The sequence below is a fragment of the Erigeron canadensis genome, chromosome 1 (genome assembly GCF_010389155.1).
Source record: "Erigeron canadensis isolate Cc75 chromosome 1, C_canadensis_v1, whole genome shotgun sequence".
NCBI lineage: Eukaryota > Viridiplantae > Streptophyta > Magnoliopsida > Asterales > Asteraceae > Erigeron > Erigeron canadensis.
Window position 1 is genome coordinate 682,256 of NC_057761.1, and position 111,162 is coordinate 793,417.

The 111,162-nt window shown below is 33.0% G+C and overlaps 8 protein-coding genes and 2 long non-coding RNA genes across 15 annotated transcripts; 4 read left to right on the top strand and 6 right to left on the bottom strand.

The window, feature by feature from the left end:
- The first annotated feature begins 961 nt into the window (after positions 1–961).
- Positions 962–1,910, top strand: LOC122585183 (chitinase 2-like). Its single transcript, XM_043757296.1, has one exon. The coding sequence runs from the start codon at positions 993–995 to the stop codon at positions 1,908–1,910; it is 918 nt and encodes a 305-aa protein (XP_043613231.1). The 5' UTR covers positions 962–992.
- A 305-nt stretch (positions 1,911–2,215) lies between these two features.
- On the bottom strand, positions 2,216–4,358 carry LOC122585858. 3 transcript variants are annotated; one of them, XR_006321802.1, is made up of 5 exons: positions 4,082–4,128; positions 3,595–3,715; positions 3,419–3,510; positions 3,051–3,226; positions 2,216–2,781 (listed from the first exon to the last, which is right to left on the bottom strand). It is a non-coding gene; the product is annotated as an uncharacterized LOC122585858 (long non-coding RNA). The 3 variants fall into 3 exon arrangements; XR_006321800.1 differs by having other exon boundaries at positions 3,595–4,358; XR_006321801.1 differs by lacking the exon at positions 2,216–2,781 and adding an exon at positions 2,825–2,855 and having other exon boundaries at positions 3,595–4,358.
- An 18,340-nt stretch (positions 4,359–22,698) lies between these two features.
- Positions 22,699–27,325, top strand: LOC122599739 (probable alpha,alpha-trehalose-phosphate synthase [UDP-forming] 10). Its single transcript, XM_043772303.1, has 4 exons — positions 22,699–22,837; positions 24,247–26,307; positions 26,386–26,659; positions 26,746–27,325. The coding sequence occupies exons 2-4, from the start codon at positions 24,338–24,340 to the stop codon at positions 27,067–27,069; spliced, it is 2,568 nt and encodes an 855-aa protein (XP_043628238.1). The 5' UTR covers positions 22,699–22,837; positions 24,247–24,337; the 3' UTR covers positions 27,070–27,325.
- Positions 27,326–27,897: 572 nt separating this feature from the next.
- Positions 27,898–29,184, top strand: LOC122581879. The gene is made up of 2 exons (XM_043754197.1): positions 27,898–27,960; positions 28,375–29,184. Exons 1-2 carry the CDS (start codon positions 27,898–27,900, stop codon positions 29,182–29,184), a joined length of 873 nt encoding a protein of 290 aa, XP_043610132.1.
- An 8,400-nt stretch (positions 29,185–37,584) lies between these two features.
- Positions 37,585–40,992, top strand: LOC122606992. Its single transcript, XM_043779912.1, has 7 exons — positions 37,585–37,800; positions 37,922–38,002; positions 38,248–38,424; positions 38,561–38,731; positions 39,035–39,250; positions 39,488–39,576; positions 40,047–40,992. The coding sequence occupies exons 1-7, from the start codon at positions 37,707–37,709 to the stop codon at positions 40,761–40,763; spliced, it is 1,545 nt and encodes a 514-aa protein (XP_043635847.1). The 5' UTR covers positions 37,585–37,706; the 3' UTR covers positions 40,764–40,992.
- Positions 40,993–43,597: 2,605 nt separating this feature from the next.
- LOC122585293 (RING-H2 finger protein ATL46-like) lies at positions 43,598–45,616 on the bottom strand. Of its 2 annotated transcripts, none has more exons than XM_043757416.1 (2): positions 44,416–45,616; positions 43,598–43,763 (listed from the first exon to the last, which is right to left on the bottom strand). In XM_043757416.1, the coding sequence occupies exons 1-2, from the start codon at positions 45,492–45,494 to the stop codon at positions 43,733–43,735; spliced, it is 1,110 nt and encodes a 369-aa protein (XP_043613351.1). In that variant the 5' UTR covers positions 45,495–45,616; the 3' UTR covers positions 43,598–43,732. The 2 variants fall into 2 exon arrangements, with proteins under 2 accessions (XP_043613351.1, XP_043613350.1); XM_043757415.1 differs by having other exon boundaries at positions 43,598–43,771.
- An 8,797-nt stretch (positions 45,617–54,413) lies between these two features.
- Positions 54,414–57,594, bottom strand: LOC122610109 (protein RICE SALT SENSITIVE 3-like). The gene is made up of 7 exons (XM_043783106.1): positions 57,364–57,594; positions 56,871–56,924; positions 56,580–56,744; positions 56,373–56,481; positions 56,245–56,286; positions 56,052–56,108; positions 54,414–55,070 (listed from the first exon to the last, which is right to left on the bottom strand). Exons 1-7 carry the CDS (start codon positions 57,531–57,533, stop codon positions 54,543–54,545), a joined length of 1,125 nt encoding a protein of 374 aa, XP_043639041.1. The 5' UTR covers positions 57,534–57,594; the 3' UTR covers positions 54,414–54,542.
- A 32,554-nt stretch (positions 57,595–90,148) lies between these two features.
- LOC122586018 lies at positions 90,149–92,326 on the bottom strand. 3 transcript variants are annotated; one of them, XR_006321850.1, is made up of 6 exons: positions 91,703–92,326; positions 91,521–91,588; positions 91,308–91,448; positions 91,117–91,189; positions 90,821–91,042; positions 90,497–90,675 (listed from the first exon to the last, which is right to left on the bottom strand). It is a non-coding gene; the product is annotated as an uncharacterized LOC122586018 (long non-coding RNA). The 3 variants fall into 3 exon arrangements; XR_006321849.1 differs by lacking the exons at positions 90,497–90,675; positions 91,703–92,326 and adding an exon at positions 90,149–90,284 and having other exon boundaries at positions 91,308–91,659; XR_006321848.1 differs by lacking the exon at positions 91,703–92,326 and having other exon boundaries at positions 91,308–91,659.
- A 1,613-nt stretch (positions 92,327–93,939) lies between these two features.
- Positions 93,940–96,013, bottom strand: LOC122604569 (protein WHAT'S THIS FACTOR 1 homolog, chloroplastic). Its single transcript, XM_043777456.1, has one exon. The coding sequence runs from the start codon at positions 95,800–95,802 to the stop codon at positions 94,285–94,287; it is 1,518 nt and encodes a 505-aa protein (XP_043633391.1). The 5' UTR covers positions 95,803–96,013; the 3' UTR covers positions 93,940–94,284.
- Positions 96,014–96,730: 717 nt separating this feature from the next.
- On the bottom strand, positions 96,731–99,680 carry LOC122604883 (spermidine synthase). Its single transcript, XM_043777747.1, has 9 exons — positions 99,440–99,680; positions 98,439–98,515; positions 98,212–98,334; positions 97,957–98,061; positions 97,769–97,841; positions 97,619–97,690; positions 97,351–97,546; positions 97,138–97,267; positions 96,731–97,043 (listed from the first exon to the last, which is right to left on the bottom strand). Exons 1-9 carry the CDS (start codon positions 99,597–99,599, stop codon positions 96,975–96,977), a joined length of 1,005 nt encoding a protein of 334 aa, XP_043633682.1. The 5' UTR covers positions 99,600–99,680; the 3' UTR covers positions 96,731–96,974.
- Positions 99,681–111,162: the final 11,482 nt, after the last annotated feature.

Consider the following 111,162-nt stretch of genomic DNA (forward strand, 5'->3'; position numbering starts at 1 on the left):
AACTTTAAACCAATGGATGATGCCTTCAACTTTCAATCATCGGGTTGTGGGTTTTGGTTTTGAGGCTCATTAGGTGAGGTCCTTAATTTGGATGGTTTGTGGCTCGGATAGTTTGGGGTTGAAGGACTCTCAACGTTGTCAAATGAAAGTACGATCGAGTAACACAATTAAATTAATAACTAACATGTGTGATAACAAGTATACCCTTTTACTTTATTCATGTAACATTTCACTAGTAAAAACTACTGTAATTTATTATTTAAATATGTAAATCATATAATGTGAGTGGTGATATTAATACCATAGAAATTAACAAATTTACCGCACAATAGAGATTATATATTATATAACATTTGATATAAGTATTTAATATAAAGTCGTGATAAATCTATCAATTTTTATGATAATCAATTTTTATGATACGAATGTCACCCACGTATATACTTTTTGATCAAATTATGCTTTTAAGATATTTGCCAATTGTTTTTACTATTGACTTTTATAGATTTTAGTATTTAGTCAGTATGTCGTCAAACTGATGTTTTACGTCTTCCGTGAAAGCTTAAGAGAGCCAAACGATGATTGTTCTAAGTTTAGGGATTAAGATGATAACTAACTAAAAATTATTGGTAAAAACAATGTTATATCAAGGAATGTTAATGATACAACAACATCATTGTTGTTAAGAATGTTAACAAGGAATGCCAAAAAAACAAAAAGTTATAAGGAGAAGCAAAAAAATAAATAAATATGAAGATCTGAACATGTTATGCAAAATTGCAAATGACCGAAACACAACAAAAGAGAAGCAAAAAATAGACTTCTTTCTTGTTCTCTTGCAGAACTAACTCCAAACCATATTTTCATTCAGCAACAGCAGAAGCACCGTTACGTCATCATATTTAAGTTATTGCGCTGTACTCTTTGTATTTAACTGCAATTTTCCTATCTTTGTTCATCAACAGTTCAACACTATCTTCTCTTTGATCACAATGGCCTTCTCCAAACTTTTGATTGTTCTTTTCGCTCTGCAAGCCATTTTAGCTATTGCATCAGCAACACAAGCAACTGCACCAAAATCAGACCTTTTTCGGGAATATATTGGAGCAGAGTTTAATAATGTCAAGTTTTCAGATGTACCCATCAACCCAAATGTCGAATTCCACTACATACTTGCTTTTGCAATCGACTATACCTCTTCATCTTCTGCCTCCCCAACCAACGGAAATTTCAACGTGTTTTGGGACACAGATAATCTCGGCGCTTCTCAAGTATCTTCCATCAAGAGTCAACATTCTAATGTCAAAGTAGCCATGAGCTTAGGAGGTGATAGTGTGAATGGAGGGAGTTGTTACTTTAGCCCTTCATCGGTCGACTCATGGGTTTCTAATGCTGTTTCTTCACTTACTAAGATCATTCAAGAGTATAACTTGGATGGAATTGATATCGATTATGAGCATTTTCATGCAGATCTTGAAATCTTTGCAGAGTGCGTTGGGAAGCTTATAACCACCCTTAAAAACAACAGAGTAATCTCATTTGTGTCTATAGCTCCATTTGATGATGATGATGTTCAGAGCCATTATCAGGCTCTTTGGAAAAGTTATGGTCATCTCATAGACTATGTCAACTTCCAGTTTTACGCTTATGATGAAGGGACGACGGTGTCTCAGTTTTTGAATTACTTTCAGACACAAATGTCGAACTATGGAGGTGGTAGTATGTTGGCTAGCTTCATTAGTGATGGAAGTGGAGGTTTAGCACCTCAAAATGGGTTCTTTACTGCTTGTAGTAGACTTAGAAGCCAAGGGAAGCTCGGTGGGATCTTTGCGTGGTCTACTGATGATTCAAAGGCTTTAGGGTTCAAATACGAGAAGCAATCGCAAGCTTTGCTTGCAGTCCCTCGTTAGTATGTATGTTATCAGTTGTGGCTATCGAGTCTTGAGAGAAAATTTGTATGCATATAAAATTAGATTATCTACTAGTAAATGTTTGGGTTAATTGCTTGGAAAGTGCTCCAACTTTAACACTTTTGTTTTTATGGGGCTTCAACAAAAAAAACTTCTATTCAAGGGATTGAAATCAACCCAATGTTTATAGTTAATGTTGTTCGTGATGTATATATATGAAGCATCGATTGTTATTTGAGTTCTGTTGACAAACATGCAGAAATCAGAATACTTGATCAGAAAGAACAATGACTATGTTTGGGGGGAAAAAAATGGGCCAATTATCAGTGGATAGTTAAATTTAATCCATACCAAAGCAACCTATTCTTGCAACATACTTCAATACTTTCTTTGCAGCACCCAGATGACACTTTGAAGGAGACTGCATAAATCTAGACAACACCCCAACTGCATAGGCAGGATCGGGTCTAGTGTGGCTCAAATAGATTGAACCACCAACAAGACTTCTAAATATAGTTACATCAACTTTGGCTTCACCCTCTTCTGCTTAATATCTTTCATATGGAATCTTAAGAACATCATCTGTAACCAGAACTTATCAAGCAGTGAATTTGCAAAGTTTTTTTGACTCACAAAAATCGCCTGATCTGATTGACTGCCTCCATGCCCGAGAAGTATTGCAGTAGCCCCATGCCAGTCGTCCCAAACATTTCTTTCATGCCTCGTTACATTCTGCAATTATCTTTACACAAGAACCGGTACATACATATATAAAGGATTAGTGTTGTTGTCCTGTTGAGTCACCTTGTTTCACACATAAAGTTGGCTCATTGCTGTTTCTCATGTACCCATTTCTTGCAAATTAACCATCCTGTTTCAACCCATATGTAGTAACTCTTAAAAAAGCTCTGTGGTTGTTCAACATAGTATTCCTCATATAATTCACTGTTTAAATAAAGCAAAAAAGCAAAATTGACATCTAACTGATGCACAAACTAGAGACTGGGGCAAAAGTTTCCTTAAAATCTATCTCTTTCTTCTGAGAATAAGCCTTAGCTACAAGTCTTGCTTTGTAGCGTAGAATTATAGCCACTTCAAGCCCACTATATTTTTTCTAGTTTAGCAGGAAGAGTAACTAACCTCTATGTATTGTTCTTCTCAATTATTGATGTTATTTCCTCAATTATTGCTTGTCTCCATTCTTCTTTAGTTGAGTGTAGCTGCATGGATCACTAACGCTAAATGCAAATTGACATCTCGCATAGTTTTCCAGCAGGAAGAGTAACTAACCTCCATATAAACAGTTGTACCAACCGCTGCAGGACAAATAAAAGATGTGTTGATACGATGTGCAAAAGTAACATTTCAACTTTTTATAATTACTTGTAGTTGTTTCATAGATTCTTGAGAACTACTCTTCTATAAGTCTACCACAAGAATTTGAACCATGGGTTCACAAGCTCCCTACCTGAACGCTCCTTTCCATTTTCACCACTAACATAACTCACCATTAAATCTTCTGGTCAGCTCAAGATCATCAACATCCAAAGCTTCTTTTAAAGCATGTACTTGCTAAAGGCAAGCTCAGCCCTCTAATTAGCTGAAAGATCCATAAAGTGCTTTAGGACTTCCTCTAAGGAATTATCTTTAACCTGCTGACGAATTATGTGGTAATGAATCATACCATCTTTGGCAAGTCTACCCCTCCTCATTTCTTCACAAAGCTCGCACAATTTACTTGAACATGATCGTCCTCTTTGAAGTAATAAGATCATGAAGAGATTGGATTGAAGTACATCTTCTTTCTGCCAACCGAAGAAGAAAGCAGACTAAATTGTAACTAACCCTGAAACCACCAACAAACATAGCCCAACATGCATTCGAAGAATAAAGCAGACAAATGTTAATCATACAAAAACGTTGGCATATTGGAATAATACATAACATCAACCACTGGGTTCAATAAATAAGCAAAGTTTGGTTTTGTATGTAATGGATTGTAATAATCATAAAATTTTCTGTTTACAGATGGAGAAAATCATATGTATATCTAAATCTGACGCATTATTGAACAAATAGACAAAATAGCATAAGCCCAATATGCATTGTTGTATGCTCCGTATTAATTAATGCAAATGATCTCAAAACTCAAAAGACTACCAATAGACTACCTAAGAAACAGAATACGCTTGTTCAAATGTTGTGGCATTATTCTTGTAGAAGTAGAAGCGGATGAACCCATGTCTTGTTTCTCAGCAATGCAAGATAATGTAGAAACCATACATTAGTAATGTAAAGTAAATTACAGGTTAATGGAATCACCTTATTTGACATAAGGACCAAAATAAAACGAGGTATGTGTAGGAAAAAGGCCTAGCTTTCATGTTGAATATTTTCTTAAAATACGAGTAACTTTTAAAAACAATCCACTTTTATTTATACAAGAGAAAGGCATCCGCGCGTTGCGGCGGTGATGGCGGGGTGGTGATGTAATGGTTGTGCGGCGATGGGGTGATCTATTTGACGGGCCTCAGATTTAAAAATTCGTCAAAAGTATATCGAACGACCTCTCTAATGTAAGAGCATGAGATTTTAAGACCCATAAAATTTTTATAATTTATCGATGTACGGTTTTTGAGATAAAAGATTATGAATAAATTAGAAAAATAAAATGATTTATAAAGGAGAGAAAAAAAATAAGTGATTGAGATTTGAAGCGAGAGACATTGTATTATAGTTATTTTAGGTAAATATAAAATAGATAAAAGAAACATTTTGGGGAAGTAAATGTTGAAACTTAAATTTTAGACAATGGCTATTTGCTTTATAATAAGGTATATTTTAGGGATGTGCACGGGTCGAAACCCGGCTCCACCTGGCATAACCCGTGACCCGCGAAAGCATGAAAATGGAACTGTGACTCAGCCCGTGAAGGTCCGGGTTGGTTCGGGTCAGGGTCAAGCGGGTCACGGGTTTCCTTTACAATTTTTCAGTTTTTGACTTCACCCGACCCGTCCTGACCCTACACGGCCAACCCGTGACCCGCGAATGCACTAAAAACGTGACAAGCGACCCGGCACGTAAGTGTTTCGGGCGGGTCGGTTCAGGCCGGTTCTAGGTCAGGTCACGGGTTTCGATCCAAATGCTCATCCCTAGTATAGATAAGAGATTTTGGACAAAAGCAAGCTAATGGTGTACTTTATTGGGGCCTGACATGAGCTCATCCAACAAGCCCATTATCCAGGTTTATAACATTAGACACCTCTCAGCGGTGCTCATCAGTTGTGAGCAACAAACGTCGCTTAATCACAGCCATTGGCGTGCCTTATTTGGTGGTGCTTGCCGATTTGAATCGTCAGTTAACCGGTGGATGAATGACGAGGCTTAGGGGTCCACCACTGATGTGTAAAGTCAAGTTATAAAATTTATAAACTAGAAATACCTAATTATCGACTATTACACACTTATGGGCAGTGGACCCAACCGTATATAGTATAGAATAAAGGTAAGACCAGGTCTATCCACGGAGACTGATTAAGAGAAAGCGAGTTTAATGTAGTTCAAAAGGGTTTTAGATTTTAGGACTCTCGTCACCTTGGTTTTGAAAGCAGTTAGTTAATTTAAAAAAGTTAGTAATTCCGTAGAATAAATTGAAAAGAGAATTTGTGAAACAATAATACTAAAAAGCAGACCCACTTGGATAGCTCACATGTCAAATTATCACAATGTCACTCATAATGTTGAACTACTTAATATGTAATTAAGATGAACTCTCGTTATACTCAAATCTTTAATTGTAAAAAGTATAGTTATCGCTCTCGCGAATAATTTCTACCCTAACAATCAAGCATTAAGTCCTAAGTTGGTTTTACGATTTAACGTAAAAAGCTTTCTCTCGAACTGCTTCTTAATCGTCTAATTAGATCTCTCTATCATAAACGACTAACACATTCATCCAAATTCGATTGTTTTAATCTCTATCACTAGTTTCTCTCGAACTCCAATGACTTTGAATTAATTAAAGACCGATTAATTCTTTCGTAAACCAATTAGCAATCCTATAGATTTCTCTCAAACTTCTATAATTAATTACCAACTAATTTATATAAGAAATCAAAACAATATATACACTTGGACAAACATGGATCTTCGACTAAATGTAAAAACCGTGTTCAACAATTATAATTACAAAGTGACAACTACATGACATGTTCATATTATCCAAGTGGGTGTAAAGACAATTAGCTACTCATAACAAGATAAATATAACTATCAATCATCAAATATATAAAATCCATAATAATCATTTTATGTAATATAGTCTTGCAACTAAACTAATAAAAAGAGTAATAATAAAAGTTAAAGAATCGAACGCAGTTATCGCTTGCGAGGCTGTGTCGAACAAAAGAACCCATGAAGAAGCTTGTATCCTTAGCGGCTAAGATATTTGTTGTTGTCTCCTTTGCTCACGTTAGAATATTGCACCGCCTTACTTCTTATCTTTTTGGGCCGACTTCAAACAACAAAAATAATAATGTTTTGGGCTTATTTCCTTTTCTTGATCTTATTCTTTTCTTCTACTGATAGCCCATGTGAAACCAAGAGCCTAAGCCCCACGAGTGACGAGACCACCTGTATATATTTTGTTGTCCCACTTTTAATTTGACCAACAATAAAGAGTTTATAACACTTTGTCTTTTTGACTCATATCCCACATGCACCATATGGCCTCAATTAATTAGAAGTATATTGATATTGAATTTTAGGCTCACTCCTAGCCGAGTTCAACTTCATATCCTCTTAGTCCAAGTACTTTATTCAAGACGATATTCAAGTACTTTATATTGATATTCAAGTATATTGATATTCAAGTACTTTATATCGTCTTTCAATTTTCCAGCTCCAATCTTCATATCTTTTCAAATAATGTTTATTTATTCCGTTTTTCGTCAACTTTTATTTTTTAGACCTATAATCATATAAAATCACATATTAAGTATAAAAGTTTATAAAAATGACAATAATACCAACATAAAATAAATAAAAGAAACGATATCGCATAAAATAAATATGTTTAAAGTAGGCGATATCAACCACCAATCCAAGCTTTCACTTTTTTTTATTTCATTTAATAAACGTTTAGATTTAATTAAAAAATAAAGTGATGAGGAATGATGAAATGTTGTTGGCAAGGATGTAACGGTTTAAAAGTGTAGACGTGAGTTAATGTGACAAAACTGATGAGCAAGTGAGGCCATCATCATTGGGAGCAGCCCACTAGACAAAAATTCACAATTTACATCGATTTAATGAAGGTGTTCGTATGTAGAGGTTACTACGGTTTAAGTGGAAAACCTGATTAAGTTGAGTGGATGAAGAAAAATGTGATAATTAGAATTGGTCGTATCATATTAGCAAACATCTGTGAATTATCTATTACCAGGAAACTTTACTCGATTAATTCCAGTATCCACGGTTCTTAAGCAAAAGAAAGTAACCAATAAGCAAAAGAGGTGGATCGCAAAATATTATTTGAATAAAAAGTGTACATATATTTGTCAAATATTTAAAATGTCTCACAATCAAGCTTTAAAGTTTTAGGTTCTTAATAAGGAAAGGAGAGTGATATTCGCACCACATATTTTGATAAATCTACCACACAGTACAACTTTCTGAATACACTGTACAAGCTACTAAAACACATGTGTGGTAGATTTATCACAACTTGTGATACAAATATCATTTTTCTTTTAATTCTCATAAAGAAAAGGTTCAAAGGTAAAAGAATAAAGGTGTAGAGTGTAATACTGTAATGGGCATGAAGGCATTGACATTTGGTGGTATGTGAAATTCCCACCCCTTCAATCGGCATGCGGCATATGTATACCAAATCAGCATCACTATGGTTATATATAGACATTGGCGCGTGTTGGGTATCGTGTTTTGATTTTATTTATTTATTAGGTTTTGCTAAACGAAGGCTTAAGGTCTTTCGTTAAGATGCATTAATATATTTACCATAAAATTCAGGGGTAGACTTTTAATATTAAAATGTACAATCTTTTTATGCACGTTAAATGAAATCCTAAGGGTTTTATTTAGCATTTTCCTTATTTATTTGAGCTATCAATATGAAGACATCCCCACCCCCTTGTTTTTGACATAAATTGATAAGGAAAATCGGCATGATGATGCTAGGGGGGGGAGGGAGCCGAAAGGTTGAACCCTCCCATCTCCCTTCAACCAACCAATCAAATTACTCCACCTCATTTCAATCCTCCAACCTTTTTTTCAACCTTTTTTAGTGGCATCCGATACTCCCAACCTTTTCTTTAAAAGTTTCAATACTTATCCATAACATTAAAAATTTTGCATTCTAAACCCTTTAAGAATATAGTTAACCAAATTATATTAAAAACTAACATTAATATTATTTAATAAGTTCGTTACACAAATACGCTTAAAAACTAACACAAATATTAATTAAAAGTCACAATCCCAACCATACTTCTCGGCAATAGCACGCTTTCGATTGAGGACCCATTCCAACATTGCACCCGTGGCTCGATGATGTGATTTGTTGAAAAACTTGTAATCTTCATTTTCTTGCTTCATGTCGATTAGTTTGTTTTTTTTCTCCTTTTCCTCAATGTATTTTTCATAGGCTTGTTGATGCAACAATGCGTTCTCATCTAACATTTGAGCTTTCTTCGTCGTGTACTCTTGAACAAAATCGTTGACACTTAGACTTGGAAGACGATTCACCAACGGGTTTTTTTCCTTTTCTTGATCGGTTTTCAATGGGAGGCGATGGGTTTTCATTAAGATTCGGTAAAATTGGGTCATCATTACTAGCCGACTCATATTGGCCCGATTCGGTTGACTTCCTTCGCTTCTCATCGTTTGAAAGCTCATCTTGGACGTTTTTTGCTCCAACCACTTAGCATGTTTTTTGACCACCTCCCAAGCACGATTATGAGTAAAATCTTTGCCACTTTTTTTCATATACAACTCGCACGCGTTGTTGTAGACATCAAGATCGTTACAACCGCTTTGCCAAAGACGTGTCTACAATTATAACAAAAAAACAACTTTAACATTATAAATTAAACAACTTAAACAATCCAACAATATTACAAATCCAACAACATTAAACAAATTTAACAATCCAAGAATATTACAATTAGAAACAACAAAATCAAATCAAATTATATCGCTTGGTGGTGTAATCCGTTAAACAAACCCAAAGCCGCATTCAATTCCCTCCATTTTGTTGTTAGAGCATAATGGCTTCGATTTTCATTACCCACGGTTTTGTTGAATTGTGCCGAAACTCTTTTCCAAAAACAACTAGCACTTTGTTCATTCCCGACTTGTTTACCTGTGGAGATTTGTATCCACGCTTGTGCCAAAGCTTCCTCCTCACTCGCCGACCAATTTTGTTTCGGTGCTCTATTTTTGTATCTTCGCTTTGGGACACCAATGTCTTGTTTTTGAACCTCTTGAACTTCAATTCCATCTAAATTCGAAAATACATGAACATAAATCTATATATCAATTCAACATATCAATCATATCTATATCTATATATCAATTCGAAAATACATGAACACAAAACAAATCAAATCTATATCTACATGAACACAATTCAAAACAGAACACAATTCAAAACAAAAATTATATCTATATCTATCATACAAGAACATAAAACAGAAAGTATACCTTGTGGCTGCTCCATTTGCGTTTCGGGCACGGCGTCTTGATCGTATTCCATTTGCGAATAAGAACGATTTGGTTGAACCAAATCATTCAACCAGTCAAACTCATTTGCACCGGGGAGGGAGTCAAGCCATCGAGAGAATACGATTGATTTGGTTGAGAAATAGCGTGTCATGGAAGAGGGGAAATTGGTTCAGGTCGATAGTATTGTTGCGAGGTCGACCCACTCGTCTGAAATGGATCAACGGGTACTTGATGTTGTTGTGGCCGCACCATTTGTTGAGGCTGCCGATGCTAGTTGTGGTGTGATCGAACGGGTTATTGTGGTCGAATCATTTGTTAAGCCCGTCCATGACCACCTTGCACCTTTGACATTGAGTTTTTCATTCTAGGATCCATATTTGGGTTTATATGTTTGTGTATATATGTTATTGTATACAAATATGTAGTGTTTGTGTGGTGTTTATGTATATATATTAATGGTGGAACCAGTTTTGTTAAACCAAAAAACAACCCTAAACTTTCGAAACGATGCAGCTTTAGTCCCTAAAACGGTAACTATACCGTTTGAATTATTTTCATTTAACCCCCCCCCTAACGGTCACCTGAAGCACCAACACCCCAACCCTCTGCGAGAATGCAGTCGCCAACCCCATCTCCCTCCTCAACTCGCCGGAGTGGCGGCCGAACCATTCCCCAACTCGCGAGCTCGCTCCATCTCCCTTGTCATCTCGCTGTCGGCTCCCTCCCCCCTACTGGAGAGAGAATCGGTAAGTTAAGTCAGAGAATCGGTAAGTTAAGTCATGCATCCAATGGTTGTACATTATAAGTCTTAAATTAATAATGGTTGCATGTCAAAAAATTTCATGAAATAACACCATCCCTTGCAAAATTTAAATTCCTTTCTTTAGTTATATGTGGATAAATAACAATATTGGCTATCCCGTGTCAAATTTTTGACATTATAATAACCACACCATATATACTCCCTATATAAACAAACTGCCCCCCTCCTAAATTAAACACTCTACCTTTAAAATTCCTATTTTACCCTTTTAATTTATACTACCACCAAACCCTTTATTCCTAAATCTATATCTATACTATATTAATAAACAAATTAACCTTAATTTTTAACACATTCCTAACTCACACACTAAATCTATCCAATATATTCTTAAACTATTTTACACCCATATTTTTTCAAACTATCTATCTCATTTATTAATTAATTTAAATATTTCCACCTAATATCTCTATTATATTTTTAATAAAGTTATTTACAAAATATACATCTCTTAACCATAAAATAACTACATTACCATTTACATCTATTACTTTAAGATTAATAATCACATCGTTAACACCACCGCCACTAGCACCGCCCGTTGCCGCCACCGCCGCATTGCGCGGGTACCCATCTCGTTTATTTTAACGGGGCCAACCTATTCAATGATATTGGGATCATTTCTATCCTTGTAAATTTGAAACTCTCATTCTCCACCATTATGCATCATATATGCCTATCCTTCTCCTTTATTTAACTCTCTACATTTGAATTATCTAATTTACTCTTCTAACTTACACTATCTTCACATACTTTATCCATGAAATTCAGAAGTTATCCTTTAAAAAATACCATAATTATCTAAAAACCTCATTCAACTCTAAAATTATTGCTTAATGTATTGCTATAGATAAGAACAAACATCTTAATTGCCATAGATTATATCACGAAATGTTTAAACAATAATTACTTTTTAATAACTCACGTAATTACTAACCAATTATGACCTTTTTTATATTCGTACTAAATTTTAACCTCTGATTATTAATTTATTTTAATTGTCTTAGCCTCCTTCCCTACAATTGTATGTGTCATATAGTTGTAAGTGGTTATTTTTCATGGTTTGTTTTTGCACTTCATTTTTTCTTGCATCTAATCCATGACTTATTTTTAAAATGATACATACGGTTAGATGTTGTATTGACGCATCTCATGAAAGTAACCTAGACACTATAAACCGTTACGACATCTGACGCTCTATAGACTGTCGTTGCTGCAACGTTCAAGCACCACTATAGTGAAATTAATAGTGCTACAAAAATATTTTAGGTTTTTCACTTTGAAAGATTTTAAAAATTAAATAAAATTAAGACAAATTAATTAATAACCACACATCCATACATAATTACAAATGTCCACCCTATGAAACTCGAATTTACAATCTTTTATTTGATAACTCGTTTTAGTGAAAGATTAAATAGGAATTTAGCGATGCATAAGTCTAAAACATATGATTACAAATACAAATATTTCATACTAGATTAAACACGCACGTTGTGCGAGACTGACTGAGAACATAAATAAAATATACAATAACAGATTGTTACATTATTGTTTATAATTTATGATAATATTAAAATTTTCATGATTTAAACAATAAAATTATAATTTATGAATATATGATATACGTCAAATATGTTAAAGCATAACTGATAAGTATAAATATTTAGAAATCATAAAAAATGTATAATATATATTCATTAAATATAATATCATAAATACTTTTCAAAAAGATAAACATAATATAATAAAAAATCTCATTGTAAAAAAATTAATGAAGAAAGTATAGTATAATGTATGTAAACATCTTTGTAGTCATATAAAAAAGAAATATAAATATTAATAATTAAGATTAAGATTAGAATTGATGATTAAGATCATACATGTCAACATAAATATAACAATTTAAATAAATAAAAATGACAACTTATTAAGAGATTAAGAGATATATATGTTAGAATTAAATTAAATTATTAAAATAATACTACATATCAATAATATATTGCAACCTATCATTAAGAGATTTACTACATATACAATTTTTTTTTACTTTTATTTATTTATTATTAATTAATGATGTTAGGATAAAGAATAATTTTTAAAAGAATGTTTAAAATTAGAAAATTAATGTAAGTATGACACATAATGAAAAATTTTAAAAGTCATTTTTCTTATAATTGTCAACTAATAAAAAATTATTCTCTCTTAATTATATATAGTGAAGTCATTGTTTTGATTAATGATATTTTCATTTTCTTAAAATATACTTAAATCATTTAAGTTTGACTTATCTAATCTTCTCTTTGTTAGACACAAATTTAATCCATATGGAGTTATATTGTTACCCTAGAATTTGTGTTCATTTTGTATTTTGGATAGGAATATTCTTGTTTTGAAAGCAAAGTTTAAGTAATGAGATTCTGATTGAGTGATGGAACATGTGACAAAATGAAACCCGTAAACATTGTGTGGGCCCATTTTGGAGAAGTGGATAGGGACGAAGCCCAATTTCTAATACACGCCATATTAATATTCTTCCCTCGACTCCTATGCCCCATGCCACCATTGTCGGATTACATATTATTATTTTATAAAGGGAATGGTTATATAAAGTTTTTAGGCATTTAAGTTTAATTATGAAATACTCACGTACTAAATTTTTAATTTACAATATTTATGTGGGTTCAGGTATTTATATATTAAACAAAAATATTAAGAATTTAATATGTGAGGAGTTGTTCACCTAAACTTAGGTATCAAATAATATTATATTCACTTTTCCTTTTTATGAAAATATATATAACAAACAATATAACATGATCTTTTTATTTTATACTTTTCAAATTTATTTTCATGCTAAACATATATTGCAACTTAAGATTTTGATGATACATTTCAAGTGGCTGGATTAAGTGGTAACATGGTTTGATTAAGTGGTTAATACTTTTGTCCTTGAAAAGAGGGGTCAAGGGTTCAATACTCACCTTATGCAAAGGCTGGAGGTCCTTTTTTATCATTTAGATAAAACCTGAAGCAGCCTTTTTACTTTGGTAGAGATAAGACTGTCTATATCCTAACTAGGGATGTGCAAATGGCCCGACCCAGCCCGAACCGCGAAAACCCGGCCCGGCCCGTGACCCGCAAGTGCATGAAAATAGGAACCATGACTCGGCCCGTGAATGTACGTGAAAGGACTGAACTCGATAGACCGAAAATACAATGTTTTTTAAATTTTTTTTATACCCCACTGCGCCGCAGTGGGTTGAGCACTCTCCACTGCGCCACAGTGGAAAGGCTCGGATCAGAATGTGAAACTGCCCCACTGCGCCGCAGTCGGTTAGACACCCTCCCACTGCAACGCAGTGGGAGAAAACCAAAACTTTACGTGGGTTTCCACTGCGCCGCATTGGGCAAGACCACCCCCACTGCGCCGCAGTGAGCCACCTGATTAGCAACCCTAAACCATTTCAACCCTTGAACAAACTTGCAACCTTCACAATTCAACATGAACTTCATAAAACACATTCCAAAGGTTACAAAGACAACATAGACACATTTTAAACAGGCTTACAACATCATCTAATTTCAAAAACCATGAACACCATCAAATGGGTCATTTACCCATTTTGACACAATTTTCGCCCAAAACTCAATTATACAACTTTCCAAAAGAACTTGAACTTGACCATTTACAGAAATACAACAGTAGTCAGACATCAAAACATTATGTACCAAGAGCCAAGAGAGGAGGGACAACTAAGCCTCTAACCAAAAGATCGTCATTCTTCCACAAATGACTAAATACCTCAAGTCTTGCAAAAACTTCACTTCAAGCTCTAGATCAACACTTTCCAGCCATCAATACTAGTTCCTTCTTCCGGAACTACCTATAAAAGGGTAAACAACTAAAATATAAGCAAAGGCTTAGTGAATATACTTGCATACATTTACGGATACGAAGGAGGGCAAAGTACAAGGACTTTTACATGTAACCTATGGCATCGTCATGTCACATTTACATACTCACCTTGTACACTAACAACACATATATGGACCCATATAAGCTAAACAATCATATCTATCGGGATTCTTAGGCCCCAGAGGTTCTTAGGCCTCCAATCACAATGCCCCACATGGGCTTATGCCACATCAATTACCACAATGGATTTACAAACTTCAACATGAAATGGTCAAAACCACCATGGACAAAAGGCTTCAACATGATATGGTCAATTGATCCAACATAAACATAAAGTATGCAAATATACTCACCTCCTCCGCAAAAAGGACAACAATGCTAAAACGAATAAGCACAATCAAGCTTCAACCTATAATCATAACATAAAATGCATAAGCTTACATTCACAACTTGACTAGCTTAGTTCAACCTAGCCATTCTCAATCACTAGCATTTTCTAAACCCAAAACCCAACCCATTTGTCATTGAGTTACTTTTATCTTTAACACAACTTTAGGTAGTTCATCCTACCATTTTCATTCATATTTCAATAACTAACAAAATTCATCTTTTCTTACAAACTCAATTTTTCGCATTGAACTTATCAATTTCATACCTAAACACATCATTTAACTCGATGACAACTAGGTTACCTAAGGAATTGGGAAAAATTAACCATAAATCATTTTCTAGCAAAACCCCCAATTTGGTTCATCCATGAACCCTAATTTCAAAAGAAAGATAAAAACTAATTTAAGGGAATTCAATACCTCAAGATTCAATGAGCTAATTCAAGACTTAAATTGAAAATCCTCTTTTCCCCTTTCTTCTTTGAAATTTTCGGCCACCGCTACTCAAAATCCACAAACCCTAGCTTTTCAATTTTTTGAATGAAGATTATATAATGGTGATGTTTAGTATAATGATTTCCCTTTTTGAATTAGAGAGAATTAAGCTTTTGATTTTGAAAGAAAAGGATGGAATTGCATGAGGAAATGAAGAAGAGTTTAGTGGAAGTATGAGTAAGGAGAATGTATGTGGCTGACACTCTCTATGGGTGCCATGATCCACTTCCAAATTTGTGGGTATTTTACTCGCTATCTGTTAAAGTTCCAACTAAATTAACCCCATATCCAAAAATAAAATACTAGGAAATTAATTTAATGTCAAAACTATGAAAAGGGGTTAATTTCTTTTAACTTAAAATCTTTGGGGTGTTACAGTACAGTTCGAGTCGGGTTCGAGCGGGTCGCGGGCGGGTCACGGGTTTTCTTTACCTTTTCAATTTTTGGCTTGACTCGGCCCCTACGGGTGGGTCGGTTCGGGCCGGTTCCGGGTCGGGTCATGGGTCACGGTTTTTCTCTCATCCCTAATCTCAACCCTCTTATACACCATTGTGGTATTAGAACCCAAAACCCGTATGAAACGGCATTTGGTGTCACATTCTATTTCAAGTTAACCACAAAATCTCAAACTACAATTTTATTTATTTATTTTTTTTAATTTTTTTTTGAAAGATGTGGATTACTCGCAGCGGATGGTCTAGCATATGTTGTTTTAACCGGGTTCGCGCTAGAGAACCCTCTCACATCCAATACCTAGTAACCCCCAGCTAAACCGGCTGAAGACATGAAATTTAATTGAGATAAAACCTTGTCTCTTCTTCAGGACTCAAACCTGCTTCACAAGATGACTTTATTTGTGAAATTCCTTGAAATGTTTTTCTCATGTCTCGAACTCGAAACTTCTAGCATATAAAACTGGTGTTCAACCACTGAAATATAATGAAAAATATATAGTTACCGACGCTTTTGTAAAATATCAAAGTTACAAAAACAAAATTCACATAGGATTTATAGAGCACGTGGTCTTGTAAAAATATCAGCCTAATTAGTGTCTTTAAGTCATATAATTATGGCAAAAACCTATCGTGGACCATATAAATTAGTTAATCTTAAATGCCGTTATAAAGTCGGGAAATCTGTAATCTTATCTAAAGATTTGCTAGAAGAAAAGGACACACCAACCATTATGATATATTTTAAAATGGAAAAAAACATGAGGGATTTATCATTACTAATTTACTGTGAAACGAGTACTTGTTTTTATTTTGATATTTTGTAAATAAGGATTATCCTATCATTTAGAATACTTCCATAAAAATCTTTACATAACACACATTTCTATAGAGGGGTATGAGGGATATGTGGTAATGCAACGACGTCATTTAGTAAAGAGCTATGAAATCTAAATATGACGATATTGGTAAGTGGTGATGATGAAAATAGTGGCAACAAGCCAACAACATATATGTGTGTAAGTGTGGGAGGAAAACCCGTAGAAGGTGGATACAAAGGGTTATGAATTGAATAACAATTTTGTTAAAAAAGATATATTACGAGTAATATATTACTGGAATTGATATTTTAAGTTAGTATGTTTAGAATAATTAATAATGTTTTGAACGTTTTTTAGATATTAACTTATCCTTTGAGATAAATAAAAGAGTTTTATGAAATATTATAGATAGTATAAAATATATACGCGATTTTTATTGAATGGTAATTTGAGTTCAACAGTGCGTCTCTTAAATAACCAACTTCAGTTATAGAGGAAACTTATTTTTCAAAAAACCTTATCATTATTTTCAAAATTTTTTATATACTCAGTGGCGGAGCCAAGATTTGCAGTCTGGGGTCGTCGAACGGTTTTCATATTACTAACAAGTGTAAAGTTATAGTACTACAAAATAAAATTATACCAGTCTAGAGTTGTCAATTACCTTTAAACTAGAAAAATACATAAAAATAATACTAGAAAAATAAAGTTTTATAGAAATTGTGGGGTTGTCATGGTCACCCTTGGTCACCACATACCTCTGTCACTGCATATACTAATCCATCTATTAATAGTTCGTAACCATTTACCCAATTGTATCTCAAGAATATAAACTTAGAGCATCTTTAATGATGAGTTATTTAAAAGCTTATTACTATTCATCTATTTATAAAAGGGAAATGATTAATATTTCTAATTAAATAGCATAAAATTCTCTTAATCATGAGATAACGACATGTGAGAAATCAGGGGACAAGATTAGGAAAGGAATTAGTGTATATCATATGTTACCTTCTTATAGTTTTAGGAGGATTTTTGGGTTAAACTTTAAGAGTATCTATCATTTTTTTTTATTACTAAAAGAAATTTTTCCTATTGAAACTAAAAACTTTATGATAATAGTTTATTTTTCTTTAAATTATTACATTCTCTTTCATTTTCATTTTCATTTTAATGGTTATAAAAAGAATTTTAAGCTTTTAAAAACTTATTTCTTTAGAGTAAAATGTTTTCAAGCAGTAAACCAAAAGAGTGATTCGAGCAGTTTGTTTCGTGTGGTGGTGGTCACTTTGGAAATACCGCGATGCTAAAGTGTTCAAGGAAAAGTCAGAGCATAGTGGGGATTTATTCAAATCTATTGTGTCGATTTCTTATTTGTGGATTTCTAGTAAGGATCTTAACTCGGTATATTCATGGTCTTTATGGCAAATTTGCCCAATTAGCTTGATGTAACTGTACTTTTTGGTTTCGACATCTTGTTGAAATCAAGTTTTATTAGTAAAAAAGGTTGTTCTAAAAAAAAAGTAAAATGTTTTTATAAGGGATGTGATATTTGTACCACAAGATTTGATATATATCTTCCACCAACATGTATTAATGACTTGTACAATTAATTATAAAACTTATACATTATGATAGATGAATAAAAACTGTGACACGTATTTTCATTTTCACAAAAGTATTTTTTTAAAAAATTATCATTGTGAATGATTTTGTATTCTTGTGTTTATGGGATATAGGGACGGGATGGGATGGTGTACAACTGTAAAAGTTATCCTAAAGGTTGACTAGGGACGCTTTCAATGGCGTGTCATGATTTTATTTGTTGGAGTGTGGGATCCACAATTTTTTCTTGATAGGAAGGTAATTTAATGAGGATACGGCGGGTGGATATGAGGAAAATGGAAAGAGTTGTTTCTCAGTTACCACTTTTTACACTTCAACAGTGTCAATGTGTCATTGTCTTTTTTTATTTCTGCTTTTATCTTCATTCATACAGTGTCATTGTTTTAATTTTTAAATTTATACATAACCAATTGGGATTAAACAAAAAGAATTTGGAAACGGTCATTGTATAGATCGATAAATTTCAAATATCAAAGTAAAAAATTTGAAATTTTTAAATAAACCAAATATAATCCGATTAACTCTCAAATTTGTGTAGTTTTTATTTGAGTTATTTAGGTGAAAGTATGAAACATAAACATAAACACTAAATAGTGAATGAATTCTTTTGGTTCACAACTAATTATCAAATAACTTTTTTTTTTCATTCGAAAAATATTAACAAGTAACTTATCAGTTCGGATTTAAGTCTCTATATTATGCTGTAGATTAATAGAATATGACATTAAAAAAGTATAGTATTTTTGTTTAGTGGATGTGGTATAATCTCATTGGTTTTGGATTAGTCAATGTAGATAAAGAATGACTAGCCTTGTTTTTCTACCATTGGCCACCACTTACCTTTATTGTTTATTTAAACTAAATAATTAAATAATTGTATTGATTTTAATACTGGTAACCAAAGATAATGTTGTATAATATAGCCTTTTTCCCTGTAGGTTAAAGTTGAAGATTAAATCTATAAATAAGATTATCAAATTGTTTAAACAAAAGAATTCCCTAATAAAACAAAAACAATAATAATAATAATAATAATAATAATAATAATAATAATAATAATAATAATAATAATTGGTAAATGTAATGTTATCTAGGCTGTATTTATGTTAGCTAAGCAAACGAAAAAGTTAGGCAATCTTAACAAAAATAAAGGACTAGAGTTTTTAAAATTGAAAAGAAGCAACAACAATAATAATCATATCAAATCTCATCTCTCATGAAATATAAAATGAGATACAAATACCTTAACTTTTATTGTAAATAAAGTTGTTGTTTTTAGAAAAACCTTAACATTTTAAAAAGATATGTGTATAACCCTTACCTTAATGATTTTCAGTTTTGGGTTTGGTGTGTCGGGTCGTGCAGAGGTCATATCACATGTGTTAACAGGGTATTGATGAGTGAATTTCACATTGATGGATTTCCTGCTATGGTCATAATGGATTTTTCTAATGCCTTTAAATTGAGGGATAGATCTGCTTTACTTCATCAGGTTAAGGTTTCCTTCTATTTTTTTTTTGTTGTTGAGTTTTTATATAGGTTGCCAGCAAGATTGTATATTGGTCATGAGCATATATGGTCTACCACAGGGTTTAACAAGGAGACCTACAAGGACCACTTATTTTTGCCCATGTTTTACACCCTTTTGTGCATCAGATTGTCGATAAGTGCAAACTTCTTTTTCATGCTTGATATCTTGATTATGGGTTTATTCTCTAATGCCATTGAGAAATCGATATTTGGGGTGACGCTTCTTCTTTATTTTTCTTCTTTTTTCTTTTTTTTTTTTTTTGGGGGGGGGGGGGGGGGGGGTTAGTAAAGATGCGGGTTTTATTAGTGGGCTAACAAAGAAGAAAGCTGCTAATGCTGTTGATTTAATATACCTCATCCCAAAGCCTAGTGCTCTACACAATGTGCTTCGATCATGTATGAATATTGCCAAACTATTATTTGGCTTGAAGACATGCTAAGCTATTTATGTGGAGGAGACTGCATATTTTTTGGACAAAGGATTACGTGGAGCAATTGAGGATATTGTGGTTTGTGGAGGTCCTTTCTTTGGAGATCTTGAATGGTGACTTGCTTCATTACCTACTAGGTTCGGGTTTTCGGGCTGTATTCGGCGATTGAGGTTTCACCTTACGCATTTGTAGCATAGAGAGCCCAATCTTGGGAACTACATGACAATACCATACGATACATTGGTATATGTGGTATGGATTCTTATAATGATTGTACTTTGGCTTGTCTTCGATATACGATTCCAAGCTTGACTTTGTCGATTTCACTAACAAGGACACCTCCCCGCCTATAGCCAACATGAATTGGCGCATGCCCTTTTTAGTAAAATTGTCTAAGATATGGAGGTTCACTTTGACATGACCACTAGACAAAAAACCATCTTTAAATGTTTACAAGCACCACACGCTTAGAATGTTCTCATTGCTATCCCATAGAGTCGACCCATGGGGGGTCTCACTAGGTCGCGTCGAGCAAGAGAGGGGAGGGAAGGAAAAAGAAACTTTGTGAAAGCATTCCTTGTTCCGAGTTTTTTCTATTAATGAGCATTCATTTTGTGATAGAAACCCCTATCAAAAGGAATGTCTAAAATGAGTTAATATTTTGAAACTATTAATACTTAACGGATTCGCTATTTACGCAGGTTCACGGAAAATGTGGGTGAGGGTAAATGGCATCAATCAACTCAAGATGAAGGCCTATGAAGTTACAAGACACAAGGAGGTGATTTGGGAGTCAAACGAAGCAAATCGAAGAGCAGCATGGGCTGCCAGCGTATTTTTGGTTAATAAAATCCCAACAGACACTTCAAAAGTAAAAACCACAATCTCCAGCTACCAGAGACTTTTCAAAAGAAAATTCTAACCACTAGAATCCCAACCGACAATTACACTCACTAGTGTATATACTTCCATAGTTGTAGGCTCAAATATTTATCCACTACACAATTGTCACTCTTGCTAAGTATATAATTGAACGAGTATTTGAAAGATTATAAGTATGATAATTGATAAGTAAGATGCAAAAGGCGAGTCTCCAAAACAAACGAAGTGTTGATAATATAAGAAACTCAACCAAAATGGCCGTTAGAATCGGCGGCCAATGCAAAGGTCGTCGAACTCATCGTTGACCACTCACCTTCTTGAGCCTCTAAAAAACCATGATTCCCGCATCCATGTGTTCAATCCAAGCAATTTTTCCATCTTCATGTTTTTTTGAAAGTGTAGTGTAGATAAGAGAGAACATGTTTTCTCAAATTGGAAAAGTTTTGGAGAGAGATATGTTATAAGGGTGTATATGCTTGAGTGAAGAGATAAGCTATCTAACTCAAATATGTAGCACATTTTCAAGCTTCGACTTAGTTGTCGACTTCCAATTTTGACTCCAAACACTTGGAAATTTTTTGGCTCCTTTACCTTTACACTCTTCTATCCGACAATACATCTACACTATTTTATGTGGACAATACCTTTTGTCTATGATTAAAATACAAAAGTGTGTAAAGGTGGTTGGTTTAAAGTAAGACATGTCACTTTCTAAAGTACAAAAGTGTGTAAAGGAAAACTTTTTACCTTTACATTCTTTTATCCGGACAATACCTTTTGTCTATGATTAAAGTATAAAAATGTGTCTTTACACACTTTTAAAGTAAGACATGTCACTTCTAAAGTGACTTTATATGTTACTTTAAACAAGCATGTTAAGGATTAAAATGCAATTTCTTAATGCTGTCAACCATTTTTGTACAGCAAAATTGATATCCCAATATCTTTCTTTGCCTAAATAGAATTATCTGTACAACCAAGAAAATATATTTGCAAACCTGACTTTGTTCTCTTGGTAAACTTATGCAATGTTCTCGCAATCGGAAAAAAGGAACATTTCACGACTTTAGTTGTTTTGATTGTTAAGAGAGTTTCCAAGTGTAAATCAATTGTATTTCTAGGTTGTTAGGATATTTACATGTTTTATTTAAAATTAATAAATAAAATACGTTGAAAATTACCTATTGTTCTCACCAATTTATGTATTGTATTTATTATTGCATTGTCATTTATTTACTTGCTTACCAAACCTAATAAAGTAATAAGTAAACCTACCAGTAGTATCGTCTTTTGAGTTGAGAGTGACGGTTAACGACACAATCTCTTACTTTTTTGCCTTTCATTCTTATATAAAATAAAATGTTATTGAGTCTAATGAATTAGGCCTTATATTAATTTTTTTTTTTTTTATGATTATGATTGTTATGTGTATAGAATGACATCATTGAGTAATGGGTATATTAAAGAACAAATAATATTTTTTTCACTAAATGTAACGTAAAATTCTTTTTAAATTAGTACAAAATATCAGCAATAGAAAACCTTGATCTGAGTTAAGAAAAACAAAAGTTAACTAGGGTTAAGTAAGTGGGGTGTGTGTGTGGCAACTTTATCCTCTTTCTCTCTCTGAAAACCGTATTGTTATTTACTTTCTCTCTCTAGAAACCGTATTATCATTTCACATTTTGCTTCCTCTATCTCTATCTCTTTTCCCAACTTTCTTTCCATTTCTCTCTCTATATTTCTATATTCATATCTCTCCGCCGGACATTCTGTATATCACCGCCGTGGCCGTGCAACGCCGTCGTTTCCAACAGTAAGTTCTTTTTTTTTGGTTCGCTATTTACTGTTTGATTTCACTTTTCATTATCGATTATTAAATCTTTTTTGTTCTGTAACACAGAATATATTGCTATATATAGAAATTGTGTTTGCGTGTATTGTTATATTGTAATTTTATAATACTACAGTTAAGCTTTATTTCAAATATTAGTAATTTGATTCTTATGAATTTGATAATAATTTTTATATGTGTGTGTATATATATATATATATATATATATTCTATTGAAGAAAAATATGTAATTTGTGCTTTATTTTTTAAATTCTCTTTAATGGATGTTGTTTAGATTTAGATATATGTCTTATCTCATACATAGTGATGATGTGTCGATTTACATGTCTGACTTTTTTTTTTTTTGTTGGAAATTTATTATTTCTATATTGCCCCTTGTTTCTTGATAAAGTCAAAATTGCTATTGCTATATATATATATATATATATGGGAAAAGTGAGTATGAATATATATATATATATATATATTAGAGAGAGAGATAGAGGGAGGGAGAGAGAGAGAGAGAGATCTGCTTCACATTTAAGCTCAAACTGTTGCTCTTGTTTTTGTAAAGAGAATGCTTGGGTGGACTGCAATAATCGTTTTCGAATATGTTTACGTTACGGTTCATTGAGTCTGTTAGGAAAGTCTCTATTTTTGTAGGTAATAGGTTTGTTTCTTGACATCATGACAGGGTAAATTTCATTAGTAATGAAGTAGGGCAGATCTTCTGTTTTATGCACTTCTTCAGTACATGATATGTTCCACTTTCATTATTATGGAGGGTCAGTTATTAATATGTGTATCTTACTACGGGGAATGGATGTAAATTAAATCTAAATAAATATAGCTTGTTCACTACATCTACACGATGCATGCATTTAGCACGTAGTTCCTGAGGGTCAATGGTATTTAACTTGTTTGACCAGACAAATCTCTTATACGGCTTAGTTTTGGTTGACTTCTATAAGATCTCTAGTCCGTGTTTTGATGTTTTCTCTGTGAAATGGTATGTAAATTTTGTCCATGCCTTGTACAATGCCCCATTTGCCTGTATAGATACATGTATCTTAGCGGGCGAGTATTTATGTATTCATGGGTGAATACGAGCCCTGATAAGCATAATATCAAACTTTTAAGTGTAGAATACAAAAGCATTTATATAAGCTAGCATAGAGATAAGAGATGGCATATCCAGAACTATGTTGCTTTACACTTATATGATATGTTATTTCACATTCTTCTATGCACATAGGGATAGTTTTTATGTAAATATATTCTCTCCTTGTCTCAAGATTAAACATGCATATTAAACTTTTTTTTATGTCAGATCAGATGGGTTATTTTTAATGAATCTCAAAGTTGATAGGAATATGTTATATGTTATGCAGGATCGTCGAAATTAGATATCTTCTTTGAGGGTATGCTTTTGTTTGATAAACAAAGCTCTACAATCAAGTGAAAAGCACCACTACTCAAACAATGGCGTCAAAATCTTCTGCAAACATTTTGGATTTGGTTTCTGATAAGCTACTGGATATCCCTCAAACTCCAAGGGCTCTTCCACGGGTGATGACTCTACCGGGGATTATAAATGGGTATGATGGGGATTCTGATAGCAACTTGTCTGGTTGTCGCGAACGAAAAATCATTGTGGCAAATATGTTACCTTTACATGTTCAGCGGGATCCAGATACCCTAAAGTTAACCTTCAAATTTGACGAGGACTCGCTATATTGGCAATTAAAAGATGGGTTTTCTCCCGAAACTGATGTCGTGTATGTAGGTTCACTCAAGGTTGAAGTAGATGCTAGTGAACAGGAAGAAGTTGCTCAGAAACTTCTTGAAGAATTTAATTGTGTTCCCACATTTCTTCCATCAGACCTTCACAGAAAGTTCTATGCTGGCTTCTGTAAACAGCAGTTATGGCCGCTTTTTCACTACATGCTTCCCATTTGCCCAGACCATGCAGATCGCTTTGACCGTCTTCTCTGGCAGGCCTATGTATCTGCCAATAAAATATTTGCGGATAAGGTTATGGAAGTTGCTGACCCAGATGATGATTATATCTGGGTTCATGATTATCATCTTATGATCTTACCTACATTTTTAAGAAAACGCTACAATCGAGTCAAACTCGGTTTTTTCCTTCATAGTCCTTTCCCTTCTTCAGAAATATATCGAACTCTACCCGTAAGAGACGAAATTCTGAAAGGACTTCTAAATTGTGACCTTATTGGGTTTCATACATTTGATTATGCAAGACACTTTTTGTCATGTTGTAGTAGAATGATGGGTCTGGATTATGAATCTAAACGAGGACATATTGGACTCGATTACTTTGGTCGTATGGTATATATCAAAATTCTACCTGTAGGCATCCATATGGGACGGCTTGAACATGTGTTAAATCTTTCAATCACATCGAATAAAGTCAAAGAGATAGCTCAACGTTTCAAGGGGAAAAAGCTGATAGTTGGGGTGGATGACATGGACATCTTTAAAGGTATTAGTCTTAAGTTACTAGCCTTCGAGTATCTCCTGCAGATGCATCCCGGGCTGCAAGGTAACCTGGTTTTGATCCAAATTGTAAACCCTGCAAGAAGTACAGGAAAAGATGTTCAAGAGGCGAAGAAGGAGACATATTTAATTGTAAATAGGATCAATGAGGCCTATGGTTCACCTGATTATGAGCCAGTGGTTCTGATTGACCGCCCTGTTGCTCGTTATGAAAAGTCTGCCTATTATTCCATGGCTGATTGTTGCATAGTCAACGCTGTTAGGGATGGAATGAATTTGGTACCATATAAATATATTGTTTGCAGACAACACTCACCTCATATTGATAAAACTGTAGATAGTGAGAAAGAAACTCCTCGCACAAGCATGCTGGTTGTGTCTGAGTTTGTAGGTTGTTCACCGTCTCTAAGTGGTGCTATACGGGTCAACCCGTGGGATATAGAATCTGTAGCTGGAGCTATAAGCTCTGCTATAACAATGAAAGAGTCAGAAAAGCAACTGAGGCATGAGAAACACTATCGATATGTAAGCTCTCATGATGTTGCTTATTGGGGTCGTAGCTTTATGCAAGACTTGGAGAGAGCATCCAAAGATCACTATAACAAACGTTGCTGGGGCATTGGTTTCGGGCTTGGTTTTAGAGTTGTTTCTCTTTCTCCAAGTTTCAGAAAACTGTCCCCCAACTACATAGTCTCTGCTTATAGAAGATCAAACAGACGGGCCATATTTCTGGATTATGATGGTACCCTTATCCCACAAACATCTATTGTAAAGAGCCCTAGTGAGGAACTCATCAGTATTTTGAGTGCACTGTGTAGTGATCCTAAGAATACAGTTTTTATTGTTAGTGGACGTGGACGTAGCTCTTTAAGTGAGTGGCTTGCTCCTTGTGAGGGTCTCGGTTTAGCCGCTGAACATGGCTATTTCACAAGGTAATCTATTTATTTATTTATATATTTTGACATATTATTTATGTAAAAGTTTCCTTTTATAAATTCTTTGATTGGCAGGTGGAGTAGAAGTTCTGAGTGGGAAGCGTGTATCCCAGCTACAGATCTTGAGTGGAAGGAGATTGCTGAACCGGTTATGAGACTGTATACAGAGGCTACTGATGGTTCAAATATTGAGATCAAAGAGAGTGGGCTTGTCTGGCACCACCAAGATGCTGATCCTGACTTTGGTTCTTGTCAAGCAAAGGAGTTGTTGGTGCATTTAGAGAATGTGCTGGCTAATGAACCGGCTGTTGTGAAACGTGGTCAACACATAGTCGAAGTCAAACCTCAGGTATTGAATGCTTTTCTAAAAAACTTAGATTGGGACCATATGAACTCTGAGTAAAATACGGGCTTAATTGAATTTTACTCCTCCAGGGTGTGACTAAAGGATTAGTTGCAGAGAAAATACTATCAAGCATGGTGGAAAAAGGAGAGGCACCAGATTTTGTGACATGCATTGGGGATGACCGATCAGATGAAGACATGTTTGAAAGCATTAGGAACACAGTTTTAAGTGCCTCCGTCACTTCAACTCCAGAAATATTTGCTTGCACCGTTGGACGGAAGCCTAGCAAAGCTAAATACTACCTGGACGACACTGCAGATGTCATAAAATTGCTGGGAGGTCTTGCTAACGCTTCAGATCCAAAACCTGGAAACATTGCTCGATTCCAGGTTACTTTTGATACCATTTTTTGAGACAAACTAGCAACATGTACAGTTTGATGTTTGAGGAAAAACTTGTAGGATTTAGGATGAATCTTTAACCGTGTCTGGTGTGCATACTGCTAGAAAATACCTCCCTTAAAAATTTGTTCTGGGTGGCAGTGGTTGGTTGGGGTTATGGATGCCATTTGTTGTAGTGGGGCCGTGGGGGTGAATCTCTGGCATATTTATTTCAATGTATAGCTACTGTTTTGGTTCTATTAAAGCTCACTTCCATAAATTGTTTTAAGCATATATTATATATTTATGGTCCTCAATTTGGATGACCAGAGAGGATTTGTTGCACTGAGATAGAGCAATGTATTATTGTTATTCGGTAGGAAGAATTGAACATTGAATTGTCGATCAAAAATCCTTGTTTATTTAAATGGGTATGAGAAACTGAAACAGTCGGGAAAACTTCAGGCCATTGTTTACTTTCTGAAACCCCAATGTACATATATATCACAATAACAGCCTCCCTCCCTTCTACAGATCAAGATTAGCTATTTTTTTTGTAAGTTACATCTCTTCTTCGTGATACAATAGAATTCCTATAAAGACATACTAGTTTTAGTGTTTAGTTTAAAGGTATTTGAGACTGTTCAAAAAATTATAGAAGAAAAAAGGCATTAATTTGTTTCTGAAGTGACAAGCTTTTTCAGTTGTTATTCCGATCACATCTTGCCCCGGCTAACAGTCTTTGAAGAAAGCAAATGTGTTATTAACACATTTGCTAAGAAACTACAGACGTTTTTAGTATATATCAATACAAAAGAAAGGTAATAATAAAATATAATGTGTGAAAATTAGGCTCGGCACATGAGAGATGTTAGGGGGGAGGGAGTCGGACACAAGCTGGGAACGAGATGGAGGCGAGCTCAGGTGAGATGGGAAGGTTTCGGATGCCACCTGCGCGAGATGGCCTGCAAGATGGCGGAGCGAGCTGCAAGCTCGCTGAAGGTTGTAGACAAGTTTAGGCGGGAGGGGGGCGAAGTGTAAATAATTTGAAACGGTCATATGACCGTTAAAGGACTGGCTGTGTAACTTTAGACGCTCCAGGGGGCCAAAATGACAAGTCTGAAAAACTTTTTTTTTTTTTTTAAATTTGTATATAAAGGGGCGAAACTATTATACCAAAAACACAACTAAACACCATTTTTATTCTATATTTCTCATTTCAAACACAAATATTAACATATTTTCATCATATGGATCCATTATCTTCATCATCATCTCGAAGAAATTTCTTCGGCTTTGGAATTTTCAATTCCTTTACCGTTTCCAAATTTATCCAAGGGTAGTAGCCTACCTTTTTTGCAAAGTGTTCTTGACGCTGTTGAAGACGACACGACAAACTCAACAGAAACCCGCACCTACATCGAGCGGTTTCGGGAACGAGCTCACGAAACGCTTATGCGTGACTACTTTGTTGAAAACCCAAAGTTTGGCACGGTTTGGTTTCGTGAAAGATTTCGAATGAGTCAAAGGTTGTTTTTGAAGATTGTTACTGATATTGAGCAACGGTTCGTTTACTTTCAACAGCGTATAGATCGGTCGGGGAGAAAGAGTTTAGCTGCCATACAAAAATGCACATCTGCAGTGGAACAGCTCGGAATGGGCAACCCTCCAGATAACTTTGATGACTACTGGTGCATGGCAGCAAGAACTTCTCGCGAAAGCCTTGATCATTTTTGCAGCGCAGTCATCGAGTTATATCGTGACGAGTACTTACGTAGGCCGACTAGTCATGATGTTGTCCGGTTGTACGAAGCGCATGAACGGAGACACAAGATTCCGGGAATGCTAGGAAATCTTGATTGTACGCATTTTGTTTGGAGAAATTGTCCCAAAGCCTTGAAGGGACAATACAAGAGAGGTGATCATCCATACCCAACAGTTACGCTTGAAGTCGTTGCTTCACACGACTTGTGGATTTGGCATGCTTTTTTTGGTCCTCCAGGATCGCTCAACGATATCAATGTCTTGATGCAATCGACTTTGTATATGATGGAGCGAAATTCGACGGCTCCTGACTCGTCTTTTACCGTAAACGACCGTCGTTATAAACGGGGATACTATCTTACCGATGGAATCTATCCTAGGTAGGCGACTCATGTTAAGGCAATGCCATATCCGACTGAAACAAATGACAAGAAGTTCAAGAAAGTTCAAGAATCGGCAAAAAAGGATGTGGAGAGAGCGTTTGGTGTTTTGAAAGGAAAATGGGGGATTTTGAGTCGGCCAATGCGAGTGATGACGGTCGACAAGATTACTAACCTTGTGCACGCGTGTATTATATTGCACAACATGATTCTAAAGGATGATGGAAGGGCAATATCACCGGTTCGTATTGTGGATAGGGGAGTTCAAGTGGTTTATAACCACGATGCAGTGGATGAGATAGAAGATGAAGAAGTTCATCATCGTCTTCGATATGATCTTACAAAGCACGTTGGAAGACTAAATTTATCCCACCTCAACGATCCGGCGGCTCAACCAACACCGATTGCCGATTTATTTATTTAGTTTTTTTATATTTCGTAATAAAATGTATGTGTTTTTATTTTAATTTATGTTTTGTATTTTTAAATTTTTAATATCTAAATAAAATGTATGTGTTTTCTTTATATATTTGGTTAGTTTATATTTAAAAGGGCTAGTTATGTAAAGTTTATAAAGTTAAGGTTAAATTATTAAAATGTGAAGAAATAGGTTGGGAGTTTCGGATGCCACTAAAAAAAGGTTGCAAAAAGGTTGAAAAAAGATTGAAGGGTTGAAATGAGGTGAAGTAATTTGATTGGATGGTTGAAGAGAGATGGAAAGGTTGACTCCCTCCCCCTTATAAAGGAAAGCGTTTGTATGCTCGTTTTAAAATCGATGCAACTCATGCATGGTATCCTTTTCTTTCTTTCTTTTTTTTTTTAAATGCAAATTGGATCATTGACGGACAATTGGCACGCCTATCCTATCATCTTTGTACAGGATGAAACCCACAAGACGAAACATCTCTATTATTGAAATTATTGGGTGCAGTCTCCCATTAAAACCCTAATTAAACCAATGTGGTAGACTATATATACCAAGCCGATATTGTCAAAAGGCTTCCATTTGATTTAGTTCAGGTCTGTTTGTAAACCAAGGAGCTAGCCCATGTTATCAATTTCGGTGAAATTTCGGTTTTCGGTGGTGGGACATAATTTCGGTATTGAATTTCGGTTTATATATCGTTTCTGAAATTTTCGGTGGTTTTGACCGAAATAACACCGAAATTACCGACATTTGACCGAAATTTCTGAAATTTCGGTGAATTCTGTTTTAGCACTTCCAGGTTTTATCTTTTACTCTTATTTATGTATATATATATATATATATATACATATATAATATTAGAATTACCGAAATACCACCGAAAAAAACGATATTTCGTATACCAGTCCGTGACCAAAACACCGAAATTTATGTCCTTGACTACTTAGGAGCTAGCTGAGGTCTGTCATCATCAGCTTTAAGTTTGTATCTTGATCGTCATTATTTCAACAACAATCGCGCTCACCATCATCTTCTTGCAAGTTACCCATTAATTTGTAATAACGACGTTCTAATTCTAAGCTTATCTAGTACAGTTTAATTAGGGATGGGATTCGGTACGTAACCGTACCACCGAAACCAAAATTTTCCCAAACCTGAAACAGAAACTGAAACCATTACAGATCTCGTATGGTGTACAAATGGTGTTTTCTATGCTCTACCGGTTAGTACCCATTTTTGAGACCTTCTATACTGGACACCGTCGTATAATTTCATTAGATTTTGTATTTGCTTGTTTCTTTTGGCGAACCTAATTAATACACATATCAAGTTAATAATTGTCATGAATTACGTTTAATTATGTTTGAAGCAATAACGTTTAATTAAAGTTATGCATGGATATATCATGGCCATTTGTATTTATTGTCATATTGTTGTACTTGTCTCTCGTTTCCAATTATATGCCTGATGCTGCAGTCTTCATAATAATTCTATATCCCTAGCTTCTTAATTAAATCTTTTTAACATGGGTTTCCATGGTTTATCTGTGATATACTATATCTGCTGGTTTTTTTAAGGCAGGGTTGTGTATTAACTGGATTCCTAACTGCAGTAGTTGAATGTGATACCGAATGAGATTTGATGCCGGTATCCCTATCTGTTACCGATGATAGCAGTTTGCTTCAACACTACAGTGTGTTGGTCAGGATTGAAACGATTTCTCATTCCAATCTTGACTGGTTTATATACAAGAATTAGTAACTAGAATATAGAGGGAATAATAAAAAAGAATACTGTAAACACTTTTATTGTCACAGATTTTGTGATACAACTCGTTCCACATAGACTTTTTACATATATACACATCAAAACGTTGCCTATTGATGGTGGTTATGACGGTTTTGTTGTTGAACCATGATAACTCAAGGAATGAATGAATCGGTGGCAAGTGGCAACGATTGAAAACTCACTTCATTCTTGTGTTATTATGGTATGGATAAGAAATGAAAAGATTAGAAATGAGAAGAAAAGAAAGAAAAAATGAAAAGTATGCTCCATTCTTGAGTTACAAGAATCAGAAAGAAAGGAAAGTGTTATTTACAAAAATACCCTTTGCAGAAAAAATAGATTCTTAGGTGTAGAAGGGCATGATGGTAATTACATTAGAAAATTGTTTTTCTCCTTCACATTCTGGCCAGATCTAGGCAGAAAATATTTGAGCCAAAAACCATTAAAATCCCCTTTCTTTTCCAATCTTTTCTTTATGTAAAAAAACTCAAAAATGCAAAAAGCTTTAATTCCTCCTTTTCTTTTCCTATCCTTTCCATACAAAAGTTAACTTAAGAATGGAGCATAAAAGACAGGGCGTTTATTTATCCACAATGGGTCTTATGGCCCAAGATCGATTAGCCCATCTAAAGACCCAATAATACTAGACTGAACTATACAAACTTGACTTCTTTTTTTTTTTTTTTTTTTTGACATTAACAAACACATACTACGATAAGCTTTCTACACCACATTCGGTGTTCCCATAATTTCGTCACTTAAAGGATGTCATGAACCAACAATATGTATATATACCCGGTAGTGATCTAGGTTAATTTGTTTGTAAATATATTCGTTTCTGTTCATGTCCCGGCCTAATGCAGGTGTGCATGACTTTGAAATAAAATATTGTTCTTGGTTTCGGGCTTTAGAAGTTTGCTTTCGTTTTTTAGAAAAAGTAATTTAAAATATCCGTAATTAAACGTAACTGGTGTTGTTTAATAAATTTAAGCTACTACTAGAGATTTGTTTCTCTTCTCAAATTCTAATGTATTTCAAACTTTTTCTTAAAAGATATATGCTATGACATATGTTGAAAAGAATGTGACTTTTAAATCTATGTCAATGATGGATTATGTATAGGTGAAGTTTTTTAAAGGTGATCAAATTAGAATAAACAGATATTTTTTCTATTGATCTATCATTGTAAACGTCATTTTCTTATTATTCGGGTTAACCTGAGAGAGGTTTACCATATTTGTTGCACCATCAAAGCTAAGAATAAGTGGAGGTTGCTCATATAAACTTCCTATCATGTGATATTTAACAATAAATTAATCTCGTATTGTTAATTGTTATTGTGAATTATTATCCATATAATAGAAGTACGAATACAAATAAAACCGATGTCATGTAGATAGTCATTAGGATTATATCAAAGGTAATTCTACATTCTACCTTTCTTACTGCTATGTTATATTTTTTTAATTAAAAAGAAAATAGAGGAAGAAATGGATGTTTGATTAAGTATATAAACAAAAAAATAAAACGGTACTCCTAAAGTTTTGACTATGCAGAAGAAATGGGCTTGTGAAACTCAAGCACTTCACAGCTCACTGGACTGAGGCTCATGTGCACTTTCACAAGCCCAATGTACCAGCGTTTTTTTTTTTTTTTTGTTTTTTTTTTTAAGTTTCAATTCAGACGTGCTGGAGGCAATTTTAACCAACAAATCGTTGGACCTCCAACCCATCCTCATGAAAAATACCTTGAGATGAGAAACCCAAGACTCGAACCCGAGACCTTGAAAAAAATTCACATCCGGGACCCACATAATAGATTTAGAAGATACCTTTGACCAACCCACTTAAGTGGAGCCCTGCCCCTGGTAAGTTATGGTATGTGAATATTAAATTAACGCTAATAGATCAAGGAATGTTGTAATAAATGAAAAGTTGTAATAAGTGGAGGTTGCTCCGAAAACATATATAGATCAAGGACACAAAAAGGTAATGGCGCCTGGTATCCCGACCATTATTTTGGTAAGCCGATCAGATTATTAATGATAGGGGGCCCACTTTTTACTCTATCATATATACCATTATAAACATGGGGGGCCACACTTTTTGGTTGAGATACCAAAAAGTGTGGTTGGGATATTAGGGTTTTTTTATAATTATCATCACTTTTCATGTTGTAACACAAAATGCCTATTGATATGATAACTGCGTGTTCGTTAAATGATCACGTCTCATTGTAGGATCTGTAACATAAAATAAAATAGAAAGCCAACCAACAACAAGATACACCGTTAATTTATTTGTAACGTAAATTCATGACCTGCTAAAATTACATTCATAGACCTTGAAATCCTACTAGTAAGTAGTAACGCATAAACCGCTGGAACTTGTCAATAGCCCAACAAGTTGAGACTTGATTCATAAGCGGGTTTTTCCTATATTTACATGCACAATTTCATTATTTCAGTATATCATATCAATATTCATCAAGAGTACTGATAAAAATATATAAATAATGGTGGTAAAAGTAGTGTCTTTTTAAAGCTAAAGCATTTGGTAAAAAATAGTGTATCCACGATGATAAAGTTATGTAGTTTTGATCGGTGCTAAACACTCTTAACAGTTAGAGGAGATAGGTCAAATGTTCGATTTTCATCATTTGTAAAGGTTAAAGGTCCTAATCTACCATTTAAATAGAACTTAAAAATAATCTCTCTATCTAAATAGAGGTAAAATCTGTTTACTTTTTAACATCTCGTTGTGGAATTAGAGCTCAAGTTCGTAAAAGACGGAGCGGTTCCTTTTCCAGTATCCATGATATTATAAAAAATTGGATGGTATGCTTTAATTTAATTTGATTGAAGCTAGGAATTACTTTTAGACCTTTTGATTTTTCCTATCCTTCTTTTCTTCATGTAAAGGAGTACTCATCCATCCTTTTCTCTTATGCATATTCCCCAACAAAAACAAAACCCCCCTTCTATTTTACATACTATTCTTTCTTATAAATATGTAAAAATGTCTCAAACTTTAATCAATGATAGTGATATATTGTTACTTTTTTTTTTTTCTTTCTGTAATTAATATTTAATGAGTTGATTTGTAATGATGTTATAGATATGATGATCTAAAAACTGATTACACACACTTTGTTAATTAAAAACAAAGTAAACAGTAAAACACCCAATTCTAAAGAAATTTAATCTATCAAATACTACAAACTTCGGCATTTTTTAAACGGAAAACTTGACCGAACTAATGCTTTTACTTTTATCTTGTATAACGTGCTTGGGTTGAATGGACCACTATTTTTGATGCTCAAATCATGTTTTGATTCCCCACAAGGGTGATATATATCATACGATCATACCCATACACATTACATACGTACAAAATATCTATTCCGATAACGTATACATTTGAAGCTCTTTGTTCCAAGAAAAATGAAAATATTTGGAGCTTTAATTTGAGGTTTTATTTTAAACAACTATATTATATGTATAGTTACGGGTTACATATTTCATATTTGAATACATTCTCTACACGAGTTAGATGAGTCGAGTTGTTAATCCATCCGAGTTTAAGGTGGCTCGGTCAAGCTTGAAGAAAATAAGCTTTGGGATTTTGAAACGATGAACTCGTTTTTATGTTGATTCGACTACCCCTAATATTTGAGATTTTGTTTTCAATTATTTGCAATTGTAAACTTGAGCTAGCACATAGGAAATCAAACCAATAAGCTTTAGTTACAGTTAAAACTTGAGCCCGATTTTTTTCTCTTCTAAAAAAATCAGTATTTATTTTTGTGTAGGTATCAATTAAGATGAATTTGTAGTGTTAAGATATGAGAATTTATGAGTTGAGCCCGCAACCAAGAAAAATCATTGGCTGCCAAGTGACTAGAATGAATTTATCTAAAAAAAATTTTAATGGTGAATTTCGCTTGAACTCTGTGTCGTGATTCGATAATGAGAGGTCTAACATATGTTGTCTTAATCGGGTCTGCGCTAGAGAACTTCTTTGAAGTAAAAATGTTTATTTCAAATACTCGATGCGGGATAAAACCTCCTACCAATCCACCCGAAGGCGCGCCTATTGATAGGGGTAAAACCTTGCCTCCTCCAAATTTCGAACCTGGAGTTATCAGACCCAAACCTTTTCAATGGGGGACTGCCTTGCTACTGAGGTTTTACCTCAATTACTGAATTTATCTACTTAACAATGAGAGTAGTTCACTTGTTTATTTATTGGGCGGAGGTCAAAGATCATTGAACTGACCGGAAGTCCTATAGTCCAGTCATTCTCTTGAGATCTGAGTTCCAAAGGTAGCATGCGTGTTTGAAGAAATAAATGGAAATATGTCGATTTCAATTACATAGTTTGCTTGCTTAGACGAACCGATGTGAGACGTTTTAAGCCTCAAGTCATCCCTCCGTTTTCATGAACACCACCCCTAGGGCTTAGTGGTGACTAGTGTTGTAAAACTTGGCCGAATCAGCCGGGAACTCGGAATCGGAATCGGGGGTTAAACGGGTCGAGTTAGCTGGAATCGGTTAAAACTCGGTCAACAGCTTGGTCGCTTGTAAAACTCGGTCAAACTCGCCTAGATCGGTCAAAAATCGGGTGGATCGGTCAAGAATCGGCCGGATCGGGTCAAAACTCGGGTCAACTTTGGTCAAAGTTTTCTTTTTTGTTTTTTTTTAATAAAAAAAATCTTAAATAGGTTTCAGTTTATGATTCTAATGAATGAAATTTGAACTTTAAAGAATTATATTAAAGTTTATTCCATATAATTTTTAAAAAATATAATATTTCTATATAAAAAACTGATCCGGGTTCTCCCCGATTCTGATCCGAGTTTTTAAAAACTCGTGACTCCCCAACTCGCCGATCCGATCCCGAGTTTCCCAACCTTGGTGGTGACCCTGATGCTTTCTTTTGTTTAAGCGTTCTATTTTATTTGGTCATCCACCTTCACACACCTCTTACACACATATTCATTCTTTTTACATACACATATCATTTTAAGGTTGTTACATGGTGCAAATCCTCCCACAGTGCTAGGTAGATTCATTCCAAGTTTTTTAAAATAATTTTTCCATGTTGAATAGAATATCATATTATGAAAATAGCATAATAATCTTACTCATTTGTATATTTCTCCCACCATGCTATTTCTCTCTTTCTCTCCACTCTCTGTCTCCAAACGGCTATTTCTCTTGATTTTTAGATCGGAGATGTCAGCATTTGGTTTTGAGATCCAGATTGAGTTTTGAGATTGAGAGCTTGAGATCGAGAATATCTTCCACTCCGGTGGATCCAACCCTATTTTTCTCATCCTTGGGCCGGAGGTCCCTTCCACCTCGTGGATCTGGAAGCAGCCTCCCTACCTTTGTGTAGGGGTAAGGTCTGTCTACATCATACCTCCCTCGTAGCTCGACTTGTGTCGGGATCGAGTACCTTGTTGTTGTTGTTGTTGTCCCACAATGCTAAGGTAGACTCTTCTTTTTAAGTAGTCTAATTCCTTTTATTCTTATGAGTTATATTTTTGATACATAGCTATAATGCAAAAATAGAATAATGATCTTGCTCATTTGTATGTTTATTATTTGTGATGATAATCGATACTATTGAATTTTAACAAAAAATACTTTTCTCCATTAAAGTTAATAAAAATACGCAGCATGAAACCTCTATATGTAAAACAGTAAAAGATATAACCAATTTCTTGCGGCCAATAACTTTGTCAATAATTCCATAGTGATAATTCACAACAAGTGAACAGAACAAATTAAGATACCTGGATCTGAAGGTATATTTCATGAACTTGATGATAAAAACAACTTTTTAAAACATTATAATAATAAAATAAAAAAAAACTACTATTAAATGACAAGTATTTACAACAAATAATAGCATTGAAAAAAAAAAACACAAAAACAAAATTACCACAATATAAATTCTTAACACCAACTACACTGTCATCCACTGTCCATGGCCCCCTCCCTTTTGTCATCTCTAGTCTTTTCCTCCCATCTATCCATCCTCTTAAATATAATATATAAATTCATATAAAAATCTTTATTTCTTTTCTCCAAAAACCCCACACTCCTTTTAATAAAAATTAAAAAACCCATAAAAATAAAAATAAAGCAAACCTTTTTCCCACTCTTTAAACAAACCCCATTTCCACCCCAGATTCTTTCCCTTTATTATTATTATTAGGGTTTCAATTCTTTTTTGTAAATGCTGTAATGCACACTCTTAACCACTGAAAACACACATTTCACTTCACTTCAAAAAAAAAAAAAAATGGCTAATAATAAGCTTGTGCTGGTTTTTACATTTGCTATTATTTTTTTGCTTAATGCTTCAGCTGCTGCTCCACCACCCACTTCACCTGCTAGTTAGTCTACTACTGTTACTACATTTCATTCTTTTTCTTTTTACATTTAATTATTATAGGATCTGTAAATATTGTAATCTATACTTACATTTTTTTTTTGTGATATTATATATTTTTGCAGGGATAGTAAATGGGGTATTCTCAAATGTAGCTTCATCTTTGATGAAATGGGCTTGGTCACTCAAACCCACCACCAAAACATGTAATAATAGATCTTTGTTTTTTTTTCTTTCATTACTTACATTTAATTTTAAGTATTTTGCTGACCACAAAGTAATATGTTGTATAGTAGTGTTAGTAATTATTTCTAGTTACCAAATCCTTAATAATATATATATATATATATATGGTAATTGAGTATTTGTATCTTATGGGTGTATTGAATGTTGGTTGTTAGTGGTATTGAATATGTGTTTGTTTGTTGGTTGGTTGTTTATATATATATAGCAATAAGTGGGAGGCCAATGATGAAATTTGAGAGCGGATATAACGTTGAGACGGTTTTCGATGGGAGTAAGCTTGGGATAGAGCCACATGCTCTTGAGGTTTTGCCTAATGGAGAGCTTCTTGTTCTTGATTCTTGTAATAGCAACCTTTACAAGATCTCTTCAGCTTTGTCTCTTTGTAAGTTTTACTTCATTATTCCCTGTTTTCTTAGAATTGATAAAAATGCAATTTCTTCAACTCTTGGTTTTTATGAGCTGAAAGGTACTTGTGAGTGACTTATGAGATATTTTATGATAATGTGGAAAATTTTCAGATAGTAGGCCGAAATTAGTTGCTGGATCGGCCGATGGGTATTCAGGTCATGTAGATGGGAGACTTAGAGAAGCTAAGATGAACCATCCAAAAGGCCTGACAGTTGACGACAAAGGAAACATATACATTGCTGATACTGCCAATATGGCAATTAGGAAGATAAGTGATACAGGTAATATGGTCTTTTCTGACCTCTGCGGGTCTTATTTTGATAGATTGTGTTTGCGGTTTTGTATAACATTGCTATTGTTCTTAGCATATGTTAGTAAGTTGTTCTGTTGTCTTGCATATGATTGGTTGTTTTTTCCTGCAACCATTTGAATGCAATTTTAATGTCCAATATTGATTATAAAGCATGTGTTTGTGTGATTAGTTGGGTGACTGTGTTTCTTGAATCTTGAAATGGTCTGAAAGAATCAAGATATGTTGGAATGAAACTGATATGAATTATTATAACTTTTTTTTTTTGGTATAGGTGTGACGACAATTGCGGGAGGTGGCAAAGTGGGCCGTGGAGGGGGACATGTAGATGGACCAAGCGAAGATGCTAAATTTTCTGATGACTTTGATGTGGTCTACATTGGAAGTAGTTGTTCTCTTCTTGTTATAGACAGGGGAAACCAAGCCATTCGTGAGATACAACTCCCTTTTGACGATTGTGCTTATCAGTATGGAAGCGGCTTCCCTCTTGGTAAACTAACCTATTTGATTCTTATAGCTTGTCTCACTGTGAAATGTATGATAATGAAACACTTTGCAATAAAAACAAACTTTTAACCCAAGGTCAACACATCCATTTATACAATGGGCCTGAAGAATTCTTGGAAATTTTTTTTTTGAATTTTGTTGTGACATCCCAGAAAGAATAGTTTTGCAATTTTCATGGAAGATGTAAGCTGATGATTAATCATTGTGAAACTTGTTGCAGGAATTGCAGTCCTGGTTGCTGCAGGTTTCTTTGGTTACATGCTTGCTTTGCTTCAACGCAGATTTGTTAGCGTTATTTCCAATCAAATGGTACGTCTTCTGCTATCCACTATTCTAAATAAGCATACCATTTTGTGGTCAATGTGGCAGTCTTTAAATGACAAACTTGTTTGTAACTTCATGTGTTTGTCATTTAAAGACAAACTTGTTTGTAACTTCATGTGTAACTTCAGAAATTGTTTCTTATAACATTTCTTTTGTAACTAAGAGTGGAAATTCATTATAGTTAGATTTGATCTCACTTTGACTTTTGTTGTCAAGCACTATGTCAAAGGATCTATGGTCAAAGTTTTATTAGTTTTTCACTGATTTAATATCTTTATATATCATTGTACTTCTTATGTAGTATAAGATTCATAGTGATTCTTCTCGCAAGTCACAATTATACTTGTCGAGTTTGAAGTCAAAAGTTGTGCTGTTTGACATCTTAAGACAATTTATCCCTCTTTTGGAATAGACTGTATCCTATCTTAACTGTCAAATGGTTCTACCTTTTGAAGGATGAGCCTCAAACAACAATGAAATCAAGCATTGCTCCAATACCACCATACCAGAAATCAACTGTAAGGCCGCCACTGATTCCGTCAGAAGACGATCTGGAAAAGCTAGAAGAAGGTTTCTTTGGATCTCTTGGGAAGCTCATAGCCAATGCAACATCATCATTTTCAGAAATCTTGGGAGGCATCTTCCCAGGGTTGAAAAAGAAACAATTAAGCTATCACTTCCAAAATCAACCACCATTCCGCCAAGACCACAAGTATGGGTCAAATGCCTGGCCCATCCAAGATAGCTACGTGATCCCAGACGGAGACGAGCCGCCCCCTTCCATCGAGACCCAAACCCCAACCCCCAAAAAGACGTATCCATTTATGACAAACGATGCTGAAAAAATGCAACAGTTTCGTCAAAGCCGCCATCTTTACAGCGGGTGGGAGCGTGACTATCAACAACAACAACAACAGCCGCAGCAGCATCAGCAACAACAGCCACAGCAGCAGCAGCAGCAGAAGCATCAGCAACATCACAACAGGTATCATTCCTCTATTCCAGAAACCTACTTTGAACAAAGCACAGAAAAAACCACTGAGATAGTGTTTGGAGCTGTTCAAGAACAAGCCGAAACAATGGTCATTAAGCCATTAGACCATGGGAATGTGGTTTATGATCATCGCGGTAGGATCCGTTCTCGTTCTCGTAATTTTGCTCGTGGTGATTGATTGATTATGTTATAATCAAATGTGGTTATTGGAAATTATTTCATTGTGATAGCTAATTTTGCAATGTGTAAGAGTATAGTAGTAGGATTTTATAGAACATATATTATCATATATGATGCAGCATTGGGGAAGAAAATATATGTAAGAAGCTGCCATTTGTATGAAAAGTGAATATGAAATTCCTGAAGAACAATATGTTGTTTCTTCATGATTAGTTTCTTTTTAAAAATCATCCCAGCTGCAACTAAACCTTTTTTCTTGCAAAGTTTTTGCACCAGATCCATTGAAGGAAAAAAAAAAAAAACCAAAATGAAGTTACAACTCACATTATTTTGTGTTAGATTAGTTTAGAAAACGATAAACCGGACAACTTGTGATCGTTTTTCGCAACTTGATTTGGTCATCTCCAATATATTACTTAATTTTTAACCTATACATAGTATAGTCACAGATCGCATTTGGTGGGCCTAACCAATAATATAACAAAATTGTAATTTTACTAGCTTTGGTTTATACAAAAAGAAGGTAGGTGACTTGCTTAAATGCTAATAAAAATATGACATGTGCATGTGGGATCAAGAATGTCTTGAAATCTTTGTATCCTTTTCCTTGTTACCAACTTGTTAATTAACTACTATTTCTTTTCAAGATCCAAAACAATATCATATTTGGAAGACAATTGTACCATCTAAATATCTAATTACCTATTTGTTTCATATATAGATGCATATTCAATATCAGATTGTTGAAACTTATATACTTGAGATCTAGACATACATATCAAGGTCGAAAAGAATTTAGACATGTTTCATTGTTTTGTACTCATTGGTACATCTTAAGCCTACAATGTACATTTCATGATCACTATCAACCACATAGTGATTACCATACGTACGTTTTGATAAACGGAAAAAATATATTTTGTTCGGCTTATTTGGAGAGTACGATCGTGACTCAGATGTACAAGACTTAATTGGGTTATCATTGTGATTGTTCCAAACCCTTAAATTTGCCATCTCAATATGTTTTTACCTAAAGAAGTTGGAACCCATGACTTTTTTTTTTTTTGAGAACATTAAAGGCATCTAACCACTAATTGTGTTGGGTTAGAGATTACAATAGATGCTTTGTGTTTAAGTGTTTAACTGATCCAGCCTATTTAATACTGTTAGATTAAAATATAGGAGAGAATAAGACAAGTTTGAAAGAGGAAGGGGGTCACGTGGTTGATGAGAAACAAGAAACAAATGAGCATGATGGGCACATGATCCACCAACGGCAACCTCCAAATGCTTTAAAAAAACAGACATATATTCTAAGATCGCACCTTTGCAAATCTACTTGTGCGTGCCACTTATTTTCTTTTTGGCTGTTTTCACCTTATTATATTTTTTCTTTTTTCCATTTTTTATTGTAATTCATTTTTACCTTACAAATACTAACTTAGTTATAGTACAATACATACTTTGCCAATGCTAGCTATTCCGAGAAAATGCAAATCAGGGTTGTGATGTCCAGATGGAATCTATGTATCAACATATATATGGGGTTATTGCTGGTTACCAGAATACGGCCCGTTTACATACATACTTGGTTGTTCTGCCAACTATCTAATGTTTAGTGTGTTAATTTTATAAGAGTTAAGGTACCGATTACAGTACTATAACAGAAAAAGAAACACTGCAGAGACATGATTCAGGTCATTCATGCTAGCACAACCGCGGCATAGGGGTGTATTTTCATAAAAAAAACTAACGTGCTTCAGTTCATTTAGTGATTAGTGACAGTAATTAAGATTATAGACACTATAAGTTGGCAAAGTTATTGTTCATTCAAGTGTTAGGATATCCTGCACTTACATTTTGGTCGAATGGAACGCCTGAATGTAATTGAAGCTCGTGTACTTATCACTTGTTCTTGATGAAAGACTAAGTTTTGACGCTTGTCACCAATTCCTTAAATCAATATGTGCTTACCTTTAACCCATTTCAACATCCTTTAATCTAAAACTATATATGAAAAAGAACAGATCGATGATGCGCATGGGCAGAGATCTTAACCATATTATTATCTAATATATGGTGGAGCTGGCTCTTTGTGCTTTAGGCAACCTATGTTTCACAGAAATAGCTTGAGATCTTGCACCTTAAGTTGAAGGATTGATGCATGTCCTTAATCCACATGTTGCAAAAAAGCTAAGTGTACGTTTCTTTTCACGTTTCGCTACAGAATATTACTACCAATTTCTGAAGTTCATATATTGCACAACCAATAATATCTTCTGTGAAAATTATAAAGAAAATTCCTCAACTAAAACTTCCAAGCTTTCTCTGCTACACTTTGTAGTCTAGTATACTTAACTTAGTATGTCTGGTAAAGGTGGTAAAATGGGCGGGTTGGGTAACTTGTTCTTTTTCTTACGTACGGGCCAAGATGGATCACCAATTAACAAGTTTATCCTCAATATTATAGAATGGTCAGTGCTTTAACTGTCATTACAAAAACTATGTATTACTATCATAGTTTAGCTTATGTTTATACAAATAATGATTAAAGAGGCTCCAACCATTGAGCATAGACTTTGAGTGACATTGAACCCATTTGGTACATAGATCAGATGCTTAGGTTTTATCTGAGATACATCAACGAGAAGTCTATACAAATTTCACTTTCCAGGTAGCTAATGCTATACATTGTCTGTAACAATAATGCATACTTATAAATCATTGTTCATTAAGTGTATGTCCTTAAAATATGTGGCTTTTGTTAGGTAAAAAGGATATCAAGGAATTAAGAAAGGAGGAGACATAATAAATGGTTTAGGAGACATATGATGCAAAATAAAAAGCTAGTGGTTGAGGAATTTTTTCAATCAATGTATGATTACCCCCACAAACCATGAGTAGTATTCTAATGTCAACCCTTTGTTGCTTAAAACCATGAATGCCTCTCACCACTCCTATCACTTGTCATGGATCCCACCTTTGTTTTGCTTGATAACTGCATAACTTCTCAAGAATATGTTAGGTGGATGTTACATATTTTTAAAAAAACTATGGAGTAAGATGGATTATATGCACCCCACCGAAGTTATCCATACACGACTAATTCATGTCATACGCCACCATATGTATAACGCCATTAACCATGACTTAGTAGCGTATGTATAATTTCCGTGGTGTACGTATCAATGAGTAAGCTATATGTCCATTTTCTTGAAAGGGGCTATCTAGTCAATTTGGTTCATTTTGTTTTATGTGTTTAGTGCGACTTAAATGTTTGTCGAAGTGTTAAGCAATCTTCGATTAAGCATTCATAAGTCAGAATTGTTCAACGAAATATGACAGAATTTGAAGCTGAACAAAGAACTAGAAGAACCAAAGAAAGAGTCATCAATCGCTATCCTATTAGATTTTCATGGTTAAAACTTAACCCACTCAAGACCTTTAAATTCAAATATTATCATTGTGTATTGCCTGCTGACTTGCAATATATTAATATACTAACAAAAGCTTGATCTACTCTAGGACAATTGGATTTCTGAACCTTTCAATACCCAGTCAATAATTAAATCAACAAAAAAATAACAAGTTTAGGCATATATATATATATATATATATATATATGTTGACTAGTAGTATAATAAGCTTACACTGAGAGAGGATTTGACCACATAGGCACCGAAGAATGTTGAAAGTTATGATTATCTTTCTTGGACCAAAGCCAAATCTTGGAAGCAGAAAAACTCTCACCTTTGCTTCCATTGCTAATCACCTTCCCATTTCTTGCCTCATCATTTGAGCTATTCTGCTTCACCTTATCTTTCTCAATTCTCAAATCACTGTTTCCTGTTCTACCCGTATCTTGGAAAAATGCCACTTGCAAATCTGAATTTGCCACCACATATTCGTAAGACCCCATTGAATAACATCTCCTTTCATCAAGATTATAGCCATTGCTAGTCTGTCCCACTTGTTGTTTATCTTGTCTTTTCTCAACATTTATGGCTCTAAATTTCCCAAGTTTAACTGGATACACCCTTTCACATTGCTTCAAATGACCAGAATGCCCATCATGAGTGTTGCTATCTCCTAAGTTGTTAGAAACCCCATGATCATCATCTTCCTCTTCCTCTTCCCTTGAATAGTCAAGGTCAAAGTCAAAGTCAAAAACAGGGTTGACAACCGTAAAGCCCGGTGTAAAAAGGCTTCCTCTACATAAAGGACAGGTGGAATTTGAAAGCAACCAAGTGTCAATGCAATGTGTATGGAAAGCATGGCTGCATACAGGAAGTAGCCTCAAGTTGTCATCTTCTGTAAACGCACAAAGGCAAACAGCACAATGATGATCTTCTTTAAACCCCACTAACTCTTTGTAAACGAAAACCGGCAGAGCATCAATGGAAGATTGATCTAAGCCAGAATCATGCAAAGTGAAGAGTTGCTGCAATTGTCTTTGATAAACTGCAACATCACCTTCAGTACTGTTTTCTTGAAACCTTCCTATTGTGGATTCATGCTGAGAATTTGAGCATAATCTTATCTTGTTCATTAGATATCTCATAAGAAAGTGTAGCACACCACAAATCATCAACAACATAACTACTACTACTACTACTATAATGACAATGTTTTTAGCCATAACCAAAGTGGAATTACTAGGAGGAGCATAAACAGGAGGCGAAAAAGTGTTCTGTTTGTGGGTGTTTGGAAATTTTAATTGGCTTCCCATATATTTGGTACATCTATCTTTGGGCCAACATAGGCAAATGGGGAAACATCAGAAAGGGCAATTATGTCATTTACTTGTGATATTTGTTTGAGCAAATTCAGGAGGATAATGAGATGCGAGTGTTTGAGGTATTCCATCATGACTTCATCAACCGGCAGACATTCTTGGTTCATAATCAATACAAGGATACCTAAAGTATTTATTTTGTCATCTTAATTTGACACATATGTTGATAAAACAACTTCAGTTTAAGCATATTTTAGTTGGATTTTGTAAACAAATACATATGTGCTAAATTAAAGCCTGAAACATTATATTATAAGCGAATATGGTATCCAATCTCTCAGAATGAATACAGGAGAGATCGAGTCTTGACAAACTTCACCAAAACATTATCAGGATTTATCTTTCTTGACAAGCTAGCTAGCTTCGTGTGGGCAGGGACAAAAAAACACCAATACGGGCAAAGATGCAAAAATTGACAAGTTAATAATAATAATAATAATATATAATCATAAATTAATAATAATAATATAAATATTTGTTATTGTATTTTTATTTATGTTTTCACCGTGTGGGTTTAATCTAACAGTATATACTAGATATTAGACCCGTGTCCAACATTGGACACTAAACTTACGATATTACTAATATTAAATCTTTATACCATCCAACTCATAAAAGGTTTTGATTTGTAAATTGAATATGAATATGTTGTAAAAACTAAATGTTTAATTTACATGTTAAGGATGTTATGAAACAAAAAGCAAAATAACGTAATAAATAGATATTAGAATCATATATTCTATGATTCCTATTATGTTTAAGATAGAGGTGTTATATATTGATCTATCTTATGTGATTTGTATTGTGTTTGGGATAGGAGTTGTTTTGTATTAAAAAAATTAATATAATGTATATTTATATAATTTAATATTGTGTAAAGAATAGCTATCAATTTTTTATTTTTAATATTTTCTAATAAAATAATGTTTATCTTAAGGATTTTAACTTTTAATAAACTCATGGTCGGCATTTGTATATCTTTATATTTTTATTTATATAATAAAAACGTCAGTAAAAGTCAACATTGAAAATTTGATGAAATCAAAAGATGTTGTGTGCAGTTTTATAATATGATCAAACGGTCAAAATCTTATCGAATTTGTTTTACTTATCAGAACATATTTGTACATATTTGTACTCAACTCCTAACATATATCGCCTTTTCCCTGAATATATTAAGGACTTTTGCTTTAATATTTGCTTGTATCTCTAGCTGCTCGCTAATTTTTATTTTAATGAAATCTTGAATGTTAAAAAAAAAAAAACATATATCATCATTGATACATATTTGTACTCGGAATAACCGTCAATATATACATGATCGATAATGGATTAATTAATTGCTCTGTCCAATTATTGGATTAACGAAGTACATGTCAACAACTAGTTTATCAAGAAACCAACACGAAAATAACATATAAAAAAGTTCAATCATAATGGAAGAAACAAAATTAAACATAGATAATAACTTGATCAATTAGTGTTTATGAAACCAAAAAAAAAAAAGAAAAGAAAAAGGGACGGCTTAAGATGATCAAAATAAAAAACCAACGTTTTGAAGCATACAATTAATATATAGCTTAATAATTGCATGATCGATATATGTCTTCTCCGAAATTACTAAGTCCTGGCTAATTAACTAATTAAGCTCCCACGTACGTACAACAGTACTTTGCATATTATTTCGGTAGTTATATGATCGTTTGAGATGATCACGTATGAATTCGGCACTAGATATGAGAGAATACCAAGATTTTGAAACGCACCGAAGTCGAAGCAACGCCTTGGCCGGAAGGCATAAAAGGATTTCCATTAGGATTTTCTTATCTTCAACGATTAATTCCTTCGCTGCCGCCATTCTAATTCTTCTATGCGAACAAATTATTATTTTTTACTTAGAAAAAGAACAATTGATTTTACACGGAGGGGATGTTGTATATATAAGGTGTTGTTGTAACACCCCAATATTTTAAGGTAATAGAAAATTAACCTTTTTCATAGTTTTGATATTAAATTATTTTTTTAGTATTATATTTTGAGATAAGGGGTTAATTTAGTTGGAACTTTAGTGGCTAGCGGGTATTAAACCCACAAAATTAAAGATGGAACGTGGCCATCAGAGATGAAAGTCAGCCACTTAGTTTTGTGACTCATATTTCCCACTCACTCAATTCAACTTACTTCTTAATTGTTCTTGATTCTTCAATTCCTACTTCAATCCATGCAATTGAGACTTCAAATTTCAAATTAAAGAATCTTAGTCTTTGAACAATAACAATAATCATCATCAATTACTTTAGAAATTGAAATTGAGGGTTTGTGTGGAGGTGGTGGTGACCGAAATTTTGAAGGAAGAAAGGGGAAGGAATTGTGATTTGAAAACCCTAATCCTTTGTCTTTCACTTTTGAGGTATTGATTTTCATAACCCTAGTTTTATTTGTTATTGAAACTTAGGGTTCTTACTCTTAGAAATTTAAGGGTTTTTGTTATTAGAGATTTTCAAGTAAAACCCTAATAAATTGATTGATAATTGGATAATTTGATTGAAAGAGAATGTTGATAATGAAAATCCCCCATAGTAAGAATCTCATATTTTGTGGTGTTTGGCTAGTGATTATGAAATAAAGTTCTATTATGAGAATTTGGAATTTGTTGGAAAAGTTTTGAGTAGCCAAACACCATAATGTTAGAATTGATGAATGCAAGTAAATGTTTGTAAGGAAGTTGAGTCATAGAACTCATAGATGTTTATGTGTTGATTTATGTATAGGTGTTGAAGATTAATTTGTTGAGCTTGTTAGCTGTATAGTGTCAAGTAGCCAAATTGAGGTGAGTGTATATGCATATAATCATGTTCTTGTTATTAGAGGTCATAGGTGGGTAAATTCCTATGACCCATTTGTTGATTTATTGAAAACTAGTAGGTGGGTAAATTCCTACTAGTCATATTGTATGCAAGAGCTAGTAGGTAGGTAAATTCCTACCAGCCAAATTGTCCATAGCCATGTTGAAAATGAATGTATGATATTTGTTATGAATGCAATGGCTAACTTGCTAGGCTTTATGTGGTGCTTGATGCATTCATAACAAACATCATACATTCATTTTCAAGTTCTTTTGTTGAAAATCGAGTGAAGTTAGAGTTGGAAGCTTTAGCCGTCTAGAAGGTTGGCATTTTGGGTAACTTGGGTAGATAATCTCTTTGATACATCTTGGCTCTTGATACAAGTTCTTTTGGTTAACTTATCTTTGATAAACTTCTGAAAATTTGTGGTTATGGTGGAAATGTAAGTTTTTGAAAGAAGTTGTGAATGACTTGATAATTATCCAAGTTGGGTAATTGACCCACTTGTTGAATAATGTAGTTGTAAATCTTGTATAGAAGGTAAATTTTAATGTAATGGGTGTTTTATATGTCTTAGATGGTTTGATTTAGTTTTTGAAAGGTTTGAGAATGAAATGGTATTTTGAGAAGCAATGTGGAGTCAAAGTACAGGAAAAATGGAGTTTTTTTTTTAACAAGTGTTCCTGTGCAGTAAGTCCCACTACACCGCAGTGGGGAGTCACCCAGGCTCATTGCGCCACAATGAGCTTTTGGTCATTTTGATCCGTGGGTTTCCACTGCGCCGCAGTGGGTGTGTTTTACCTCACTGCGCTGCAGTGGGGTCTGGTAAAAAAAAAAAATATATTCGATTTTAATTAAAAAGGTTTGGGTTCTTACAGTTGTTAGTCCAAAAATCGACCAAGTATAATTTGTTCAGAAATATCTGAAGTTCAGAGAAAATACTTGTACAGAATTTCTGAGGACTCTCTCAGAATTAATTTTGTGAAGCTTCACTTTAGATCGAGATCAGCCAAACTGAAGACATTCATTCTGAAGTCGAAAACTGAAGATTGAAGAAGAGAATCTTCTGATAAACAGAGCCCTGAGGAGATTCTATCTGATTGAAGATCTGGAGCTGCTCAGTGTAAAGTACTTACACCACTTTGCACTGATTACGAGTAAGCCTTTTTTTACTTTACCATGCTTTATCCAGACAACAACATTGTCTCTGGAAAGCTTTTTGGTTAAGTCAAATGGTTGGGAATAAAGTGTGAAATGTCACATCAAATGACTTTCACACTTAACCTTAAAATATACAATTTAAGGAATCTTATTGATTTCCTTAAATGTATCCCAACAAAGTACTGTACGGCCTAGTCCACGTCATCATGGACTTTGCCTATAAATACAAGGCTTCTCACATTTTGCAAACGGCTTGGAACTTTGGCATTGCAACTTGTGAGATATACTCTAAGTAATTCTTACCAGTATTTCCTAGTTGATAGATCATTTGTATTTCAAGGTTGTTTAAATATTTTCACAAGTGTGATTATCTTTGTTCCGCAACAACCTTTGTATTTTGTTTTTATCAATGAATAAAATACATTAAAAAATACATCGTGACTCTTTGCCTAATACTTGATTATACATATTATTTATATAGTCTCAAGCACTTGTTTCTCATATTTACTTTGTGTTCATATCCATATCTGGATCATTATTCTGAACTAGTCTTTATTTATATTAGAATTACTTGTCAGTCGGGTTACTTGATATACTTGTATTATCTTGTTATATTCGACTAAGATCTTATGTAGGGGACTCACAGGTGTGTTTTGTTCGCATGCGTTCGATACCGTAAAATTTAAGAGTTGATTTTTGATATATGGAAGGTACAATTTTTTTATTCATATTAAGTGTAACTATAAAGGCTGTATTTAACATTTTTCATTTAATTATAACCGTAGTTATTATTATTTTCAATATAATTTTTTTTTATCTATATAATTTTTTTTCACAATTTAATTGTACACCTTAACATATTCTATACTGCAAATGGGTCCTGGGAGACCAGAGTTCGAGTCTGAGCAGGCGAGGTTTTACCTCCAATTTAATGTCGTGCCTTCTGTAGCGGTTAAATTGGTGGGTTTTCCCTCCTCTGTAGTCCCTTACTTCCTGGATCGGTCGCTAGTGACTGTCTGCCCGTATGGATGTAACAGCTAGCCGTCCCGTGACACGAACATTTAAAAAGACATATTCTTTGCTAGTTTTTAGACCTGGACGGGTAGTTGATGTGTGAAATCAAGTTTAATAATTTATAACAAGATCTACCGCTCACTGACTAGCACACACTTACGGGTAGTGTACCCGTTCATATGTAATATAGTTAATTGGTAAGATCAGGATCGAACACAAGGACCGAAAATTGTACTAAAGGTTGTTAAAATGTAAATCAAGAGAAAGTTTGGTTTGTGACCGAGTTGTCACTTTACGTTTTGAAAAGTTAGTTTGCCGAAATTAAAGCAAGTTAGTAATTCCGAAGAATTAATCGAAAATGGTTTTAGTGTAAACAATAATTAAAAAGTCATATATGTCGAATCCGCTACACAAGAAGTCTAGGTTGCATATGGTTTAAGCTCGAAATTCATACATGTTGGTGATAATAATCGTGATAAGACAACAACACAAACGGGTGCACCACATTTGTAAAATCGACTAAATCACCTAATCAACCCAATTCCTTGCAACAAGTTGTACTACCAACCTTATTACAATTCCTTGAACTAAATAGCTTGTTTGATTATTTAAATAACAATTTTATCGCTGTGAAAGAAATGTGGTACCACCAACCGTTAAATTCACTTAGCAAAGTAATTTCTATTAGACTTGTATTCTTTACTATCATACCATGACCTAACAATAGTTATTCATAGACAAACAACTAAAATAATACTTGCATTCAACTAGTACCACTAACGAAGAACACAAATATCACCAAAAACACAAGTTTAAGTAGAAGAAATCAATTTATTAAGATCTTGACAAAGTATTAAGTAAAACCAACTTGAATTCAAAATATTATGCAACCATGACTAATTGTTTCATTTCATCTCCATAGATGTATAAAGCATTAGCTACTCATAGTGAAAAGAGCTAAAGATTCAAATAAAAAGGAAGACATAATGTACCAAATATAGAGAACAAATCCAAATCGAGGTTATAATTGAGCTACAATGAGTAACAAGAGCCAAAGTTAGTCTTTAAGTCTTCAAGTATGTTTGAGTGATGAAAAAACCTTAAAAACTATTCAAAAACGGCTGCAAGTTAAGTATGTGTGCTCAAGTGTCAAAGATTAGGTTTAGGGTTGAGTGGGTGTTGGTAGTTATAGTCCCGGAGAGAGAAAATCCGTCAGAACATTACTGGATCGCGCCGCGAGGGTTGCCAAAACTAGAACAATTTCATATAGGGATTTTTGTCGTGTCGCGTTATTCCCGAATCGCGCCGCGATTGAACTTTTGTACTGAATCGCGTCGCGATTTCTGCCAGATTTTGGTGTTTCAGCTTCGTTTTTCACCCGTTAGTGCATATGGACCATTTCTGAGCTATCTTCTACCATTTATGGGCGATGTACCTGCTGTAGCCCTGAAACCATTAGCAAACAACATAACGCACCACAAAACAAGTATAAATGGCTATAAAATGGGTACAAAACATCCAATAAAGATGTGTGAAATATGTATAAACTGAGACACATCAATAGTTTAAATAAATATGTTGAAAACACCTTTAGCCGTAAACACACTTTCTTTAATACCGAGTCCAATCTTTAGCCGTGAATTACAAAAATAGGCCAGAGTGTTAAAAGTATATGCAGAAAAGATAAGAATTATAAGATTAATGTGAAACACCCATGATAAAAATAGATAAACAAAAAATTTACAAATGATAAATATAACAATTATTACTGTGTGTTTGTGCATGTGTTGAAGAAACAAAAAGAGTTTGTGTTGTGACTTGTGAACTATGTGTATGTCTAAAAAATACATAACATTCTTTAGAAAAATGATGGATCTTTTTAAAAATTAACCTAAAAACCTCCTGAAATCTTAAAATTGTAACATTTAGATTATATTTCTTCTCTTTCTTAATCTTATTTCTTGATTTTGCCACTTGTCTTCATCTTATAATTGAGAGGATTTTTAGGCTATTTAGTTAAGCGGATTAATCATTTTTTCTTTTTTTATTAACCAATTAATTTGGGTTGTTATGGGTATACTTTTGGATGGACCCCTGATCGATGTCGAGGCGATCAAAAATGTAAACTAAATACCTATAACTAAATACGTTTAATCTAACACTAATTTTGTTATTTTGGGTTGATGTGGGGGCAAGAAACACCCTAATTGTTCTTAGGATCGGCTTCGTACGGGTTTTAAAACCAAGAGGTAGATATTATTAGGATGACTTACTAATGGGCTTGAACAAATCATGAAGTTATGGGCTACATGGGAATGGGCTGGATAATGCTTAGGAGATAACTTGCCGATTGCAACATGAATCACTAGCCAGAATTAATAGTTTCTACCAATGGAGAATAATTTGGTTCTGTATACTTGAAGGTAGATGTTTCATATATCTTTTCCTTTAATCATCACTCGGATTATTTGGAAAAGTGTATTTTGACATTTTTTGAACGTTTTTCCTTGAGCGCCTCCAATAATAGTTCAAGCCTAAGAACTATTGACCCGTTGTGAAAACATCTAGTGGTTCTTTTCCTCTAATCCTTTGTTAAAGCACCCATGTAATTACCATAATCAAGTAATTCAAGCTTATGCGTGTGTCTTAGTGTGTGTGAATGGCGGATTTGGTATGTGTAAGTGTGTGTGAAACGACAGTTACAAGTGTGTGTTGAGAGAAAATGTGTGTGAAATTGTAGGGGTGAAAGTTTACAAAATACATATGTTGAAGGGTTTATATACCTATTACAAAAGTTACAATCTACCCCTTCAACACTTACAATATTTACAATTAAAATATATTTACAATTAAAATCCAAAATATAAATCAATACTATTTACAACTAAAAAATAGTATTTTATAATTCTAACAACTTAACAACCCACCTATCATTTAAAAGTTTTGTTAATGACAACCCTTAGGGCTGTCAGTATTAATTAATTTGATGCGTTAAAATTTGTACTTTATCTTGCGAAAATTCAGGGAACGGTTATTAATATATAAAATATTATTTTTTATGCATGTAATAAGCTAGGGATGTCATTATCATTTTCCATCATTTAAACCTAAATTGGAGACTAGCTCTTTCAACCTATCATTCAATGTATAAGATAAAGAAAACTGTAGTGAATACTTCCTAACCATATGAGGCAAGAGAAGTGGCGAAAATGAAAGATATTTGGTTAAATATGTACGTATCTTTAATCATCACTTTCTAACCATTCATCGAGCGAGGACCAGTTTGACTGATCATTAAATACAACTAGCATTTCTATTCTATACATATATGAAGAAAATGGGACCAGTTGGACTCAGTCACCCAACTACTTGTTTTCTATGTCACTCCAATTAATTAAAAGAAAAAGGCTACTTATGGAGGTAAGTCAGGACCAATCTCAAATGGACTTGTCCTAAAAATAGAAAATGACTGCTTTCCATCCGGCCCAATAGCTAGTTACCAACCATGCGATGTTTTGTTAAAAATGGCATTTTCACCTTCAACAATAACCATGAACCTAGCTATAACAATTTCAGGTCTTATGACATCAAATTAATGTTCGCCAGCATAGCAAATTCTTATAAACAAGTTAATAATACATTACATAATTTACATACAATATTACAATGGTTCAAATTATACCAACATTACATATGTATAGATCCAGACACAGTTTTAGTATATATAGTAACTTTTGTTTATAACTTTTACACAATCAACTTCAACGAATTTACATTACTTACTTTTGTTATTTATATTGACACACCAAAAGAAACATAACTATAAAAGAAATGAAACCAAAGAAACACACTATTGAAATTGGACCAAATTGCACTTAATACATATAACACTATACTAAACAATCTTCTGTTAATATAATCAACCACTGATTAATTAGTTATTAGCTCAATTACTAATTAATTAATAACCATTATTGTGCATGCAATTGCTTACATTCAAATCATGATGATTATGATAACCATAATGTTCATGGTTATAAGAAGTCATAGAACTGCTACATTCTCCACCATCTTTTACATCCTCTTCCTCAACCTCCTCCTTTGCTTCCACCCCCCAAAACTCCATCGGTCTACTAACCGCCACAACATAATGTGGCGGCGTCCCCTGATCACAAAATGGTGGAACTGGTGGAGGTGATGAGGAAACCGGGACAACGGATGGGAGTTTGGAAAGAAGAGCTTCAAGGCTGCTCATTGAAGGAGTTATGTTCAACGGTTGGTTGTAGTTGTAGCGGTGATATAATTCGGGTGGTGGTACCATTGACATATTGCCACCCTGAAAATGCCATGCTTGATCAGACGCGTTGTAGCCGTCTCCTTTAAATGGGTACGCCGAGGAAGATGGGTGTGGCAACAGTACTCCTGGGATGCTTTCTATGTAGCTGAACTTTTTTCTTAGTAGCACCACATAGTTCAAGTCCTCAATTACCTTTTGAAAGTAATTAATTTGCATTAATTAGTTGATAGCTAGTACTATCTATCTATTATTTAATATGAAATCAAGTGAAAAAGATGTTTTGTACTTCATAATTAATTATCTGGTAAAGGTTAAAGGAAGTCCATTACCTTTGCATCATTAATAATGTTATAATACAATTATAATGTAATTATATAGTATTGAGTAACTATATAAGGTTGGATCAAGTCCATACTTTTAGGATCGATCATTAATATAATACTTAGAGAAAGAATTCTAGTTTTGAGAAAAGGAGGGATTACCTTTTTGTGTCCTTGATCTATATATGTTTTCGGAGCAAGAAATGAATAATTACAACTTTTCATTTATTGCATGAGAGACAGAGACATACTAGTAACATTTAGCGTAGTCCAAGATTCTTGTTTTTACACAAGACTCTACGTACCAACTAGCTAGCTGCCTAATATCTCTTCTTGAGATTCTCAACTAAAAACAAGCTTTAATTATTTCTTCTATTCTAGAGCAACAACAACGTACAACAACTTTTTATTGATTAGCTAGCTAGTAGCTAGCATCCTTTTGAATATCAATTAAGATTGTTGTTTTGATTTAAAAGATATATATATAGGCCGGGTTTACATACTGTATATAATTCCTCTATAGACTTTGGGCTAAAAATCTCTGCACGATATCTCATCAACAACAAATTAAGCTGCTATAGGCCTCAATTTTGTGCGCATTTGTCTATTTGTTTTACCCGAAAATCAAGCACGTGCACTGTTTGAGTATTTGCTAATGCTATTTGCTAATTAGCAAATTATCAAACAGTGTACGTGTTTAAGTTTTAATAAAATCGGCAAATTAAGTCTATTTTAAGAAATTTGCTTTATTAGGTTCAAAACGGTGTTGAGGGCGCCCATATGTATGCAGGCGTGTATATATATATATGTATGAGAAAGCTAGCTAGACAGAGAGATAGAAAGGGAGTTGAACCTTGTGAATGGATCCTAGTTGAATGACACCTTCTCTAACAGCAATCAAAGCAATGGTCTGCATTACTTTATTAAATTAGTTTATAATGAGGAAATTAACCAACATCTCTACTAAACAACAACAAGGTACCATGATTGATAATGAGTTTAATTACCAACATTGTTTGATTAATGAGTAAGTGATGCCTTTGTACCTTTATACCAGACTGAAACTGAGCTTCCCATGTCCTTGGATGCTGTTGCAATAACAGATAGAGAATCAAATATTAAATATGATTATTATATACTATTAAATTAAATTGGAGAAAATGTATTTAATTACTGAGTCAGCTGTATTATTCCAGGTTGACAAAAAGTTGATTTCTTGATGATCATTTGGCTCTTTGGCTATCCATTTATGACTGTGATCTGCGGCTACTTTTCCAATTAACCTGATTATTTGTTGAGCCAATATAACTAAGCAATCAGAAGAAGAAAAGTATGTTTTTAACTATCTAGATCATTAATTAATAGTAGTAGTTTGTAATACCCTTCGCCGTAATTGTAAATCTCATGGGACATTTTGAAGAAAAGCTCAGGTTGAAGGCCTGCTGCAGATTCATGATCAGCATAACTAACCGCAGCAGAACAGTCTCCAGCATTACTTGTTGATGATGCTCCAAAGTTACAAAAACCATCTTCCCATACCAATATCCTGTTTAGTTTCGTACTCTTATAATTAGTTTATTTAAGCTACCTAATACTTTTAATTAATGACAAATACTACTCCGTACTAATTAACAAACTCGATCAAGTTAATTAATAGTAGTAGTATGCGTACCAATTTCTTCTGTTGCCTCTGGACCTATCATATGCTCCCCCTACACCATCCCACCTGTGTGTGTGTGTAACAATAAATAATTGAGTTATTATATATTATTGACAACTATCCCCCCCTTCTTTCTTTTATTAATAATATGTAATGTAATTCCATGGGTAATACTCCTTAGTACTGTGTTTATATCGATAAGCTAGAGTAGTGTTAAAAACTTGGGAATTAAATTAAGTTTTACACATAGATAGATAGCTACGTAATAATAAGTAAAGTAAGTTTCTTGAAATTTAAAAATTAATAACTACACTTAGACTAATTAATACAACGACAACGATATTGATAATGTCGGATGTAAGTAGCTAGCAGATGGCCTTAGATATTAAGTAAAGATATTTACTTACTTGAAAAAGTAGTACTGATGATATATATACAGTAATTAATTGATTAAAGAAGGGGGGGATATTAATTATATTGGATTACGTAATAAATAAGGGATTACTTGGGAGGAGGGTAGTTTCTTGGCAAAATTCTCCAGAAAACAGCATAAACCCATTGTGAGTTTTCATGAATGCAAAAGCTTCTTAATGTATGTTGAAGCAGATGTGTTACTGCCATTTGGTTTACCTGCATATCTTCCATTATTCTCTCTTTTATAAAACACACACACATATATCTCTTTGTCTAAAAGAAGGAAAAACCAGACACTCTTTTATAAGGATGAATACCTCCTCACATTTATTTATATATATAATATAATAATATATTTATATACCTCTCTCTCTCTTAGCTTGCTAGAGACTTTTTTCTATTTACTTCTCTTTTATATTTAGATTTAAAAAATATATATATAGTTTGCTTTTGAACAGATGATGAGATGATACTGTTTATGAATAATGGTTGATAGCTTTGGTATTGTTATTTACACAATAAATGATAGTATATGGCAAGGCCCACAAAAAAAAAAAAAAATCCCACTTTTTCCAAAACCTCTCCCATTGATAAACTTCTTTCTATCTACACTACCTTTATTTATTTAATTAACACGTACCTATCAGTATGACCAAACCTTATAATTCCATACACATCATGACACCAGTATAATTTCTATACACTCCATATACCCATTCAATATATATACTAGTAGTATCTCTAATATCCATCTTTATTCAGTATATACATCATTCTGACACATCACTACTTAATAACTGATATCATCGATCAGTCCCAGGAAAAATTTAGTGTATTCAAACGAAACTCTGAATTGAAATAGCTTTTCCGTTAGTTGGAATGCATTAACTACTTGCCTACAAGCATTTCTGCACCAAATCACTGCCGTTTCTGGACTACTGTGCAATGTATGGCATCACATACATGTACTCCTTAATGTTTTGAGTCTCATGCCCCTATCAAAGGTAGACAGACTGCTTCCAGTATCTACCACAGGTGCATGTGGTTTGTGCATTCTAAATATAATTAATTACCCTTAATAAAATTAATTACTTTTAGAGTTAATTGCAAGATTGGTCCCTGTGGTTTGTGCATTCTAGCAAGGGGGTCCTTATTCGAGAATCGTTGCAACGGAGGTCTCTATTTTGAGAATTATTTGCAAAATTGGTCCAATTTTGACGGATCTATTATAGGTGGCCGTCAAGTGTGTACATGTGCAACACGTGTGGAAGGTATTTATGTACTTTCTACCCCACAAGGACCCCTATTGCTAAAATGGAAAAACCACATGGACCAATCTTACAACTAACTATTCTTTATATATAATAAAAGACTATTGGCCTAACTACTTCTTAACAATTTAAAAAACTTAGTTAAACTAAACATAAATTTACATGTATCATAATTAAAATAAGGGATAAGTATCTTGTAATGTAACAAACTTTGAACGAATGTCTATAGTAGGAAATAACTAAAGTTTAAAGTTGTGTATATTGTATGTAAACAACTCAAAAATAATGATTATTGTATGTAAGAAAATGTATTTAACAAATTAAAATCAGAGAAGTGGCACCTTTATATGCTTGCCACATATGTTTTCTTACATACAATAAACATTTTTTTAAAGTTGTTTACATACAATACACAAAACTTTAGTTATTTCATAATATAGATATTCGTCCAAAGTTTGTTACATTACATGATACTTATCCTTTAAAATAATAAATCAAAAAATATGGAACTTTAAAACTTTAAATTATTAATTATATGAATAGTTGTCAGAAAAAGTTTAATTAACTTACAATTTTTAAAAATCTATAACTAATTAATACTCTTTAACTTTTCCATAAAAAAATAAATCTTATTAAGTAACTTAAATAAAATTTTTAACACTTTTTAGTTTTTCATGATTATCTATAGTTAAATTACTAAAAACATATTTCACTAAAAAGTTTGAAACTTATAAATACGTCAATTAATGATTTAATTCCAATTCACATAATAACTTATAACTACATTCTAAGAACATACCAAAGATTTTGTTTGTTAAGGCAAGTATCAAATTACTAGTTTACTTTTTCTTATATTTGTAAATTAGAATTTATACGGTTTTTTTTATTTGCATTTATTTACTAATTTATATTATTTTAAAAAAAGTGTTGCTGACTTTTTGTGTATTTGACACGATAGTAGATAACTAAAATACCATATATGACTTTTATATTATTCAAACAGATTTACTTTTTTATTTTTATTAAATATCAAATTGTTAACATACAATATTTTATTTTTTTAAGTTTATATAATAACAAAAGTTTTTATACAAATCACTTTTCAAAAATAAAAGTATTTATATAAGGTAGATCTCCATTATTAAGATTTTAAAGTATACATAAATTTACTATTAAAGACCTAACGAGCAAATAATTGTACGTTATAATCTTTTGAGTTAAATCAAAAACTATATTAAGGTGGTAGTTGCAAGATTGGTCCATGTGGTTTTTTTCATTTTAGCAATGGGCGTCCTTGTGCGTGCACACTTGACGGCCACCTATAACAGATCCGTCAAAATTGGACCAATTTTGCAAAAAGTTCTCAAAATAGGGACCCCCATTGCAATGATTCTCGAATTGGGATCCCTTTGCTAAAATACACAAACCACAGGGACCAATCTTGCAATTAACTTTTACTTTTAAACAATTAAACACATCGTTAGGTCACTAACATCGATGCCACCCGTCGATGTCACCGCATTATACGAGTAACCTTCTCATGCTTTTTAAAATATTACTACCATATATAAGATGCGTTGTGCGTGTAAGAATCATTTGAAGGCATACGGGTTAAATTTTTTATTTTATCTGTTATAGAAAATTCACAATTTTCAATATGCACTCTCAATTAATAATATAGACGGATGCCAGCCGCACGATGCAGTGATGATGGTGGTAGCGACGACGATGTGGTGACGGCGGCAGTTGTGGCGGTGGCGGCGTGGTAGTGATTGTAAATTAATAATTGATGTAAGAGGGGTTAATATGATTACTTAAAGGTTGGAGGATATATGTTGTGAATTATTTCATTAAGGATATTATAGATATATAGGTGAAGATGTTTAATTTAGTGAATAAAGAACAGAGGTAATATTTTCATTTTAAAATCTTAATTACTTAAATGAAGAATGGGTAGTTTGCTTTATATAGCAATATAGATATCACTACATGGTACCGCCCCTTTAGGGTGGGAGGTGTCATGGCAACATTAATTTAAAACCAAATATATGTGTAACAATTAAAATGATAACATAGTTACTGCTAATATTTCGAAAAGTTTAAAAACGTTATTATTATCTTTCATATTTTAATATTTTAAAATATAAGTTATAATGAGTTAAATTAATAAAAATAAGAAAAAAAATAAACAGACATTTAAAAAATATAATTTATAAATTCATAGGAGTATCATGAGTATGTTTTAATAAATATGGTTAAGAAAAACGAGAAGCATTTTTGGTACATTTATTTGTTAAATTTGAATTGGCGGGGGTAAAAGTTTTGCCCGATGTCGTTCAAATACCAACCACATCGTTATATTCGGTTTTGAATGATTCTAAATATAAATATTATGATAGATATATGTAGTGGGTTTTTTTTTAGAACTGGATAATAGCCCAATGGCCAACGGCCGCTACTTTACAGAAGATCTTAAGTTCGAGTATTGTCAAAGGCCAAAGAAATAAATATGACTATTTTTAATTTATTTTGTTATTTGTATAAAAATCCTACAAAACTTGTTACGATTTACCAAAAAATAGGTAAAATACAATTATATTCAACTAAAAAATAATGTTAAATAGGTATTTTATAACAAAATATAAGTTTTAAAGTTCACAAATAACAAATAAAAATAACATTAAAGTATCATAAAAATAATTTTTTAAAAAATTCATTTTTTTTACATACCGAAAATACCGGAACGATAATACTGAAATATAATAGGAATACCGAAAATATAGACCGGTATTGAATAGTGAAAATACTGAAAAAAATATCGGGCTTAAATTACCGGAGTACCCTCCGGTACCGATAATACCGTCCGGTATTTACCGGTGTTTAAAACATTGATATGTGACAATCATATAAGCTACATACACATGTAATAATATCTTTTTTACCGGTATTTTGATTAGTCGGGTACATCCAATAACCGGGATTTGAAAGTTCATTATATGGAATCGACATTATACGAAACTTTTAATAACATAAATATTTAGTTATTGTTAGTTACATCCACATATAATAATCTATTTTTTAATAATAAATCAAAAACACTTACAAGTGTCAGCTTATATGGTTGTCACAAATACCCAAGTACACTTATTACTTGAGGTATGAAAGCTTATTATATGATATTGACATACATAAGATCTTTAAATAACATAGACATTTAGTCATAGTTAGTTATATGTACAAGTAATAATCTTTTTTTTAAAAAATTAAAAATGAAGAAAAAAAAGAAAAATGATAATGACAGTCTTAAGGGTTGTCATTAACAGCTTATTACATGCATAAAAGTAGTACTTTATATATCAATAACCGCCCCCTGAATTTTCGCATGTCAAAGTATAAATTTTAATGGATCAAATTAACTAATACTGACAGCCTTAAGGGCTGCCATTAACAAAACTCAAAAAAAAAATGATAAAGAATTAATTTGCATAAAACGTCACTGTGGTTTGCACACCAAGTTACATAAAACGTCCCTATGAGGAAGAAAAAGACAAAAAAGCCCTCAAGTGTGGGGCACTTTAACGACAAGAAAGTAATGACGTTAAGAAAAAGGACGTAATCGCTAATAGTTTTTACGACGGGGATGGAAAACATTAAAAAAAAATTTAGAGAGATATAAACCACGAATTTATTTAAACCATATGAACGTTTTATGCAATTAACTCAAGCATGATTCAATACAATTAAATGACTTGGAATATGTTTTAATAATATTAAATGACTATCCTCATAGGCTTAATAAAAATGAAAATGGATTTAAAATTTAAAGATTATTTACTGGGTACTTGAACACAAACTCATTAAAGATGTTGTTATGTGTTTTAATCTTAACAATAGAGGTTATTTTTGTTTAAAACCAATAAAAATATTTTAGATAAGTTGAAGTAGCCTTTACAAATAACTAATTTGATGCTATAATGTTATGACGACTTTTAAAAATTTATATACTTTAGAGATGTTCACTAATAAATCACTCTATCTAATGTACTTCTCTTGTAATTTCAACTCAATTTACATTTCGTAGTATTCAAAATTTGAAACGTTCAAGATAATATATTTAAGATGTAAAAACTTTCTTTTATTTTCTCTACGAAAGATTTCCATACAACATAAAGATCGATTTACTATGATGTCCTTAAGTTGACCAATTGATGGGGTCAAGTATTTATTGAGTGTGTGTGGACCAACCCATGCACCAAAAGAGAACAATTATTAGCCGCATTGGTACAATTTTTGTAGTACTTATACAGTACATATACATACCTTTTGCCAATATATAGAAAGAAAAGCTACATATGCCCGTAAAGGCTAGACAATAATGTTATAGGCATATATGTGTAAAACAATAGCTAGCGACTAAAATGTAAATTTGATTCCATTCATTTCTATTCGATAGATGTCAAATATGCAGGAACGATAACAAAATCGAAAACCAATAAAAAAGAAAATTAAGAGATATATAGTAAAGAGGAATGCTATACTGACGGATGTTAAGAAGTTCATAGCTAGCTAGAAAAAATTTAAAATCCATAACAAAATTTTAAAAAATTCATGGTAGAGTTAGGGGGCAGAGGTAGAGCTAATAGAGGGACTGGGGAGTGCTTAACCCCCGTCAATCATTCATGTTTTCTATTGCAAGGCTAGCTCATAGTCAACTAATACAAATGATTTTTTGAAGCAAGTCACCCCCAATCTATAAATGTATTATTTTTAGCCATGACAATTCAAGTAAAACCTTTACATTTGGTCCATAAAAGTAAACTAACGCAATAAAATTCCATTTTACTAGCATTTTATTAAATGATTATGTCTTTCACATTATATTGTATACAACGATCGGGAAAAAAATATGGTTGAGTCCCTCTCAACGTGAAATCTTGGCTCCGCCTCTGAGTTAGGGGGAATTGAAGTGGCCCAGCCAGCCCGCCCCGGTAAATATCGAATGATGTGTGAAATTTATAAGGTTAACGAAAAGATATCTTCTTGAGTTCTTGCTTTGTAGGTTACAAGATTGAAATGTTTTTGGTTCTATTACATGACAATATTTTGACACGTGGGTTTGTTTTTATGATGACTTATATGGATTCATTGGTATACTTTGATCATAATGTTAAGTCATTTATGGTCATTTTAGATTTTGATGTGCATTGTCATACGAGTAGAAAAATGTCAGAAATGATGAATAGGACTGTTAAAGGAATTAACTTAACATGCCAACATGTGTGTTGTCACTTAATTGTAAATTTGGATACACATTGCCGATAGTGATACGATTTTGTTTTAGATATGGAACAACAATAATCACGTCTTTGATCTCCATGTTTTCTATATACTACGAGTAATTTGTTATTGTCAGTGATGACTAATCCAACTGGTCAGAGACATCTCAGGTTTTACCTAAGGCTGTGAGTTCGATCCTTAGGAATGACAAGTTTTGGAGTTTTTTTCTCCGAATACTCGTAACAGCTCGTGGTCAACATTTCGTTGTCTAGGGTACGTACAAGGCTTCACCGTTATACGGTGAAGTTTCCCTGATGTCAAATACTGACTGAATGTTCGGAAAAAAAGTTGTTATTATTTTCGTACTTTTTGTAAGAGAGTATTATTTTGTACACATTATTACAAAAAAAAAAAATGCTAACGAAGTATTATTATTATTATTATTAGTATTATTTGTCCAATTAGAGGCGAGGGTGCAGTGACAACTTGTAACAAATTGGCAAGTTTTTAGTTAATAAGGAGGTCTCATGTGTGCAACTTATTTACTTTGGCTAAAACATGTCAAATTTTACCAATGTGGTGTAATGTCAATTCTTCTCCGAACTTGCCAAACAAAGACTTAACAATAAATAAACCCTATACTAAGAAATTGAAATACATACTTCTTCGAATTTCAAAACGTACATAAAGTAAATTACAAGTCCGAAAACTGAAAATGACAAGTTAGCGCCAACCAAATTGCGAGTTGGTAGAGTCTACGCCATTGTTGCCGTCATTGAGGTGGATGTATTCGTAGTGTTCACCGTCATTAGTGTTTGACCCAGCCGGATCAATCGTGTATTCTTCTCTTGGGTCTACTTCGCCTACATTACCTTGCCAAAATTCTCCGTGTTGAAGTGTCATTGCTAATGTAGCTTCGACAACAATAAGCTTCTTAAGGTTTGGTCCAACCATGCGACCTTCTGTTGCCATTATGTAACGTATTGGACGTCTAGCTCGTTATGGTGCAATCGCCGTTCCTTAATTTCGGCAAGGTAAGCAGACTTTTGAGTGTGTATTTCGTTAATCAGAGACCTGACGTCGGTTTATGGTTATGCATGTGGTGTTGCATCGAGATTTTAACCTCGAAGATAGTCATACCTGGGCGGTAGTTTACCATGATTGATAGTAAAATAAACGTGTATGATAAATAGGGACCAAAAATGGGTATATTGTATGTTGTATGTGGTTTGTTTGATGAATATGTATTGATGTTGATAGTTAATATTTATACTCCTTTATAAAATTTATTCAGCCCCTACAAATAGAAAGTGTTACTCAAATATTACATACGAAATTACTAAATTGTCCTTAATAAACACCCACTATGGAAAGAGTTTTTATAAATTACCAAATTTGTCCTTAATAAATTAATTTACCACCTAAACCTTTATTTTAATAATTAATCAGCCCTTATCTCTTTAAATATTTCACTATCACCTTTACATCAACCTACACCACTAGACCCCGCTACCACCACCAATAATACCGCCGTTACTGCAACCGCTTCCGCATTGCGCGGGTACCATGCTCGTAAAAGTAAAAAAGAAAGAAAAAAAATAAGCACGCTAGCTCCAACGTTCAACAATATTTTTTTAAAAAAAGGGTCAAATTCCACGTGGCAAGCTGGCAACGTTCACTAGCATCGGCCAAAAAGAGCCGATGGAAAGGACGCAATGGAGCCGACGAGCCGATTCTTGCCGATGCTATTAGCCGATTCAAGTTGCCTACTGCACCCTTGTCCCTTAAGAGGTGGTAATGAAATTGAAAAAGGATGAAAACGGATGATCGCAGATAAGAGACATATATGATTGATATGGACCAAGTGTCAACTGGTCCAATAGAAATATTATTGGCAGACGATAACAAGACCAGTGGCATTTTGACCATTCTTTTCATCGAAACAAATAGTACCAATAGTCTTCAATTTATGCCTATGTAAGACCCTAGCTACAATCCAACACACTGTTGTACATTTCCATTTTACTTACTTTTTCATAACTACTCGTAATATCTACTGTATTTAATTTTATTCTAAAATTTTCTAACAAAAAGATAATTGACCTTTTGTCTTCAATTCAGAATTACGGAGTATTTATTTTGTGGACCTTTGAAACATTTGGTTTCACGTTAATTAATTGGTTAGATTACACTTCAATTGATCCAATAAAAATAAGTAAATGGGAAAGAAATGAAATTGTTGACCACTTAAAGCAATGGGTGTTACACCTATATATTGGTAGAAGGCAGAAAGTTATAGATGCTTTTATAAATGGGTTTGATAATTAGTACGAGTATAAATTAGAAAAGAATAGATAGAAGTTAAAAGGTATAATGTTTTAAAGTTAATTGTTTTTTGATAAGTTAGAAATGGACCAAGGGTATGTTTAGCCGTTTAGGCATACATTTTTTGCGAAGTCATAAATAAACCAAGGGTATGTTTGTTTTTTAAACGTTAAGTTACTGAGTTTATTAAATGACTAAATGAATAAATTATGTTTGTGTGGATTAAGTCAATACAGTTGTTTTTTGTTTATTAAGTCATAAAAACAAACACTTTTGATAAGTTAATGGATTAAGTATTTTTAATTGAGTCATGAATTTTTCTATTAAGACATTAACAAACACCACTTAACATGCTTTATTATTGTATATACTTTAAGACATTTGTATAGTTGTGTTTAAAATTTTTCAAAGAAATGACATTAGCTGCCAGTGATAACTAGTCCAACTGGTTAGAGGCACTTTCAGGTTTTACCCAAGGTCTTGAAGTCGATCATTAGGGATGACAAGTCTTGAGGTTTTTCCTCCGAATACTTGTAACGACCTATAGTCAACATCTCGTTGTCTAGGGTACGTGTAAGGTTTCACCATTATATGATGAGGTTTCCCTGATATTGTATACTAACTGAATGTTCGAAAAAAAAATGACGTTAGCTTATTTAGTGGATATTTTTTTATTGGGTAATGATCAATCCCCCTAATTAGGAGGATGATAAATCCTCCTAATTAATAAGATCGTGACATATGGAAAATCAGGGGGTGAGATTAGGAAAAAGAATTAGTGGATTACATGTGTTAACAAGTGGATATATTAGGAGGATTGGTTAGGAGGATTTATCACACTACAAAAAAAATGTTGATTAGTGACGACTTTACTTAGTAACGACTAAAATTTGGTCACTAATATCCTCATTTAGTTACCATTAAGAAAAAGTGGTCACTAAATTTGGTCACTAAACAAATTTAGTGGCCAAAAAATAACATTTTTTCGTCTCTAAACAAAATTAGTCACGGACCTTTAGTGACGAAAAGTGACGACTTAAAATTTGGTAACTAATTTATCATAATGACCAAAATTTGGTCACTAAACAAAATTAGTGACGAAAATTTGGTCATTATGATAAATTAGTGACCAAATTTTAAGTGGTCACTTTTTGTCACTCTTTGGTCACTTACATGTTAAGGTGGCATATTTAGCATTTGTTACACCTCAATGTTCTAAATCAATACGAAATAAAATATATAGAGAGACGTATATATATATATATACTTTTTGTTCCTTGCTGTCATAAAAGAATGTTATGGCCATGATTTTTGCAAATTGCAATCGACTCTTTGTATGTGAATCTTGAAGATCTTACTAATAGTATGTGAAATTTCTTTATAATTAAGTTGGTTTACCAGTTTTGTTCATGAAGATCATATATTAAATCATTTGACTTGATTATATATTTCACAGTGAGGGTAAATTTAGATATGAGTTTTGGCTAACAAACAAGTTTATTTACCACTAATTAGCTTCAGTTATATTTTGATATAGTCGTATATTTCAAGACTTTGACTAGTATATCATGTTAGTGTGAATAATGGTTTTTTTATTTTACTTTTGGGGTATATCATGTTGGAAGCAGAAATTTGTGAAAGTGATAACTAAGTTATCTTTTTCATTAAGACATGTAGATGATAAATTATACGTAATATTACTCGATAATTAATATTTTGTGGCTAGACGTAAATTACATATCTTAAAGACCGTATGAAATTGTTTAAGGATATTCTGAGCTGGTCAATCAAATTAAATGTGTATTATATTATGATGTTGTTTTTTCTATGTGATTAATGTTGAGACACTGTCAATAGATCATTCATAGAACATGTATAACTTTGCTGCAATTAGAGAGATTCTTATTTTTAGCTCTTTTAAATGTTATATGTAAATATATCATTCTATATAAAGACTCTATGAAAGATAGCATATATTTATTATGAGAAACATATATCTTTGAGATTTGATAATACATGTGGCTTGTAAAAAGCACATGTGAGTCTAAAACGAACATTGTTTGATTAATTGGCATGACCGGTTGGACCATCCCAGGTCAATAATGATGCGAAAAATATTGACGAGTGAAGAGATTTGATTATTGAGGTCATTTGCTCTATAAGAAAATATATAAGAATTGAATCTTTTTCATTTGATGGAACATATGCAAAGGAGATGTAAATAGGCCTATACATCGTCCATATTTACCATTTAGTGTTTTAAAATCAATACATCGTCTAATTGGGTCACTAAAGTCGCAACATGATGTTTGCATAATTAATTGCTCATCGTGTAAAATTGGGAGCATGTTCCATATTGTATTGGAAATCATGATTATTGAAAGCAAATGAATGACTAATTGGGGCCATGTTATTATTTAACATGCAATAATTTTGAACTCGCATCATGCCAAGAATTTATTGAGTTTCCTCCCCATTGAAATTGATTTATGTTCAGAAACCACGTATGTCTCATAAGAGTTTTTAATGTACAATATATGATTAAGTTGATCCACCACGATGCACAAACATGAGACTTCAAAGAATGTTAGAAATAATGTTGGGAAAATAGGCGTACCTTGGAAGTGTGTAGGTTCATGCTTTGATTCAGTTCGAAATGGTCTGATTTAACTAGACATTAGTATGACTGTTTTGGGTATGAGTTAAAACATGAAAAGGTATACGTATATCAAGCCATCATTGGAAGATTTGTATATGGCTAAAGTTTATCATTGACATGATGTAATTTTTCCAACATTAGGGGGAGATGTTAACATTAGGGAAAGCGGAAAGCAGCTAAAAAAAAAAGTAAGAATGAATTATCAAAGATCCTCACACCAATGAATATAAGCTTAAAGTTTGTGGGATAATTCATTGAGAATATTTAGTAATTGCCAGCAATATTAATTGACCCAAAAAGCTGCTTATGCTCCGATTGATAATGAGTGGTAGAAAAAGTCGATTCCAAATAAAAAGCTTCGAATGAAAAGGAGCATTAAAGTAAGATGGCCAAAGTCGAGGTACAAAGACCCCAAAAGAGATTGATGATAAGATCCTAGACATGGAGGTTTGTGAGAAACCCCGGGTACCTGGAAATAATGAGATCTCAATGATTTGTGACATGTCTAGACACTTATGGAATCGAAAATAAAAAACGACGTCGTGATTGATTGAATATAAAAGCGCTAAGAGTATGTATAATGGTGGGGATCTTGAAAACATGCATGCACGTAAATTGATATGTTATGAATGATTGGCAAAGATGAAAAGACGCTAGTAGTTTGGGACATGAAGTCCAAGCACTTGAGATTGAAGAAATTTGGTGGAAGCAACTAAACTAAAAGTCTGGCAAAATGAGAGTATTAATTCACGTCTAGAGTATAAAAATAGAGCTCATTTGATTTTGAGATTCCATAAGGGATATAGAATGAAGGAAACATGTCTCATGACTTAGAATGCTTGAAACACGTGTGAAAAGTTCTCAAGAATAAAAAGTAATATGTTTGAAACTTATAAAGAAATCTGGATATGAGTATGATATAAGTTTCATGTACTTTGATTATTTGAATATTAATGTACTCTGAAAGAGTGTCCAATGATGATTGAATAATTAAATGTGAAATAAAAGACAAGGTTTGCCTTGTTTATGAATTTTAGTGATAAATGACATTAATGCTTATGAGGTCAAATGATACTGTAATGCCCCTTTTGATTTTCAAGATAATGATCACAATGTTGAGTTGAAAGTGTCACTGAAGCAGTGAAATTGAAGCAAGAGAATTATTCTATTCAGACACTTAATATGTCAAACATCGAATATGTTTGGGAATGATAAGTATTTTAAGTGATGTGATCATGAGGGGGAGAAGATACGCGTTGCACTCTTTTTCCCTTGAGCAAGACTTTGTCCCACTGGGTTTTCTTAGTCAAGGTTTTTAACGAGGCAACATCCCTAAGCGTATCAAAAGAATCATGTACTCTTTTCCCTTCACTAGATTTTTGTCCCATTGGGTTTTCTCTAGTAAGGTTTTAACGAAGCATAATGTCTTTAATAGATTGACATCCAAGGGGGAGTATTATGAATAAATATTAGATGGATGTCTATATATGGTAACTAGATATTTGTATTATATTAAGAGATTTATTTCTTGGAGAAGACTTTTGCTTTGTATCTATATAAACATATGTATTGGTGATGATAATAATAGAATTCTCCATTCTCTCTATTTTTCTCTTGTCTTTTTATTGTTTGGTTTCTTTAGTTTTACAACATGTTAAACCTCTTGCTGTTGAATCACTAACACAAATTTCAAACGAAATTCACCATTCAAAATAATCACAAAGTCCCATGCCAACAACCAAAATTGTAAGTTTAATTACATTAAAATGGATGTACGATATTTTGAATCTTAAATACGTATTTAATTTGGAACAGAGATATTTTTGATTCAAAATTCATATATGCATGTAGACAAAACTTGGTAAAAAAAACAGGGTTTCAATTTTACCTAAAAGCTCGAGAAAAAAAAATCTAGTTCAATATAAAGACGGTCGAGTCTAAACTCTAAACTAAGTAGACCCAATTGCATGCAAAGTTACATTCTTTAATAAAAAAAATGCATAAACTTTTTGAAATTAGAAAAACCAATATAGCTTTTGTTAATAAGTAATTACGGTTAAACAAAATTAGGGACGTTATTCTTAGAACCAAGGGCGTGATAAATTCTTTCGATCGGCTCCTTCCATCGGCACATTTTGACACATTAGTTCTCCTACATCCCACATTCTGATAATTTTTGGCATCGGCAGATTTCAAACACATCAGCACAATGTAGCTGATTGAAGTAAATATTGAAATCATGCATAATTACTGTTTTTCTTTGGGGAATACCAAATATGTGATTTGACAAAAATTGGCAAATATAAACATCACACAAATGAAATTGGCACATTTTGACAAATTTTGGTTTCAATATTTAATGTCACATGTCGACTTTGTTAGAAAGCTTTTTCAGGATCAGAAAGATCATCATTTCCAAAGATAACAGATTTCTTCTTTAGCATCAAGCAAAGGATCGACCAAGATTAATGTCGTTGATTTTGTTTCTATAATTAAGCTTATTTCTCATTGTATAAATAGGGGCCTTCTGGTTATGTTAAAATTATAATAAAAATCAATAAAACATCTTGTTCATTCTCTATTGTTTAACATGGTATCAGAGCCAATGGTTCTGGCGTCATCATCTACCCTATAATCAACCACCAAATCACAAAAAAAAAACGAACCTAAAGCCACCATGGCTGATGGAGCCGGCGGCAGCAGTTCAGAATTGGCTTTACAGTTAGCCAATCTCTTGCAAAATAATGCTAACAATCAATCACAAAATCTGAAATTATCGGACAATCTCCAAATAAATCTAAAATTAAATAGTCAAAATTACGCTTTATGGATTCGGATGATCCGAGTTGCCATAGGCGGCAAATCAAAAAACTTACTAAATCACCTTACCGAAAATCCACCAGAAAAGGCATCAACAGAAAAATATGAACAATGGGAGCAGAAAGATCTCATAGTCTTTTCATGGCTCATCCAGAATATTGAACCGACTTTGGCCGGAAATCTCACTGAATTTTCCACGTCAAAGGATCTTTGGGATGCCTTGGCAACCACATATAGTAGTGGCAAAGACAAGTTGCAAACCTTCAATCTCCACGTCAAAGCAAATGAACTCAAACAAAATGAGAAATCACTTGAAGATTTCTGGATTTCTCTCCAAGGTGTGTGGGGAGAAATCGACCGAATTGACCCGAATCCCATGAAGTGTCCGGAAGACATAAAAATATATGCCAAGCTTAGATCTAAGCAGAAATTGTTCCAATTCCTAAATGGATTGGATCGAAAATTCGAGCATATCAAACGAGAAGTTCTCCGGGTCAACCCGTTACCATCCGTCGAGACCGCATACGCCACCGTTCGCAAAGAAGCCGCTCACCAAGAAATCTTGGGAGCAACTAGCAGTGAGAAGGACGGCGTGGCTGCCGGATTAATGGCCGGAGAAGCGAGCGGTGTAGGGTTGGCAACCAAAGGGTTTCGAAAACTCGACAGCAAGAAGGAACAGGTCAACAAAGAAGATAAATCCCATTTAACGTGTGAAGAGTGCGACATGACTCGACATACTAAAGATCAATGTTTCGAGTTAATCGGTTATCCCGATTGGTGGACCGAAAATCATAAAACGGCCAACAAAAAGGGTACCAGTAAAGCTCCTACCGCCAAAACCACTAACCCCACCAGTGATAATAGCAAGCAGCGACCAGAAGGAGGATTCGGAGGGGTTGCAGCGGCGGCCGGAGTTTTAGATGGGGAAAGCTTCTCGGTGGTGGCAGGTAACAAGGAAAGAAGGGGAAACCCTAATTTCCTTAAAACAGTTTCTCTTTCTTCAAATCAATTTAGGAAAGTCAATAAAGAAAAAGGAGAGTGTGTTTCAGTTTCTAAAAAGGTTCCACGTGAGTTTTTTAGAGCCACACTAACCGATCCACAAAATTGTTTTGAGGCCAAAATTAAAAACGGCCCACATAATGGATCTTTTTTATTTGAAAGTCCAAATACTAATGGAAAAGTCTACATGGCCCAAAACAGTTGTGAAAAGTCCGATGGGTCATGGATCTTCGACTGCGGAGCAACGGATACGATGACTTACGAGCTATCAGATTTCATACAAACATCAAAACCTGGAAAAACTCACATTGAAGCTGCAAATAAAGGAAAAATGGATGTAAAGACTGGTGGAACAATTAAAATCTCCACAGATATTCAATTATCTAATTGTCTTTATGTTCCTGCTTTGTCACACAAACTTTTGTCTATAAGTCATGTGACAAAAGAACTCAATTGCTCAAAATTTTGTCTTTTACAGGATATCAGGACGGGACGGATCATTGGGCATGGCACTGAGAGAGGGGGACTGTATTACGTTGATGAAGTAAATTCGAATGGAAAAGTGATGCTTGCTCATAGGACAAGTGAAAGAGAAGCCTGGTTGAGTTGGCTAGGGTATTCTGAAACAAGCTCCCAGACTTCCAGTATCATCGTTGATGAAGAACCACAAACCTCTCAAGACTCTCAAGACCTACAGTCTCCTCCTCTTCAAAATGATAGTGTCACCGACAATGTGAGTCCAAACCTGATATCTGAGGTACGTAATTCTTCACCTAAAACTGCTATTCCAGAATCCATAAATGAAAATGTGCAAGACAGTGAAGAACATGTCGAACAAGTTGAGCAGGTAGATACAAGTGTATCTGAAAAGTATGTGCTCCCAGCAAGGTCTACCAGAGGAATTCCTGCAAAACGTTATTCCAAGAGAAAACTTCCAGAAAATCTAGATATCCTATGGTGAACATAGCAAGAAGCATTCCATCAAATGTAGAGAAGCAAAAGTATTCTTAGCAAAATTATATTCAGAAGAAATTCCATCAAATGTAGATCAAGCATTGAAGTTACAAGAATTAGAAAAATGCTATAGATGTTGAGATAGATGCACTGATTAAAAATGACACATGGGATAGATGTGTTTTGCCACAAGGAAAGGAGCCAGTAGGGTGCCGGTGGGTTTATACAGTAAAATATAAACCAGATGGTGCAGTAGAAAGGTATAAAGCTCGATTGGTTGCTAAAGGATACACTCAAACATATGGAATCGATTACTCTGAAACTTTTTCTCAGTTGCAAAGCTAGATACAATCAAGGTTTTGTTCTCTATAGCAGCGAATCAAGGTTGGCCTCTCCTTCAGTTCGATGTTAAAAATGCTTTTCTACACGGAGACTTAAAAAAAGAAATATGTATGGAACCTCCACCCGGTTTTTCACAAGATTTTAAGCATGGAGAAGTCTGTAAGTTAAAACGATCACTTTATGGACTAAAACAGTCACCCAGAGCATGGTTTGGGAGGTTCACTCTAGCAATGAAAAAGTATGGATATAAACAAAGTAATTCATATCATACTTTATTTTTGAGTTATAGAGGAGATCTTATAACATGCTTAATTATATATGTTGATGACATGATTATTACCGGGAATGATGAAAGTGAAATCAAGAAGCTTAAAGAAAGTTTGTATGCCGAATTTGAAATGAAGGACTTGGGAAATCTAAAGTATTTCCTCGGAATTGAAGTATTCAGATCACAACAGGGGATATTCATTTGCCAAAAGAAGTATATTTTGGATTTCATAGCAGAAACAAGGATGATTGATTGTAAGCCAGCAGACACACCCATGATTGTAAATCAAAGGTTGTTTATGAAATCAGATGCTAAATTTGCTGATAAAAGTAGATATCAACGAATAGTGGGAAAGTTAATTTATCTAGCTCATACTCGTCCAGATATAGCTTATGTTGTTGGAGTGGTAAGCCAGTTTATGCATCAACCTCAAAAAGAACACATGGAGGCAGCTTTGAGGATTATCAGATACCTCAAAGGAACTACTGGACATGGAGTACTATTTAAAGCAAATGGTCATCTTAATATCCAAATATATACAGATGCTGATTGGGCTGGAGATAAAGGGAACAGAAGATCAACTTAAGGATATTTCTCTCTAGTAGGTGGTAATCTTGTCACTTCGAAAAGTAAGAAACAAAAAGTTGTTTCTCTATCAAGTGCTGAAGCAGAATTTAGAGGGATAGCGAAAGGATTAGCAGAAGCGTTGTGGCTGAAAAAACTTGTTACGGAATTAGGGTTCGCTCCTAAGAAAATTATTCAGATTATGAGTGATAATGAAGCCGCTATTCAAATTTCGGAAAATCTTGTACAACATGACAGGACTAAACATGTGGAAGTTGATCGGCATTTCATTAAAGAAAAGATTGAAGATGGAATCATTAAGCTTCCCTTTATCAGATCTGAAGACCAGCTTGCAGATATTTTAACTAAGGCAGTAGGAACTACCATTTTTTACAAGTGTCTGGACAAGTTGAATTTTGGTGATCCCGCCATTTAACTTGAAGGAGAGAGTTAGAAAGCTTTTTCAGGATCAGAAAGATCATCATTTCCCAAGATAACAGATTTCTTCTTTAGCATCAAGCAAAGGATCGGCCAAGATTAATGTCGTTGATTTTGTTTTCTATAATTAAGCGTATTTCTCATTGTATAAATAGGGGCCTTCTGGTTAGGTTAAAATTATAACAAAAATCAATAAAACATCTTGTTCATTCTCTATTGTTTCACAGACTTGTTATTGATTCAGATTTCTTGTCAAAATGAACTTTCCGCTAAACCCTTCACCCTTATACTCCAGGGGATGCAACCCAATTGATCCTGGCAAATGTATGTGACAACGAGTTGACTCAAACGAACGTGCAGTGTACCCAACACATTCCAATTCGTAGAACTTAACTTAAAATCCTAAACCAAAAGCGTAGCAGATAGTTAGTGACACTAGAATCACCGACATTCTGTAATCATTACGTATATTTGGTTCTCAAAAGGAAAGAAAGGCTTCTTATCTCAAAAACAACCAAAGTAAAAGAATAATGACTGTGCGCGTGAGATTGTGTTTGACACCACACAATCTAAGTCAATTTCCTAGTAAAGGTTAGATAAAGCTTAAGTAAAACATGGGAATTATGTAAAATTCAAAGGGAGGTTATATAAAATTTAAGGGAATTATGTATGTTTATCAAATTCAATTATTTAATTTATAACTTTTTTAAAGTAGTAATACCTAAGCTTAGGTAAGTTCTGCGGATTATTTTCCTTTTAATTATATTTAAAGGTTTGAAGTGGGAATATATGGGAATGAATTTTGAAGCCCATCACTCTTGCATAGTGCATTTATATATTATGACCATTTTTACAGGCTTGATACTCAATCTATAATTACAAACCTATATTGTTAATAAAAATAAAGAAATTATAAACCTATCAACCAAACACTTTCAATCGGAATGAAAGAGGTGATAATTTATTTAATTATTTTCATACCAATAAACCAAACATAGCCTTAAACGTGTGTTTCGAATATCTTTATATAACTAAGAGAGGATAATTTTTTTCTTAAGTGGCACTCCTATTTTCCTATTTTTGTGTCAACTAAGCTTTTTGCTTATGTGACATTTTCTGGTAATTTTAATGTATTCTTTAAATATATATAGACATTTAAATATATTTTTTTAGTGCTTATGTGGCACTTCATTTGCCACATCATTATTTGTCTACACGGACATTTGTTTTTTATATATTGACATTTAAATATATATTTTTTAGTGCTTATGTGGCACTTCATTTGCCACATCATTATTTGGCTACATGGACATTTGTTTTTTTATATATTGACATTTAAATATATATTTTTTAGTGCTTATGTGGCACTTCATTTGCCACATCATTATTTGTCTACATGGACATTTGTTTTTTATATATTGACATTTAAATATATATTTTTTAGTGCTTATGTGGCACTTCATTTGCCACATCATTATTTGTCTACATGGACATTTGTTTTTTTAATCAATTTTAAATAGTAAATAAAAAAGCCATATACAAGATTAGAACTAATGATTTCTAACTTTTAATATTATGCACATACCACTTGATCTAACTTAATATTTGTTTATTTTTTGCAAACTACGATAAATATTTAGTGAATATTAAAAGTAATTAAAAGACATTGATAATATAATTATCTTGTAACTTATCACTTTCTATTTTGCTTTTGTAACTCCAAGGTCTCGAGTTCGAGCCTTGGTAGGTTCTGCTCGACGGTATTTTCCAATAAAGGAGGTGGTATGGTGAGAAAGGCTATTTAAGATCCGTTTAGTGCGGGACCCTTTCGTTGCTATCCGATTATATTATCAGTATTAAATTAGATATTTACTTTACCAATTTTACATATATATTTTTGATATTTGTTATTATATATGATTAAATTTCCTATCTTTACTCTTTTATCTTTTTTTTTTCTTTCTTTCTTCTACTTTATATATGTTCTTTTTAGATTTTACATGCATAATAAAATTATAATATCAATAAAAATCCTTTTAATTATTATTATTATTATTATTATTATTATTATTATTATTATTATTATTATTATTATTATATAACCTTTATTAATACTTCTGACGTATATATATTAATCATTGTTTTCAAGTAATATTACTTAAAATCTTATATTTATAATCAAGTTAATGTAATGTGTATATAACCATGCATCGCATGGTTTTCTAGTTTGTTTATATAATTGTAAGCTAAAGAATAAGTTCCATGCACATTATTGTAATCTGGTTTATGTGGTTAATTAATTAAGTTTTAAAAAAGTCTCAAACCCGTCAAAATGTTATAATATTTCACACTATCAAGTATCAAACCAAACACCCACAAGGATACTACCAATTCAAAGACAACTTAACCCTGCACACTATTTTCGTAATCAAAAACAAAAAAGAAAATTTCATCATATATTAAACAAATGGCTTAGATAAGAAATTGAAATAGTTTGTTTAATTTGGCAATAGCATTTGTGAGCAACGTTACAAAAAGTTATGGGTGATAGTGGAATTTACCATAATGCTTATCTTTTAAAATTGTACAATTAAATGAGAAAATGGATATTATATAAAACAGAGGGGGCAGAGAAAATGGATATTGTGGAAGGAAGATAAATGCCTGGGGTTTCACCCATTTAGGATGCGGATCGATGCCCCCAATCTTTATCGAATCCATATATGAAATATACTGGTTAGTCTCTCTCCCCGATTTTTTCATGATCATTACATATTATTGTTGGATGTCCAGAAACCAAAGAGATTGCTAAATGTCGAGAAATAATATATCTATCTATATATATATTAAAACAGTAAGAATCTTAGTATTTTAAAGCATTCTTTCAACTTAAAACTAGCTTCAAACATTGACACATAAGATTTTTCCTATGTGACATCTCCATATTTTTTCATAATATTTATTTTTATTTTTATATATATTTTTTCAAGGAAAATTTTCAAATCTCATAAATCTAATATAATAATTCAACAACTACCATACTAAATATAAGAAAAAATAGAAATTATATTTATTTCATTATTTAGATGGGAAACATAAATCCTCAACCATATTAAAAAAAACATATTTGTTGTTTTCTATCGAGCAACTACCACAAAGATTGATTTGTTCATTAATGAATAAAATTAATCAAACACTCAATAGCCCAAAAATATGTTCAAATAATAATACCCTGAACAAAATAGCTAATTATTACTTTTATTCATTTTCTTGATTTTTTTCAAAACCCCTCATCATAATTTTACGATATATGTTATAAATCGATGGTCCATTATGGATGTCTTTCCCAATTATATCTTATTGTTAATTCAATTTTCATTCAAATAATTCAACAAATAATACTAATGACCTCTTACAGGGTGGGGAAGCTAGGTACAAAGTATCAAAGACTTGTGTGTTCCTTCCAAAATACACGTTTTGAATATTATTGAGTAGAGCAAACTAGAAATTGATAGTTTTGTTCATTGTGCAAGTGATTTTCGAATTTTAAATAAAATCTTTTATTTTTTACATTTTTATATGAATGTTGTTTTATAAATCTTATTGATTATTAATGGCAATCTTAAGCTTAAAAAAATCAATTTATCGACCGCACATCATGCGGGTAAAAAACCTAGTATATATATCTATAACTCTTATAAAACATTAGTTAACCAAGCACTTTAAAGCCCTCTTGCAATCTAAAACTAATTTAAAAAATTGCCACATAAGATTTTATCCTATGTATCAACTCCATATTTTTCTTTAAATAAACTATATATTTAGAAAACAAATGAAGGTATATATGTTAAAATAAATAAATAAATAAATATATTGTAAGAATCTTAAATCTTCTCATTAGATAAAATGATATCTTTTCTTTAGTTTAAAAAATCACGTCTATACCTAATGATATTTCATTATCTTTTTTATTCCACATTTATATGAGGTTCATTTCGTTTTTTTAATGGTGATTATATGAAAGTTTGCTCAGGCCGTTGGTTAGTTGGAACTCTCATTAGTGGCAATATTTAAAGTTTATAAGCTTTTTTATCACCACTAAATTATATTCCTCTTATATGAGTTAAGAACTTTGTATAATATCATAACTTTCTGAAAGAGTTATGTTAATTCTTTCTTTTATATTACTAAAAAAAATGATGTACAATTTTTGGTTTAATTCTTTTATTTTTTTTTGAATTTTATGATAATGGTTAATATAATCTCTTTCTTTTTTTGTTTTGATCCATTCCATTAACTCATTCGTTGACATATTAAGCGTTTCATTAAATGTAGGGGTGTTCGTCAAACCGTCAAAACCTGACCAAACCGGGGTACTTGGATTGGTTTGGTCGGATTGAGTTGTTAAAGCCTGGTCTGACGTTTTAAGTTTTGAAAAACCGGGTTCCTTGGTCCGGTTACGGTTTGAGCAAAACGTAAACCATCAAAAACCGGACCGGACCAAAAGATATATGTGTATATATATAATATATAATATATTTACTTCACATATTTATCAACTTTTACCGAAGATATTCTACTTACATATTTTAGTATTATGCACAATATATTATCAGGTATTTTAGTTCAGATTTATTATAAAAAAAAATTTAGTAGACAATTATAAGATATTCTAATAAACATTTATTTATATTATATAAATCTACTTTTTCTTTCATTTTTTTCTATTTTTAGTTTATCCTTTTATTTTTTCATCTTCATTACTCCAATATTTTCCGCTCAAAGATCAAAATTATAAGACTCAAGTCCTTCATCACCTTTAATATTTCATATTTTGTAAGTATAAAACACAATATAATTGTAACTTTATTAGTGTTTTTTATTAATAATATTAAGATCATAGTGTTCGTGATATTTATTTGAGTAATAAAAGAAAGAAAAAAAATATATATACGGAATATATATGCATAAAATTATTTGGGGATAAAAATGAAAAAAAGAAATCACGAAACCGTTGAACCGGTCAAACTGGACTTGCTTACATGGTTTGGTTTGGTCCGGTTTGACAACACACTTGGTCCGGTTTGGTTTGAAATAAGTTGAAACCGCGAATCCTGGTTTGGTTTGAGATTTAGTCAAAACCGGACCAAAACAGACCATGAACACCCCTAATTAAATGTATACTATCGATTTTCATTGTTTGATGATTCTTTCATCTATGCTCATCTTAATGCATTTTAATTATATATTATTATTATAATCTTTACAAAAAAGAAAATATATTTAAACTTTAGATTTTTTTTTCATTTGTATTAGCTATTCATTTTGTATATCTAATATAATATGCTCTTTGTCCATTCATCCAAGCATGTTTTTTTTATGGATCTGACTATCAAAAATGACTTAAGTATTAGATTAAAATTGTATACTATTTTAGTATTTTGGTATTTAAATGTAGCTCATTGTAAATTTATTAATGTCAATATTAAAAGTTTTAAAAAATTAATATAACTACCGCACATCGTGCGGGTAAAAAACCTAGTATATATATTATACATATATAACAATAATAATAGGGAAACAATAATTGTATTTTCGTAATTATATATCCATGTCTTAGCTAAATTGCTTCTTGAATTGGAATTTGAAAACCATAGACTCGTACAAACACCTCCACAACCATATTTAGACGAATTCAACACTGCGCATACCTCAAAACCATGTTACCATTACCCAACAGATCGACAAACTGTTATAATATATTAAAGATAAATCTTTTATTTAACAATAGCCGTTGGAATTGCCTCAATATAATTTTGCATTATTTATCTATGATTTTTTGAACGACGACTCGTTAAACTCGTCTAAAATCTGACCACTTTTAGAAATTAGTGTTTATGACCCATTAAAAAGCAATATCAAAGAAAACTTTGTTCAGTATGAATTTAGTAGACACATAGGTTTTTCCAAAAGCATTTAAGATTCGACTATGGAGAATTATGATGAATGAGTTATGATTTTTGCAAAACGGATGAAATTCAGCCCTATCGGACCCTTGTTTACAAACAAATCGACCACCAAATGAATTCAACACCTCAATCCTGACTTCCTAAACCACTATTAACACAAAATATGAACCAACTGATGGTTTGATATGATCATCCCTTAATCTAGAAATCATTTACAACGATATAAGATATTAAAGGTACCAGATAACCTTATAAAAATGTTCACTAAGGTTTAGTCCTTAGAATGACTAGTCCCAATCAGTGCCACATCAGCAAAGCACTCTCTAAAGACTAAACCTCCTAAACAAGCTCAGTACTAAGGAATAATCTTAGACCCACCTTTTTGTTTAATTATACAATTACAAATTTTAAAAAAATAAAAATAAAAAGCAAAATAAAACTCTTCCCCATGGGAACGAGTGATACAAGGACGAACCAGGGACGAGTTGAGTCCAGTGGTGTTCGCTCGTTCCTGGATGGTGGATGAGCATAGGACAAGCATGGACAAGTCATATTGAGCTAATTCTGATACTTTAGGATTGGGGTCTTGTTAAATTTTAAAGCCCTCTAGTTAGAGTGCATTATATAGTTATATAGTTATCATAAAATTTAGAGGTGAACTTTTGGTATAAAAATGCAATTTGTTTATGCACGTTGCACCCCTTAGATTGTATTTAGCATTCTCTGATTAGATTTGAATAACTTTTAATTGAAAAAAGATGTATCTTTAGATCGATATAAGTCATGGAAAGTTACCAACTATTACCAAAAGTTTGAAGAAACCGTAACATCGTAGGGTAGGAATTGAATCAGAATGGCATGAGGTCTATTGGATGAATGATCAATCGAAATTTTTCTATCTATGTGTTTTGTATCTTTATGAGTGGATATAAATATTTTTAAAATGGAATTTGGAGTATATTTTTTAGTGGAAAAAAGAGGCATGCTCGGTTGTCCAAGACTAACAAAGTAAGCAACAAGAAACTCCATTTATAGCTGGACGCCATCCATATCAGCATCCGATTTACTATATGTTCACACAAATCTATATTATCATTCAAGTAATCAAGTTTATTATTCTCCTTTAAAACAGTTATTCATTACAAATTAAGATATGCACATAATTTAACATTTAAATACATTATTTAGTATTAATATTAAAATATCGTAGCTTTATACTTCAAATTTGAAATATGCATTGTTTATTTTTTATTTTTTTAATTTTTTACGACTAACAATTAAAGATGTAACACATGAGTTTAATCTAGTAATACATAATTGTTATCTTTTTATTTTAAATAAATGATTATTTAGAGCAAATTAACAAAGTTATTAATCTTTACAATTAATATGAAACGAATGGGTTATTATCCACTTTCCATTTTGGAAAAGAGGAAACAATTATGTATGTGGTTTGATTTAGTTCTCCTCTATCATTTAGGTACGTTATCATAAGGACTTTTTCTTTTTGAACTTAATCAACTTATTAAAAGGCCGATTTAATGATGTTATGATAACATTTACGTTGTAACTATTTGAATAAATAAGGATTAACGTGTCGTATTTTTTACCCTAACTATTTGAAAGTTTAATTAAAATTCGATTTAATTTTAGAGTTACGTACAATATTTTATGAAAGTATTCACATCATAAACAACCTCAACTTTTAGGAGACAATACAATACAATTAGAAACTACATTTATATAATATTTGTAGATTTTTTGTACTCTGTAAAAAATTACATTAGAAATTAAAAGTACTACTCTTGATAAATAAAGACTGAACGTATTATAAATTTTGATAAATCAATTTTGTTTAAAGAATAGTAAAATAACTTTATGGCTAATTTGTTTTGTTTGAACCAGTTAGCCAAACAGGCCCAGAAAATGTCAAACATCTCGAATGCGTAGTTCAATTTTCTTCTGCTTGAACATATATAATAAAAATCCTAGGATCCCAATCCATATAAGATGGGGAATTTATAGGTGTTATATATATATATATGAAAAAGTGAATATAAGGATGTCCTGTATCTAAGCTTAGGTGGAGAACCCCTCACATACAAATTTTTTTTAATATTTCTTGAGTAATGAATAAATATTTGGGCCCCATGAATTTTATGGATTAAAAAAACAATATTGTATGTGAGTATTTCACACTTAAACTTAAATACCTAATAGCCTTAATTATATTCTCATCCACGTATATAGATATACCAAAAATCATATATGCTATGTGTTTGTATCAATATATCATACCAGTTCATAAAATGTTCTACAAGTGCAAAGTTTGGTAAAGAAACTTACAAATGGGTCTTATAGAATTAATTCTAATTTAATATCCCCAATGATTGACAAATAGTTATTATATATGTTGTCATGTAAACTAAAAACAATAAAGGAAGTGGTTAAGTGATAGGGAACAAATCTTTGTGTTGATAACTAATGATTAGGGAATGTTTCTATCCAAATAAATTAGATTTGATTATAATAATATTTTACTCGTTATACTAAGTAAGTAATTAGAAGTATAAAGTATAGGAAAATGATAAATTCTCTTAACCAATCCTCTTAAAAATCTTTCTAATATATCCACTTGTTAACACATGGAATCCATTAATTCTTTTTTTTAATTTCACTCTCTGATTTTTCACATGTCACAATCTTATTAATTAGGAAGATTTTTAGGTTAACAATTTAGAAAGATTGTTCACCACCCTAAAGTATAATATAGAGCTAAATATAATTTTACAAAAATGTAACATGATTGGACAAGCTGTAACAATCATAGAGAGATGTAATGGGCATCTTAACCCTCTGTACTCACTATGACTAAGATATATGTTTGATTTTGACATTAAATATCAAATCAATTTCAAAGTGGCACTCACTTCTTTCCTTTTCAGACTTTCATAATCATATAAACATGGGCCAAATCTAAATTTTAAGCAATATGTACAGATGTACAATACAAATCTAAATTATGAAGAACCACCTTAGCGTGTTTACATTAAATGGCTCTCGTATATCTTGGTATATATAGACATAGTAACTTGGAGTTGTGAATCTGAACACGACTCTCCAAGAAAATAATAAACGTAATATAAGTTTTCCTGATTAACAGTTCTCCTTCCGTAATTTTCATGTGACACACTGTATTAGTTTTAGCTATTTAATGACAAATAATTTTTTTTTATCTTTTTATATTTGGTCACCAACAATAGTTATAAACATTGGTAGCTTTGTTAGACTATCCGGAGTAGTATTGTCGAGGGTTGGATTACTTTCATCACGTCGAGCCATGTGGCATCCTGGGTTGTTGAGGGTTGCATGGGAAAAATATGGGGAGTGGGATTGTCTGAAAGGTGAGGTAGGGTAATGATTAATTTTATTTTATTTTTCCTTTTTTGTTTTAGGCTTTAATTGTTTTTTTTCCTATTTTTTTTAGAGTTTATACATAAATATATTGAGATTATCAGGGGATTATTAAGTGGTTGAGATTCACCGGGACACTAGTTTAGCTGATGGATTGGTGGGTACATAGGATCAGAGGGTTCTCATCCAATTACCTTTTTTTAACATATATTTTATCAAATAAACACATAATAATACCAATTTTAATTATATAAAAAAAACACAACGGCTAAAAATTAAAAAGACATTACTTATTCAAAGAGAAACAAAAAATAAACTACATAGTAATTAAAAGACATTACAAACTAATTAAACCATCTGATATTGTTGTTGCGCTAAGTTGTTCAATTCGAAAGTCGCATCGTCAAGCGATTCAATTGCATTTAGAGTTTGTCGATCTTTCCCTGCAAATAATCTATGTATTATCACTCAAAAGCAAAACATTCTCTTGCTTGTAAAGTAGAGATTTGATCTCGGCACCATTTTTTTTTTGCATTAAGTTTGTATATAACTGCCATCAGTTCCTCTTGAAATATTACATGGTCTAGGATATTGGCTATCATAATGTCCTCTACTTGATTGAGAGTCATTCACAGTGTTGGGATAGTGTAGAAATTTGATGAAGAAGTCGTTCCGAGTGTAGAAATGTTTTTTTATTTTTTGTCTGGAATGTTTGATGAAGAACATAATATATATAGATGAAGTAAACAACGCTACTCCAATGTTCAAATTTCAAAATATTTACACATTCAGTCCCTCTAACGTTCAAGTTAAATTTTAAAATATTTACACATTCAGTCCCTCTAACGTTCAAATTTTAAAATATTTACTCATTAAGTCCTTCTAACGTTCAAATTTCAAATTACAACTTTGACCCCTAAACGACCTCACTATATAAACATGATTCCAAGAATATTAACCAATTCACATTTCCATTTCACTACACATTCACTCTTCAATTTCAAATGGCGTCATCATCAAACATCGTTCACTGACCTCGCATGACTGTCGATGAAATGAGGTCACTGATCATGACTGATATCAAAGAAGACACCCTTCTTCAAATAGAAATATATGGGCATATGAGATATTTACGGGAAAAAGGGCGACGTTGTGAGGTAACGTTAAAGGAAATATAGGCGCCAGACCGTGACATTTCGAAGCATGAAGGCCAATATGCCTATTTTCTACAGGAGGAGATTAAGAGGGTCAAGTCTGCAATCAAGGATGTTTTTTATGTCGGTCACACATTGAGAGAAATATGTGTATATTGGTGTGTTGTGAAGTAGAAATGGAGTTGTATGTATGTGTGTATGTGTGTATATATATATATATAGGGGAAAATAATAATAATAAAATAGTATTATTTTTTATAATTTAGTCAAAGTCCCCAACGGCTAAATTCTCCTTGGTTCCATCGCCAGCCACACTCCTCTCTAGCAACCTATATGGATCGCTCAAAACGTCAATCATTGGCCCGGGGTGGTGTGCCTGGCCCCTACCCTGCGAAAACCGGTGGATCGCCTGGGCATTCCGCTCCATTTCGGACAGCCTTATGGTTTACATGTTTTATTGTAGTCTCGATGAAAGTTTTATGTTTTTAATTTTGTAGCAAATGAAATTTATTAACTCATGCATAATTATCCGAGTGGTTCAAGATAAAGGTTGAAGGTTTTGTCTGAAGACTTGAAATCCGCACATTAGCGTTTAATTGTTATATCAGGAAAATTATTTTTTTTTTATTTCTTTTGTTCCACTTTGTTAAAATAACAAGATTAATTTTTTAAATTCTTAAAATTATTTCTTAATTCTGAGTTAAGAATGTTGCAGGTAAGAAGTTCAAGGACTAAAAGTGTACATATTGCAAAGAGTGTAGTTTTGGACTAAAAGTGACAAAAGCAGAATATGAAGGTTAAAAGACAAAGATTTGAAGTCTATATATACTCGTTATTATCAAAATTAGGGTTTTTAGCATTTTACCTTATTCGATTCTTTCTCTCTTATTTTTGATATATTCTGTATCCTCATCTTCATGTTATAGATTTCGTATTCAATTCATAATTGTAATTGTAATGATAAGCATTGTAACAGTTCTATAAACAAATATTTCATAATAATAATTTCTCTATTTGAATCTAATCTTGAGCTATGAAAGTATGGTTTTTTCTCACACAATTTAAATGTCTTAGTTAATTTTTAAAGTTTAATTTTCTTAAATTTGATCGTAAATATTTTTGTATGTATATTATTATAATTGAAGAAACTTAAATCTTTAAAAAGTACATTAAAAATTTAATCTTATATATATTTTAATATCAAACGTCATATAATACAACATAAAATAATTAAAGTCAAAATTTTACAAAAAAAAAACCCTTTAAAAATTAAATTAAGACATTTAAAAAGAGATTAAGTTATTTTCGAAACAAAAAAATGAGAAGAAGGTAATAATAAACATCCACCGTTAAAAAAAGATAAACTCATTCATTGGCTTACAGGTTAAAAACACATCATCCTGTTGAGTCGTTATATTCAATTAATTAGCTTACAAACATTGAAAGAGAATTAATTAATTGGATTCATCACAAGTTCACTAAATTTTAGAAAGAAAAGGAAAGAAAGAAAAGGAACCCTCATATGCTTTTGTCTAAGTAACAAACATTCCTTCTTACTTTCCTTCTTATATATGGTTGCTCATCAAACCAAAAAACTAAGCTATATGACCAATATATTTTTCAAATTTATACACGGTTGACTAAAAGTTTACCTTTTTACCGGTTACATTATTTTTTGATGACGTGACAATGACGTCGCAATTTGAAAAATCACTGGATGACCATCGTACTTTCTTTCTTGTACATGGTTGTCCATCAAACCAAAAAACTAAGTTGTATGACCAACATACTTTTCAAATTTGTACACGGTTGACCAAAAGTTGACCGGTTGACCAAAATTTGTACATGTATTTGAATTTAGTTTGGATTTGGGGGTTTTGAAAACCCTAGTTTGGAGTTAGGAAATAAATTTCCAGATATGTTGCATGTATAACAGATTTATTTGTATTGAATTTAGTTTAGAATTGGGGGTTTTGAAAAACCCTAGATTTATTTGACAATTAGTGAAATGAATTCGTTTTCCATATATGAGCATGTATGAATTCGTTTTCAATATATGAGAATTTATGTTTGGTTAACTTCTTTAGAGTCCGCTGCTTCTGGCCGGAACCTGCTGGTGTTAATTTATTATTATTATTATTATTATTATTATTATTATTATTATTATTATTATTATTATTATTATTATTATTATTATTATTATTATTATACAAATTAGGAATACGTTTTTATACACATAATTGCTGACTGGGCATCCAAGTCATCGTTAAAAATAATCCACTTCATTGCCACATCATCAAAAAATAATGTAACTGGTAAAAAGGTAAACTTTTGGTCAACCGTGTACAAATTTGAAAAGTATATTGATCATACAACTTAGTTTTCTGGTTTGATGGGCAACCATGTATAAGAAGGAAAGTACGATGGTCATTCAGTGACTTAACCCTAAAAGAAAATATGTTTAACCGACTATCACCGGTCAACCGGTCAACTTTTGGTCAACCGTGTACAAATTTGAAAAGTATGTTGGTCATATAGCTTAGTTTTTTGGTTTGATAGGCAACCATATACAAGAAGGAAAGTACGATGCTCATCCAATGACTTAACCCTTTATTTATATGATAGAAATGTCCAAGATAAACATGAATGGGGTTGTACACATTCTCCCCAACAACCAACCAATGTTTGTGAAAAGAGATAAGAAACATAATTTGGTAATTGAATTATAATAATGCCCCCAACAAAAATGTGTCAATTCAAGACTTATTTAACTTTGTACATTTGGTTGTTGTAATCATCTCTTTACAGTAAGGATGGCACATGGTGGTATGGTCATCCCCATGCTAAGATGCTAATTGTCTTTGATTTATTTCCTTCATTCTACTAATAAAAAGATCACATTTTAACGCTGTAGCCGTATAGAATTTGAAATTTGTGGCTCTCAAATGCATATAGTTAGTTAAGATGGTGGTTTTTTTTGCTGTTGAGGCACTGGTCCAGTGGTCACGAGATTTTCCTCAAAAAGTTTCCCCTTTGTGAAGATGTAGGATCCGAGTCCCATTTGGTGCAATCTATTGAAGTAGCTAGATTGAGATTTTGGGGTTAGGATCCGCATTTGAAACAAAAGGAAAAAATAAAAGAAGAAAAAGGCTATGATTCTTTGTTATGTGAATAAAATGTTAAATAACATACTTCGTTTATTCAAATACTTAAATCTGTTAGAATAAATCTTTAGGACTTATTATGCTCCTATGCCTCGTTATTCTTTCATGTTGTATGGTTATCTTCTTCATAAATTAATAGAATCTTCTTCTACATGTCATAAAATACAAATAAATGAATATCACATGTCATATTCTTTTTGACAAAATATACAAATACCCATAAATTAAGTAATGTACTCCACATTGATAAAAAGCAACGAACATATCACTTTTTTCATTTTTCAATAACACAACATCTATGTCTAACCTCATCCAGGGCTGTAAACGAACCGAATGAATACGAACGAAAAATTGTTCATGTTTGTTCGTTTAACTTAACAAACGGTTCACAAACGGATAAACAAACATAATGTTGTGTTCACGAACAAATGAACGAACATAATGGTTTGTTCATGTTCGTTCATTTGTGTTCATGAACGAATATTCACGAACACAAACGAACGAACAATATTGAACGAACGCAAATGAACGAACACAAGCAAACACCAATGAACAAACATATAACTAAAAATATTTACAAACATATAAATTAAAAATATTAGACTTCATATTCAAAGTTACAAATTATTGATTGGCTAAAACTTTTACGAAACTTTCATACTTTAGAAAGTGAAAATATATTACGGTTTGATAAAATATGAGTACTTATCTTTATAATTTGTATTTAATTTTCTTTTTAAGTATATAAATGATTAGATATTAAAGTTAATATTAAACTAATATTGATATATATATATATATATATATATTAAAATGGAATGTTCACGAACATAAAAGAATGGAAGTTCATGAACATATTGAAAGGATGTTCATGAACAAGAACGGATGTTCACAAACATTTTTCACGAACATCGTTCACGAACGTTGTTCACGAACATATTATCGAACATTCACGAACATAATTGAACGAACGAGAACTGTTTTCATGTTCGTTCGTTTAACTAAACGAACGGATTTTTGTGTTCATGTTCGTTCATTTAACTAAACGAACGAACACGAAAGAACTTCCCGCCGAACGGTTCATGAATTGTTCATGAACTGTTCGGTTCATTTACAGCCATAACCTCACCTATATCAACCCAATGCCACCACCCCAAATGGAGCGCTTTATATGTGTAGTCGGTGTAGATACTTGATTTTAGCTTATTATCAAGTTTAGAGAATCAGATAAACTAATTAAAATCATCCATAATGGTGATTATGCATTTATGCTAGTAATTTGTATTTGAAGATCACGTTGGGCTTTGAAGTGCTGTGGTTGAAGCCCAATACCAGATATACATGAGTCTTGGCAATAATTGGCGAGACAGGCTAAACCATATCATCCTGGGCTCCTGGCACAAATTTTACACCATGAACACATAGGCCTACATTTTTACAACTATCGTCTATATTTTATGTTTTTACTAGAAAGTAATATGTAAAATTCCAACCCTCAGCTGATATAGCCCATTAATTAATCATCAATATATGATTAAGTAAATAGAAAAGAAAATGGAACTGCTACCATATACTAGTGAAGTCGAAATCCAACAAGTACTGCTAAATTCAAGACTTGCTAAAGTCGTTACATACAGTCACATCCACCGAAAACAGGCCCTCAAGTAATGTGATAGGGTTTTCAAAGATCAATATCAGTCGGGATGTTTTAAAAGAATAACATTTGGAAACCGAGAACTCTATAAAACCTACGCTCATATTCTGCAACCACTTTGTTGCCTTAGCCTTAATCAGTTTCGGTGCAAAAGAAGGCGAATAGAAAGTAGTTGTGTCGATCAGTATTAGCAAATCAGCGATAAAGCATCAAGAACAAAAAAATGGAACACAAAAATAAAGCTTTTGATAATATAGAGACAACAAAAAAAGATACCTCTTTGTTATAGAACTTCAAGGATACAACAGATTTACGTTGCTTGTGGTTTTCATCTATTCTTGAGGTCAGCTTCAGGTCCCTCAGTTGAACATAACATGATTTCAGTAACACCACTGCCTTGCTCATACAGAAATTTGACGCTTAAAAGTTAAAACATCAATATTTTTACTATAACAGCATGATAACTCCCTTCAGGAGCAGTCTTCAAGTATGCAACTACTACAAGACCAAAATACATCTCATTAAGAGAGGCCGTCTTCTTTAAATTATAGAGGGTTAGTTCATGTAAATACCATCGCCAATGTGAAGTCTGACACAAGGATCCTCATATCCAACAGCTACATCAGGAAAGAACTCTTTAGAAACCTAAAAAAGGACAAAAGAATTCATTGGTCCTCAGACTCTGAAAACTACATGATAAAGGTTTCTTATATACTTTTCAAATAAAATGAAGTTCAAAAAAATAAAAATCCATATTACTCACATCAACCAACATATATCTATGTGCTAAACAGAATAATAAGAGCTTGTGCTTTCTGCTCAGCCACGAGCACGCCAGGGCTGAGCCTGTTGCTCATCCCTTATAGGTTCCAATCTCGGTTCCCATTAAGTCCTTTAAGAAGCCCTTTACCATAATCCTTGGGTTAGCCATTAGTACACATCACTTCCCGCAAGCTGAGAACACAGTAAAACTTACGTGGCATAAACTTTAGTTTCAGCATATGTGGCATAAATAAAGACCTGAATACCAGCTCGCAGCTGACTCTGATAAGTAGTACAAGAGTTCAGTCAATAAAGCTGATAGAAGAACCATAAGAAGCTGAAGAGGCGCACTGCCCTCGAAAGCAACAAATGCAAAGTAAGGGAAGGAACTAGGACCTCTTAGAAGGTTACTCTCCATATAAGCCACCACCATATCATTATTCCGTCCAATGAGCTGCTTGTGCTTAAACAGTTGTTTCATTAATTAACACGTACGTATATATGAACGGAATTAATTAAATATTCTGTTCATAAGTTGTAGCATAGTTATGGTATGGCTGACCTGGCTACAATATATTTGCCATCACTCAGAGACAACAAATCCTGATTTTTAACATATACTATCCTACTTGTTCAGTTACAAGACGTTAATTAGAATTTCTCTACATATTACCATTTACACTCACACTCACATACACACGCATCCACACATGGTTTAGTCCAACTCGCTATGGCCTGATTCCTTCTGAAGTCGTCTCGCTACCCGCAAAGGTTGTTTACATCCCAACTCCTATACACTATATGTGACGCAATTTATCGTATCGCTGACACTGACGCGTTAATTAGAACTTGTAAGAACTGAAAATTTATCACCATCTTTACAAAATATCAAACTTTTTCATAAAAAAAATTAAAAGAGATGTGTCATTAAAGTAGCAAATCTGAAACTTTACCTTTCGAAAGTATTTATTTTTCTGTTTTCAAGCAAAACCTGATGTCAAATAAACAAAGCTGATTTGGTTATTTGATAAGACTAAAGGTTACAATAGATGATTTGGTTCTTGATTACAGTACCATACTTCAGAGTAGACTGAACTGCAGGTTAACCCTAACCAGCATGTTTCAACTTGTTGATTTGTTAAGTAGCTTTATCCCACCAACCCACCCATTACCACCTCTAACATATCCCATCAGGCTCTATTTTCTCAGCATTAAGACTCTGCTTTCAGATTAAATGAAAACTAAAGAAGATGAACCGCGAGAAAGTGTTAAGATAGCATAAGATAGGTAACTCTTACGTCTGACATATGACACCATTAAATAGAAAAAATAAATAGAAGGGATAGGATGGCCAAAGAAGCAATATCTACAATTTTAAAGAATAGATAATTGATATACATCTGCCAAAGGAGAAAGAATACATAAAAACATGTTAGTAGTGCAAAGCAAAAACAAACATAAAATGGAAATGCACACAAAGCCAGAAGGTCGTACATACCTCAGAAGTAGTATTGGGTAATCTAGTGTATGGTAGCACAACATGCACCTTGGACGCTTCTTCTTCCGCTAAGCACCATCAAGCCATCCATTAGAATGAATAGGATATATATAAATAGGAACAAATGTATCTAGATTTAGCAAAAAATTTTTACCAGCATCAAAATGCAAGGAAATGGTAAATGAGTCATCACATGTCAGTTGTCTGCAAGCAAGTTGTAAGAATGACGGGCCAATGTTTTGCTTAATTTCATCTGTAGTCTACCAGCCGATAACCATTCGTTTGATCTATCATAAATTCACCACCGAGTTGTTGGATCAGACAAAACCTCAATTTGTCTAATGATTATCAGCTTTCAATTGCTGACTTTTGCTGCACTTGTGCTGTGATGATTTCAAGGCCACAGGGACTACCATCAGTGTTTCACCAATCAACAATGTATCTCCAGCAATTATTCTATTATCCGCTCTCCAAATTCTCTTTCCGTATACACATAACCTCGAATTTCTGGCGAAGAGGGAGAAATGAACTATATACACCAAACAAACATAAACCCTTTGGGTCGGGTATCTCTCCTTATGCATATATATATTTAAGTATTAATATTAATATTAGTGTATTTTTATCCCTATTATCATTTGTATATCATGTCTTAATATAATTATTGTCCCCGTCTGTTATTTTTTGCTGCTATTATGCTAACTGTTTTCAAGATTGTCACACATTTACTTCATATATCATAATATACAACAATTACATGCTAGAGCAACAGTTATGGTATATGAAGTAGTTTTGAGGTTTAAGTATCACCTACCTTTCAAGACAAGAGCATCTCTAATGTATTCAGTGTGAAGACGAACCTGTGGCACAATCTTACACTATTCCAATATTCACAGTAATTCTATACACTAAAATTTCTAAAATTACTCTAAAGAACATAATAAAAAGAATATATAGTTCAATCGTATTAAGTTATTTGTAGAGCCCTTTGCATCAAAGTGTATTTGTGGGTGAACCACGTGGGTGGGTTCTGAAGTGTTTCTATTCAAGAAAAGCAGAATATTGCAACACAAATGGAATAATGGACAAAGAGAGTAGATGACATAGATTTCCAATTTTAAACAAAGACAAGAAATTACCACAAATGATCCAATTTATAATTTCATTGTTATAATATAGGACTACATTAAGATGAAAAACAGAAGGTACCCTCATGTATCACTGGCACCTGACTTTGCAACAACTGCATATAACATAAAGTTTTCCAATGATGTTTACAAAGAAACCATGGCTTCCTGGTACAAAGGAGGAGCCTTTTTGCTCCAAGACTCTTCCATATGAGATGACTCAGACCCATGACCTCCACCTTACAAAGGAGTGGTTTTTTCTGTATCACAACTCACCCTTACGGCCTTGTATAGGATAAACCTCACATGGTGATAGACTTTGATTAGTTACTACAGCAGAATAATGTCAAGTTTTACCAGCGTTCTCTTGGCTTTCCGTCAGGAAATACGGGCTCAAGAATTTTTTCTTCATCATTTTGCTGTGCTTGTCTGCTATGGCTCTTCACATTCACATCATCTATCTCAAAATCAGGAGGTGAGTCATCATCATCCTCCTCCTCGTCATCAGCATCCTGAACATCATCATCATCGACATCGTCATCATCATCGCCCATTTCACTGCTCACTATATCATCAAGATCTGACCAATCCTCATCCTCCTCTCCATCTTCCTCTTGATCACCGGAAACATCTGAATCAGACTTTATCGCACGCCCTCTAAAACGCTGAACAGAAACCAGTGCCCGAAGCTTCTCTTTGATTATCAACAAACGGTTCTTGTCAACTAATTGGGAATCACGATATGCATCTCTAAGGAAAACAGAGTCGCGGTCTCCTTTGAGGGACACATAAAACATATCAGGGTGTCTTATGAGCATCCCTCGAAGCTGTTGAGAGAATCTAAACTCCTCTCGAAAATGAGTAAGGTGATCGACTAAAGTTCTCTTCTCAACCATGAGGCTTAACATCTCGTGTACAACCGCACAGGCGTGCTTTTCTTTTTCAGGTGTACCAGGCTTCAATTCAGAGAAATCCGAATAAGGGGAAATGAAGGGCATGTCTCTGAACTGAGAAATCCGTCTCATTTCCCCTTTTGTGAGCTGAAGACCCTTAGGCAGCTTGACCCTGTTGAATCTTGGTGGTCTATCAATAATCAAATCCCTCTTTTCCGCTTCTCGTGCTATCTTGTCTTCCTCTTCTAACTCAGCAAATGAAACCGCAAGCTCGGGATCCCAATGAGTTAGCTCCAAAGCAGGGCCCCTTTCGGTTCTGACAACCCTAAAATACTGGGGATATCGTTGGCATATGGTATCCCGGAATTCCAAAGGAAGGCCGAGGTCGTTTTTGAGATGAGCAATCTTTTCGATAAGAATACGTTTATCTAAAGACATCATGAGTAATTTCCTAAGCTTGACAACTAATAAATCCTCCATTTCATTCCTAACCTTCATCTCTTCAAGGTATAACCTTTCGGCCTCGGGAGTTAACTTAAACCTAAGGGAAAAGGCACCTTCCTCTTCAATCTCAAAAACACCCGGAAACTTCCTCAGCATAGCGATAAAACGTCTACGTTTTTGAAGGCCTAAAGCTCGTCTAAAGCGACCCAAATCACGAAGCTGCATAACTCGATTAGGCTGAGAGACCAATATCTTTCTAATACTCAAAACAAGTTTAAGTTTCTTATCCCGTTGAATAACATTATCGAAAGGAAGCTCTTTTCGACGCTTAACAACGGCTTGAATAGGCGGAGAAATTCTCAACCTGGTGTTGGTGGTGGTGGGCCCAACCAAAGTCAAAGGGTTGCCAAAGAAGCTTGTTTGAAAAATGTTTGGTGGTGATACTGATGATGAAAGTCCAAGATGAGTATTATTATACTTAGAATTAAGGAAAGGTAAAGTGATGGGAATTGTTGTTGAACACCCCACCGCCATATTTTCCTAATTCTATTTCAAGATTCCAATACTAATTATTACTATCTTCTCTATCTATCTAATCTATGTATATATCATTAATTTATGTAAAGTAAGACCAGCGGAAGAAGGAAAAAACCACAAAGGAAGGGAAATCAGGACTTACTGACTGACTGAGTAGGGTTTAGACGATGAAACAACTGGGCTGGAAATTTGAGATGGGAAGGGATGGGGTTTATGTCTAAAGCATATTTGGCTCCCGAATCATCCTTTTTTTTTCCTTTTTTTTTTTAATTTCCTCTATCTTTGACGGAAGTAAGAAAAAACTAAAGTTATGTGTATTGTATGTAAGCAACTTGAAAAAATGTTTATTGTATGTAAGAAAACATACGTGGCAACCATATACACGTGTCACTTGTCAGATTTTAATTGGTTGAAACGAAATTCTTACATACAATAAACATTATTTCAAAATTGTTTACCTACAATACACGTAACTTTATTATTTGAGTAAACTAATCTTTTTTTTATATTTATTTTTTTAATAAATATAATTTCACGTTTTTTTTTTAAATTTACTTCGTTTTCTCCATCTTTTATTTTTCAGCTCAAAAATGCCTTTTATGGAGTATGTAACTTTTTTCCCTTTCTGTTATCATTTTCATGACTCGTTTTGTTAAAATCGTGTTGGGCTGTCGGTGATGTGGCTTCATCCCAAAACCGATTATTCATGATAATTGGCTTGAAAGGCTAAAATCGTATCAGCATGTCACAAATTTTACACCATGTTTACTTGCCCACACAGGCCTACATTTTAGTGTTTTGCAAGTATCGTCAAAATTTTCTAACCATGAAATTTTTATTGAAACGTATATCTAAAATTCCAACTCGCCACAGCAGAAAAAGCCCAATAATAATCATCATCATCATCAGCATCTAACACCGATAATTAAGCAAATAGAAAATAAAAATGGAACCGCTAGCATCTACTAGTAAAGTCGAAATCCAACAAGTACCGCTAAATTCAAGACTTGCTAAAGTCGATACATACGGTCACATTCACCAAAAACAGACCCTCAACTTATTATGTGATAGGGTTTTCAACCACATCAGATCAAAATCGGTTGAAGTGTTAACGATGAACATTTGAAAACCCGGAACTCTACAACAACTATCCTCACAATATTCTGCCATCACTTTGCTGCCTTAGCGTCAATCACTTTCTTTGCAAAAGAAGGCAAACAGAAAGCCGCGGAGTGTATCTGTATTAGCAAATCAGTGATAAAGCATCAACAAAAAATGAGACTGTCGGCTTAAAAAAATGCAGCTTTTGATTATAAGGGAATAAAAATATACCTCTTTGTTATAGAACTTCAAGGGTACAACAGATTTGCATTGCTTGTCGTTTTCATCTATTGGGTTGACCGGATTCTTGAAGTCAACTTCAGGTCCCTCAGTTGAACATAGCATGAATCCAATAACACCACTGTCTTGTTCAAACAGAATTTTGACGCTTAAAATATTAACTTTGTTTGCTATTATAAAGATAGTTCTTAACCACGAGATTACCTTGGATATGTGGGAACTGTTGTCCATGCATAGTTAACAGAACCTTTAAACACCTCGCGGCAATTTGCAACAATATCTTCAATGATGTGCATATGGAGCCATATACTCTCAGCCTGCGTGCAAACAACACCACCAGGACGAAGTGCCTTTGCAACTGACTCAAAGAACGGCTTCTCAAAAAGCTCCTTTGCTGGACCTGAATTATAATTGCCATGTCAGCATATCAAATGAATCATATATGGCACATGGGTCCCAAGGGGAAGTATACCAATGGGATCTGATGAATCGACTATAACAGCATCATAACTTCCTTCAGGAGCAGCCTTCAAGTATGCAACTCCTACAAGACCGCAAAACATCAAGTTGAGACAGGTTTTCTTCTTCTTCTAAATGATAGAAGGTTAGTTCATGTAAATACCATCGCCAATGTGGAGTTTGACCCGAGGATCCTCATATCCAACAGCTACATCAGGAAAGAACTCTTTAGAAACCTGAAAATGGACAAAAGATTTCATTGATCCTCTAAACTCTGGAAACTACATGATAAAGGTATCATTATTGTTGAATAAATTGAGATTCAAAAAATTGAAAATCCATATTACTCACATCAACCACCATTTTATCGATCTCACATATATCTATATGCTCAACAGAAGAATGGCGAGCTACTTCACGCAAGACACCACCATCTCCTCCTCCAATAACCAAAACCTACAGATATGACAGACATTTATCATATAGAAAGTATATTTCAGACCTCTTTCTTGTTGCTAATGATTGTGAACAAACGCCTACCAGTGACTAAGACTGTTTATCCAATAAAAACTGCATGTAAATATAATTACAGAAGAAGAATAAAACCTTTTTGGGATTTGGGATTGAACAAAGAGGAAGATGAGTAATCATTTCCTGATATGCGCATTCATCTCTCTCTGTGAGTTGAATTACACCGTCCAAAACAAGAACTTTCCCATACGTTGCAGACTGAAAACAAAAAGAATTATCATATTTTCTTACCTGATATGAAAACCAAATGAAGACAGAAAACGGGTTTTCAAAATTAAATATAACAAAGAAAGATTAAATACCTGAAATACCATAACATTCTGATAGTCAGATTTACCCTGAAACAAGACTTTTTCCACCTTCAAAGAGTGTGCTTCTCCTGCAATGTTAATGGAGGCAACTATCATTGTAAGTAAAATAGTCCCAATCGTATTAGATGAATGTGTACATTCCAACTATTAATATCATACGAGTACCAAATTTCGATAACTTTTCATAGCGACATGCCTATACTCTACAGCTAGTATAACATCAAAATGCTTGTATGCCAACACAAAGTGTAACTTAAGGCTCTTTTGTCTCAATGTCGGAAAACATAGATTACAAGGAACACTCGATAAATACTACTATACAAGCCTCAAAAGTCGAAACAAAATCCATCAAAACTCCTCCTACATCTTTTAACACACATATGTCTCAATTTAGACCTGAACCCACCAGTATAACATTAACCTTAACAGTAAAACAATAAGGTATTAATAAACAAATTCAATTCAATGAATGGGCAGCTAGCTTCTGGAGCAAAAGAAAATGAATTGTATATATCCATTAAAGAAACTTGTATAGCCTAAAAATTCTCATATATAATAAAAAAACAGCAATAATACTTAACAAGTAATGAATAGACCATAATAAAAAGAAAAAAGTACAACCCCCATTTCATGATTACTGTCTACCTTTTGACTTATATGAGTGTTAAATAAACAACTTTTTTTTAACTTAATCATCAAGAAAATTATTAATAATAGAAGTACAAAATAAAGTATTACAATAAACAAAATTTTGTACCTTTATAACCAAAAATAAATATAGTCAATCTCCTATCTTGAATATAACAAAGATAAACCCTCAAAATGTATAAAAATAACAAAATAATACTAATAAGAAACAAAGGTTTAACAATCAGAAATGAAAAACCCACCACAAATATATACAATATAGATATACATACTACATATATATAGAGAGATATGTGTGTGTAATATATATATATATAAGAAAAATGAAAGAAAAGAAAAGGTACCAGGCCACATTGGGCTAATCTCTGAAAACCATCCAGGAATGACCGACGACATGTTTGTAAAGGCGGCGGCGGCGGTGGTAACGCCGTTTTCGTCTTCTTCTCTTGGTCGTTTTAACGGCGACTCCGAGACGGTGGCGGCGACGGTGGTTTGTTCAGCCATTCTACTTACGTGTTTTATGGTTCGTATAGAGAGAGAAAGAGAGAACCAAGCAACGTGTGTGGGTGTGTGTGGGTGTGAAGGTGTCGTATTTGTTTTTTGTCACATCAAGCATTCAAGCTGTTGAGAGCTTTTTCCTTTTTTTTTTTTTTTTTAATATTATTATAAGGCATAATAATAAGATTTTCTTTTATACAAAACTGGTACAAAAATTGTTATTATTATGAATTTATGATATACTTTTAGAATAAATTAAAGTATATTTTGTTCGGTTCAAATTTTGATCATTTTTTCACATGAAACAAAATCCGAATCGATTTGTTCGGTTTTTGGATTCGTTTGATTTTGAGTTTGTTATGTACTTTGGATGCCCTCACGAACAAACATGTTAGGTACTTATTGGAGTATTTCCTCGCCCCTTAGTTGCCTAAGACCATCCACACTCCCAATCTACATCAACCCAACATTTAATAAAAAATTAATTTCTCTTTCTTCCACTTAAACAACTGTAACACCCCAATATTTTGTTTTACCAACAAAATTTAAATGTGGGACGTGGCTATCAGAGAACTAAGCCAGCCACATTTTCCACTTCTTTCTCAAAGTCAAACTACTTCCCCTATTACTTCTTTACTTCTTCTTGAATCTTCATTCCTCTCCAAATCCATGCATTAGAAAACTCTAATCAAAGGACTGAAATTCTAGAACAATAATAACCATCTCCATTGGTAAAAGAAATTGAAATTTAGGGTTTGTGAGGAGGTGGTGGTGGCCGAAATTTGTAGGAAGAAAAGAGGGAAGAATTGTGATTTGATAGCCCTAATTCTTTGTCTCTCAATTTTGAGGTATTGATTCCATAACCCTAATTCTATTTGTTATTTAAATTTAGGGTTCTTAATCTTAAAATTTAGGGGTTTCTATTATTTGGGATTTTTCAAGTAAAACCATAGTTAAATTTGATTGATAAATGGTTAGTTTGATTTAAAAAGTTTGTTGATTATGAAATTCCCCATAGTAAGAATTTTATATCTAGTGGTGTTTGGCTAGTAATAATGAAAAAAAATTCTATCATGAGAACTTGGAATTGTTGAAAATATTGAGTAGCCAAACACCATAGTGATGGGATTTATGAATGCAAGTAGATACTTGCAAAAGAGTGAGTTTTGTATTACTCATAGATGTTATGTGTTTATTCATGTATAGGTGCCTTATTGTGTCAACTAGCCAAGTTTGAGGTGAGTTTATATGCATATAATCATGTTCTTGTTATTAGAGGTCATAGGTGGGTAAATTCCTATGACCCATTTGTTGATTTATTTTGAGAACTAGTAGATTGGTAAATTCCTATGACCCATTTGTTGATTTATTTTGAGAACTAGTAGGTGGGTAAATTTCTACTAGTCATATTGTATGCAAGAGCTAGTAGGTGGGTAAATTCCTACTAGCCAAATTGTCCATGGCCATGTTGAAAATGAATGTATGTTGTTTGATTTGTATGAAAAGGCTAGCTTGCTAGGCTTATATGGTGCTTGATGCACAAAGTTGAAATGACATGATTATGATTGTATGTGTATGCATTCACTAAGCGTTGCTTACGTTTTAGTTGTTTAACTCTTTTATAGGAGTTGGTAGTAGCAAGGGCAAGGAAGTAATCGAGTGAAGGTCAAGTTGGAGGTTTTAGCCATCTCAAGGTTGGCAAATGTGGGTAACTTGGGTAGACGATCCTTTTGACCCAATTGGCTCTTGATACAAGTCTTGTTTGATGGAACAAATCTATTTTTGGTGTAAAACTTGAATTGATGTCATGTACCTAGTTAGTCGTTGTTTTTGCATATATTGCAAGTGTTTAGTTGATTAACGTTTTGGGTCATCGACCCATTTCGTCAAGTCGGATAATTTGGCTTTCGGGTCGTATTATATTTTGGTCACAACGATGTGTATATATAACTTTTGCAAGGGCATGTCAGGTTTTGAGTTAAATGGATGTTCAAGTTGATTTGTGAAGTCATGTGCAGGAAAAATGGATTTTTCTCAAAAAGTTCCTGTGCAGTAAGTCCCACTACGCCGCAGTGGGAGTCATTCATATGGAACTAAAGTTTTTCATTTACTCCCAATAATCATTATTGCCAATACAATATGGAACATGCTTTCAATCATACAAGATAGGCAATTAATTACGCAAACATCATGTTGCGACTTTAGTGACCCATTTAGACGATGCATCGATTTAAAACACTAAATGGTATTTTGGACGATGTACAAGTCTACTTACATGTAACATCCCGAATTTTTAAAACCAATGAAAATTAACCTTTAATATAGTTTTATCTTTAAAATAATTTTCTAGTATTTTATTTTTGAATATGAGATTATTTTGGTTGGAACCTTAGTGGCTATCGGGTATTTTAACCCACTAAAAAAAGTAAGGGCGTGGCACTTTGAGAAAGTGCCAGCCAAATTTCTCCTTCATTTTGAGAACACATCTTCAACATCAACTTCTACAATCTTTACTTTCTTCTTCCAATTACTTCTAAGAAATTTTGTAATCTTTATTCCATCTAATCAAGAAATCCTCCAAGTAATTAATAAACAATCTTTCAATCTTTATTACATCAAGTCCTTCTTTTGGTGATAATAACACTAATAATAATTCCAAGATTTCTAACAAGCTAATTTGGAAATTTAGAGTGTGAGTATGGACTAATTAGATGAGAGAAGGAAGAAAACTAGTGACATTTCCATCTTCTCACTTTATATTATTCATTCAAGGTATGAATTAGGTTATTTTGTTACTAATGAAATTAGGGTTCTTGCTCTTTGATTGAATTGGGGTTTTTGGAGAAAATGGGTATTTTGTCTAAGAACTCTATATTATTGATAAATTTAGGGTCATGCATTGTAGTTATTATATGACCCATTACATATATATTGGTTACATTGTTATTGAGCTTAGGTATTGATTTTTTTTTTAGAGATGATGATTTTGCCATTATTTTCCCAATTTCCAATTGTAATATAGTATATGGTTATAGTGTTACATGACTGTTTTTTTTTATTAGATTTGTTGGTGACCATTAGACCATTTGTAAGGCCTAGGTGAAACCCTTAGGTGAAATGACTAAGCATGAAGGTGAATGGTTGTGGAGGTTAGGTGAAGGCTTAAGGTGAAAAGGGTAGGATAAACTCTTCACCTAGGGTGAAAAGGAGAGTGTGGGTCCATTTTTTTTGTTTGTATATTAGATATTTTATTTTGATTGGATAGTGGAGTATTAATTGTAAAGGTATTGTGTTTTTAATTAAATAAAAGTAGGCACCAAATGATAGATGAATGGTTAAGGGGGAAAATAGAAGGTGAAAGAAATAAGAAGGTGATGTTGATGTGGCTGAAAAAAGTGTAGGTGAAAAGGTGAACGGTTACGAATGGTCTTATGGTCAAAATGAAGATTTAGCGATTTTGAATGAGTTGGCATGACTACTATGTGGTGGATAAAATGAGATTTTTTTTAGTAAAATGAAAGATGGATTTTTTGGGAATTTGAAATAACCCAACTCAAGGATAATATGAGAATGAAAATAGGGTAAGAATTGCTAGTGACTTATTGTAAAATCCCGAACATTTTAATTAACGGTTGACTTGAGTCATTAAGTCAACACAACATGTCCATTAAGTCTCTAAGAGATTTAATGCTTATATATGATTAAAATGCTACATGTGGAAGGCTTCAATGCCTTAATGATGTATATGCTAATATGTTTAAGATGTCAAAGATGATTAAGATGTGTTAAATGTGTCAGTAGTTATTCCCGTTAAGTTCTTTAAGCCTTAAATGTGAAGATTTAAAGCTGAGGGGCCTAAGTGCAAGCCTAGAAAGTTGTTCCAGCAGGTTAAGGGGTCATTAGGGTTAATGAAAACACAACTTTCAGTTCTCATTCTTCCCTCTCCAAGCCCTAGGCCGCCCCCTCCCTTCCCTTGATCAATTCTTGCGTGTTACGATTGTTTCTTAGTTATTTGAAGAGGTTTTGATCCATAGTTTGCATCCTTCTTGTAATCTACAGGTATTTAAGATATTATTACATTGATTTCATGTCCTTTCAATCCCTTGATTCGTTTCATAACTGATCTAGGTCTTTAGAGGGTTAATTGGAGTCAAAATCGTGAGTTTTAATCGATTCGGTAACCTAAAACGTTTGTTATTGTGATGCAAATCAAGTAGGAGTTAATCAATGATTTCATTGCATCATTATGGTCTTAAAATGATGAATTTTGAGGTTCAAAAGTCGTTCATAAGGTTTGGGGTCGTTTGGGGTGTGTTTGGTTAAGTTTTGGAGGTTAAACAATGAGGTTTGTGCAGAATCGGGGCTAGTTGCGGCGCAACCCAAAAACAGTGACTTAAGTTGTGACGCAATTTTCTCATTGCGACGCAATAGCGACAGAATTTTCAAATGGCCATAACTTTTGAACCGTAACTCCGTTTTTGACAAATAAGCTATCTGCGGAATCGTGAGAGAGTCTATTTTCTATTGATAATGCTTTTAAAAGATGATGATGATGATGTCAAGTTTCCAGAAAGGTTAATTTAGTGAGGAAATGTCGAGTTCCGTCAAGTTATGTAAGCCTTTAAGTATTAAACGAACCTCCGATGCATCAAAGCATTGTCATGAGTCATTTTTATAGGTTTTTAAACTTGAGTCATGACCATAAGTAAGTGGGTACTTGTTAGCTCATTATGTTGTCTAATGATTATAGGTAGTCGGGAATACTTGCAAAGCTCAGTAACTTACGTTATCATTTGTTGTGCGCTTCTACGAGGTAAGATACATGACTTTTCTCACGCTGGAGGCACAACAAAATGTGGTTTTCTTTAATTAACCTCTTAATCGGATTATCTTATGTGTGTTGGGTTTTTCGGGTGAAGCGGGAGGTTCTGTGGGTCTGGGAATATATGCATGTTGAAATGATTTATGTTGATATGATGATGTTTAAGTAGAAGTAAATATGTGCATATTGTTTCGGTCAAAAATTACCTAAGATAATTTTAGAAAGGATTTTAGACAACTAATGAACCGAAGATTTGTAAGTGGGGTTTGGTGTTCAAGGATCTTCAAATAAAAAGAAAAGTTTTCTTATCAAAAATAATTAAACTAAGAGTTTGTTCTAAAAACGAGTTCGAAATGATCTTTGTTGTTGTTGGTGATTGCTGAGTAGATGTTGTTGTTGTTAGAGTGTTAATGTGCGTGTTCGTACCCTTGTGTAGATCAATCCTTCCTCCTATTTATAGAGCTAGACGTTGAACCGTATCTCCGAATTATCCGGGATCTTCCTTGAATAACTCTTCCTCGCTGATTTGACTTGACATGACCGTTGAGAACTATTCTTCTTCAAGTAATTCAGTTGTCAATCCCGATTCTTGTGGATGAAGTGGTAGACTAGCCGTTATAACACGTTCTTAATATAAAACGTGTCTTTGACCTAATTCCTGCAAATGAGATCTAATATACTGGACGTATATTCGTTAGTTCAATCATAGATCTTGAAGAGATCAAGATCCTTACATGTCAGGATAACATAAATTTAACGAATATAAATATCAATACAGGATCAAGGATCTTCTAATTCCATATAGTATTACGAAGTTATTATAAAAGGACTTAAACTGTAAAATGTATTCAAGATCCTGACAGTAAAAATTCTACCCCAAACACATATGAAGTATGATGCTAACAATAACGTTGCCATGATATGTTTAAGATATGTGTTGTTGATAATGTCGTTGACATGCCTTAATGTTGATGTGTGATGGCTTGTATGTAGGACTTAAGTATGATATGTCTAGTTCACTAGATACACGTGGGAAATGTTATGAGTTGTGCACGTTAGTGAGATTAAATGCAAAAGTAGACGTGGGACTAATTAGGTAACGATTGTGCCTAATGTTAAAGTAAAATGTAAGATGTGGGAAACCATTCTAGCCTTAGTGTTAGTGTGTAAAAAGTAAGAAAGATATAAATACGTGGGAAATGTTATAGCTAAATATGTGAGATTGACGTGGGAAGTGTTAAGCTTAACCCGTGCTAGTTGTAAAACTAGTGCGTACGTGGTCACTTGAGTGGCTCCTTGCGGCATAGTTACGTGGGACTAGTATTTCCGGGTGGAGTGACTAACCATCAATGTTAAAAGCATAACGGGATACTATGGAAATGGCATTGCCTTTCCTAAAAGTTAAGACGTAGGAAATCATGCTAGTTGTAAAGCTAGTGCGTAATATGTAAGATGTAAGAATAAGTTGATTTAGATAATTACAAGAATAGTAAGAAAGATGTACATGTAATCTAAGACGTGGGATTACAATATGACGTGAGATTAAGTAAGATATGTAAGACGTATGATTTAACGATGGATAGGCACAATTAGGAGTAAATACTCTACATGTACTATACGTATATATGTGATATGTTTATGTGAGATATGTAAGACGTGACATGTTGATTAAGTTGTATGTATATGTTGATATGATATGATGTGTTGGGATGTGGGAATAAGGAAAGATGGGATTATCTATGATTGTTGTGGATGATACGTAATGTGATTATGTTTTGATAAGTAAAATATGACGAAAAGAAAGTAAAATGAATAACGTTTTATAAGTGTGTGTATCTTACTTAGCTAATTTATTAGCTAACACTTGCTTTTATGAAAATGTTGTGCCCTTCAGGATAAGCAGGTTTGAGCTAGGAAAGGATTAGCTCGGTGAGATGGGTAGATGCAATAAAGAAGATTAGCATAGTTTGTTGAATACTTAGACTTCCACTTTTAGCCTTATGTCTTAGCTACTTTCATTTATGATTTATGAACATGTAATAATTATGGCATTTATGTTGGTGCCATAACTTGGATTTCATTTATATTGTTTTGATGATGCACAATAGTAACACCATTTTATAAAGGTACCATCGGTTACGGATGGAATAGTTTTAAAGTGATCCTTTTCCGATACTTTGTTAAACGCCGTTTGGCAAAGTTTTTAAAATCCAGGTTTTTAAAATGATGGGTGTTACACTTATTTGTGTTTGTCTATGGCTAGATAGCTTTGAATATGATGGATGACCTTATATGTGTTTTGTAATTTGATTTGCTAGATTTAAAGCTTGTAATTTGCGTTCTTGTGGTCATCATGGTTTGGTTGTCGCGAAGGAGGTGAGTTTTCTTGCATACTTTTATATATGCCTTGGGTCAATTACCATATGATGGTGGATTTCGTGTGTGGTAATTGATTTGGCGTTGAGCCTTAGTAGTGGCCGTCTTTGATTACGGGCCTAAGTAGTGGCCATAGTCCATGTGGGATATTTGATATATAGCACATGTGGAGCATTGATATTGTTTATTGAGATTGTAATCATTTGCTTATATGGATCCATGTAATGCGTTAGTACAAAGGTGAGTATATAAGTATGGTACGACGGTTCCATAGGCTATATGCAATAGACCTTTGTGTATTGCCCTCCTTCGTGTGTATAAACAAATGTAAGATTATTCACTAAGCTTTGCTTACTTTTTAGTTGTTTACCCCTTTTTATAGGTTGTCCCGGATGTGGAAACAAAGTTAAGTGCTATAGAGATTGAAGTTGAATTGTAAAGCTTGATGTATTTCATATTTGCGATAAAATGGTATTGATGATAGAACCCTTAGTGACCCCTTTGGACTAATGGCTCTTGATGCATTTAAAGTGTTTTTGGTAAAGATTTGTTACATATAGTTCTGCAAATTTTCAGTTGGTGTCATAGTCTCTTATAACTAAAAGAATGTGGTGATTTTGGATTGTTTGACAAAATGGGTAAATGACCCGTTTCGTTGTAAATTTCACATCTGATCATTTGAAAGCCTTTGGAATGTAAAGTCATGTGTATTTAACTATTTTTGAAGTTTGTCAAATTGGTTTGAAGTATGAAAATGATTGGAGAAAGTTTACTAGTTGTATGAAATGTCAAAATGGATGTTTTTGCTGTCAGATGCCAATATGCGGCGCATTTTTGGAAGTCTGAAGTTTGGGTGCCTTTTGAGCAAAAAATACGGCGCATGTTTTTATACATGCGGCGCATGTTTTAATGTCTGAACAAAAATGCGGCGCATGTATAAAAACATGCGACACATCTTTTGAAAAAAAAAATTCTTATTTTTCCTAAATTGAGTTTTGGATCTTTCATAACATCTCATTTGCATATGTTCCATTAATTTAAGGAATCCAATCCTTATTGTACTTGACATACATTTTGTTATAGTGCTACTTGACATATACTTTCTTATAGAGCAAATAAGTACAATCTAAATAATCAATTAAAGAACCATGTTGTTCTTATACATATTTCGCATCATCATTAACTCGGGATGGTTCAACCGGTCATGCCAATTAATCAACCAATCAATGTATATAAACTTTCGTTTATACTCATATGTGCTTTAATACAAGCCACAAAATATATATTTACACTTTAAATTTTATTATCCATAACAAAATTTTATTAGCTCAATGTTATCTCTACTTTAACTTTTAACATTCTGAATATCATCTAGTATATTTTGTGAAGCTAAAAAACCTTAATAACTCAAAGGATAAACAAAGTATATCATCCTCATAAATGAATCACATTAAAAAAAACAATATTTGAAATATCAAGCTACCAAAAGCAAATATATAGCATATATCCAAATATCTCTATATATTTTATAGTGGCACACTTATATTAGCTTTTCAAATGTATTCAAGTATAACAAAAATATATAAATATTTTCAATTGCCTTGTTCCATCTGATATCCTTAAAAAATCATTCAAATTGTACAAACGCAACAATATTGCGGTTATAAGGATGAGACTTATCATGGCTCATAAGCTATTCATTCGTATGATGCTTCAATCAAATTTTACCAAAATCAAATGGTCATATTCAAACATATCACAATATATATTTAGCTAATTGCACATAATCAATATTTGTCATACAAAAGGTCTGCATATAAAATCCCTAACCATATAAGAACAAAGTATTAGGTAAATAATAAAATTCTGTCCGACATACCATATATGGTGTAAAGAATAAAATTTATAACCAATTAGCATTATTTCCGTTATAAACCATATCTAGTGTAAACAATAAAATTTTCATGTTATCTACTATTCTAAAAAATAAAAACCAATCATTAGCATAGTCAAATTATCATGTCTGACACACTTACACGTTTGGCCTAAATTATGTTACCCAGTATATAGGCTTGAATCAAATTGAACAACTAATTAAGAGAATTTTTGGTAATACAAAACATGCTATTACTGCTCGAGATTCAACAATCATTATCAAACATATATAAGCCATATGCTCGAGATTCAACAAAATCAACAATCATTATCAAACATATATAAGCCATATATTACTCGATCCTGTTTGATTTACTTACAAATTATGCTGGGTCGGGTATGTATTTATCTAATGTTTATCAACAACATGTTTTATAATTCTTAACCACACATGAATAAAAACTATGCTATGAAAGAAAATAATAACAATCTTATCTACAATTTATCTTTCTAACTGTGTGTTTTGTGAATATAACAAACAAGAGCAAGTCGCATGTTTTAAAAACTTTCGACAATACATGACAATGACTAAGTATATCATACAATTAAGTTGGATATTAATATGGTGACAATCCAGAGTAGACAAAGTTTAACACACCTTATCAAAAATATACCGATTAAACAAATAATTATACATTATGTACGGTGGGAAGTTTTACCTTCAAAAGTAATCATTTTAATTAAATTACAACATATAAATCTATATATATTAGCAATATAAAACTATGGAAAAGAAAATTAGCACTATTATGTAGTATTTATGTATGCTAGCTCAAAATAGTACAATAATATATTATCTTAAGATCATGCAAGTATTTTTGTATTGATATCATGTTTCAAAAGAAAATTGATCAGCGGCATAAATAGATTGTAATAAATTTATACAGTTTCTTTTCTTTTTTAATTCAATGCACAATATGTATACTCATTAAAATAAATCTCAGACACGACATTTTTAGCTATATCTCCCTCCTTAATAAAGTAAGGTTCTTAATGCTAATGATTTTTTAAAAATCTGCCACGTGGCAGCTACAATCTTTTCTTTAGCCTTAACTCCCGTCTAACGTCAAATTAAGATAGGAAGTGAAAAAGAAAACTCCCATAAAAGCAACATAATTACAAGTTAAAAACCTAATTATGTTTCAAAAAACCATTATCAACATCAACTCAACATAAACAATAAATCAAAAATCAAAGTTCTTTATGTTCTCTCAAAATCATCTACCCAACCCAAAAAGGGATGCATCAAGTTGATTTTCAATTATTCAACTTTTATTATGTTTCAATTTTGTATACAATCTCTTAAAAATCCTAAACCCAGAAAAATAGGATTAACAATAAAAGGGATGCGTCAATTTAAATTTCAATTGTTACTCTTAATTGAAGTTTCAATCTGACGATGTGTTTCAAAAATCGGATGGACGAAGATTGCCATTGTAGCTGTGTCAACACGCTAAAGAAAAAATCAGGTATCTCCAACATTCAATTTAGGGTTTTCATATGCAATCTTTCCTTTCTGATTATTGTTTAGGGTTTTAATATACATGTATTCTTATTGATTTATATTGTAACTGATGATTAATATAAAACACGCATTATGTAAAATATCATATGTTTTTTCCCCTTGATTATATGCATTACGTGGTATGTAAAGTTATGGAAAAGTTGTTATTGTATGACATCGAAATTTTATATTAAAAATATATGGCTGGACATATTGGTATGTGATGATTTTGTTCAAAAAAAAGATATGGGTTACCTATCGATTCAATCTATTTGGTTTCATCCATTATTTGATTTGGGGTCCTCATTTTAGATACCACACTTAACTTTTAAAGTTCTTTTCGTTTGAAAGTGGATGCTTTATTTATCAAAAATGGTTTATGTTTTCTCTCCAACAATCATATGTAACTAATTGACAGGGCTAAAGTATGTCACGATGTTAACCGCTTTTCTTTTTGTGTTCAAAATATCTAACGTATTGGGACAAGATTGTTAGAGATAGTGTACATCATATATACAAGTGAGAAGAATGCAGTTTCTATTCTCAATTACTTGTGGTAAGTGTCTATCATTGAGCATGTATACATGAATATTTCTATTTGAAATTTTAGGACATTGAGCAAGCATACGTTATTCCTTTTGAAATGATAAAGATTTGGAGCCTTGTAAGAATGCAAACTTAAGGTTGTCTTTGTTGCTCACCACAATACGAGAAACTTAGATAATAGTATTAAGCGAGTGCTTATGAAAGATTTTACATATTATCTTCATATGTTTTTCAACAACTATATGCATAAAAGATCTTACATTCTTTTGGATTGCAATTTGCAAATACCTTTTGTTTATTTTATTTTAACTATATATGTATCTACTTTTTAATTGTATTCAAACAATACAGAAGGGAGAAAGTAACATTGAATGGACCAAACATAT

Excerpts from the sequence above, each read along its gene's own strand:
- LOC122604569 (XM_043777456.1), bottom strand. The coding sequence starts at position 95,802 with ATGGCGGTGGGGTGTTCAACAACAATTCCCATCACTTTACCTTTCCTT.
- LOC122610109 (XM_043783106.1), bottom strand. The coding sequence starts at position 57,533 with ATGTGTGTGTGTTTTATAAAAGAGAGAATAATGGAAGATATGCAGGTA. Across the intron at positions 56,745-56,870 it reads AGAGGCAACAGAAGAAATTG|GATATTGGTATGGGAAGATG; the intron begins GTACGCATACTA and ends GAAACTAAACAG. Across the intron at positions 55,071-56,051 it reads AACTAGGATCCATTCACAAG|GTAATTGAGGACTTGAACTA; the intron begins GTTCAACTCCCT and ends TACTTTCAAAAG.
- LOC122599739 (XM_043772303.1), top strand. The coding sequence starts at position 24,338 with ATGGCGTCAAAATCTTCTGCAAACATTTTGGATTTGGTTTCTGATAAG. Across the intron at positions 26,308-26,385 it reads GAACATGGCTATTTCACAAG|GTGGAGTAGAAGTTCTGAGT; the intron begins GTAATCTATTTA and ends TTTGATTGGCAG. Across the intron at positions 26,660-26,745 it reads TAGTCGAAGTCAAACCTCAG|GGTGTGACTAAAGGATTAGT; the intron begins GTATTGAATGCT and ends TTACTCCTCCAG.
- LOC122585183 (XM_043757296.1), top strand. The coding sequence starts at position 993 with ATGGCCTTCTCCAAACTTTTGATTGTTCTTTTCGCTCTGCAAGCCATT.
- LOC122606992 (XM_043779912.1), top strand. The coding sequence starts at position 37,707 with ATGGCTAATAATAAGCTTGTGCTGGTTTTTACATTTGCTATTATTTTT. Across the intron at positions 39,251-39,487 it reads TGGAAGCGGCTTCCCTCTTG|GAATTGCAGTCCTGGTTGCT; the intron begins GTAAACTAACCT and ends AACTTGTTGCAG. Across the intron at positions 39,577-40,046 it reads GCGTTATTTCCAATCAAATG|GATGAGCCTCAAACAACAAT; the intron begins GTACGTCTTCTG and ends TACCTTTTGAAG.
- LOC122604883 (XM_043777747.1), bottom strand. The coding sequence starts at position 99,599 with ATGGCTGAACAAACCACCGTCGCCGCCACCGTCTCGGAGTCGCCGTTA. Across the intron at positions 98,516-99,439 it reads GATTAGCCCAATGTGGCCTG|GAGAAGCACACTCTTTGAAG; the intron begins GTACCTTTTCTT and ends TTAACATTGCAG. Across the intron at positions 98,335-98,438 it reads AGAATGTTATGGTATTTCAG|TCTGCAACGTATGGGAAAGT; the intron begins GTATTTAATCTT and ends TTTTGTTTTCAG.
- LOC122581879 (XM_043754197.1), top strand. The coding sequence starts at position 27,898 with ATGAGAGATGTTAGGGGGGAGGGAGTCGGACACAAGCTGGGAACGAGA. Across the intron at positions 27,961-28,374 it reads CGAGATGGAGGCGAGCTCAG|GGTAGTAGCCTACCTTTTTT; the intron begins GTGAGATGGGAA and ends AATTTATCCAAG.
- LOC122585293 (XM_043757415.1), bottom strand. The coding sequence starts at position 45,494 with ATGGGAAGCCAATTAAAATTTCCAAACACCCACAAACAGAACACTTTT. Across the intron at positions 43,772-44,415 it reads TGGTCAAATCCTCTCTCAGT|TTATGCAGTTATCAAGCAAA; the intron begins GTAAGCTTATTA and ends ATTCTTGAGAAG.